The sequence below is a fragment of the Triticum urartu genome, chromosome 1 (assembly GCF_003073215.2).
Source record: "Triticum urartu cultivar G1812 chromosome 1, Tu2.1, whole genome shotgun sequence".
NCBI classification, from domain to species: Eukaryota; Viridiplantae; Streptophyta; class Magnoliopsida; order Poales; family Poaceae; genus Triticum; species Triticum urartu.
The window spans coordinates 99,386,768-99,530,946 of record NC_053022.1 but is presented as its reverse complement, the minus strand read 5'-3'; positions in this window follow the sequence as shown (position 1 = coordinate 99,530,946).

The window sequence follows — 144,179 nt, the reverse complement described above, 5'->3', positions numbered from 1 at the left end:
ACGTATCAAGACACCACGTGATGATCGGGTGTGATAAGCTCTACATTCACATACAACAGGTGCAAGCCAGTTTTGCACGTGCAGAATACTCAGGTTAAACTTGACGAGCCTAGCATATGTAGATATGGCCTCGGAACACTAGAGACCGAAAGGTCGAACGTGAATCAAATAGTAGATATGATCAACATAGTGATGTTCACCATTGAAAACTACTCCATCTCACATGATGATCGGACATGGTTTAGTTGATATGGATCATGTGATCATTTAGATGACTAGAGGGATGTCTATCTAAGTGGGAGTTCTTAAGTAATATGATTAATTGAACTTTAATTTATCATGAACTTAGTCCACATAGTATTTGCATATCTATGTTGTAGATCAATAGCTTGTGATGTAGCTCCCCGTTTATTTTTTGATATGTTCCTAGAGAAAAATAAGTTGAAAGATGATAGTAGCAATGATGCACACTGGGTCCGTGATCTGAGGATTATCCTCATTGCTGCACAGAAGAATTATGTCCTTGATGCACCGCTAGGTGACATACCTATTGCAGGAGCAGATGCAGACGTTATGAATGTTTGGCAAGATCGGTATGATGACTACTTTATAGTTTAGTGCACCATGCTTTACGGCTTAGAACCGGGACTTTAAAAACATTTTGAATGGCAAGGAGCATATAAGATGTTCCAAGAGCTAAAATTGGTATTTCAGACTCATGCCCGAGTCGAGAGGTATGAGACCTCTGACAAGTATTTTTCCTACAAGATGGAGGAGAATAGCTCAACCAGTGAGCAAGTGCTCAGAACGTCTGAGTACTACAATCGTTTGAATCAAGTGGGAGTTAATCTTCTAGATAAGATAGTGATTGACAGAGTTCTCTAGTCACTATCACCAACTTACTGGAACTTCGTGATGAACTATAATATGCAAGGGATGACGAAAATGATTCCCTGAGCTCTTCGCAATGCTGAAATCGGCGAAGGTAGAAATCAAGAAAAGCATCAAGTGTTGATGGTTGACAAGACCACTAGTTTCAAGTAAAAGGGCAAGGGAAAGAAAGGGAACTTCAAGAAGAATGGCAAGAAAGTAGCCACTAACATGAAGAAGCCCAAAGCTAGGCCCAAGCCTGAAACTGAGTGCTTCTACTGCAAAGGAAATGCTCACTGGAAGCGGAACTGCCCCAAATACTTGGTGGATAAGAGGGATGGCAAAGTGAACAAAAGTATATATGATATGCATATTATTGATGTGTACTTTACTAGTGTTCATAGTAGCCCCTGGGTATTTGATACTGGTTCAGTTGCTATGATTAGTAACTTGAAACAAGAGTTACAAAATGAACAGAGACTAGTTGAGGGCGAGGTGACGATGTGTGTTGGAAGTGATTCCAAGGTTGATAAGATCACCAACGCACACCCCCTTTACCTTCGGGATTAGTGTTGAACCTAAAATAAATGTTATTTGGTGTTTGCGTTGAGCATAATATGATTGGTTCATGTTTACTGTAATACAATTATTCATTTAAGTCAAAGAATATCTGTTATTCTGTTTACGTGAATCAAACCTTCTGTGGTCATACACCCAAGGTGAATGGTTTATTGAATCTCGATCATAGTGATGTACATATTCATAATATTGAAGCCAAAAGATGCAAAGTTAATAATGATAGTGCAACTTATTTGTGGCACTGCCATTTAGGTCATATATTGGTGTAAAGTGCATGAAGAAACTCCATGCTGATGGGCTTTTGGATTCACTTGATTATGAATCACTTGATGCTTGCGAACCATGCCTCATGGGCAAGATGGCTAAGACTCCGTTCTCCAGAACAATGGAGCGAGCAACTGACTTATTGGAAATAATACATACTGATGTATGCGGTCCGATGAGTGTTGAGGCTCGCGACAGGTATCGTTATTTTCTAACCTTCACAGATGATTTGAGCGGATATGGGTATATCTACTTAATAAAACATAAGTCTGAAACATTTGAAAAGTTCAAAGAATTTCAGAGTGAAGTGGAAAATATCGTAACAAGAAAATTAAGTTTCTACGATCTGATCGCCGAGGCGAATATTTGAGTTACGAGTTTGGCCTTCATTTAAAACAATGTGGAATTGTTTCACAACTCACGCCACCTGGAACACCACAGTGTAATGGTGGGTCCGAACATCATGACCGTACTTTATTTGATATGGTGCGATCTATGATGTCTCTTACCGATTTACCACTATCATTTTGGGGTTATGCATTAGAGACAGCTGCATTCACGTTAAATAGGGCACCATCTCATCCGTTGAGACGACACCGTACGAACTGTGGTTTGGCAAGAAACCTAAGATGTAGTTTCTTAAAGTTTGGGGATGTGATGCTTGTGTGAAAAAACTTCAACCTAATAAGCTCGAACCCAAATCGGAGAAATGCGTCTTCATAGGATACCCAAAGGAAACTGTTGGGTGCACCTTCTATCACAGATCTGAAGGAAAGATATTCATTGCTAAGAATGGATCCTTTCTAGAGAAGAAGTTTCTATCGAAAGAAGTGAATGGGGGGAATGTAGAACTTGATGAGGTAATTGTACCTTATCCCGAAATGGAAAGTAGTTCCTCACAGAAATCAGTTCAAGTGATTCCTACACCAATTAGCGAGGAAGCTAATGATGATGATCATGAAGCTTCAGATCAAGTTAGTACTGAACCTGTAGGTCAACCAGAGTACGGTCCGCACCAGAGTGGTACGGTAATCCTGTTCTGGAAGTCATGTTACTATACCATGATGAACCTACGAACAATGAGGAAGCGATGATGAGCCCAGATTCCACAAAATGGCTTCAGGCCATGAAATCTGAGATGGGATCCATGTATGAGAACAAAGTATGGACTTTGGTTGACTTGCCCGATGATCGGCAAGCCATAGAGAATAAATGGATCTTCAAGAGGAAGACTGACACCGACGGTAATGTTACTGTCTACAAAGCTCGACTTGTTGCGAAAGGTTCTCGACAAATTCAAGGAGTTGACTACGGTGAGACCTTCTCACCTGTAGCGATGCTTGAGTCTGTCCGAATCATGTTAGCAATTGCCGCATTTATGAAATCTGGAAAATGGATGTCAAAATTGTATTCCTTAATGGATTTATTAAAGAAGAGTTATATATGATGCAACCAGAAGGTTTTCTCAATCATAAAGGTGCTAACAATGTGTACAAGCTCCAGCAATCCATCTATGGACTAGTGCACACATCTCAGAGTTCGAATATACGCTTTGATAAGGTGATCAAAGCATATGGTTTTATACAGACTTATTGTGAAGCCTGTATTTACAAGAAAGTGAGGGGGAGCACTACAGCCTTTCTGATAAGTATATGTGAATGACATATTGTTGATTGGAAGTGATGTAGAATTTTCTAGAAAGCATAAATGAGTGTTTGAAAGGAGTTTTTCAAAGAAAGATCTCGATGAAGCTGCTTACATATTGAGCATCAAGATCTATAGAGATAGACCAAGACGCTTGATAAGTTTTTTCAATGAGTACATACCTTGACAAGATTTTGAAGTAGTTCAAAATGGAATAGTCAAAGAATAAGTTCTTGCCTGTTTTGCAAGGTGTAAAGTTGAGTAAGACTCAAAACACGACCATGCCAGAAAATAGAAAGAGAATGAAAGTCATTCCCTATGCCTCAACCATAGGTTCTATAAAGTATGATATGCTATGTACCAAACCTATTTTGTACATTGCCATGAGTTTGGCAAGGGAGTTTTTCAAAGAAAGATCTCGGTGAAGCTGCTTACATATTGAGCATCAAGATCTATAGAGATAGACCAAGACGCTTGATAAGTTTTTTCAATGAGTACATACCTTGACGAGATTTTGAAGTAGTTCAAAATGGAATAGTCAAAGAATAAGTTCTTGCCTGTTTTGCAAGGTGTAAAGTTGAGTAAGACTCAAAACACGACCATGCCAGAAAATAGAAAGAGAATGAAAGTCATTCCCTATGCCTCAGCCATAGGTTCTATAAAGTATGATATGCTGTGTACCAAACCTATTTTGTACATTGCCATGAGTTTGGCAAGGGGGTACGATATTGATCCAGGAGTGGATCACTAGACAACGGTCAAAATTATCCTTAGAAGACTAAGGAGATATTTCTCGGTTATGGAGCTGATAAAGAGTTCGTCGTAAAGAGTTACATAGATGCAAGCTTTTACACCGATCCGGATGACTCTGAGTCTCAATTTGGATACATATTGAAAGTGGGAGCAATTAGCTAGAGTAGCTTCATGCAGAGCATTGTAGACATAGAAAATACATACGGCTCTGAATATGGTAGACCCGTTGACTAAACTTCTCTCACAAGCAAAACATGATCACACCTTAAGTAATCTTTGGGTGTTAATCGCATGTCGATGTGAACTAGATTATTGACTCTAGTAAACCCTTTGGGTGTTGGTCACATGGTGATGTGAACTATTGGTGTTAAATCACATGGCGATGTGAACTAGATTAGTGACTCTAGTGCAAGTGGGAGACTGAAGGAAATATGCCCTAGAGGCAATAATAAAGTTGTTATTTATATTTCCTTATATCATGATAAATGTTTATTATTCATGCTAGAATTTTATTAACCGGAAACTTAGTACATGTGTGAATACATAGACAAATCATAATGTCCCTAGTATGCCTCTACTTGACTAGCTCGTTAATCAAAGATGGTTATGTTTCCTGACCATAGACATGTGTTGTCATTTTATGAACGGGATCACATCATTAGAGAATGATGTGATGGACAAGACCCATCCGTTAGCTTAGCATAATGATCGTTTAGTTTTATTTCTATTGCTTTCTTCATGACTTATACATGTTCCTCTGACTATGACATTATGCAACACCCGAATACTGGAGGAACACCTTGTGTGCTATCAAACGTCACAATGTAACTAGGTGATTATAAATATTCTCTACATGTGTCTCCGATGGTGTTTGTTGAGTTGGCATAGATCGAGATTAGGATTTGTCACTCTGTGTATTGGAGAGGTATCTCTGGGCCCTCTCGGTAATGATCATCACTATAAGCCTTGCAAGCAATGTGACTAAAGAGTTAGTTGCGGGATGATGCATTACGAAACGAGTAAAGAGACTTGCCGGTAACGAGATTGAACTAGCTAATGATACCGACGATCGAATCTCGGGCAAGTAACATACCGATGACAAAGGGAACAACGTATGTTGTTATGCGATTTGACCGATAAAGATCTTCGTAGAATATGTAGGAACCAATATGAGCTTCTAGGTTCCGCTATTGGTTATTGACTAGCGATGTGTGTCGGTCATGTATACATAGTTCTCGAACCTGTACGGTCCGCACGCTTAACGTTCGATGATGATTTATATTATGAGTTACATGATTGGATGACTGAGGTTTGTTCGTGTTGGGGAACGTAGCAGAATTTTAAAATTTTCTATGCATCACCAAGACCAATCTATGGAGTGATCTAGCAACGAGGGAGAGAGGAGTGCATCTACATACCCTTGTAGATCGCGAGCGAAAGCGTTCAAGAGAACGGGGTTGATGGAGTCGTACTCGTCGTGATCCAAATCACCGATGACCTAGCGCCGAACGGACGGCACCTCCGTGTTCAACACACGTATGGTTGGGAAGACGTCTCCTCCTTCTTGATCCAGCAAAGGGAAGGAGAGATTGATGGAGATCCAGCAGCACGACGGCGTGGTGGTGGAAGCAACGGTGATCTCGGCAGGGCTTCGCCAAGCTCCAACGAGAGAGATAGAAGTGTTACGTGGGGAGAGGGAGGCACCAGAGACTTGGTGCGGCTGCCCCCCCTCCCCCACTATATATAGGGCCCCTAGGGGGGCCGGACCTAGGAGATGGGATCTCCAAGGGGGGGCGGCGGCCAAGGGGGGGGGACTTGCCCCCAAGCCAAGTGGGGCGCCCCCACCCCTAGGGTTTCCAACCCTAGGCGCAGGGGGAGGCCCATGGGGGGTGCACCAGCCCACCAGGGGCTGGTTCCCCTCCCACTTCAGCCCATGAGGCCCTCCGGGATAGGTGGCCCCACCCGGTGGACCCCCGGGACCCTTCCGGTGCTCCCCGTACAATACCGATTACCCCCGAAACTTTCCCGATGGCCGGAACTGGACTTCCTATATATAAATCTTCACCTCCGGACCATTCCAGAACTCCTCGTGACATCCGGTATCTCATCCGGGACTCCGAACAGCTTTCGGGTTACCGCATACTAATATCTCTATAACCCTAGCGTCACCGAACCTTAAGTGTGTAGACCCTACAGGTTCGGGAGACACGTAGACATGACCGAGATGACTCTCCGGCCAATAACCAACAGCGGAATCTGGATACCCATGTTGGCTCCCACATGTTCCATGATGATCTCATCGGATGAACCACAATGTCGAGGATTCAATCAATCCCGTATACAATTCCCTTTGTCAATCGGTACGTTACTTGCCCGAGATTCGATCGTCGATATCCCAATACCTCATTCAATCTTGTTACCGGCAAGTCATTTTACTCGTACCATAATGCATGATCCCGTGACCAAACACTTGGTCACATTGAGCTCATTATGATGATGCATTACCGAGTGGGCACAGAGATACCTCTCCGTCATATAGAGTGACAAATTCCAGTCTTGATTCGTGTCAACCCAACAGATACTTTCGGGGATACCTGTAGTATACCTTTATAGTCACCCAGTTACGTTGTGACGTTTGGTACACCCAAATCACTCCTACGGTATCTGGGAGTTACATGATTTCATGGTCTAAGGAAATGATGCTTGACACTGGAAAAGCTCTAGCAAACTAACTACACGATCTTGTGCTATGCTTAGGATTGGGTCTTGTCCATCACATCATTCTCCTAATGATGTGATCCCGTTATCAATGACATCCAATGTCCATAGTCAGGAAACCATGACTATCTATTGATCAACGAGCTAGTTAACTAGAGGCTTACTAGGGACATGTTATGGTCTATTTATTCACACATGCATTATGATTTCCAGATAACACAATTATAGCATGAACAATAGACAATTATCATGAACAAGGAAATATAATAATAATCATTTTATTATTGCCTCTAGGGCATATTTCCAACAGTCTTGCACTTGCACTAGAGTCAATAATCTAGTTACATTGTGATGAATCGAACACCCATAGAGTTCTGGTGTTGATCATGTTTTGCTTGAGGAAGAGGTTTAGTCAACGGATCTGCGACATTCAGGTCCGTATGCACTTTGCAAATATCTATGTCTCCATTTTGAACATTTTCACGAATGGAGTTGAAGCGACGCTTGATATGCCTGGTCTTCCTGTGAAACCTGGGCTCCTTTGCAAGGGCAACAGCTCCAGTGTTGTCACAGAAGAGAGTCATCGGGCCCAACGCATTGGGAATAACTCCTAGGTCGGTAATGAACTCCTTCACCCAGATTGCTTCTTGTGCTGCCTCCGAGGCTGCGATGTACTCCGCTTCACATGTAGATCCCGCCACGATGCTTTGCTTGCAATTGCACTAGCTGATTGCCCCACCATTCAAAATGTACACGTATCTGGTTTGTGACTTAGAGTCATCCAGATCTGTGTCAAAGCTAGCATCGACGTAACCCTTTACGACGAGCTCTTCGTCACCTCCATACACGGGAAACATATCCTTAGTCCGTTTCAAGTACTTCAGGATATTCTTGACCGCTGTCCAGTGTTCCATGCCGGGATTACTTTGGTACCTTCCTACCAAACTTACGGCAAGGTTTACATCAGGTCTGGTACATAGCATGGCATACATGATAGACCCTATGGCCGAGGCATAGGGGACGACACTCATCTTTTCTCTATCTTCTGCCGTGGTCGGGCATTGAGTTGTGCTCAATCTCACACCTTGCAATACAGGCAAGAACCCCTTCTTGGACTGATCCATATTGAACTTCTTCAATATCTTGTCAAGGTATGTACTTTGTGAAAGACCAATGAGGCGTCTCGATCTATCTCTATAGATCTTGATGCCTAATATATAAGCAGCTTCTCCAAGGTCCTTCATTGAAAAACACTTGTTCAAGTAGGCCTTTATGCTTTCCAAGAATTCTATATCATTTCCCATCAATAGTATGTCATCCACATACAATATGAGAAATGCTACGGAGCTACCACTCACTTTCTTGTAAACGCAGGCTTCTCCATAAGTCTGCGTAAACCCAAACGCTTTGATCATCTCATCAAAACGAATGTTCCAACTCCGAGATGCTTGCACCAGCCCATAGATTGAGCGTTGGAGCTTGCACACCTTGTCAGCATTCTTAGGATCGGCAAAACCTTCCGGCCGCATCATATACAATTCTTCCTTAAGGAAACCATTAAGGAATGCTGTTTTGATGTCCATTTGCCATATCTCATAATCATAGAATGCGGCAATTGCTAACATGATTCGGACGGACTTCAGCTTCGCTACGGGTGAGAAAGTCTCATCGTAGTCAACCCCTTGAACTTGTCGATAACCCTTAGCGACAAGCCGAGCTTTATAGATGGTCACATTACCATCCGCGGCTGTCTTCTTCTTAAAGATCCATTTATTTTCTATGGCTCGCCGATCAACGGGCAAGTCAGTCAAAGTCCATACTTCATTTTCATACATGGATCCTATCTCGGATTTCATGGCTTCCAGCCATTTGTCAGAATCTGGGCCCGCCATCGCTTCTTCATAGTTCGAAGGTTCACCATTGTCCAACAACATGATTTCCAGGACAGGTTTGCCGTACCACTCTGGTGCAGAACGCGTCCTTGTGGACCTTCGAAGTTCAGTAGCAACTTGATCTGAAGTTTCATAATCATCATCATTAACTTCCTCCCTAGTCGGTGCAGACACCTCAGGAACAATTTCTTGAGCTGCGCCACTCTCCAGTTCAAGAGGAAATACTTCATCAAGTTCTACTTTCCTCCCACTAACTTCTTTTGAGAGAAACTCTTTCTCTAGAAAGAATCCATTCTTGGCAACAAATGTCTTGCCTTCGGATCTAAGATAGAAGGTATACCCAATAGTTTCTTTAGGGTATCCTATGAAGACGAATTTTTCTGATTTGGGTTCGAGCGTTTCAGGTTGAAGTTTCGTGACATAAGCATCGCATCCCCAAACTTTCAGAAACGACAGCTTAGGTTTCTTGCCAAACCACAATTCATACGGTGTCGTCTCAACGGATTTCGACGGAGCCCTATTTAAAGTGAATGCGGCAGTCTCTATAGCATAACCCCAAAATGATAGCGGTAGATTGGTAAGAGACATCATAGATCGTACCATATCCAATAGGGTGCGATTACGACGTTCGGACACACCATTACGCCGTGGTGTTCCAGGCGGCGTGAGTTGTGAAACTATTCTACATTTCCTTAAGTGCATGCCAAATTCATGACTCAAATATTCTCCCCCACGATCTAATCGTAAGAACTTGATTTTCCTGTCACGTTGATGCTCAACCTCACTCTGAAATTCCATGAACTTTTCAAAGGTCTCAGACTTGTGTTTCATTAAGTAGACATACCCATATCTACTGAAGTCATAAGTGAGGGTGAGGACATAACGATAGCCACCGCGAGCCTCAACGCTCATTGGACCACACACATCAGTATGTATGATTTCCAATAAGTTGGTTGCTCGCTCCATTGTTCCGGAGAACGGAGTGTTAGTCATTTTACCCATGAGGCATGGTTCGCACGTGTCAAATGATTCATAATCAAGAGACTCCAAAAGTCCATCTGCATGGAGTTTCTTCATGCGTTTGACACCAATGTGACCAAGGCGACAGTGCCACATGTATGTGGGACTATCATTATCAACCTTACATCTTTTGGCATTCACACTATGAATGTGTGTAACATCACGTTCGAGATTAAATAAGAATAAACCATTAACCAGCGGGGCATGACCATAAAACATGTCTCTCATAAAAATAGAACAACCATTATTCTCAGATTTAAATGAGTAGCCATCTCGCATTAAACGAGATCCAGATACAATGTTCATGCTCAAAGCTAGTACTAAATAACAATTATTGAGGTTTAAAACTAATCTTGTAGGTAAATGCAGAGGTAGCGTGCCGACAGTGATCACATCGACCTTGGAACCATTCCCGACGCGCATCGTCACCTCGTCCTTCGCCAGTCTCCGTTTATTCCGGAATTCCTGTTTTGAGTTACAAATATGAGCAACTGCACCGGTATCAAATACCCAGGAGCTACTACGAGTGCTGGTAAGGTACACATCAATAACATGTATATCACATATACCTTTGGTATTGCCGGCCTTCTTTTCCACTAAGTACTTGGGGCAATTCCGCTTCCAGTGACCGTTTACCTTGCAATAAAAGCACTCAGTCTCAGGCTTGGGTCCATTCTTTGACTTCTTCCCGGCAGCTTGCTTACCGGGCGCGGCAACTCCCTTGCCATCCTTCTTGAAGTTCTTTTTACCCTTGCCTTTCTTGAACTTTGTGGTTTTATTCACCATCAACACTTGATGTTCCTTTTTGATTTCCACGTCCGCTGATTTCAGCATTGAATATACCTCGGGAATGGTCTTTTCCATCCCCTGCATATTGCAGTTCATCACAAAGCTCTTGTAGCTAGGTGGGAGCGACTGAAGGATTCTGTCAACGACCGCATCATCCGGGAGATTAACTCCTAGCTGAGACAATTGGTTATGCAGCCCAGACATTTTGAGTATGTGCTCGCTGACAGAACTGTTCTCCTCCATCTTACAACTGTAGAACTTGTCGGAGACTTCATATCTCTCGACCCGGGCGTGAGCTTGGAAAACCATTTTCAGCTCTTGGAACATCTCATATGCTCTGTGTTGCTCAAAACGCTTTTGGAGCCCCGGTTCTAAGCTGTAAAGCATGCCGCACTAAATCAGGGAGTAATCATCACTACATGTCTGCCAAGCGTTCATAACGTCTTGTTCTGCAGGGAAAACAGGTGCTTCACCTAGCGGTGCATCAAGGACATATGCTTTCCTAGCAGCTATGAGGATAATCCTCAGGTTACGGACCCAGTCCGTGTAGTTGCTTCCATCGTCTTTCAGCTTGGTTTTCTCTAGGAATGCGTTGAAGTTGAGGGCAACATTAGCGTGGGCCATTTGATCTACAAGACATATTGCAAAGATTTTAGACTAAGTTCATGATAATTAAGTTCATCTAATCAAATTATTTAATGAACTCCCACTCAGATAGACATCCCTCTAGTCATCTAAGTGATACATGATCCGATTCAACTAGGCCGTGTCCTATCATCACGTGATATGGACTAGTCATCATCGGTGAACATCTTCATGTTGATTGTATCTTCTATACGACTCATGTTCGACCTTTCGGTCTTCCGTGTTCCGAGGCCATGTCTGTACATGCTAGGCTCGTCAAGTCAACCTAAGTGTATTGCGTGTGTAAATCTGGCTTACACCCGTTGTATGCGAACGTTAGAGCCTATCACACCCGATCATCACGCGGTGCTTCGGAACAACGGACCTTAGCAACGGTGCACAGTTAGGGGGAACACTTTCTTGAAATTATTGTGAGGGATCATCTTATTTACTACCATCGTTCTAAGCAAATAAGAAGCAAAAACATGATAAACATCACATGCAATCAAATAGTGACATGATATGGCCAATATCATTTGCTCCTTTTGATCTCCATCTTCGGGGCGCCATGATCATCATCGTCACCGGCATGACACCATGATCTCCATCATCGTGTCTTCATGAAGTTATCTCGTCATCTATTACTTCTACTACTATGGCTAACGGTTTAGCAATAAAGTAAAGTAATTACATGACGTTTATGTTGACACGCAAGTCATAAATAAATTAAGACAACTCCTATGGCTCCTACCGGTTGTCATACTCATCTACATGCAAGTCGTGATTCCTATTACAAGAACATGATCAATCTCATACATCACATATATCATTCATCACATCCTTTTGGCCATATCACATCACATGGCACATGCTGCAAAAACAAGTTAGACGTCCTCTAATTGTTGTTGCAAGTTTTTACGTGGCTGCTATAGGTTTCTAGCAAGAACGTTTCTTACCTACACCAAAACCACAATGTGATATGCCAATTTCTATTTACCCTTCATAAGGACACTTTTCATCGAATCCGATCCGACTAAAGTGGGAGAGACAGACACCCACTAGCCACCTTATGCAACTAGTGCTTGTCAGTCGGTGGAACCAGTCTCACGTAAGCGTACGTGTAAGGTCGGTCCGGGCCGCTTCATCCCACGATGCCGCCGAATCAAGATAAGACTAGTAACGGCAAGTAAATTGACAAAATCAACGCCCACAACAACTTGTGTTCTACTCGTGCATAGAAACTACGCATAGACCTAGCTCATTATGCCACTGTTGGGGAACGTAGCAGAATTTTAAAATTTTCTACGCATCACCAAGACAAATCTATGGAGTCATCTAGCAATGAGGGAGAGGGGAGTGCATCTACATACCCTTGTAGATCGCGAGCAGAAGCGTTCAAGAGAACGGGGTTGATGGAGTCGTACTCGTCGTGATCCAAATCACCGATGACCTAGCGCCGAACGGACGACACCTCCACGTTCAACACACGTACGGTTGGGAAGACGTCTCCTCCTTCTTGATCCAGCAAGGGGAAGGAGAGGTTGATGGAGATCCAGCAGCACGACGGCGTGGTGGTGGAAGCAACGGTGATCTCGGCAGGGCTTCGCCAAGCTCCAACGAGAGAGAGAGAGAAGTGTTACGTGGGGAGAGGGAGGCGCTAGAGACTTGGCGCGGCTGCCCTCCCCCCACTATATATAGGGCCCCTAGTGGGGGCTCCGGCCCTAGGAGATGGGATCTCCAAGGGGGGGCGGCGGCCAAGGGGGGGGGGACTTGCCCCCCAAGCCAAGTGGGGCGCCCCCACCCCTAGGGTTTCCAACCCTAGGCACAGGGGGAGGCCCATGGGGGGCGCACCAGCCCACCAGGGGCTGGTTCCCCTCCCACTTCAGCTCATGAGGCCCTCCGGGATAGGTGGCCCCACCCGGTGGACCCTCGGGACCCTTCCGGTGGTCCTGGTACAATACTGATTACCCCCAAAACTTTCCCGATGGCCAAAACTGGACTTCCTATATATAAATGTTCACCTCCGGACCATTCCGGAACTCCTCGTGATGTCCGGGATCTCACCCCGGACTCCGAACAACTTTCGGGTCACTGCATACTAATATCTCTACAACCCTAGCGTCACCAAACCTTAAGTGTGTAGACCCTACGGGTTCGGGAGACACGTAGACTTGACCGAGACGACTCTCCGGTCAATAACCAACAGCGGGATCTGGATACCCATGTTGGCTCCCACATGTTCCACGATGATCTCATCGGATGAACCACGATGTCGAGGATTCAATCAATCCCGTATACCATTCCCTTTGTCAATCGGTATGTTACTTGCCCGAGATTCGATCGTCGGTATCCCAATACCTCGTTCAATCTTGTTACCGGCAAGTCACTTTACTAGCACCATAATGCATGATCCCGTGACCAAACACTTGGTCACATTGAGCTCATTATGATGATGCATTACCGAGTGGGCCCAGAGATACCTCTCCGTCATACGGAGTGACAAATTCCAGTCTCGATCCGTGTCAACCCAACAGATACTTTCGGGGATACCTGTAGTATACCTTTATAGTCACCTAGTTACGTTGTGACGTTTGGTACACCTAAAGCACTCCTACGGCATCCGGGAGTTACACGATCTCATGGTCTAAGGAAATGATACTTGACACTGTAAAAGCTCTAGCAAACGAACTACACGATCTTGTGCTATGCTTAGGATTGGGTCTTGTCCATCACATCATTCTCCTAATGATGTGATCCCGTTATCAATGACATCTAGTGTCCATAGTCAGGAAACCTTGACTATCTATTGATCAACAAGCTAGTTAACTAGAGGCTTACTAGGGACATGTTATGGTCTATGTATTCACACATGCATTATGATTTCTGGATAACACAATTATAGCATGAACAGTAGACAATTATCGTGAACAAGGAAATACAATAATAATCATTTTATTATTGCCTCTAGGGCATATTTCCAACAGTTTGGAGTCCGGATAAGATCGCGGACATGACGAGGAGTCTCAAAATGGTCAAAAGGTAAAGATCTATATATTGGAAGGCTATATTCAAACATCGGAATGGTTCCGAGTGATTCGGGTATTTTACGGAGTACCGGTGAGTTACGGGAATTCACAGGGAGAAGTAATGGGCCTTATTGGGCCATGCGGGAAAAGAGGAGGCATGCCAAGGGGAGGTGGCGCCCCCCATGGGTCTGAATTGGACTAGGGGAAGGGGGCGGCGCCCCCTTGCCTTTTCCTACTCCCTCTCTCTTTCCCTCTTTCCTTATCTCCTACTCCAAAAAGGGAAGGGATTCCTACTAGGACTTGGAAGTCCTAGTAGGACTCCATACTCTTGGTGTGCCCCTAGGTGGCTGGCCTCTCTCCCTCCCTCCTTTATACATCTGGGTAGGGGCACCCCAAAGAGACAAAGTCTTCTCTTAGCCATGTGCGGTGCCCCCCTCCATAGTTACACACCTCGGGCATATCGTCATAGTGCTTATGTGAAGTCCTGCGCCGGTAACTTCATCATCACCGTTGCCACGCTGTCGTGCTGACGAAACTCTCCCTCGTCCTCAACTGGATCTAGAGCTCGAGGGACATCATCGTGCTGAACGTGTGCTGAACATGGAGGTGCCATACGTTCGGTACTTGGATCGGTTGGATCGTGAAGACGTTCGACTACATCAACCGCATTACTAAACGCTTTCGCTTTCGGTCTACGAGGGTACATGGACACACTCTCCCCTCTCGTTGTTATGCATCTCCTAGATAGATCTTGCGTGATCGTAGGATTTTTTTTGAAATATTGCATTCCCCAACAAGTTAATGTACCGTGCCTAAGTGTTTTGGGATTATTTTGTTTTCGGAAGATGACTTACACACCTAGACGGTGGGAGTACAAAGAGAAAAAATGAATTGTAGTTAAAAGAATGACATTTATAACAAAAATGTTAATGTGAACTACATATGTGTGCACATGACTAGCACATACATTGTCAATACAAAATTTAATGCAAGAAATAACTTATGAGTAACATGCACGAATTGATGATGTGGTTCTTGCATGCATAGAGTAGAAAAACAATGTGATTTATGACTTGCACGCGTGATGTGTTCTTGTGCCATAGTTGCATGTCTAGGAAAAAAAGCTACTAGTGGGTTCTACTATCTATTTAGGAATAGAAGATGTATACATGCAACTACAAAAAAAGACACATCCGTGACATTGTGGGCCGAACGAAAATTTTCTCTCTCATACATATGACACTTATATGACTATCATCATAGATGTGGTGGGGTCCTACTTCTATGACAAAAAATCATGACAGAAAATGGGCTTTTTGTCCTGGGCGGGCCGGAGACGCAGCTGCATGACATTCTTTGGGCCGTCCATGACAGAAAAAACCATGGTAGAAGCGAGGGCGAGGAAAATATCGGGGTGTTCCCGGTTACGGTGGGTGGTCGGGGCCGAGCGATGCGCGTTTCTCTCATACACGCACATGCATGGGTACGAGGCGTTGGGCTCTAACTGAACCCGGGCGAGGCGTTGGGCTCTAACCGAACCCGAGTGATTGCACTGCAGGCTACGCGTTACTGAACCTGAGCAATCAATCGATGGCTGTTAACTGAACCTGATCGAGCGATTCCTTCGCTACTGCTGCTAACTGAAGCCAATCGATGCTGCCTCTGGATGAACAGTGAGCGTTGCTAGGGGAGTTTGGATGAACAATTCCCGGTGGGGGTGGATGAACAGGTCCCCGTGGTGTTGCCTCTGGATGAACAGGACCCCGATCGATCGAGCCGGTTGGAGCTGGATGAACAGGACCCCGTGGAGGGCAGGATGAACAGGACCACCCCGTGGAGGGCTAGATGAAAGTAGACGGTGGAGGGCTGGATGAATAGTAGCCCATGGAGGGGTGGTTGAACAGGAGCCCATGGAGAGGGCTGGTTGAATAGTAGCCGGTGGAGTAGCGCACAGTGGAGGCTGGATGAACAGGAGCCCGTGGATGAACAGTCGCAGGTGGAGGCTGGAGGAGGTCGACGGTGGATGAACAGTAGCCCATGGAGGATGGAGGACGTCGATGGTGGAGATGAACAGTATCCCGTGGAGTCCCGTTTTGTGGTACGCCACACCCCTCCTGATGAACAGGACCCCCGTTTCGACCGTAGCACTCCAACACAAGTCTATTTCCTCCGTTTTGCGGTACGACACACCCCTCCCGATCAATAGTTTCCTCCGTTTTGCGGTACGCCAGACCCCTCCCGATGAACATGATCACGTTTCGAACGTGGCCGGTCGAACACAAGGCCGTTTCCTCCGTTCTGCGGTACGCCAGGCCTCGTTTCCATCGGCTGTTCCGTCCAAGCCCTCACGATGAACACGACGAGGCATTCCGTTCCAACCCAGCCAGTTGGCTCCCCATGAACACGACGACGACGCTGTTTCTCCATTCCGACCCAGCCATGTACACGAGCCCTGGCCGTACGTATGAGTGAGTAGGCGTTCGAGACCCTGCCCGTATGTAGGTACGTGGCCGTATTTTCTTTCTTGCACACTGGCCGTTGTATGTACGTGTACATGCTACGTGCGCGCCTCTCCTATGACACGTCCGCCTCTACATTGACCAGTATGTATGTACACGTTCGCGAACAGAATGACAACGCCATGTACGCTTCGACCAGGTGGGTTCCGACTGTCAGGCACTTCCTTGCGTGCGAAGATGTAGCTGGTGGGTCCCAGAAGTGAGGGGGCGAATCGTTTTTTTTGCCCGGACGCACTTCATTGCGTGCGAAGATGTAGCTTATGGGTCCTAGCTGTCAGGGGGAAACCGTTTTTCGTGAAATACGGTGGCCCGTCTGGTGGGTCCCTGCTGTCAGGTGGAGGAATAATTATTTTGCGCGTAATAAGGAGGCACTTCCTTGCGGCCGCCATGGACCCAGCTGTCAGCCTCTCCACGTACAGTACTGTTCCGATGGAAGTCGTTCCTTGACCACATTGACCACGCCGCGCCGAGAGCACCAGGGCGGTGGACGACGGTGATCAGCGAGGCCTCGGAAGGGGACGACACGGAGCCGGGGAAGACGTGACAGTGGAAGCCCGCGCGGAGAGGAGTACGAGGGTTCACTGGTTCGGCTGCGGTGTGAGGCTGCCGTCGCCGCATGTGTAACATCCCAAATTTTCAATTTGGAATGTTATACATTAGATCATCATTTGCATATCATATTTTATTGCATTTTGGTTGATCCTAGAAAATTCTACGCAACTCAAGGACCCTCGGAGAGAGTGGGGATTTCGGTATTTTCATATTTGAGTTTTCTCAAATTTTGAAAATATGATCATTTGATTTTATTTATTTTATCTTCAATTATTTATATTATCAAAATATGAGAGAGGGAATAAAATAACTTTCCCAAAAATAAAGAAATATTGAGGATTTAATAAAAAAAATCAAATAAGATTTTATTTGCTATTTTATTTGAATTTAGGAAAAATGCGCGTTTTTCAAAATTGCATTTAGGCCCCAAATAAATGTTAATCCTGTGCGGCTTGATTTTAGAAGCCGGGGAAATTTTATTTCGGGATTTTTGGAGTCGGTTTAGTATTCCTTTTATTTTTCCGAGCGTAATTATTAAAAAAAAGTCCGAACCGACCTTGGGCCGTAACCGGCCAGGACTCCGCCTGGCCGGGCCTTTAAATAGTGCCGCCCGAGGCCTGAGCCAGCCCAAGCCGCCCCGCCCCAAACCCTAACCCTAGCGCGCCGCGGCCGCCTGCGCCGCCGCCGCCGCCCGCGCCGCCGCCCGCCGCCGCCGCCGGAGGTAGATCTCGCCGCCGTTTTTTTAGAAAACCGATCGGCTTTCTGTCGGTTTTGTTCGGTTTTTTTAGTTTCGTTTTTTTAAATAGATCGGTTTTCTGGTTTATTTAATTAGCGAGCGTTCGCTCGTTCGTTCGTTTTAACAAACGTGTTCATCGTTTAGGTCCAGATAACAAACGTTCGTTCGTTAATCTGTTCGTCGTTTTTCTTTTTCTCGGATTAAATTCGCGATTTTTCTGATCGCGATTCCTGATCCGTTTTTCGTTCTAGTATAACTTTTCGCTCGTTTATCAGAATCAGGCGATTCAAGCGCTTGGAGTTTCATCTCGAAACCCTCTTTCCGTTTAACCAACTCAAACAAGTTTTTGCCACTGTAAAAATTGCCCTAGATCCAGAATAGTAAACGAAGCTTGTTTCTTTTGCCGTTTGTCTTTCGTTGCTTTGTTCGATTTAATTCTTTTTGCCAACCGGAGTTCTTAAGTTGAACTTTCTGGTTAGATCTCTTATTTGAGTTTTACCTGTGCATTAGTTGAGTACTTATTGTATGCTTGTTTGTTGGCGATAGAGTACTCGGAGTGCGCCGCTTGCTACTTCGAATCGCTAGATTTTGTGGATCATCAGCAAGGCAAGTAACACTTTGATCATACCTCTTACTACCCAGTTTTATTGCATTAGATCAATCCTCACACATTGCATGATTAGGATCAAATTAAATTGTGGGTTTGGGAAGTAGATGAGGTAGTACCTATCACCTATTATTATCAAACCTTTGGGAGTTACTTCTACGTGTGCTTATGACATGCTATGTTAGTAGACGTGGATTGGGTGAGTGTATCCATGACAGATGTGAGATTTTTAAATTAATGGTATCTAAGGTGGAAACTTAAATATACATCTGGGTGGATGGAGGCACCTGGGTATTCCAACGATTGCCTGTTTTCTTTTGGACCGCCACCCAGGCTCAAAGGGATCATGAGATTATTCATGCTAGAAACTTCCGTGTGCAGCCACAAGCTACTATGGGCTCTACCATAGTTGACTAAGTTGTGCGAACTCTTACAGTGGTAGACTAGCAGATGTAGGGGATGTAGGTGGTACGGTCTACCCATCGTAAGGTGCTAGTGCTTCTGAAAGACTATGTCTCGGTCATCCGTTTCTCAAACACCATGTAGTGCGAGAAATCAAACGGAGGCGATCGAGTCTTGTGGGGAAAAGTGCGCAAACCTCTGCAGAGTGTATAAACTAATCATGGTTAGCCGTGTCCCCGGTTATGGACATCTTGAGTATCTAGTACCTGGATTATCATGTGAATCTCATCATGTTACTCTAAAATTAAATTTTGCTAGGTTTTATTTAATGATGATGCTTAATTGGGATTGAGAATGCTGTCAACCATTCTTAATGTTTAAAAACTACCATGATAGTTAAATAAAATTTATTACTTTGTAGTAGGGAAAAATTGGCTTTACGCAAAACTGTAACCATAGAGCTTTCCACCAGCCAAATATGCATATAGTATAGTCTATTTCATTCCATTGCTCTCTATGTGTTACATTGCCAGCATATTCCATGTGCTGACCCATTTCGGGCTGCAACGTTAATGTTGCAGACTTTTCATACGACGATTAAGGTGCTTTTAGGTCATGGTTCTATACTCGGTGATGCTGTTGGAGTTGATGGACTCACTTATCTTCCAAGCCTTCTGCTGTTATCGTTATTAGATGGCCTTAAGCCATATTTATTGTAATAAGTTCTCTTTTGATACTCTCGATGTAATAAGTGTGTGATTTCTACTCTGTTATAAAACCTTCAAGTACTGTGTGGTGTCAGCATTACTGATCCAGGGATGACACCTGAGCACAGAGATTGGACTGTTTGAGGTCTGGTCGCTACAGCAGGGCTTGGCCAGCGATGGGAATAGTAGGGGGCGGTGAGGCCTCTGCGGCAGCACAGCCGGCCACGGGAGGCAGGAGCATGTGGCACGACCGGCGCTGCTTTGGGCGGCTGGAGCAAGAAGACCAGAGGTTGATGAAGCACTACGGCCGTTGGATGGACATCATACGGTCACTCGGGCTAGAATCGTTCATATTGACTAAGTTGACAAAGCACTCCGTCCCCGTCAACTTAGTAGGCCGACAAGTCAGCCTCCCACCAAGGTGGGTCCTAACTAGCAGGGGGAGTATTCATTTTTTTGTGCGTAATAAGGAGGCACTTCCGGTGGGTCCGAGCTGACAGCGAGGGGAATGTTTTTTTTCGCCAAATACGGTGGCCCGTCTGGTGGGTCCCTGCTGTTAGGTGGAGGAATAATTATTTTCCACGTAATAAGGAGGCACTTCCTTGCGGCTGCCATGGACTTAGCTGTCAGCCTCTCCACGTACAGTACTCTTCCGATGGAAGTCATTCCTTGTCCACGTTGACCACGCCGCGCCGAGAGCACCAGGGCGGTGGACGACGGTGAGCGGTGAGGCCTAGGAAGGGGACGATGCAGAGCCGGGGAAGACACGGTAGTGGAAGCCCGCACGAAGAGGAGTACGAGGGTTCACTCGTTCGGCTGCGGTGTGAGACTGCTGTCGCCGCAGAATAACAGGGGGGTGTGGGTGAGTGGAGGGATGACCTGGCCAGCGGTGGGAGTAGTAGGGGCGGTGAGGCCTCCGCGGCAGCACAGCCGGCCACGGGAGGCAGGAGCAGGCGGCACGACCGGCGCAGCTTTGGGCGGCTGGAGCAAGAAGACCAGAGGTTGAAGAAGCACTACGACCATTGGATGGATATCGTACGGTCCCTGCGGCTAGAATCGTTCATATTGACTAAGGTTACAAAGCCCTTGGTACGCGTCAACTTCATAGGCCCACAGGTTAGCTTCCGAAATGGTGCACCCTAGATGTCAGGGGGAGGGATCATTTTTTGGGCGGGTGAAGCTAGAATATCCAAGATTGAAGAAGCACAACATCCCTTGGAAGGACATCCAACGGCCACTGCTGCCAGAACCGTGTGTTGACTATAATAAGTTGACAAAGCCTTGCATACGCGTCAACTTCTTTTTTTAGGGGATGCGTCAACTTAGTAGGCCCACAAGTGTGTGGCAGAGAACTTATAGCCCATTTGCGATTTGTAAGAATGTACAACCCATTTTTGAATTTTAATGGAATTTACTACAGCCCATTTACAGTTTGTTAAAAGTAAAGCCCATTTTCTAGCTAGGACAACGTTTAATAATTTCAACTAACCGTTCAAGATAGAATTCAATAATATTTCCCACATTTTGATGGGATCCGAAATATATTTATCCCAAAATTTCTAGTCAGATTAAATATAAATTTGTATTACATAAAAATCTGATGAAACATTGCGCGCGCAACAATTAAAAATTAGCGCGCACCAATTAAAAATTAAGATTTTCAAAATCCATAAATAATATTTTATAAACTAATTTCGTGCTTGGTGCATTTTTTATAGTTACTGCCCAGTTTTTATAATTACATCCCATTTATTATTGTTTAAAGCCTATTTTCTTGTTAAGCCTAATGCATCCCTTCTAGGAAAGATTTGCAGCCCAGCCGGGTGGAGAATAACATGTTGACCTTGCCTGGGTATTCCTCAAAAAAACGTATAGCTGGGGTAGCCATTTTCATCTTGAAAAAAATTAATATCTGGGCTGGATATCTATCCTGGGCTAGACGGGCCACAGCCCGCCCAGTTAATACCCTGCTCTACTCTAAACAACAATGAAAACATCGCCAAGAAAAACTCTGCAGTGCTCACGCCTTAAAAACACAAATACTGCTCGAGCTGCTTGGTCCCAGCTGTCGGCCGCACCTTGTGCAATTCTCTCGTTTATATTGACTTCATAGGTTCACAATGGTGTGGGACCGTGATGTCAGGAAACCAGGAGGAAGCAAAAAAAATAGTTGTACATAATAAGGAGGCACTTGCGTACGTACGGCTATGGCCCTAGTGGGTCCCTACTGTCATCCAGTCAAAATAAAGTCATCTCCTGAATCCTCATGTTCATTGACCATGTTAACAATGCTCAGTGCCACGACGAGCGCAACAACTCGAAGGACGACTGAGAGGGCCTCGCGGGCCCTACGGATGGTCTGATACAGCGCCCGCTGCTCATTCAGGAAGCCAGGATCATCAGACACATATGGGCACCTTCGAGAGACTGAGACGGCATGAAATGGTAAGGCTGTGCTTGGAAGCTCTGGTTTATTTCATACATGTATTAAGATACAAGTGTAATTTACTCGTCATCAGAAACAACGCGTAAAATACAGGCGTAATGAAACTGAGGGCCTGAGGTCTGTAAGTAAAACCGGCGGGTTACACGTGTAATTTGAGAGACCGGTGTTTATTTTACTAGTCGAAATCGACCAACCAAGCGCTTCGCCCGAGACCATCTGCTTTTATTTACTTGCGTTAGTTTCACAAGCGGTTTTGGTTGGAAAACAACGATCCAATCACAGCCTAAGATGATGAGTTGGTCGAAAGATCAATGGTTTCACGTCTAACCTACCCGACTTGTCGTATAGGCTATGAATGAAACATAAGACGATGAACTTCTTAAGCACAAAAACAACAAAAGACGATGATCTTCCTAACAAGAAAATCACTAGCATTAGATCGACATGCAAAACAATACGAAACATTATTCTCAGGAGGCACCGTGAACAGCTCGTGATGCCGCCTGCCACAACATTCCAAGCTCAACTTTGCAATCAAACACAAGGCCTGGCCTTACATAGACAATATTCAGAATAAACTCTTAAAATATCTCACATAAGTCAACATTCATGTGACTATGCATCTCAGCAGAGTAAATATTTACTTCTGAACTGAAGACATGAATAGGAAAAAACAATCGACGTTGCTCACAGCAAAGGGCGTCCCACTCAAAAATATCAAATGCGTGTCTTCTCGCTAACATCAATGAGCAAAAATTGACAAGGTTTTCCAATTCCAATATATTAAACTAATGCCAACTTTGACAAGCTTTTCCCATTCAAAATATGTAATGCCTATGATTATGGAACGGGCAGGGTTTGTCATTAGTTTGTCATCTGATAGTCCGGTGGCTCAAGGTGACGACGAATGATTAGAGAACCATTAGATGTATTGTGCATGATGTGAAGTATTATGGAAGACATGAACCATCTGAACATTTTGTGCAGTTCCACTAAAATCAAGCTGAGCATCCCTATGGATTTCTTATTTCTATGCTTCCAAAAAATAAAGACACATCATCACACACATGAATATTAGCCCCAGTGTCAACCCACCAATCGGCGGACTAAAAAACTGAAAGTATGGTAATCAGATTACCATACCTAGATGCCGCATCATTGTTGCTTAGAGTGACATTGATAGACTTGGAGTCCCGTCCTGGCTTCTTGGTACTTTTTTGGGCACTTGTTTGCCCAGTGTTCCTTCAAACCACAAGTAAAGTAGCCATCTCTCTTTTTATCTTTCTTCTTACCCTTCTTAATGGCCAACACTGGCAGCACCATTCAAACATATAGTCTGGTGGCCCAAGGTGATGACGAATGATTAGAGAACCATTCGATGTATTGTGCATGATGACGTATTATGGAGGACACAAACCATCTGGACATTTTGTGCAGTTCCACTAAAATCAAGCTGAGCATCCCTGTGGATATCGTATTTATATGCTGCAAGAAAACAAACACACAACAGCACACACATGAATATTGGCCCCAGTGTCAACCCACCAATTGGTGGACTAACAAACTGAAAGTATGGTAAACATATTACCATAGCCAGATGCCCCATCATTGTTGCTTAGAATGACATTGACAGATTTGGAGTCCTGTCCTGGCTTCCTGTACTTGTTTGGGCACCTTTTTCCCAGTGCACTCCACGTGTTGTAGAGTTTCCTATGCTCTCTGCAGACTAGTCATGTCACCAGCGTCTACTAATACTCTGTAAAGCTTCTCGATCATTCCTTGTGTAATGTAGCACAAATAGTGACTGCTTCTTTGTGCAAAGTGGTAAGACCAACTGGACCCACTAATGCAGCAGTTTGCCTTAGACACATTGGCTCCTTTTGTGCAGTTCAACTAAAATCAAAGTCGGAATAAAACCGAGATTTAATTTTGATATCCATGTAAGCAACAAAAGGTATAAGGGAAACAATTACTGAGAAATAACAATTAATGACTTGTACTCCTAGAAGAAAAACATCTGCTGATCGACCTTATCTTAATGGGAAACAAAGCAGGAGAGTAGCAATTCTCAATCAGTGTGATTCATTCATATTAACTGAGACATTATCTTAACAATGCTTTGTTTCAACATGTATAAAGAACGACAAAGCAGAAAAGTATCATTCCTAAAACAATGTGACTGATTCATTTTAATAGAGACATTATCTTAACAATACCTTGGTTAAACATGTAGAAAGAACTAAAAGCAGGATAGTACCATTTGTAAAACATTGCAACTGATATATAATAACAGAGTCATTATCTGAACAATAAATTTCTTAAACATGTACTCCGACCGATCCCTAACAGAAATGGTACTCCCATCGATCCCTAACAAGTGTTGCAGTTTTGAACTAAGATTCAGTAGTTAATTCTGAGGAAAGTCGGTACTGACCTTTCAATACCAATATTTGAAACAACTCATGAGGAAGACCTGAGAGAGATCTCAACACATATATGGAAATCCGGTCTCATTTTGTGCAGTTCCACCAAAATTAAGCGAAGAAAAATGTCGCAATAGCAACAAGTTGAATAGATATCCCTGTTTTAACAGAGGCAAAAAATGAATCAATTACTGGCCAATAAAGGAGGATGAAACATGCGGCCACAAAAATGGTAATCCCACCAATCCCTAACAAGTGTTACAGTTTTGAAATAAGATCTAGTAGTTAATTCTGAGAGTGGCATTGCTTAATTTTACCAGCGGCATTGGATTAACAAAAAGCATAAACAGTTCTAGGGGAGAGTGGGCGCAACAATAACATGTGCTTCCATCTACTTATAAAGGGGGTGATGCAGAGTTTGTTGTAACAAAGCAACAAGCATAATGTCTGGGTTGGTCCCATTTTTGTTCACTACTTAATGGGAAAAGATAGCAATACAATAGCTTCAATTCAACATTTATTTAAAACAATACAAATACAAGTAGCACAACATCTCAAAATACACTGCACGATCATGTGGATGAAGGCAATTACCAACCTGTCATGACTCACACAAGATCACGTATGAATCTTCCAACACGAATAGGAAATCCAATCTCGTTTTGTGCAGTTACTCTGAAATCAAGTAAAGTCGCCGGTGTGACATTTAAGTTTGCTATAGCAACAAGTTGAATAGATATCCCTGATTTAACAGAGGCAAAAAAGGAAAGAATTACTGCCAATAAAGGAGGATGAAACATGCAGCCACAAAAAGAAGCATCTACCTTATCTTGATGGAAAACAAAGTATAGGACAGTAGAATTTCTAAAAAGGTTGCATTGATTCAACAGAGATATTCTCTTAAAATAGTTCAGTAGTTAATTCTGAGAGTGGCATTGCTTAAAATACAATAGCTTCAATTCAACATTTATTTAAAATAATACCAATAGAAGTAGCACAACATCTCAAAACACATTGCACGATCATGTGGATGGGACATGGGACATGCCAGCACCATGTTGGTCCCAAGCACCATATGTGCATTGGTCCCATATTTTTTCTCTTTGAAACTTTTTCGGATGTGAGGGCAGCAAATCTAGTCCTGCACAAACTAGCTGAACCCCCCAGTTTCTTTCCCTTTTCAACAAAGAGTTTGGTTCCTTACAGATGTGTGTACTGGGTTACCCCCTTTTTCCCTTTTCGACCAACAAAGCGGCTGGATAGCTAGTCTAAACTACCTTCCCTCCCTCCTTTCCTCATTGAACCACGTCCAAGATTCATGCTCCACCCCACCGCACCCTTCTTCCTCTTTGAACCAAGACCTAGATTCGACTACAGAATCGAAAAAGATTAGCATGCAGCTAGACCAATGACGGTTTCAAAGAAAAGTATACCTTACGGTCGTCAGGATGTGGCAAGGCGTGCGGCGGGAGGTCGGATCTTCCCACACTACGTATGGCATCGGGGAAGAAGGGGTCGGTGGCCCTCCTGCATAGGCGCTGGGTGAAAGAGAAAAGCGCAGCTGGCAGTGGATTGCCTCCCTCGCCAAAGGCGATAGAGTGAACTCTGCACCTCCTCCCCTTCCCGGTGCGACTGGATCTGAACGCCTCCTTCGCCAGCTCTAAGGAGGGTGAGAGAGACAGAGGCCACAACGTAGTCTTGTTTAGATCTGGTGAAGAGGGTGAGAGACAGTGAATATAGCAAAGCCTAGCAAAGGAACATTGAGCCTCCAGTGTGTGTGTGTGTGTATATATATATAGTGCAGTGAGAGTGTGGAGAGTGCAAACCCCAGCGAACAAGCGCTGAGGATCCAAGTTATATATATACTGTAGTACGGACTGAGCTCCGGTGCCTTAACTGCACCTGCTTTTGGCTGTATGACAGGTGGGCCAGCCACATTTTGGGCCCACCTGTCATAAACCCAAAGGCAGGTGCACTAAAGTCAATGAAGCTGCGTCCATATAGTACTCGTGTATACGACTAATATATAGTGGAGTGGTTTTCTTATTCTCTCCATAACAATCGTTTTAAATTGTGTAAGTACGAAATGAAACTATTTATTTAACGTACCAGTGAAGAAAACTACTGTCCACGCGTCCTGGTCGCACTTCCTGTCCTTCACGTGCGGTACACTACCCTCCCTTAAGTGATCAACCACACATGCGCCAAATTATCGGAAACGTGTGAGAGTGTGTTCAAATAAAGAATTTTAATTTCTATTATCGAAAAAGTTTGAGAGTATGTACAGTTTGCCCTCTCTACACTACTAGGAAAAGGCCTGCTAGTGGCGCACCTGTTTTGGCTACTAATGGCGCACTACAGGTGCGCCACTAGCATCATGCCATTATTATCTGGTATACTAATGGCGCACCACGCAGTGCGCCATTAGTATATCCCACGGTGCGCCATTACTATCTGGCTTACTAATGGCGCACCACATAGAAGTGCGCCATTACTAACCATTTTTTTCAAAAAAATTCAGAAAATAATTTTTCAAATTTTTTTTGTTTTTTTCTTAATCTTGAGTCACTATGGCTTAATCTCGGGTTAATATGCTTAATCTCAAGCCAAATCGCACTCTGTGGTCAAACTTCCCAAAAGGTCACCCATCCTCACACTACTCCAGCCCGAGCACGCTTAACTTCGCAGTTCTATCCAACCCCAGCAACAGCTCACTTCATAGGCACTTGTTGATATATATCATATCAATCCTATTAAACCTTGTTGATGTGTAGGACTTTGTTCATGTTCATGAGTGTGATGAAATTTTGAAAAAATATTTCAAACTTGCCGGTCATATTACGTATCATATTTTGAAAAAAAATCAAATTTTTTTGAAACCATTTTTTTCTGTTACTAGTGGCGCACCTACCAAATGGCGTGCGGCGGGAGGTCGGATCTGCACACACTACGTATGGCAGCAAGGAAGAAGGGGTCGGTGGCCCTCCCGCATAGGCGCTGTGTGAAAGAGAAAAGCGCAGTTGGTAGTGGATTGCCTCCCTCACCGAAGGCGATAGACTGAATGCTGCACCTCCTCCCCTTCCCGGTGCGACGGGCTCCGGACGCCTCCTTCGCCAGCTGTGAGGGGGGTGAGAGAGACAGAGGCCACAACGTAGTCTTGTTTAGATCTGGTGAAGAGGGTGAGAGACAGTGAATATAGCAAACCCTAGCAAAGGAACGTTGAGCCTCCAGCGTGTATATATATATAAATGTAGTGCGGCGAGAGTGTGGAGAGTGCAAACCCCAGCGAACAAGCGCTGAGGCTCCAGCTTATATATATATACTGTAGTACGGACTGAGCTCCGGTGCCATAACTGCACCTGCTTTTGGCTGTATGATAGGTGGGCCAGCCACATTTTGGGCCCACCTATCATAAACCCAAAGGCAGGTGCACTAAAGTCAATGAAGCTGTGTCCATATAGTACTCGTGTATACAACTAATATATAGTGGAGTGGTTTTCTTATTCTCTCCATAACAATCGTTTTAAATTGTGTAAGTATGAAACGAAACTATTTATTTAACGTACCAGTGAAGAAAACTACTGTCCACGTGTCCTGGTCGCACTTCCTGTCCTTCACGTGCGGTACACTACCCTCCCTTAAGTGAACAACCACACATGCGCCAAATTATCGGAAACATGTGAGAGTGTGTTCAAATAAAGAATTTTAATTTCTATTATCAGAAAGGTTTGAGAGTATGTACAGTTTGCCCTCTCTACACTACTAGGAAAAGGCCTGCTAGTGGCGCACCTGTTTTGGCTACTAATGGCGCACTACAGGTGCGCCACTAGCATCACGCCATTAGTATCTGGTATACTAATGGCACACCATGCAGTGCGCCATTAGTATATCCCACGGTGCGCCATTACTATCAGGCTTAGTAATGGCCCACGACATAGAAGTGCGCCATTACTAACCATTTTTTTCAAAAAATAATTTTTCAAATTTTTTTTTCAAATTTTTTTCGTTTTTTCTTAATCTCGAGTCACTATGGCTTAATCTCGTGTCAATATGCTTAATCTCAAGTCAAATCGCACTCTGTGGTCAAACTTCCCAAAAGGTCACCCATCCTCACACTACTCCAGCCCGAGCACGCTTAATTTCGCAGTTCTATCCAACCCCAGCACCAGCTCACTTCACAGGCACTTCTTGATATATATATCATATAAATACTATTAAACCTTGTTGATGTCTAGGACTTTGTTCATGTTCATGAGTGTGATGAAATTTTGAAAAAATATTTCAAACTTACCGGTCATATTACATATCATATTTTGAAAAAAAATCAAATTTTTTTGAGACCATTTTTTTCTGTTACTAGTGGCGCACCTACCAAATGGCGTGCGGCGGGAGGTCGGATCTGCCCACACTACGTACGGCAGCAAGGAAGAAGGGCTCAGTGGCCCTCCCGCATAGGCGCTGGGTGAAAGAGAAAAGCGCAGCTGGCAGTGGATTGCCTTCCTCACCGAAGGCGATAGACTGAATGCTGCACCTCCTCCCCTTCCCGGTGCGACAGGATCCGGACGCCTCCTTCGCCAGCTGTGAGGGGGGTGAGAGAGACAGAGGCCACAACGTAGTCTTGTTTAGATCTAGTGAAGAGGGTGAGAGACAGTGAATATAGCAAACCCTAGCAAAGGAACGTTGAGCCTCTAGCGTGTATATATATATGTAGTGCGGCGAGAGTGTGGAGAGTGCAAACCCCAGCGAACAAGCGCTGAGGCTCTAGCTTATATATATACTTTAGTATGGACTGAGCTCCGGTGCCTTAACTGCACCTGCTTTTGGCTATATGACAGGTGGGCCAGCCACATTTGGGCCCACCTGTCATAAACCCAAAGGCAGGTGCACTAAAGTCAATGAAGCTGCGTCCATATAGTACTCGTGTATACGACTAATATATAGTGGAGTGGTTTTCTTATTCTCTCCATAACAATCGTTTTAAATTGTGTAAGTACGAAACAAAACTCTTTCTTTAACGTACCAGTGAAGAAAACTACTGTCCACATGTCCTGGTCGCACTTCCTGTCCTTCACGTGCGGTACACAACCCTCCCTTAAGTGAACAACCACACATGCGCCAAATTATCGGAAACGTGTGAGAGTGTGTTCAAATAAAGAATTTTAATTTCTATTATCAGAAAGGTTTGAGAGTATGTACAGTTTGCCCTCTCTAATAATTATGGTTTGTTGTGTTCGGCCTAAACTTGGTCAAACTTTACAAAGTTTGACTTTAGTCAAATCTAATATGCAGAGTCAATAAAAATGGAGGGCTACTACGTCCATCTGGGTTTTTAGTCCACACCATTTTTTAATCAAAGTTAATAGCTGGACAAATAAAATTACAGGGGAGCTGGAGACAAAGTTGTGAGAAGGCTTAGAAATCAATACAAAACTTATGCTCTTAGTACCAACGTTGATCCTTCTTCGAGGAAACATTTGGTTCATAGCCAATTGTGTGATAAAATTGCACCAATGTGAAAGACGACTGCGTCTCCAATGCAACCATGGTGAACTGATGAAGGATATCATCTTTGTGGGTAACAAGCAAAGAGCACTGATGGAGGACAGCTTGTTTTTCATTGAAAATCAATCATCTTCACCAGCCGACGCAACCATGAGGCGCAACCATGAGCATCGATAGGTCATCCTGGTGATGCATCATCCATTTGGCATCAAGTTTGGGTGAGGCACCTATGAAGTTTGACAAATCCTCACCGTGATCTGTTTCTTCTCAGTAGTCAAGATCGAGGAAGGAAGAACCACGTGGCAGAGGACAGTGAGGCGGACCAATAATGGCCATCCAATTTTGTGCAGTTCCACTAAAATTGAGGAAGACATGCCCGAGTATGGAGATACGCATCGCTGTTTCCAAAAATATAAAAAAGGGATATAGTGTTGTTACTTTGTTTTACAAGATTAACAACGACATCTCAATTGTCAATAAGAATTATGAAAGTACACCAACAAACAGAAGCATCACGATTATCTTCATGGGAACTAAACCAGGATACCCGAGAAAAAAAGCATTCCTTCATTTAACCAGTGATAGTATTAGATTAGCATCAGCAATAGGAGCATATGGACAATGACCGCACAACCACCATGTACTTTTTGTCGAAACAACATGTATACCTCCACCGAGGCATAAATCAGGACAACTTTTTGAGTGGCATTTCCTCTATAATAGTAGGTGATGTTGGACCAACCGACGAACCCTAGCTACTATACATGGGGAGCTGGGGAGTAGTCGCATAGAAGAAAACCCGCATGCAGCGACCTGGGGAGCTGGACCAGTACAAGAAGTTATACCTCAGGTGGGAGAGATGTCGCTTAGGCGGGCAGGCGGGATCTGCCCACACGACGGCAGCGAACAAGGGCATGGAGGACCTTCATCCGCGCCAGCGCCGGCTCCGAGAGGACGGTGCACATCGGCTTCCTCCATCACCGACGGCGACAATGTTAACACTGCACCTCCTCACCTCTCGCAGCGGATGGGATTCAGCCGGATCTGTGACCACCGGTGAGGAGAGAGATAGTGTGGACACTGTCATCGTGTTTTGATATGGAGAGGGTGAGAGAGCGAGACGCGAGAAACTCTATCAAACAAGAGGCTATAATTGAGTAAAACAATCTCTCCATAGCAGTGGTTTTAAATAGAATACGCGCATTCCCGAAAAAAAGAAACGAAAACTGGTGGATAATTTTTTAATGTACCAAGAAAGAAAACTCGATCAAAAACACGCCCCCGCTTCCAGGTCGCGAGAGTCGTCGCGCACACACACATAGACATAAACATGCATATCCACGCATATTTGTCCAACTGGCACATTATTTATGTTGTTAATTATATATGCGGCAATATTAACGTATATCATCTCTTGTTTGCGGGTGTCCGGACCGCTGCCATGGCCGCTCCTGACCAACCTGAACCCTCTTCATCACCCGCGTGTGCTTCCCGCCCGAAATGGTCAGTGCACATTCATGCCCGGCCAGAGCGGACGCGACCTCTCACTGGCACCGGCATTGAAGCAGCGCGCCAGCCGAGAGAGCGTCGCCCACGCCGCTTCCTGGTGCACGTGACTGCTCCGCGTTCAAAGGTCGCAATATCCGGCCACAACATGCATGTAAAAAGTTCTTGGGAGTCAGTGCTACAGCTAGTTGTCCTCCCCCAACTCGTCAATCTCTTCCAGTAGTACTAGTACTCCATGGCGCGATCCATCGACAAGCAGGCGGGAAAGTTAATGTATAGTCGGTTTGCGGTGAGTGGCATGCCGAGCGACCGTGTGGGGTCGAGCCGTGGAGGAGGGTGAGACACGAACGTGACAGACATGATTTAAACGTTGGTTTTGCTCGATGGCGCGATCCAACGAAACGAAACGTTGGTTTCTCTCATTTTCCATTTTTTCTCTGGAAAAACGGAAACTTTCCACTCCATTTTCATTCCTACTCCAAGGTAGCCCCATTACAACATTCCATCAAATACAAAGGAAAACTAACAAGCATGCTGATGCATCTCAATGATTCACAAATCATAGCCAATATTTACTTCACAACTAAGGACAAAAGTTGTGAGAGCATGTACGAAAGAGAAACTACTAATGGGGTCACTATGACTTGAACCTAAACCCTAAACAGGATTTAATTTCCTGGACAGGTAGAACCTGTCGAAGGAAAGATGGCTGGCACCCTCGGATCATACGATGCTTTTCTGCAGTTCCACTAAAATCAAGCTGAGCATCCCTGATGGCAAAGATATTAAAGAAGTGTGATTAGAATAATAGTACTAGCACTAGTTCATGAGACATAAAATCATCACAAGTAGAAGCCGGTAGAAGTAGAGAAAGATTGACATGGAGATGGAGCTACGTGGGGAGCTGCGGCAGTTGAGCAAGCCGGCTCCAAAAGGAAGATGGACTACCTGGGACGTCGGGCTGTAGCTAGAATGGCGATTGGGACGCGACATTGGCCCATACCGCGGTGACCCCCGATTGGGACGCACCGACTGTGGATTTTCTCCCTCGTCGATGTCGACCGCGTCTACTCAGAACATTGTTCCCTTCCCCAGCTGCGGGATCAGGCTGGATATGTGACCAGTGGTGTGGCCACCATCGTTCTATGCTTGTGAAAAGAGCAACCCAAGCAAGCAGTCTTGTAGCTTAGGCTCCTGCTAGTGTATATATAGTGGTTTTCTTTTTCCCTCCATATCCACCATTTTATATTGCGTACGTGTCATTGAAGAGTGAAATGATGGTTTCTTCTTCCGACTAACTTAGTGTGTGATTTGACTGCTCCTTTAGTGGTCCCTACACGTACTCCCCCTACGTGTATGCAATAGTCACACGTACACATGGACGCAAAAACGCGCACGACGCCCTAATGCATGCATGTACGAGCACACAACGGAACACACACGGTCACGCTCAAGTGCTCAACCTACACATGCATGCACACACACGCTCAGCCAGGGTGAGCTAGTGAAGGTATAAACACTGAAAAATGTATATATTGAGCACAATGAGCATATTATGAAGTCCATTGACTGTATTTTTACAAATATACAGTGACAGACAGTGTATTTATCTCGTTTGAAATTAAGCCAAATTAACCGGAGAGGAGGCTGTATGGACTAGCATTACTTTCCTGTGTCCCGTCAACTTGCCGAACGAGGAGAAGCTTGCAGGACGGGAGAAGCTTGCGCGTGGTGCCTCGCAGGACAAGGAGAAACTTTTGACTAATGCAAGCTCTCCTTCACTCAGGCGGTGCACGTGCAACACTTAATTTGGTATCAGATTGCCAGAAGCATACACTATACTAGTACTATTATTGTTGCACTTCCTGAAGAGGCGAACAGCCAAGCGCAAAGTTTACTAGTACTAGTACTACTATAGTCTATAAAGGTCTGTACTATACTAGTACTAGGAACCGGATGGAGGAGTGTTTGCACTCTTATTATATTTTTAAAATGTGATGAAGCAATCTTCAACACATTTGGTTCTCTTCGAGGGTTCTCGCATGTGATAATGGAAGTTGATTGCATGGAACACTCGCCACAATTCTCGCTTAATTCTGGCTCATATCCTGTTACAAATAGGAGCGCTCGGTAATATTTCCTCTTTTTTTGTTATTCAACATGTAAACAGGTCAGCAAACCTTGCGGCGCATCTTTGTGCGAACCGTGCTTGCTGCACTTTGAATGTGGCTGAGAGCTGGCCTGATGAAACACCTCGCTTCCTACTTCTTTTTTTGTGGGGTACCTCGCTTCCTAGTGACCAGTGTCTTGGCTGATCGTCCTAAGAATGCTTATATATGAATAAAGCTCTCTCATTTGCCCGCAAAAAATATTAAGCCATATTAACCGGAAAGGAGGGAGTATGGACTAGCACTACTTATTGGTGTGTCTCGTCAACTTGCAGAACAAGGTGAAGCTCGCTTACGCCTTTTGACTAATGCAACGTACCCTCGTCCAGGTGGTGGACATGCATCGGTTCATTCGGTGTCAGATTGCCAGAGGCATACACTGTACTAGTACCGAACATGCGGAGTACCATCATTGTCGACTTCACGAAGAAGCGAAGAGCCAAGCGCAAGGTTTAGTAGTATGAGTAGTACTACTACTAGAACCGCATGGTGGAGCCTCTGTACTCTTATTTTTTTAATCTCTGATAAAGTACACATTTATTCCGGAGAAGGGCGGAAAATAGCAGCCCAACATGTAATGATGATATCGATCAACCATGCTCGAATATATCTTGGCCTCCGTGCGAGCCCATCTGTGTGTTCTCGCTCCTCGTCTCTCTTAAGGAACGGCGGGTTGGACATTTTGCCGTCAAATGAGAATGGTTTGCTCACACTCCGGTCCCACATGTCAGTGATATGCCAAGAGGAGGTGCGTTGACCGACTGGCCACACGCGTACTTGGTTTTGCACCTTCATACTACTCCCCCTCCATCATAGTTTACAGGGCGCGCTTCATTATGATGCATTTCTCTCAATGCATTTCCACCACCAGAGAGACTTTAGACACGTTTGGTTTAATGCTCAATTAATTAGGGCGAGGTAACCGCAATTTTCTCTCGATGTGGTACTACGGAGTGGAGTAAGTGCATGCATGTGTGTACCCGGGGTGGAAGCACTGCATGCATGTGTGTACGCATTATTTCCTCTAGTAATAGACGCCATGCTATAACTACCAATGCTATTTTTCAGGCCGATCGCTAGTCGCCTTGGTCCCATACATTTTCTCTTTTTCTGAAGCGCGCTCTATAAACAGTGACGGATGGAGTAGTATGAGCGGATTCAAAGAAGAGCGTATTGATGGTTGCTTCTTCCGAGCAACTTACAGTGGGAAAGGTGGGTCTTATGATTTGACTGCTCATTACTCACTATTAATGCGGTGCAACGACCGGTCTGAGTCTCCCATGCGGCTGTACACTACCCCCTCGGTTCTTAAAAATACTCCGGAGTATTTGTCTTTCTAGAGATTTCAACAAGTGACTACTCAAATATTTGTCTTTTTAGAGATTCAAATGGACTACTACATACGGATGTATATAGACATATTCTAGAGTGTAGATTCACTCATTTTGCTCTGTATGTAGTCACTTGTTGAAATCTCTAGAAAGACAAATATTTAGCAACGGAGGGAGTACACATACGAAGCAAAATGAGTGAATCTACACTCTAAAATATGCCCATTTGAAATTTGTAAAAAGACAAATATTTAGGAACGAAGGAGTATAATTTTGTGCATGGCACATGGACCCGGATGCCGAAGAGGCTTCTGGCAATGCTATCAAGCTTCCAGCATTTGTTCACATAATTGACGTCCTATACAAATAATTTTCCAGCGACATGAAATTGTACAATGGTGTGAGCTTTCAGCTTTTGTTTCGTGTGTCTTGCCATCGATGCTCTTTCAGAAACAATAAAAAACTAACTTCCTTGCTAATCAGAGCCAATATTTGCATCACAATTGAAGAAAAAGTTGTGAGAAGGTGTTAAATTAAAATTGATCCATGCTTTCATTGGCAGCAACGTCCCCCCAGCTCTGTCTAAATCAACAAGGCATGTTGGGAAAAAAGTAGCTGTCTAGAGCATGCAATATTCCAATCATTTTGTGTAGTTCCACTAAAATAGACCTGAGCGTCCCTGTTCCAAAGATATTATGTGTGATTACAATAATAGAGGACTGCTGATGAAACAATAAACACACAAATAGAAGCCGGTCACCTTTGCAGTCTCTCTTAAGACTAATTAGTTGGAGAAGATTAGGCTCGGAGTTGGATGAGGACGATAGAGCAAAACAAATCTCCCTTTGTGTAGTCGCACTGAAATGTAGAGACGTTGCCCGTGTGACATTTTGGTAGAACTGCACAAAACACTCTTAAGAAAAAAGTGATTTGTGCAGTTTACCAAAAGGTCGCAATAGCAATGAGGTGAAATGGATAGCCCTGTTTGCAAAAAAGAGGTAGAAAGGAAACAATTACTGGCCAATAATAGTTGATGACACATGCGACGACAAAAAAGAAGCATATTCCTTGTCCTAAGGGAAGATAACAACAGGGTTGTGTTTGTCTAAAACGGTGTGAGGATGAGATTGCAATATGGAAAGTACGCTGGACGAGCTATGTTTTGGGCAAAGAACTATGGAAGATCCACATGCAGCGATGTGGGAAGACATGCAGTGGAGTAGGCCCGGAGGGGATACCTAGAGATCGTCAGGATGTAACTAGGTGAGTGGCAGCGGGCGGAATCTGCCCATACTACGGCAGCGAGCAGGTGGCATAGGCCCTACCACGCCGGAGCTTGGTTAGAGAGAACAGCATGTACCGCAGATCGGGACGTGTTGCCTAGGCGCCGTCGAATGGAGAAACGATGCATGTCCTCCCTTTCTACCGGTGGACGGGATGCGGCCGGATCAGTGACCAACGGTGAGAGCGAGAGAGAGAGAGGCCACCGCAGCCTTGTGTGAGATACTCTAAAGAGAGACAAACCAGGCAAGCAGGCTCCATTGTATATAGTGGAGAGGACTACCTTTTTCTCCATAAAAATCGTTTTATATTCTGTGTACGTGCCATTGAGTGATATAACTTTATTTAAAAATAATGCGCCAATGCATCAAGTCGAACTTTGTTTCGTGCATGCGTGGTACACGACCTCCGTAGGTAAACAACCGCTACACGCGTTCAAATTAGCACATGGGCTGCCATTTCATACAGAAATGAGCTCCACCGTGTACCCGCGCGGGTGTGGCTTGGCACGAAGCTTGAGTACGTGCACGGTGCACCTATTCTCTTCTTGTATACGTACACCACCTACGTGGGGTTGTGTGAGAGAGATACAAACGTAGAGAGATAGTATAGTGTGTGGGTCCATGAGAGTTTTTTTTGGGGGGGGGTGGGGTCAATCAAAAAATGTAACATATGCAATGTGTCTAAAATAGAGTCCTGGATATATCATATATATAGAGGGGGCGATCCACGAGAAGAGAGTGGAGGTATCATCGGCTTGAGGTGTCCATAGAATCGAAGAGAGGGATGATGTGTGTGTGCGTGTGTGCACACGCGATCGACAAAGAGTGCCATCGAATTTGTGTGTGCCCACGTCAAAGATATAGAGTGGCTAGCCTACTGGAATGTGAGAGGGGACAGGTGCAGTTTGTCTCTATGGCATGGATACCTACCTACATCGCTCGAGTATCGGTGTGTAGTGGGGGGGAGGGAGGCCTAATTAACTATAGAGGTACAATGGCTGGTATATGTGTGGAGGAGGAGAGAGGCCTACCTCATGTATTAAGGGAGATCGATCGACCTCATGTATTAAGGGAGATCGATTGCCATCCATGCATATGTGTAGGAGAGGAATAAGGTTGGGAGAGAGACAGAGCTAGAGTGTTGGAGGGGGTGGTAGTGGAGTTGCTTCTAACAAATGGTGGGATAGGCTTGCTAGACAACCGGAGGGCACACCTGCAATATCAGTAAGAGAGGGGATGGCTTCCTGTCTGTGCACGTGCATGTGAGAGACGGGTCAGGAGGCATGCACGAATGATGAGTAGGGCGATATGGCTGTGGTAAGCAGACATAACTACATAGAAAGATCAATCGCCCTTCGTCAGAGAAAGGAGAGACATAACTTGTGAGGTACGTCAATCGATGGGGGGAATAGTTAAAGTCGACCTAGGTATATGTTGGGAGATCGATCGGTATACATGCATGTGTGTGTTAGAAGCAAATGAGGCACGGGGAGAATGATAGAGAGAGGGATGCATCTAGGAGGTGGTGCGAGAGTCATACTATATCGAGGGGGATGGACTGTGCGAGTACAAGATCGATGAAAAGAGTGGTTGGAGTGAGGCATGGATGGTGATAAGAGAAGAGGGGAAGCTTGCATGCCTGCAGGTCGACTCTAGAGGATCCCCGGGTACCGAGCTCGAATTCGCCCTATAGTGAGTCGTATTACAATTCACTGGCCGTCGTTTTACAACGTCGTGGGTGAACGACCTAAAGTGAAAAGGCGAATTTGCGCGATGGAGCAAGAGAATGCTAAGGGAGGGTGAGAGGGATGCGGGCGTGTGCATGCACGAGAGAAAGTTAGCGCTAGCTAGCTACAAAGATAAGAGGATTGTGTGGGTGTAAAAGATGAATAGACACTACTAGGGAAAACCTTATACACAGAATATTACTAGCAGCGCTCTTCAAAATATGATGCTACTGCTATTTAGCAGCAGCGCGTTCCCGAAAAACGCACTGCTGAAAGAAAAATAGCAGTAGCGCGTCATCTCCATACCGCGCTATTGCTCTAATTGCCATGACCTCGCCGTCCAGCTAGTTACAGCAGTAGCGCCTTACGCCGTACCACGCTACTGTTATTATCCTTATCTCTAGCACTTTTTCTTACCCGCGCTACTACTAACCCTACCTTATCCCTATGCGGCCGACCCTCTCTCTCTCTCACTCACTCTCCCTCTCAGTCACTCTCGCCCACGCCGATAACCGTTGTCGTTCGTCGCCGCTGCCGCCGTCGTCCGTTTTCCACCGAGGTACTCCCTCCTTCCGCCCCTCCTCCTCCCACCGCGCCCTCCTCCCTCCGCCTGCGGCCGCCCCACCTCCCTCCTCCTCCGGTAGCCCTCCTCCCACCGCCCCTCCCTCCTCCTCCTCCTCCTCCGACCACCCCTCCCTCCTCCTCCTTTGGCCGGCCCCTCCCCTCCTCCTCCGGCCGCCCCCTCCCCCTCCTCTCTCCTCCCTCCCTCCCTTGTCTCTATTTTTGCAAATCATAGGTAACTAGTTTATTTAGTAAGTGATTAATATAACTAGTTTATTTATATTAAGTGCTTAATAGAACTAGTTTATTTAGTAAGTGCTTAATAGAACTAGTTTATTTAGTAAGTAGTTAATAAAACTAGTTTATTTAGTAAGTAGTTATAAAACTAGTTTATTTAGTGTTAGGATTATATATGAGATATTTTCAAATTTTTTTTTTCATATTTTGAACCATTGAAATGCAATGACCATCGATAAGTGGCCTATATTTTGCGGAGTGTTGATTAATTTCCGTTCCAGCAAATTTCAGGCGCTTGATATGTCCTTTTTTAGAAAAGGTCATGCCAGATTTTTTGGGTTTTGTCGTCGAGTTATAATCTTTGAATTTTGAACACAAGAGATGTCTGATGACGATGGGATCCCGGAGTGCGGGTACTGCTACGATGACCGGGGTGTGTGCGACAGGTTTGCTCACCTGCAAAATGATAGGTTTTTCACCGTGAAGCTGGAAGAGACCTTCGATGTTTGTATGGTACGCAACGACAAGCATTTCATCGTAATTAATATCATCACTTGTGCTTCTTTTGTTCAATGTGTAATTTATCGATTTTTTTCAATTTGATTAGTACATCCTGTGCCATGCTAGACCATATGTATTGGAGAAGCTTGGTTTTGGTTTAGATGACTTTGAGAATGTGGAGACGAGGAGGGCTCACTTAAGAACTAAACATGGTTATGAGTTTCTGCTTAAGTTCTACAATGAGGTCGATCGCTCCCATTTCGGTTGCTCTAATTGGGAAGCTCTCTGCAAGGCATATGGATTTGAGGAGGGAATGCAAATAAGATTTGATATTCGTCCCGAAGATTATGATGATGATGATGATGATGATGATGATGATGATGATGATAATATTGACATCTGGGTGGATGTGGATATGCCTCCAATTTTGCTTAGATGTGAGTTTGTCAAAATATTTTGTTAAGTTCAGTAATTTATGTTGTTAATTTAAAAATATTTGGTGTTCGTCCGTACTAAACTTATTTATTTATAATTTTCAGCTTATTTCGTATCTTCAAGAAATACTCGGGAGGTAGTAGACAACACATACTACAACTATGACTCCAAGCTTAACTATGACTCCAAGCTTATCTCATTCATAGAAGATGTTGAGGCCTTCAAAACCAGTCACTTTATCAACCCAAATTATACTAGATACGTGCCACTAGTTCATACATTGCTTGATGATAACTTCATTGCCAAAAACTTGGTAAGATTTTGTTAATGATGGTAACTTCATTGCATACATTATTCTTAAGTAAACCATTGCTAACTATATATGTTACTATTTCGTTTTTGAACAGAGGCTCCCGAAGCAGGTTGTGCCTGACATGCTATTTACCGAAGGTGATATGCATATGGTTAGCTTACAACCAACTCCTTTGGAGGCTTACCATACTGCATACTCGATTTCTTCAAATGATGGAAGGCTCGAAATCAAAGAATGGAGCAAACTGATGAATGCTCACACGCAAATAATTGGAGAAAAAATGAATGTGCGTAAGCCACAAGTTGGAGATAGGTTTATGTCCATTCTCCATTATGGTGAAGGACCAGTTTATCTGTTTTATGGTATTTTAGCTAGGAGAGAGGAGTAGGTCCTAAGTATTAAGAACAATTAGTTAGTGTTGATTATATATGACTACAATGTCTTAGACTTGATGGTGATGCTGAGTAGGAGTAGTGATTATGAGTACTATGATGATGAGGAGGAGTTGTTATTATAACTAGTGACGAAGGTGTTATATGATGTCCCATCATGGACGAAAATGATGATTATGAGGAATTATATGACAATGATATATTATGATGATAAGTTGTTAATGATATTATGATGATGATGATAAGTTATTATGTCATTGGGTGAAAGAACCGCCGATTAGTTTCAAATGGATGGATCCAAAGTGACCATTGGTTACTTTGGATCCATGCACTTGAAACTAATCCAAGGTTCTTTCACCTAGTGATTTAATAACTCATTATGATGTAAAAAATCTCTAAATTGCTACTATATGAAAAATTGTATATACGTACGACCTAAAATTCAAGAGAAATGGAATAGGGAATAATAGTGTAGCGACCTGACCCGAATGGATCACGTCTACTGTGCTACGGTGTCATCCCTGGATCAGTAATGCTGACACCACACAGTACATCGAGGTTTTATAGCAGAGTTGCAATCACACACTTATTACATCGATGGCTCAAAAAGAACTTATTACATTAAATATGGCTGAAGGCCATCTAATAACGATAACAGCGGAAGACTCGGAAGATAAATGGGTCCATCAACTCCAGCGGCATCACTGAGTATAGAACCACGACCTAAACGCTCTTTACTCGTCGTCTGAAAAGTCTGCAACATGAGAAGTTGCAGCCCGAAAACGGGTCAGCACATGGAATATGCTGGCAAAGTAACACATAGAGAGTAATGGAATGAAACAGCTATACTATATGCATATATGGCTGGTGGAAAGCTCTATGGTTACAGTTTTGCGTAAAGCCAGTTTTTCCCTACTGCAAAGGAATAAATTTTATTTACTATCATGGTGGTTGTGAAACATTGAGAATGGTTGACAGCATTCTCAATCCCAATTAAAAGTAATTAAAACCCAATAACATTAATTAGAAGTAACATGTTGAGATTCACAATGATATTCAAGTACTAGATACTCAAGTTGTCCATAACCGGGGACACGGCTAATCATGATTAGTTTGTTAACTCTGCAGAGGTTGCGCACTTTTCCCCACATGACTCGATCGCCTCCGTTTGTTTTCTCGCACTACATGGTGTTTGAGAAACGGATGACCGAGACATAGTCTTTCAGAAGCACTAGCACCTTACATGTGGGGTAGACCGGTACACCTACATCCCCTACATCTGCTAGTCCACCCCGTAAGAGTTCGCACAACTTAGTCAACTATGCTAGAGCCCATAGTAGCATGTGGCTGCACACGGAAGTTTCTAGCATGAATTATCTTATGATCCCTTTGAGCCTGGGTGGCGGTCCAAAAAAAACAGGCAAGTCCTGATAGACATCAGGTGCCTCAATCCACCCAGATGTGTGTTTAAGTTGCCACCTTAGATAAACCATTAAAATTATCAATCTCACATCTGTCATGGATATCACTCACCCAATCCACGTCTACTAGCATAGCATGGCATAATAAGCAAACGTAGAAGTAACTCCCAAAGGTTTGATAATAATACAGGTAATAGGTACTACCTCATCTACTTCCCATCCCACAATTTAATTAGATCCTAATCATGCAATGTGTGAGGATTGATCTAATGCAATAAAACTGGGTTGTAGAGAAGGTATGATCAAAGTGTTACTTGCCTTGCTGATGATCCGCGAGTCCTAGGGTTTCGAAGTAACAAGCGGCGCAATCCGGGTAATCTATCGCAGACAAACAACAAGCATACAATAAGTACTCATCTAATGCACAGGTAAAACTCGAACAAGAGATCGAACCAAGTAGTTCAACTTAAGAACTCCGGTTGCAAAGAAAGAACGAAAAACAAACGGCAGAAGAAAACAACTCGGTTCTAGCAAGTTGAAACTAGGTCAAAATTTTACTGTAACAAAAGCTTGTTCAAGTTGATTAGACGGAACAGCGGTTTCGAGACGAAACTCCAGGCGCTTGAATCACCTGATTCCGATAAACGAGCGAAAAGATAGACTAGGAAGAAGATCGGATCTGAGATCGCGATCGCGGAATAAATCCGACGAAAAGAAAAAGAAGAACGGTTAAACGAACTGACGTCGTTAACCTAGAAGAATCCGGTGATCACGTTCGTTAGGACGAATGGTCCGACGAACGGTCCAAAGGCAACTAAATCGGAGAAGAAAACGAATCCGATCTAGGGTTTCGGAGAAGAAAAACCGATCGAAAAACTGATCTAGAAAACCGGAACGGTTTAGAGAAGAAAAGAATCGGAATGATTAGAAGAAAACGATCCGAGAAAAAGAATAGATGTAGCGCGGGGCAACCTTGGCGAGGTCTCTGGTGAGGGGCTCCGGCGGCGTCGGCGTAGGGCGGCGGCGTGGGCAAGATGCGGCGGCGGCGCGGGTGTGGGGCGGCGGCGGTAAGGTGCGGCGGCGACGCGGGTGTGGGGTGGCGGCGCAAGGTGCAGCGGCGGCGCGAGTGTGGGGTGGCGGTGCGGGTGAGGCGGCGCGGCGGTAAGGTGCGGCGGCGACGCGGGGTGTGGGGCGGCGGCGCAGGTGTGGGGCGGCGGCGCGGCGGCGGTGACGCGAGTGTGGGGTGGCGGCGCGGGTGAGGCGGCGCGGCGGCGGTGACGCAGGGCGCGGTGTGATGCGGCGCGGTGGCGGTGCAAGGCGCGGTGTGGAGGAGGGCTTTGATTTGATGTGTTTAGAGGGGGGGGTGCTTGGGTATTTATATTGGGGAGGGGAGGGGGTTTACTTGGGGTAGAGGACAAGGAATTAGAATAGGAGTAGGAAAAATCTAGAAAATAAACGGAATAAGAAAAAGGGACAAGGGGGCGCCCTAGAATCCTAAAAGGATTCGGTCCTAGCAAGAGGCGGCGGCGGCCGACCGGCTCCTGGCTCGGCGCCTGGCGCCTGGGAGCGCGGCGGTAGGTGGCTTGGCTTGGGCCTTTGGCCCAAGGCGCTGCTCAATTTTTTTTTAAATAGTTTCCTCGCGCAGAAAAAAAACAAAAAGAGATTTAAACGAACTCCGAAAAATCTAAAGTAAATTTTCCCCGACTCCTAAAAATGAGCCGAACAAAATGAACTTTTCTCCGGACCTAAAATGCAATTTTTGAAAACGCGCATTTTTCCCTATCCAAATAAAATGCAAATAAACACCGGAAAGCAAAATTGATCTATTTATTATATCTTCATTTTTCCTAAATTTGGGAAAGTCATATTATTCCCTCTCTCATATATTTTGACACCGGAAAAATTATTGAAGATAAAATAAATAAATCAAATGATCCTATTTTCAAAATTCGAGAGAACTCTCAAATATGAAAATAACGAAATCTCCAACTCTCTCCGAGGGTCCTTGAGTTGCGTGAAATTTCTAGGATCAACCAAAATGCAAGAAAATATGATATGCATATGATCTAGTGTATAACATTCCAAATTGAAAATTTGGGATGTTACAGGTAGTAGTGATTGTTTTCGAAAGCGCTACTAGTAATTAGCAGTAGCGCTTGACTTGGAAAGCGCTACTACTAAGTAGATATAGCACTGGCGAGTGCCGGTAGGCGCTACTGCTAAGCATTAGCTGTAGCGCCTTATCAGTAGCGCGCTTACCCGCGCTAATGATAGGCCAAAAACCAGCGCTACTGCTAAGCTTTTCCCTAGTAGTGAGAGATCATACTTCATTATAAAAAGCGAATTCAGATATTTGAAGAATTTATCATAGTGTTTTAAACCGACGCATGTGTGAATATATATAACGGTGATACACATGGTGTGGTTATGAACATGTTATACTACATATAATATATTTTATCTCTACTCTTATAAAAAACGGAGTTGTTGATGATGGTGTGCCTGCCATCCTGCAATATAGGCCGTCCGATTTATATCTAACAGATAGGAAGGAAACTATGGCAATTTTGAAAAAAAGATACCCACACCCCTCTCCATATTTGCAAATTAGGCCTCCCCTTGATCATGTTGATGTTCTGTGGAACGCATGGGCATCTTGCTAGTACTACATATAATATATAGAACATTGATCATAATTTAGGCTAATGTGTGGCTTTTGCAGCTCAGGTCTAAATACTTGTCATAATGTAGGGGGCGGGGCACTATACTATGTGTGATAAACATGGTGTACACGTATGGAACATGGTTTAGATTATGAATATAAAGTTAGTACATCAAATGTACTGTTATTTGGAATCAACATCGAGTCTATTCAAAAAATAGAATTTGAGTTCATGTAGTACACATAGTTCATATCTATCTATATAGTAATCATGTGGTGTGTTATTAAGGTAATACACGAATGATGGTTGAAGTTGGCAACAATCATGATTGTAGATTCTTAATGAAATAGAGAAACGAATTCAAATTCTGTTCGAATTGCAGTGGTAGTATAGACATTTGGAATGCACTAAAATATTTGTATGAGTAGGTTACATGCATTATACAGCAAGCGAAAAAAATTTAATTCGACATAACATGGATTCATACTCCCACCTTCCATCTATATAGGGCGCAATGCGTTTTTTAAGACCGCCTTTGACTATTGACAAGATTAATAGTACACGACAAGCACAATGTGAAAATTATATCATTGAAAGAACCTTTCATAGGCAAATTTAACGGTGTGCTTTGTGTAAGTTGCATGTCATATATTATTGCTCTAATATTTGGTCAAAGTTAGCATCGAAAAACGCATTAGGCCCTATATAGATGGAAGGAGGGAGTAGCTTTTAATAGCATTTTTATAGTAAAATGGGGCAAGACTCTCTCTTTGTGTGGTGTGAATATTTTTATTTTTTTCATTTTCTTTTTGGTTGAGGGGAGTGCGAATTGATTTGGTACGTACAAGTAGAATATTACACGTTAGGCTTGTCCCTAAAATTCAACCCACGCCTTGTTATATCCTGAAAATTCAGATATCGTGCTCCCAAAACTTGTGCCTTCACAACCCGCACCTTGCTATCCCGAAATTACAACACGCGCGAAAACTCCCTCCAGCTGCCAAATCCCGACACGCGAAATCCCCCTTATAACCCTGAGCCGAAAGGGCCGCTAGTTCAAATCGGTGGGGGTACTTTTGTAACACACCCTACATTTTGGACAAGCGCGTCCCTAAGTCATGGTTCACCCCCTCCCATCGCCTCCTTTTTGCCATTAGAAATCCCAGGCCGCCATAACCTCTCCGCTCCAGCCGCGAAACCCCACCCTCCTCCGTCCGCCACCTCACCGCTGCCCAGCCGGAGCCTCTTTCCCGACGACGTCGTCCACCGCAACAGCTCGACGTCCCTCGTCCACCTCCCCGGATGAGGATCCGTCGTCCATCTCGTCATCCCTCCGGTTCAGCCGCCCCGTCCTCCACCTCCAAGGAGCTGCTCCAATGATCGCCTCATCTATCGCGGCTGCTTCATTCCCACAGCGCCGCCTTAACCTGCTCCACCGGAACCGCAACATCCTCACCAACTCCTCAGACAAAGCCGAGGCCTACTCGGCGCCACCAAAGAGGTTGTACACTCATCGCATCGCACCTTCTCCTTAGCTCGACCCCGCGGCGCCGACGGTGCTCCATCCCACACCCCAATGGAGGGGCTACCTTGATGACGGCGCCGTGGGCGACATCTCCACGGCGGCTCTCCCCCAGTGCGAGGCCCCTTCGGTGGCGGCGTCCATACCAGCCGGAACTTCTGTTGCTGCTTCGGCTCTCGCTCGATCGCTCGCTCGTCTAGCTGTCGCTGCTCTCGCTCTTGCTCGCTCGCTCGTGCTGCCGCTGCTGCTCTCCCCCTCACTCGTGCTGCTGCTCTGCTCTGATTTAGCTACACTTCAGTCAACTGAATCAACTTTTGGGTCAGTTGATTTTTAGGGGGTGGGGGGCTCGCCAGAGTTAAGGAAGAACCACCCGCAGTGGGGACAGGGGCTCGCCAGAGAGGTACCCCACTATCTATCTTAGGGTTCAGGTGGGGGCGGGGGGCTATAGGGCTGGCCGGGGCGGCAGCGGACCGGCGGTGGGGAGTTGTTTCGGGGCGGCGAGGCGGCGCTGGGGCCGGCAGTTTGGCCGGTGGTGGTTGGCGGCTCAGGGGGTGCAGGTTGAAGATGAACTACATGCGCTCCATAAACTACATGTCAAGTGCCTCTCTGCTACCACTGCGTTCAGTATCGACAGTAACATTCAGATTCGACAATAAATTTCAATTTCGACAGTTAAGTTTAGAGTCAACAGTTTTTAACTCATCTGTTGTAGTGAGGTGGTTTTTGGTGATGTAAATTTTACATCTATTTTACATCATCTATTGGAGATGCTATTAGAATCCCACTTGAGATTGACGATGTCTGTCTTGTGCTGCTACAGCCTTGACATCTTACGGCTCACCGGGGCTGCTCCAACGACAGAATGATCCATCACAACAGAGCAGTGCCATGGACGCCGTCTACAGATTCCTCAGATCTTCCTCCACACCTCCAATGGCACTCTACTATTCAATTATTCATGCATTTTGTTGAAAGGAATGGAGCAAAACATCCACCTGGACCTACTTTTCAAAATCCTATGCATGAAAACAAGACCAAGTGCATTAGTGGTAGAATAACATTCTAACTGTACACGCTTTCATATGGTTTCACTTTATTTTGGTCATGTTTCTTTGCATTCCTCTACTCTTCCAATTCCTGTAAACGAAACACTCAAGTTGACAGAAATCTTGCATTTACAAATGCTCGGTTTACCATGTGCATTCCTATCCTATTCTAGTGTTTTTCCTATCCCTGCATTTTTAGAATCATGCAAGCCAAATGAGCCCTTACAGAATTACTTCAGTTACAGGTAGGTGTCGAAGGGAACTTTGTGTGGTTTGTCCTGCTCCTGCCGTGACGTCGTCCACCTCAACTGAGCTGCTCCATCGACAGAAACATCCACCAAACCATACATCATAACTCCTGACCGTCTTTCGCCGCCTCAGATCTCCTTCCCTGCCGCCGGCACCCATCGCAACGGCATCACCATCATCGACTCAGCAGATAAACCTGAGGAGTACACGAGTCCACAAGAGAGGTCGCACTCTTTTGTTTCTGCTTATGTTATGCATTGCTTAAAATTACGTGCTACTTTATCATCATGTTCACCTCTTGGACTCCAAGTCAGGTCCAAATTAATGTTCAAACTTGAGTTCTAAATTAGTTGTGGGGCACATATCGAGGAAGCAATGAATAGTATCTCTGTCTAATATCTGGTTCACCTAGGGTATGCCTATGTTGTTCATCTTGGGTGGGAAACAAATAGTAAAGCAATCATCATCTGTCTTTTTATTAAATTAAAGCAATCATCTGCCTGCTATCATTATTTTTGGATCCATCCACTGGTTGTTACCACCATTCTAAATTTTTGCATGCTCTCCTTACATAATCTCACCATATTTTTTTCGTATGCATGTCAGATATTGTACACAGTCATGCTGAACATGTAGAGAAAAAGAGAAGAGTTTTGCGCAGCTATAAAATGTCATTGAGACATCGCTCCATTGTGGCTTCAATGTCAAACCCTCCACACCCCTCTCCAGATTGTAATTCAAAGGAAGATATCTATTCTGAGGCGGATTCAGACGCCGCTAACCACTCCTATTCACTAGTGCAGAACCGGGCAATAGCACCGGTTCGTAAGGCCCTTTAGTGCCAGTTCGGTAACCGGCACTAAAGTGTGGGCACTAAAGGCCCCCCTTTAGTACCAGTTCAGCATGAACCGGTGCTAAAGGGCAACCACGTGGCACGAGCCAACTCCGTGGGCGCGTAGGACATTAGTACCGGTTGGTAACACCAACCGGGACTAAATGTTTGGGTGTGTTTTGGTTTTATTTTTATTTTTACTTTAATTTTGTGTTTTCAATTTAATTTAGTGATTGTTTTACATTATAATGAGTTATTAAATCATTAGGTGAATGTACCGCAGATTAGTTTGACTGGATGCATGTGGATCCTAGCTAAGTCATCAAGTATATGTCATATCCATATTATATATACTTGATCACCTAATTAAGTGATCGAGGTAATATGGATATGGCATATACTTGATCACTTAGCTAGAATCCATCCAGTTGAAACTAATCCGCGGTTTCTTTCATAAATGATATAATAACTCATCATCATCATATTAATATAAAAACTGTTGCATCATATATATCATCACCAACAACACTAGCTTAAAGAAGAAACATTCACTTGTACCGGAAGCAAAGATATCATCGAGTTCAACATGGTAATGATATTATAAGCGTTCATAACACCACAAAAGCAAATCTCTCTTTGAGATTAAGTTCAGGACAAAGAACACGGACATGAGAGGACAACTACTAAGAGCATGAACTAGCTAATTAATCACTCCTGCTGCTCTCTCTCAGGTAAAATAGCATAGAAAATGTATAGCTTTCCTGATTCATCATATTGGAGCATGCAGATGAACCTGTCTCCTAATAGTGGGTTGCGCTTCTGATTGCTGCCCCCTAGTACTTCTCTGCGATCGTTCACAATTTTGCTCCAGTCTTTTACTATTAAGCATTCCTCGCTATTAGAAATCCTGAATGCACTAAAGTGCATTGTAGGATATCTTGGCCATAAGCTAACAATATTCATGGTACCTTTAGTCTCGATCCAATCAGGCACAACATTCATCGGGAGTCCCTGTTGAAGAACATCGTATAGTAACATACTTAGCCATGAAGTTTAGCTTAAAAATATAATGTATGCAAAAGATGCACTGAGGAGAAATAGTAGAAATCTTACCATCTTTCCTAAATATATGTGACCATAGTTCAGTACGAACACTATTGGTCGCATGTTTTGAGTACTAACATTTCTAAGTGAAGGAAAAAAATTTATCTTGACAGCATCAAGACACTCAAGCCATGAAACATAATGACTTGTCTCCTCGCAGTTTAGTTCAGCCCCGGGACAGTGGACAGTCCTGTCTACCAAGCGCCGGATGTGTTTGCTTGATTGGAAATAAGCTGTCAATGTAAATTGAGATCTATTAATTATTCAACTGGTTCAAATAATCTCATATCGAAGACATAAATATGGTTGAGAAACTCACATAATGGTAGAACTGGAGGCGTCTGCACATCGACCCAGATGTCTATATTACCTTCAATATCATCTTCCGGACGAATATCAAAGGTGATAACCATATCAGGCTCAAATGCATAAGCCTTGCATAGTGCTTGCCAAGTTTTGCATTCAAAATAGGTGTATGTGTCCGCATTGTATAATTTGACGTTGAAGGTATAACCATGATCGGTCTTCAAGTAAACTCTTTTTACCTCCATAGTTTCGTTAGGACTGAAACCTATCTTATCCAAGACAAAATTTCTTGCATGGCAGGGGATACGCTAGTAGAATAGTGAAAAATTAAAATTAAAAGTTGAAGCAAATGAAGCATAAGTCATGCTTAATTACGAAAAAAGACTTGTCGTTGTGACTTACTGTATCCACTTCGAAGTTCTCATCCAGCTTGATGCTGAAGCATCTATCATCAACTAGAAAATTTCTACCGCACAGGCCGCGCCGGTCTTCGCAGTATTCGCACATAATGAAATCGTGTTCGTCGTCAGACGACATTCCTATGTTCATAGGTGAACATTAAACACTTATTAGTTCTATTAATTCAACTAATTCTGTTAAATCAACTAGTTCAACTAATTAATTGAACTAATTAAACTAAGCACTTACGAAAAATATACCCAAATAAAGTAGCTCAACTAATTCAACTAACTAGTTCAACTAATTAATTCAACTAATTCAACTAAACTAGTTATATTAATTTTCTTACTAAAAATATGGTAGCTAGTTCTATATAATAAAATGTTAATTAGATAATCAAATCTCATATAACTAAATTAAATATATATCTAACATATAATTTATATCTAATTCATCTAACATTTGACATTAATATCTAACATATGTTCATATATAGGTGAAACATTAGACACTTACTAGTTCTATTAATTCAACTAAATAAACTAGTTCTTTTAATTCAACTAAGCATTTACTAAAAATAAACTAGTTCTATTAATTTCTTACTAAAATAAAGTAGGTAGTTCTATATAGTAATATTTTGATTAGATCATCAAATCTCATATAACTAAATTTTCTTACTAAAAATAACTAGTTCTATTAATTCAACTAATTCAACTAAGAATTTACTAAAAATAAACTAAAATTTATAACTAAAAAACTAAAAAACAATGTGTGTGTGTGGACATGGCGGCCGGGGCAGGATCTCACCGGCGAGGCGAGGCGACGGGGCGGCGACGGGGACGACGACGGGCGGCGCCGACGGGGATGGTGACGACGGGGATGGCGACGACGGAGATGGGGACAGGGCGGCGACAACGGGGACGAGCACGGGCCGGGCGGGGATGACGGGACGACGGGGCGGGGCGCGGCGACGGGGACGGGGACGGCCAGGGCGGCGACGACGGGGACGGGGACGGGGCGGCGACGGGGGCAGCGACGGGGGCGGCGGGCAACGGGACAGATGAGAAGAAGCAGATGAGAAACTGAATTTTTTGAAGTGCCATATATATAGGAGGGGCCTTTAGAACCGGTTGGAGCCACCAATCGATACAAAAGGCCAACTTTCGCCAGGCCAAGGGGCGGGAAACGGCCCCTTTAGTACCGGTTCGTGCCACGAACCGGTACTAAAGGCCCAATCATTAGTACCAGTTGGAGCCACCAACCAGTACTAAAGGTTGTGCGCTGCCACCCGCGGTGCATAAAGTTTAGTCCCACCTCACCGGGCGAAGGGCAGCCGCACTGGTTTATAAACCCAGCCGCGGCTGCCCTTTCGAACTCCTCTACAAAGCAGGCTTCTGGGCCTAACTACAGCGCGCTACCCTGTGAGTCTGCTGGGCCTTGTGGGCCTGAAATTGCACGCCCGTGGTCTAGCAGGCCCACAGGGCAGTGCCCCAAATTTTTTTATATAGTTTTTTTTCTTTTCTGCTTTATTTTTTCTTCTATTTATTTCTGAGTAGTTTTTTCTTTTCTGCTATATTTATTTTCTTCTATTTATTTCTGAGTAGTTTTTTTATATAGTTTTTTTTCTTTTCTGCTATAGTTTTTTTCTTTTCTGCTATAGTTTTTTTCTTTTCTGCTTTATTTATTTATATAGTTTTTTCTTTTCAGCTTTATTTTTTCTTCTATTTATTTCTGAGTAGTTTTTTTATATAGTTTTTTTCTTTTCTGCTATTTTTTCTTTTCTGCTTTATTTATTTATATAGTTTTTTTCTTTTCTGCTATAGTTTCAACATTTTCACAGTTTATTTTGTAGTGATCTTCAATTTCACGGTCATTTAGCTCTGTAAACAATTAGGTAAATGACTGAAAAACAGCAAATGTAGTCAGAACATGTTGGAAATTGATGACGTCGCTTTGAATGCCGCATACTGAACACAAAAGAAGTCCGGAGTTCAAATAAGTTTAAAAAACATTGAAGTTCCCATGTAACAGATGAGTTCTTGTCTGAAACCCCGATACTCCGAAAGAGATTGTCCACTTTGTACACGAAGTGCGTCCAGTTTTTGCCGTGACCCTCTCTACTCTTTCGCACATGCTATGCGGGTGAAATGATGATACCATGCCAAGTTTCAACATTTTCACAGTTCATTTTGTAGTGATTTTCAATTTCACGGTCATTTAGCTCTCTAAACAATTAGGTAAATGACTGAAAAACAGCAAATGTAGTCAGAACATGTTGGAAATTGATGACGTCGCTTTGAATGCTGCATACTGAATGCAAAAGAAGTCTGGAGTTCAAATAAGTTTAAAAAACATTGAAGTGCCCATGTAACAGATGAGTTCTCGTCCGAAACCCTGATACTCCGAAAGAGATTGTCCACTTTGTACACGAAGTGCGTCCAGTTTTTGCCGTGACCCTCTCTACTCTTTCGCACATGCTATGCGGGTGAAATGATGATACCATGCCAAGTTTCAACATTTTCACAGTTCATTTTGTAGTGATTTTCAATTTCACGGTCATTTAACTCTCTAAATAATTAGGTAAATGATTGAAAAACAGCAAATGTAGTCAGAACATGTTGGAAATTGATGATGTCGCTTTGAATGGTGCATACTGAACGCAAAAGAAGTCCGGAGTTCAAATAAGTTAAAAAAACATTGAAGTGCCCATGTAACAGATGAGTTCTTGTCCGAAACCCTGATACTCCGAAAGAGATTGTCCAGTTTGTACACGAAGTGCGTCCAGTTTTTGCCGTGACCCTCTCTACTCTTTCGCACATGCTATGCAGGTGAAATGATGATACCATGCCAAGTTTCAACATTTTCACTGTTCATTTTGTAGTGATTTTCAATTTCACGGTCATTTAGCTCTCTAAACAATTAGGTAAATGACTGAAAAACAGCAAATGATGTCAGAACATGTTGGAAATTGATGATGTCGCTTTGAATGTTGCATACTGAACACACAAGACGTCCGGAGTTCAAATAAGTTATTAAAAAAATAAAAAAGAGGTGCAATGCTGGTTAATTTGCTTCAAGCCTTTCGGAATAGTGTAGACTGCACTGCACATAGCTCAGTGCAATCTATGCTATTCCGAAAGGCTTGAAGCTAATCAACGTGCAGGTGAGCATTGCGCCTCTTCGTCATTGTCTCTAGACTCATGGCTTATAAACCGCTCATACTGCCTCTCCCTTGGCGAGGTGGGACTAAAAATCAGTTTACTAAGAAACTCTAGTACCGGTTCATGCCATGAACCGGTACTAAAGGTCTTCGTGGGGGCCCCAGCCTGACCACAGCCGCACTGGCCTCATTAGTACCGGTTCGTGGCACGAACCGGTACTAAAGGTTCCCCACGAACCGGTACTAATGAGCGCCGCCCGCCTAGCCGTTGGAACCAGCACGAATGGTTACATTAGTGCCGGTTCAGTTACATACCGGGACTAATGTGCTTCACATTAGGCCCTTTTTCCACTGGTGACCCCCCAAGGTGTTTGCTCTACCTTGGCATGATGATGTTAGTCATGTCATGCATATGTTGCCTTGTAGTGCCTACTTTTGACATCATATATGTCATCTGCTTAGTTTAGACATGTTCTATAATGCCACATGTTTAGTTTCTATATCATATATGGGAATTATGCAGTCTCATGTCTTTTAGCCAGCCATAATATACGTGAAATGTGCAATGCCATCCTGTTTAACCAGGCATCATATATTTGAATGATATCTTGCCCATCCTTTTCTTTATTACATTTCCATTTGTCCACAATGTTTGTACATTAAACTACTCTTCCCGCGAATCAGCAATTTGGGTGGGAGATTGAAAAATCTGGAGTGAAAACAAGGCATGCAGAGTAGACAGTGCTACCTGTCGAAGCAGATCTCTTGTTGGGTCCCGATAGCTCCTTAGAGATGGATTCAGAGATAGATGACCAGTCCTATTCCCCCACCGAGGTGTATGCTCTAACTTGGCACGATTATACTGCTCATATCATGCATATGGTGTCTTGCATTGCACAGTTTAGACATCATATACGCAATATTTAACACCATGTTCTTAGTTTAGACATCATATCTAATGCCCTTTGTTTAGCATATAAATCACATATGTGAATTAAATGATGCGATCCTGATTACTTAGATAACATGTAGGTGAATTATGTCATGCGATCCTGTTTAGTTATTCATCATATCTTTGAATTATGTTATGCTATGCTATCCAGTTTAGATAGACATCACATATGTGAAATTATGTCATGCTATCTGTTTTAGTTAAACAATATACATGTCAACTATTTCATGCCCTCTTTTTTCCACACTATCTATTGCATCTGTCTCTCATACAATGTCTGTACATTCAACTATGTTTCGTGTTTATCAGCCATTTGAATTGGAGCGGGTGATGCCAGCATCTAGCGGACTAAAAACACGGTCTTCAAATAAAACAGTGCTACCTCTTGGTGGAGATAGCACCCCGGTTGTACATGCACGAGAACCAGACCTACCACACATAACCCAAACTCTTGTAGATTGTAACCCTACTGCGATGGACAGAGAACCAGCTAAAACAGTGCTACCTCTTGGTGGAGATAGCACCCCGATTGTACATGCACGAGAACCAGCCCTACCACACATAACCCAAACTCTCACAGATTTTACCCCTACTGTGATGGACAGAGAACCAGCTTCACCTAATCTAACCCCAACCCCAGCAGATAGTAACCCAGTTCTTGTTGACACAGCTCCATTTCCACCATAGAGCTCCCAAACAAGAGCAGTTAGTAAGGCATCTCCAGTGCCCAAAGGGACAGTACTACCATGGCGAACCCTAACTCCACCGGTTTGTATGCCTATTCCCGTGGAGGAATCCCAACCAACTAGTCGTAGTTTAGCACCTATCACATTTGATGTTGTTAAATCGTATGTGCGTATCTTCCCATCTTGGAAATATTATACTAAAGATGAAGGAAAATGCCAGTTGCAGGTGTTTGTCCAGGAGTTATGTGTAAGTAATGTTATTCATGGCAATTACTTTGCTTTGTCCCATACATCCTACCTCCATGATGGTTAGAATACATCAAATTTTCCCATTTTTCTCTATAAAGAAGGACCGATTTGGAAACCCATGATGAGGTAACCTGTGCTAATACCTCTGCTATCTTCAAGAATGCTTGGTGGCAGTATCGGAATTACCTAAAGAAAACGTACTTCACCAGCAAAGAAACTCATCAAATTCCCTTACGTTCTCCTGAGACACATTTACTGGACGATGACTGGGAACACCTTGTTCTGTACTGGTCCCGAACCAAGAATGTGGTAAGGTCTAGGAGCTCATTTTCTATTTTTAAGTACTATATTCTTGCATCTTACTGTATTCTGTTCATGTAGAACAAGTGCCTAAACCTGAAGAACAACTGTTCTAATTTAAGATTCCATTGCTATCATAGTTCAAAAAAGCGCTAGGCGTTAATTGTGCGTTTTGCGACCGCCGTGCGCTTTACTGACCAAAGCGCACGCTTATGCGCAGTTATGCACAGATTAAGCGTAATTATGCGCAATGCGTTTCGCAAATGCCTAGAGCCTAGGCGCGCTTAAGCGCTCGCTTAGGCGCGCCTTTTTTAACTATGATTGTTGTCGTGCATACTGCTTTGCTCTTGTATCACTGTATTTACTCATACGAACTTACTTTTAAATTGAAGGATCTAATCGAAACTCCAATGGCACAGCAGGTATGTTCACGCATGTTTCTTTAACAGGTTTGCTCTTATCAATAGCTCTGTTGATTTCAATTTCAATTATGTATACAGTTGACTTCTCATATCATGCACATTACTAGCATCACAACAGAGCCAATAGTGTTGTTGTACATGTAGACCCGTGGTACCTATCTGAAATCTTGTTGTGCCGTGTAGTTTCCCACGCTTTGTATTCTTTCACTGCTGCTTTGTCTTGAACTGATATGATTTGAACCGTGTCTCTATTTTGATTTGGCAAGACAATGAAGTGACCATAGGACATAGATATATGTTTGTTTGATGCTTTTATTATGTACTAGTACTTGGCAATAGAAGACTTGGTAGTTTAATCATGTCCACCTTACTAATGAACTGGTTCACCGGAATGAGTTTCATATACTAGTACATGCTAAACCTGTTATGTTTCTGCTTGTTTCTTCTTTTAGAATGCTGACAGAATATTGGGGAAGAGTGCGTTATTAAGCAATGGTAAAGGAAGTAATGTAGATAAGGTTCAGGATAGTGACACATCCTTGTTGGTATCCAACAAAGCTGATAAACCAACTAAGGAAGACTATCTCAAAGACAGTGAGACAACCCCAAAGTCCTGTCTTGGTTTAGTGTTCGAGTTACTGGCCACTACCACTTGCACAAGCTATTCAAACTCACTGTCTGAATTAGTTTGGTTTCTTGAGTCTCACCTACAAGCTGAAAACATCGATCAGCTGTGCTGCGACAAGAAGCGGAAGGACTGCGGAAGTCCCTGGAGCATTCAGATGCATACTTTCTGGTGCAACAACAAGCGCTGGAGGATTTTAGCGCCAAACAGGACAAAGCTAATAAGCTTGCTAAGCTTATTGCCAGCATGGTGGATACCACGTTTCTTGAGCTCTTCTGAAGTTTTTCTAGTTATCCTCTTGTTTTGCTGTCGCGTTTATTTGCACTGGTGGCCAATTTTGACGGCCAGTGTATGTAATATGCTGCTTTGTTCCCTATATTTGCACTGGTGGCGAAATTTGATGCCTAGTGGATGTAATATGTGTAATAGCGGTAATAGGCTAGCGTTAATTGCTTGCTTATTTATATCCTTATTGTCTTGTTTAGTTGTTTGCTTGTAGTCACTACAGTTCCTTTTCTATGTTTTTCTAGTGGCCCCAATAACCTATTTTTGGAAACTAGGCTAAAATAATCATGGCAACACACGGACTGTTGTAACCATGGGCCTCCTGCGGGCCGTATGATCCATGGGCCTTCTACGGGCCGTAGGATCCATTGGCCTTCTATACGGGCCATAGGATCCATTGGCCTTCTACGGGACGTACGATCCATGGGCCTTTTACGGGCCGTAGGATCCATGGGCCTTCTACGAGGCGTACCATCATTTCACCAATCATGGGCCATACTATTCATGGACAATAATGGGCCGTTAATAGGCCGTATTTGATAACTCTATGAAAACAGCCCAACGGGTTTTTTTCGACATGAAAACGGCCCAACGTATTAATGGGCCACAAAGGGGCCGACTGTAACCACGGGCTGAATTTGGCCCACAAGCAGAAAATGACAGTAACGGGTCGTAAGTAATCGAATACTGGAAATGAGCCCAAGATTAAATGGGCCCTGAGAAGGCCAAAAGATAACATGGGCTGGAAACGGCCCAACGGAATAATGGGCCGTTAATGGGTATAAAGTGATACACTGTCCATTACGGGCCAGTTTTACCATGAGCCGTTAAGGGGCCGAGGGTTACTAAGGGCCTCATATGGGCCGAAAGACGTCATGGGCCATACATGGGCCGGAAGTTAAACCGGGCTGGAATTATATTGGACGGCTCAGATGACGCTACTGGGCCTAATTCGGATAGGCCATAAACGGGCCCTAGGATAGCAAGCTGTAAATGGGCTATATGCGAACAGGCCGTTAACAGGCTTGCCGTGGGCCAACCTGCCACCTTTTGACCAAGTCAAACGGGCCGGCCTTTTCACATGAATGGGCCTCTGTTGGGCCGTGCCACGTGTCGACGTATCATAGGCGCTTTGGGTCCAATGAGTGGATGACATCTGTCCCAACGGTGAGCCGACACGTGTTTCCTCCAGCCAATGATGATTTTACACGTGGAAAATCCCCATTGGTCGGGGCTGTTAACGGGTTATCGGATCCAAAACCGGACCCGATAGCTTAACGGCGTTCCGTTACGGTGGATGCCATGTGTCAGTCACCCTTGATGAAAGCACTTCTGTGACACGCGATCTATCGTCATGGAAGTGGACACTTCCATGATGATGGTTTTGGCAATGTCATGGAACACTTCTATGGCAGCACAGGTATGACCATCTTGATTCTGTCATAAATTTGTCATGGATGTACATGCATGACAGAAAACGTGACCTACTGTGACAAACACGTATCATCACGGAAGTGTATTTTGTTTTGTAGTGATGGAAGTTGTAGGGAAAGAGATGACGTGTATCTCAATTCCTATGAGGAGGGATTAGAAAAGAGGTGTCATTCGGTTCACATCATAGGAACTTTTCTCTTGAATATACTCTAATGTTTATTTTCCTTTGAAAATTATGGGAGTATAGGAATCCATTCATATGAACCAAGTGGCTCTAAAGCTATAAAACTAACTAGCAAAAGTGCTCGTGCATTGCACCGGGTAAAAAAACAACTGTCACAGGAGCAAAAACATCCACCCTTCCACTAAAGGGGACAATGTGTAAAATGCGAGTCGGACACTACTTATTAGTGATAGTCATTCATGGTCAATGCTAATGTGTGTTTCGAAACGGTTGAAGAGGCACGATCTTTACATTGTAACATGTTTGATAACGTAGAAGAGGAAACATGCCCGTGCATTGCAACGGAGAAAAATTAACATACACACCTATCTAAATAATTCACAAATTCAAATGAAGCAGATGGTTAGTTTTATTCTAGACATGATGGGTGTAAAGAAGCAAAAGAGTGAGAACAAGCACATAAGAGTGATTACATAAGACCATAAAATGTCGTATACTTTATGGACCGTCCATCTGTATCTATTGTTGTGTGTATGCTAAATGTGAAGTCTTCGTTGTATAGATGTACTAACTTCCTCTTCTGTTGCGACAAATGCTGGGTTCTCCATTGCAATTGATTCTTTACATGGTGTGTTGTGCTTCAATTCGCGGTTAGCTACAATTTGCGCTATTCTAGCTTCTTTTGCTCTGGATACATATTTGCATATTTCAGCCTTTCTCTTGCACATTTTTTTGTTTTTTGTGATAGCTCCATATTTGCATATTTCTTCCTCCATTGTGTGCATTTTTCTACAACTGAGTTGAATCTTTAATTGTTTTGTTTCGTTGATAGGCTTGACGTCGCTTTTTCAACTTTTCTTGTTTTCCTTCATTGGTCATCCCTGCATATCGCTCTCTATCTCTTTTATTTCTTTGTTTCTTGGCATCCAGGACTGAAGATGGCGACCCAAATTGCTTGGCTGGATGGGAGTTTTCTATATTGTATGAATCTATTATGTTTATTAAAAAAATAAATGGATTAGATTTTAAATCATAAATAGAACATATATAGCCACTTATAAGTTACTTCAATACATTGGACATAAGCATTTGAATATATGTTTTGTTCCTCCATTAATGTTGTACTCCAGCTCCATGTGGTTCCTTTTTAAAGTTGTGTAGCCATTTTGCCTTGCAGGTTTTAAGTTGATATTACAACTTAGGTATTCACTCTTTGTCCTATTTGGTTGATTTATTACGCAAGGCAAGACAATCATACATAGAATTAATAAATATCTATCACTTAATGTTATGACCTCAGTTTGCCAGTAAGTTAGACGCCTTACATTACTACCTTAAACCAAGATAGTGCCCATATTATAATCATGGTGGTAAGATATTTCAATTGTCGTAATTACCCAAGCTCTTTTAATAAAGTAAGGTACTTTTGTTTACTATATTATTTTGTTTAAGTAATATATTCTAGTCTGGTATCCCTAAACTAAGTTTGGCATAAACATGAATGAGTCAATCAATGTCGACGGATGTGTTGATAGAGTGTCATATTTTTATTGGGAGCAATTTAGGAAATAAAAGAAACGATATTGACATAACGGCACTGGCATACACACAACATTTTTCAGGTGTTGAAGATCGGATCATGGATGCATAGTGACAAAGCATATCACACGGCCAAATTAACTATCCTAATGAGTTACCAAAATCAGACAATAAAAATGTCCTACACGCAACATTTTAGTTAAAATAAATTTACCTAGATGGAATTGTTCCTCCATACCACCTCCTGCATGTCCACCTTCAGGGACATTAAGCATGGCATCTTCTTCGTGGTCCAGACGAACAACTTCGTTGAGATCAGACTCTATGACCATGACTTCTAAATCTATGTGTTTTGGTGCCGGTGATTTATTATGCAATCACATATTGCCGTGTGTGCTAACCCGTATATAACCGACCAGCACCAAAACAAACACCTTATATGAGATCCGCTCTCTGTTTAAACTGCCTCACGCGGTGTTGTTGACGAGCCAGGGAGAGTTTGAAGGAAAGGAAACTATTGACCATCTATGGCCGGCGGTGATAATGGATCAATCTAAATTGAACAACACCGCCATGGTGCGTGCATGCACTATTATTTTTAAATCCGCTGTCTGCTTCTCTCTGTAATTCTTCGTGGTCCAGACGAACAACTTCGTTGAGATCAGACTCTATGACCATGACTTCTAAATCTATGTGTTTTGGTGCCGGTGATTTATTATGCAATCACATATTGCCGTGTGTGCTAACCCGTATATAACCGACCAGCACCAAAACAAACACCTTATATGAGATCCGCTCTCTGTTTAAACTGCCTCACGCGGTGTTGTTGACGAGCCAGGGAGAGTTTGAAGGAAAGGAAACTATTGACCATCTATGGCCGGCGGTGATAATGGATCAATCTAAATTGAACAACACCGCCATGGTGCGTGCATGCACTATTATTTTTAAATCCGCTGTCTGCTTCTCTCTGTAATTCTTCGTGGTCCAGACGAACAACTTCGTTGAGATCAGACTCTATGACCATGACTTCTAAATCTATGTGTTTTGGTGCCGGTGATTTATTATGCAATCACATATTGCCGTGTGTGCTAACCCGTATATAACCGACCAGCACCAAAACAAACACCTTATATGAGATCCGCTCTCTGTTTAAACTGCCTCACGCGGTGTTGTTGACGAGCCAGGGAGAGTTTGAAGGAAAGGAAACTATTGACCATCTATGGCCGGCGGTGATAATGGATCAATCTAAATTGAACAACACCGCCATGGTGCGTGCATGCACTATTATTTTTAAATCCGCTGTCTGCTTCTCTCTGTAATTCTGTCCTTATATATACCGTTTAATTCCCCTTCCTTATTATTCCCCGCGGACTGTTTTCTCTCTTTAATTCCTCCTCCTTTTTACTATCCTCCTTATTCTCCGCGGACATAGGGGGGAGTGGATGCGTACAGCATGAGCCGGTTTAAATCATGTCTTCCTCTCCTTAATTCTCACCCATTAATTCCGTAATTTTCTCCAGCCCTCTCTCCAATTAATTCTATCCCACAATCCCCCTCAAATTTCTCCCGCCCTGTCTCTCTCTCCCATTAATTCTCTTCTATGATCACACAATTTTCCGTCCTCTGTCTCCAAAATTCCATAATTTTCTCCTGGTCTTTTTCTAGGCCGCTTATTGTTATCAACTCGTAGAAGTATATAAGTTGATAGTATTTTATGTAAGGGAGCGATGTGGGACAATCTAATACGTATGAGCCTACATTTAAAACATAACAGCAAGCTTGTTCAACTGGAATGTGCTCGATAATTAAACGGGAGGTTGGGAGATCGACTCCTAACAATCCATATTTTTGGCTCCCGGGCTACACAATTTGGCCCACGACGTGAGTGGGCTAAGGCCCATGCGAGGCAGGTAATACAGAAAAAATAAAAATCTAATTGCGTACAAAAATCTCGTACATGGACGGACGAACAAAAAATACTTATAACCGGACGAAAAATAGGGGAAGAAGTGATAGCCCTTTTATTAGTAGGTATAAATATCATGGTTATTTCCTTTGAAATATGGAGTATATGAATCCATTCCTATAAACCAATTGGCTCTAAAAGAAAAAACCCTATAAAAATCATATCATATAGAGTATATTCCTCCACACCAAAGGATGGTTGAAATTGATGCGGGTGATACGACGGTCTTTGTTTGTAGACTCCTCCCCCATATTTATATATTTATAGTTACCTCTCGAAGATGAATGAAATGATATATACCGGGTATTCAATATGTGCATTTTGGTACACGAAAACTCGGTAAAAGTTTGCGAGGTTCGAATTTTCAATAAAGCTATATGCACTGTATTTTGAAACGGGGGGAGGAGCATACAGCAGTTGCTAACACTCACGTGGAAGATTTGTGTGTACGAGGAGTGGCTGCTCTGTTAAATGACATGGCAAAACTGACACTGTCGGATGCCGATCTAACGGTTCTTACGGCGTTCGTCGGGAAACGGCTTGTGGCGAACGTTTGCCGGATAATGATTTCCGGACACATGCATTGCATTGATACGTGCCCCTCTCTCTCAAGCACACACGCACCCTCATGAGTCACGACTCTCCCGAGTCCTCTCGCACCCACCGTCTATCTGCAGGTAGACGTCACACACATATGTGCTCTTCACACCCTACCCTCAGAACTTCTAAAAAACAAAAGATGTCGCGCACCTTTTATTTTAGCTCACACGTCACACACTTATACTATTACTCTTGTGGCGAACGTTCTTTGGGCATAGTATATTGTACTCTCACGAAGAGAAGTGGTGCACGCACGCACTAGTTCTCTCACACCCACTCGCGGGTACATGTAGGAGTGCATTTTTTTGAAGATGGTGCAACAAAATCACTCCACTATATATATATATATAAGCCAGAGCCTTAGAGCTTGCTTTACTAGGGTTCCTCTCTTTCACTCTCATATGCTCTCCAGATCTAAGAAAGACATAGGTGGCCACACACACTCTCTCTGCTCACGACTGGTCACAAATCCGGCCAGACCACCTCGACCTGGGCAAGGGTGTAGGTGCATCGTTCACGCTATCGTTGGCGGCGATGGAGGAGACCGGCCGCTGCCCGCGCATCCCGATCGATGGCCGTGTTGTTCTCTCCGAGAGAGCGCCAGCTCGGGAGGGCCTCCGACCCCTTCTTCGTCCTTGCAGTATTGTGGCCAAGCTGCGGCCTCCCGATGCCGTCTTTGCCACATGCTGACGACCCTCAGGTATATATTTCTTCGAAACCTACCTTGCTCTACTGCCCTAGCTCCCCACGTGCTTGCGTGTGGATCTTTTTCTACTTCCGTCGGTTGTTCCAAATCCACCTAGACTTTTACTATTATTAGAGGTAAAGCTAGTTCATACAGTCGAATCTAAGAGTTGGTTCAAACAGGGAAGAAAGTGGGAAAGCTATAACATGAATCTAGGACTTGGTTCTAAGAGGAAACGGGGGAAAGTAGTAGATACTGGCTACCCAACCGGTCTCCTGGTTGAAAAGTTGAAGAAATCATGGTGGATGGCGAAGGGTGGGGGGAAGTAGACCTGTCTCTTGGTTGAAAAAGGAAAGAAAGTGAGGGTGTTGGGGGACAACGCAAATGAGAATGAGCAGGTCTAGATTTCCTGTGCTCACATTGGAAAATGTCACTGAGGAGATAGAAACTGGGACAAATGCAGACAAGCTGCCTGAGTGTTTGCCGCTCTCGGCAACCACATCTGCCTCACCACTTATGCCCATGCTGTCCGTACGCCCGTATCTCTACCGTTTATGTAAAATCACATGAAGCATTAAGAAATGCCACCTAATGTCACTATAAGTAATGGTCTGGTGTCGTCGACAAATTGAAGCAATGCCACCACCATTTTATGAAGTGCTTCTGTCTTTGCTTTATTTCCCATGAATTGTGTTTTTGCGGTTACACTTAAATCTCACACTGCTAATATTGCTTCATCCCAGTGGAACTGCACAAATTTGATTGCACATTTACTGACCATGTGCTACTCTCATGACAGTAATACTAATGCTATTGTTCTTCATGTTAATCTAGTGGCAGTGTTGATGTGATGTGATGCTACTTACTTAAGGGCACTTTCATACTGGCAATCTAGTGCCAATTATAACACAATAGATGCTGTTGTTAATCATACGCCACTGCAAATATCCGTCACTATTTAAATAACCGTATTTTGTATTTGCGCAAACAGGGATGTATGTCTCCATATCGTTTCTATCTGCGCAATCAAAAGTACACACCTTATTTTTACTACAAATGCACAAAATGAGATGGCTATTCCTAGCTGTCGTCCTCCAACCACCGGTGTTCCAGGTATTCCTACATTGGTAGGAACTAGGTAGATTGACCAACACAATCTAAAAGAAACTGATTCGTATGTTTTACTTCCTGATTGCAGTGTAGGGACGAGCGAAAACAACTGCAACCTAGTCCGAAATGCACTTTCTATGAGTTGGTCCATGGACCGAGGACTAGCTGGCACGGCTGCACGGAGGTTTTTTGGACAGGTGCGCGGACAAGAGGCATTGTGGTCTGCTTATTTCTGTAAATAGATGTGCTTAATTAAATTTAGTGGAATGCACAAGAATTTCACCTTGCCAGTACACTACATGGTCCAGTTCAGCATTCCAGCTGAGAAGTCAATTATAATTGGTTATTCTGGAATGAGAGAACCTAACTGTCGGTGTCAAAACCGACGGATCTCGGGTAGGGGTCCCGAACTGTGCGTCTAAGGCAGATGGTAACAGGAGGCAGGGGACACGATGTTTACCCAGGTTCGGGCCCTCTCGATGGAGGCAATACCCTACGTCCTGCTTGATTGATCTTGATGATATGAGTATTACAAGAGTTGATCTACCACGAGATCGTAGAGGCTAAACCCTAGAAGCTAGCCTATGGTATGATTGTATGTTGTCCTATGGACTAAACCCTCCGGTTTATATAGACACCGGAGGGGGCTAGGGTTACACAAAGTCGGTTACAAGGGAGGAGATCTACATATCCGTATTGCCAAGATTGCCTTCCACGCCAAGGAGAGTCCCATCCGGACACGGGACAAAGTCTTCAATCTTTTATCTTCATAGTCCAACAGTCCAGCCAAAGGATATAGTCCGGCTGTCTAGAGACCCCCTAATCGAGGATTCCCTCAGTAGCCCCTGAACCAGACTTCAATGACGATGAGTCCGGCACGCAGATTTGTCTTCGGCATTGCAAGGCGGGTTCCTCCTCTGAATACTCCATAGAAGATTTTGAACCCAAGGATAGTGTCCGGCTCTGCAAAACAAGTTGCACATACCACCGTAGAGAGAATAATATTTCCACAAATCTCATCTGCTGACACGTTTGACAGCATGACATCACGCCACGGACCGGTCATTATTCAAACCATTTTTCTCAACCAGCATCGCACATATCGCGAGGCGGTTTTCCTGACACGTCTTGTCAAAGTAGAGATCGTGTCCCCCTTATTACGGGATTCTCATCAATACGGACGTGGGTAACCCAATCGTGCATGTTGGTATGACTCCTCGATTTTAGGCAAGTCCCAAACGGCCACGAGGAGGACGCTTGATATTCACCCTCTTTATAAAGAGGCCAATGCATGTCCTTTTTTCCCTCTCGTGCTTAATCGAATCCTTCCCCCGCCTCGAGTTCCAACACCCAAGGCTCAGGTCAGGCGCTTCGGACCTTTAACCATGTCCGGATCCAACCTCCAAGGTCGGTGGATGCCTTCCTCTGTAACGGAGGAGGACATCAAGAAGCTGAGAGAGGCCAGGTATCTGACCGTCGAAATCTCGCATAGGCTGCCTGCCCGAGGGCAGGTCATCCCCACTCCCGAACCCAACGAGAGCGTTGTGTTCATCTCTCACCTCCTTCGAGGGCTAGGCCTCGCTCTGGATCCCTTTGTTAGGGGGCTCATGTTCTATTATGGGCTGGATTTCCATGATCTGGCCCTGGATTCCCTCCTTCACATTTCGTCGTTCATCTCGTGTGTGAGGCCTTCTTCCGCATTACCCCACACTTCGGCCTGTGGCTCAAGACTTTTACTGTGAAGCCGAAGATGATCGAGGAGCGTCACGCAGAGTGCGGAGGTGCCACAATAAGCATTGTTGAGGAAATCGTTAACTGGTAGCTGCTCGGTCGGCTGGTGAGTAGGCGATTAATAGGCTAATCGGCAAGTTAATCGGCCATTTAATCAATTAGTCGGACGATTTATCGGGTAATCGGCTACTCGGGGACCCTATGAGTAGGGATTAATCGGTAAGTTAACTGGTTAATCTGATGCTCCATGGCGAGAGGGTTCCTTTCCAGAGGTGTCTAGTTTATGGCAACGGGAGTGGTTTTACATCACAGCTCCCCGGAGTACCAAGAGGGTAGCCACCCCAACCTTTCGCTCAGGCCCTCCACCACAACTGATGTCATGGATCAACCAGGGGCTGAACTGGGGGCCAGTAAACGATGTGCCGATACTGCAGAGTCGCATCCGAGATCTCCTTGAGAGAGATGTCAGCCTGGTCATGGTAATGCAAGTCATGCTAGTTCGTCGAGTCCAGCCTTGCAAACGTCGACCCCTCCGTATGTGGGAATTCAACCCGGAAGGACCGCGAACTATCCAGCACTTCCTCGGCATGACGCTCGAAGAGATTTACAAATTGTTCTTCGGACCTCAAATAAAGTGTCCGGACACCACCGAGGATGCGGGTCTGAGCTATAATCGCCCTGATACCCAAGTAAGTAATCCCATGGACGAACACGATGTCTTTTTATTTATCATAACATCATTATGAAAAGTCACTCTTTGACCAGGGCTGGATAACAAAGGCGAAGATGATCAGGTGTTCGGCCCCCCTTCCCGAAGGCTCGGCCAATCCAGTACTAGCCAGAATGCTCGAGCCGGCGCCTTATCAGGCGTCCTCAGGGGAAGATAAAGGGGGGAATACATAGGCTGAAAGCGGGCCTCACTCACTATTCGTCCAAACTGGGGGAATTAGCGCCTCCGCGAAGGAGGATTACCAGGGAGAAGAATCTGACATTCCCTCTCCCCAAGGAAGGAAGAAGACCACCTCTGAAGACCCGGAAACAAAGGTTTCCAAACGGGGGAAGAAATCTTCGCCAGAGGGTCCTGCCTAGGAGGGTACTCCTGCCGCACAGTGCCCGCAAGGGGATCAGCCCTCGACCGAGCTGTAAGTAAACAAAAGGTACTTAATAGTGAAAAGTATCCTACCTTACTTCCGAAGACAATAACCGAAGCTTATATCTTGTAGTTCGGATCGTAGCCCTTCTCGACAGAGTTCGTCTTCGGGGGATCTTCTTTCGGAGATGATGGAGAGCGAAACACCTCCCCCTGCCACCCTGCCTCATGAGGTGGGCGACCCTAAAGTGTCGTCGCAGAGGGTTTCTCCTGATCCGCCAAGGCCAGAGGGTAATCCTTTAGCCACCCGAAGTCCTCAGTATTTGGCTCCGAAAGAGAGCAACAGAAAGAGTTCAGAACCGTACAGTGTGCGGTCGGACTCACTGAAGGATCTTCTGGAGCAAGCGGCCATCTCAGAAGCGCATCATACACTAATGGGTACGGTGATTGAAATGATTTCATCCACCAAAAGAGGCTTTGAGGTACGTGAAATAGTGTATGTTTTTGACAATACCGCTCACGTTAGGTGTGCCGTATGCAGATAGTAGCCCCTGAGACTGGTTGCCGTCGAGGACGGCGGCAAACAGAGGATCATAGTCCCAAGTAATAATCAGGCCGCCTTCATGTGCAGGTGGCTGAAGGTCTGGTGGCTAGCCGGACTGATGAGTTTGCCGAGCTAAAGCGGCAACTTGATGCGGCAGATGCCGACATCGTGCTTGTCAACAAGCGACTTGACGAGGCACAGGGTATGTGATTTCTCTGTTTATCACCACATAGTAAGAGGAGCATGATGCCAGTATCTTTAATATGTTGTGACTGAAGATGGAGCTGCCATCGTGGAGACCCTTCGGGCGGAGCTTGCCCGAGCCAAGGAACAAGCCAGGAATAGCGATGCGGCCACTCTAAAGGCGGTCGAAGAGCTGAGGGCCGAACAGGCCGCGCATTGCCAAAGCAAGGAAGAATAGCCAAGATGGCCGTTGAGTTGAAAGATGCCACCGACCGTTACCAGCTTCTTGAAATGGAAAGCCGAGCGAAGGCGACAGACCTGGAGAAGGCCATGGTAGCAGCCATGGAAACCCGCTCCAAAATCAGAGCGATGAAGTAGGAGCTGCGTCAAGCTGGAGATATCGCGGTTGGGAAGCCCTTTTTGTTGCGGACTAAGTTCGAAGATCCGAAGTATGCCCCTCTTGATCAACTATGGAGCTTTGCAGACGCATACGTGGATTTGGCAGCAAGTGCTGCTGATGCGGCCGAGTACTTCAAGGATCAAAAAGATCGTGAAGTGGAATATCTATTCTGGTCACAGTTTCATGCTCTAGTGCGTCCGCTATTGTTGAATGAGCGAATGGTTGAGTGGGCCGAGCTCCATAGGTTGTCCGGACTTGCCATGAGGTCTGTTGTGGATCATCTGTGGCCTGAAGGGCCAAGGCCGAATAGTTACTTTAGTTTAGTGCAACAATTCCTTGGTGTTGTGCCGCACATCGACGCTATGAAGCGGTCGGCGTGCATAGAGGGTGCGCGGATGGCACTTGCCCGTGTCAAGACATACTGGGCAGAGATGGAAGCCACCACTATTGCAACACAGGGTTTGGCCGTGGGCCGAGTAGCTGCCGAACACTACTTTGAAGAAGTCCTTGAAGGTGCTCGTTCGATAGAGGCTCAGTGCTCGAAGAATATTATGTTCTAGTATTCCCAGTGTAAAACAATGTTTTATTGAATTATAAATGCTGTGTTTATACTTTTGCCTGAAAGTATTATGATGCCTCCTGTGCGGCCGTTTATGTATATATGTATATAACCTGAAAGATTGCAGTCGTCGACTTCAGCCCCCACGCATATAATGCGGGGGTGTTCGCAAAAATGCGTATTCACACTTGATCCAACGTCTTGGTCCATGAAGGAGGTGGTAGCACAGCGAACGAGGCAATCAGACTATATTGCTTTAACACTTTCACTTAGCCATAGGAGTTTGACGGTGGGAGTACTATATAGCCCCTGGTACTTTCGCGCTCGTCCGAATACGGGGCGCATACGTACATGACCGGGAAATGGCCCTTCGTTAATGCTGAGGAATCCCGAAGATTCCGCTAAGTCATCGAGTGGTTGACCAGTCTTGCGCTTTATCATGACAATCACTTTTCAGCTTTCTCTACTGAGGTGCTCATCCAGATGAACCAGGGCACAATCGCAGTAGTTCTCCCGGTGCCGCCTTAGCCGATAGAGCGGAACGTAAGGTAGCAAAACACGGGAGCCAGGCAAACCCAACATTTGACCAAAGACATGATTCGGAGCTGATGCATATAAGGCCAAACTCGCGACGCCGAACACTCCCTAAGGTATTCGGTCTTTATAATATATGCCGGGCTGAACAATGCCTTTAATAATAAACCCCGAGTGTCCAGGTACGTGCAATATCCTGACGTGGCCACATGCCAATAACGTCAGCATCCTTCTCGGTTGTATTGAATATTCGCAGGATGTGAACTAAAGAGACAGTAAAAAAGGTCTACGCAGGGTCTTAATCTGAAAAGAAACCTTTGAGTGGGTCCCTGCTGCACGTCTGCGCATGTGTCTCCGTTGTGCTGTGTCCGGGACGGGTGTAGCATGATTGTCATCTGTAAAAGAGAAGAATTTAGGTGAAAGTTGTCGTGCCAGAAAATTGGTTATTATCAATAAACCATTAAAATTCTAGATAAGTCGAGTTGAGCCGAACTAGCTCTGATTATACGCGGGAAGCCCCTGGTACCGTCTATGAGGGTTTAACCCTCAAACCAATCTCATGTATATGTAGTGATGCACCGGACTCGTCCAACCGTGTCCGTGGTCTTGACGACCTGTCATTTTTTCTGGTTGGTGAGGCCGTATAGTGCTTGGCTGTTAAAGCCGCCGCACATTCTTCTGTGTGTAGAGAACGCTCCATATTTCCACTAACTGTGATGGTGCCACATGGACCGGGCATCTTAATCTTGAGAGAAGCGTAATGCGGTACTGCATTAAAATGAACGAAACCCGCTCTTCCGAGTAGTGCTTGATAGCCACTTCGGAATAGGGCGATGTAGAAAGTTAACTTTTCGCTTTGGAAGTTGTCAGGAGAACCGAATACAACCTCTAGTAATAGAGAGCCCGTACAGCGGGCCTCTGGGCCTGGTATTACTCCCTTGAAGGTAGTATTACTGTGCCTTATTTTTGTCAGGTCTATCCCCATTTAGATCACTGCCGCCGTCCATAAGGACTCGTGTGAGATGGTATCCGTTTATTATTGGGTCTAACACCAAGGCAGCCAATCCTTCATGTCGGATGCTTGTCTCGTGATCCCCGTGATCAAAAGTGATCGGGCAGGCCAACCAGGGGTTGAACTTGGGGGTGACGGGCTCTATGGCGCGTATGTCTCGGAGTGCATGTTTGCTTCTCCTCTTCGTCACATGGATCATGTTTACTGTTTTAACCTCTGGTGGGAATTTTTTCTTTCCTCCGGTGCTTTGCTGGCGAGGTTCGTCCTCGTCTTCGCTTGGTGTCTCCCCCCCTTGTGTTCGGCGTTTAGCTTACCGTCCTGCTTGAAGACCCAGCATTCTCTATGGGTGTGATTTTGCAGATTTATCGGGGGTGCCATGAATCTGACATAGTTTGTCGAGAATCTTGTTTAGGCTAGACGGTCCATCTCTGCTGCCTTTGAAAGGCTTTTTCCGCTGACCTGGTCGAGAGCCCCTGAACCCGACGTTGACCGTCGTATTATCTGGGCTGTCTTCTTTATTTCGACGCTTGTTTTTACTGCGTCGTGGTTTTCCATTGCCATTCCTGACTTCGGATGTGTTTGGGTCGCTGGTGCTACTGCGGGCTAACCAGCTATCTTCGCCCGTGCAAAAGCGTGCCATGTGGCTTGTCAGGGCTGCCATTGTTCTCGGTTTTTCTTGGCTGAGGTGTCTGGCGAGCCATTCGTCTCGGATGCTGTGTTTGTAAGCTGCTAAGGCTTCGGCGTCCGGACAGTCGACGATTTGGTTTTTCTTAGAGAGAAACCTATTCCAAAGCTTTCAGGCTGACTCTCCGGGCTGTTGAATTATATGACTTAGATCGTCTGCATCCGGAGGTCAGACATAGGTCCCTTGAAAATTAGCCCGAAAAGCGTCCTCGAGCTTCTCCCAACTTCCAGTTGAGATTTCGGGGAGGCTTTTCAGCTAGTGCCGAGCTGGTCCTTTAAGCTTGAGGGGCAAGTACTTGATGGCATGGAGATCGTCTCCGTGAGCCATATGGATATGGAGGATAAAGTCCTCAATCCAGACCCCAGGGCCTGTGGTCCCGTCGTACGCCTCCATGTTCACTGGTTTGAATCCTTCTGGGAATTCATGATCCAGCACCTCATCGGTGAAACATAGGGGGTGTGCGGCACCCCAGTATTTGGATGTATCATGGCATTCAGACGGTTGTAGTATTCGGTTTTGATTTTGTGCCGGAGCACGCTTCCTAGATCCATAGATGGATCTGCTCATACTGGATTTTTGGCGCAAGTCCTCACGTAGATCGTGTGTTAACTTATGTGCGACTTTGTTAGCCGCTCTCTCGCGGTCACAAGGTGGTTGATCCGGCCGGTTGGCCGTTTTATTTTTCAGCTATATGGGCTCTAAGGCCTCATCGTCGAATTCTGGTAATAGCTTGCGCTTTGGATAGCTCTTTGTGTGGTAACCTCCACCATACTTTTCTTCGTTGTCGAGCACTTTGTTCAACCTGCTGTTGAGCGTATTCTGTTCGGCCTTAAGCCTTTGCTTCTGCTTCTTCAGACTCCTCGCTGTGGCAATAAGCCTTCTGCGGAGGTTCTCTTGCTCCAAGTGCGTTTCCGGGATAATGTGTGCATCTTCGTCCGGACTGTTTTCCTCCCAAAGGGGGTATGATGAGGTTTATCCTCGGCATCGCCGTGTTCGGACGTCGGATCCGTACTATGTTCGCCGTTTGCAGCTTCATCGTGCTCTGCCGCCAGGGCAATGTGGTCATCGTTTCCTCTGGAGTTGACTGGAGTGTTTTTTTCTCTTGCGCTATTATCGCTGTTTTTGTCGAGGCGGGATTTGGAGCGGCGCCTACGCCGACGCTTTGTTTGCTTCTTGGAGGGGTCATCCTCCGCTGTCTCCTCCCGTTCCTCGTCATCGTTTTCTTTGGGTGTATCCACCATGTATATGTCATGTGACGAAGTGGCTGTCCAGTGCCCTGTGGGCACTAGTTCCTGTTCCTCTCTTGCATCGTCGTCCATGCCGTCGATGTCTGCGGAGTCGAAATCGAGCATGTTGGTTAAATCGTCGATAGAGGCTACTAAGTGGGTGGTGGGTGGGCAGCGAATTTCTTCATCATCCGCATCCCAATCTAGCCGGACATAGTTCGGCCAAGGATCTCCTGACAAGGAGAGAGACCTTAATGAATTTAGCACGTCGCTGAAAGGTGAGTGCTGAAAGATATCTGCAGAGGTGAACTCCATGATCGGCGCCCAATCAGATTCGATAGGCACGGATGCAGGCGGCTCGGAGTCCGTGGCCGGAGACGAACCCAGTGGTTCAGCAACACGGCTCTCGTAAGGGGTGAAGTCAGTATCCAGCTCCATCGCCACTGAGAGTGCGGCCTCCGTGGTGGGGTTTATCCCTCCGTCCTCGGATGGCGCAATTTGCTCCGGATTAAAGGTCGGAGTAGTTGTAGGTGTGATCTCCTGAACACTGTCCGACGGCAAAGCTAAATCATGCTTGTCGTGATCATGCAGCGCACCTGACATGGGCTTGAATCCGTCGAAGATCAAGTCTCCACGGATGTCGGCAGTGTAGTTTAGGTTTCCGAACCTGACCTGATGGCCAGGGGCGTAGCTCTTGATCTGCTCCAGATGGCCACGCGAGTTGGCCCGCAGTGCGAAGCCGCTGAATATGGAGATCTGTCCCGGGAGGAAAACCTCACCCTGGACCGCATCATTACCGATGATCGCAGGAGCCATCAAGCCTTACGATGACGACATAGTGGAGCTCTCAATGAAAGCACCAATGTCGGTGTCAAAACCGGCGGATATCGGGTAGGGGGTCCCGAACTGTTCGTCTAAGGCGGATGGTAATAGGAGGCAGGGGACACGATGTTTATCCAGGTTCGGGCCCTCTCGATGGAGGTAATACCCTACATCCTGCTTGATTGATCTTGATGATATGAGTATTACAACAGTAGATCTACGACGAGATCATAGAGGCTAAACCCTAGAAGCTAGCCTATGGTATGATTGTATGTTGTCCTACAGACTAAACCCTCTGGTTTGTATAGACACCGGAGGGGGCTAGGGTTACACAAAGTCAGTTACAAGGGAGGAGATCTACATATCCGTATTGCCAAGCTTGCCTTCCATGCCAAGGAGGGTTCCATCCGGACATGGGACGAAGTCTTCAATCTTGTATATTCATAGTCCAACAGTCCGGCCAAAGGATATAGTCTGGCTGTCCGGAGACCCCCTAATCCAGGATTCCCTCACTAACCCTGGATGGTGGCAACAAGAAAAAACCAGAGTGAACTCCTTGAAATTTAAGCCTGCCAGGAGGCCCTTTGCTCAGAGAAGCCTTGCTTTTTTTTCCTGATTTTTAAACCTTCTCACAACTTTGTCTTTTGTTGTGAACTAGCATATGTTTGTTATGTTCTATGAATTATTGAGATGTATAAATTTTCTTAACTTATGCTTTTCAAGTTTTTTATGAAGCCGAGGTTAATGCGAGTGTTTCACATGAATGCTGGACAAGCGTGTGAACGTTTGGAATTTACATTGTGGCCTCAGTTAACAGCATGAACCATTGTAACAAGATACGTAGTTGCTTATATATCAGACAACAGATTATTGATTATTAGCTGGTCGATAGCCTAGTGTTGAAGCGAGCTGAGCCAATGTGTCGTGTTTTGCCCAACTGCTTACAAGTGGGGTAGCACCAACCATGTTTAGAAGTACTTATGTATATGTCGGCGCACACTTCTCAAACGAGTACTCTATTTCATCAAACACACACTGCTCGTATGATAAACTATGACAACTTATGTCTTACCATGCCATATTCATGAAAAAACTAGTGAGGACACATCTATTTTGGCAACAATTATGATGGTTCTCACATGATTCACGGGCACACAAAAGTAGTAGTAGTTTCCATAGATGGATTCAAACAGAGTACTAGCCCCAAAGGGCTCGATAATAGGCAAGGTTCGGATAATTAGACACAATCCAAACTATTATTGAACACTAGCTGGGGCAACTATTTCATGCCTCGATCTAATTTGGACTAGACACAAGACGGACCTTGCCATGAACATCATTGAGGACGTCCGGCAGCACCTCAATCCTATAAACCTTCATGAAAATAACCTTGTGGCCTTGCCACTCATAAACTTGTTTGTGGAGACATGCCATGTCATCTTCCTGCGTAAGCTTGACAAGAATAGTATGCCTCACAAATGAAGGAGTTGCTTTGAACTTCTTGTGCTTCAGTACACCCTGGACAACACACGTGACAACAGTGAGGCGGGAATACAACTCGACATCGGTATAAGCGCAGATGGCTTCCAGGATCCAACAGCCTAAGAACTCTGTTTTCCAAGTGTGTATATTCAGGTCATCTGCCTCATAGAGAGTGACATGGACAACCACACAATCCTTGTCTGCATCAGGGCTCTAATTGAAACAGAAACAAATTCTGAATTACTTTCCAATATAAGAAACACAAGTTATTTAAACCACTATGTATAAAATGGCATTGAAGCTATAATAAAATTTGGCATGATTCATCACCACATACTTAGATGAAAAACCACAATCGAGATCGGCAAAGAAGAAAATCACCTTGGGCAGCTCAGCAGGGGGGGGGACACATCCTCGAAGGGGGGGAAACTGCTCCTGCAGTGCCACGGGGGTTGTAACCTTAAACGGGGCATTGACCATCTCAGTAGTGGTCGTGAGCGTATCTGGGGTCGGCTCGGTGGCTGCCTCCATCTTCTTGGAGCTCTCTGTCTCGTGGGGATCAACCTCCCACATCTCCTCCAATATCGGCAGATCTTTGTCTAGTTCTCCTTGGTCCATCATGAAACTGCCGAATACTAGGAGACCATTGAAAGGAAAACACAATCGCAATGACAATGAAACAAAAAAGAGAGTGAGGATCGGTTACTGCTTTGCAAAAGTTCATTTTTTTCTCTGAACAAAAATATACCAACATCGCGGATTCGCTTACCTTCCCTTTGTTGGGAGAGAAGAACAGTGGCAGATGCGAGTGTGGGCTTTCTTGAAGACGGTGAGGGAGAAGGGGATTCAGTGAAGAGTGAAATGATGGTTGCTTCATTCGTCAAACTTAGACTGCAGGGAGGTGGGGTTTTGTGATACGATGACTTGTTACTATCGCGCTACGACTGGGGTGACTCTCCGCCTACATACTGCCTTCTAATTTGGTGGATGGCATTTGGGCCCGCCCGCGGCATGGCCCGCATGTTGGTGAACAAAAGTAAAGCGACATTCAATAGAGGGAGACGTTTCGATGACCTAGGAGGAGTCAGAAGCAATATTGTATCCACTATACTAGTAGTAATTGTTTTTCTGGGTAGTTGTAGAGTGTCTCCACTGTACTAGTAGTAATTGTTTATCTGGGCCCAAGACAAAACAGCCCATCCACCCTAGTAAATAATAAAATCAATTCAAAAGCCCATATATTTACTTGATGAAAGGAGCTACCCACACCCAGCACACCGCCCCCCCAAAAAACCCGGGTGCTCTTCTTCCTCCTCACTCCTACCCACCTTACGTCAGCTCGCTCCACTCGTACCCCCAAATTCCTCACCTCACTCCTACAGAAAACCCAAACTCCCCTTCTTCCTCACTACTACAGAAAAACCCCAGCTCACCTTCTTCTTCACTCGCACTACAACTAGGCTCGTCATTCATTACTCTGCTCAAATCTGTGAACGCGACACGACGCCCTCGAGGAAAATGGAGTCGGCTGACCCCAGCGCCAAGAAGATGAGGCTCCCGCCAGCGGCGACGCCTGTTGTAGATCCCGCACCGGGCAACGCAGGGAGAAGCGGCGACCCCGCCCCCACCGGATCCGAGGAACACGTAGAATCTCGGGTGGACCGCATCAGCGATCTCCCGGACGCCGTCCTTGAGGAGATCGTCTCGCTTCTCCCCACCAAGGATTGCTGTCGCACCCAAGTCCTGTCAATTCGGTGGCACCCTGTATAGTGCATCATGCACCTTAATCTCGACTGCCTTCAGCTATCTCTCTTCAATGATTTTGAAATCCCCAGAGCCATCATCTCCTCCAACCAGGACTCGGTTCAAAGCATTTGCATCCTGTCATGCTACCTAAGCAAGCATACCATGCCCTGCATGGTGGACGCCTGGCTGAAATCCCCTGAATTCATAGAACTACAGTTGCTTGAGTTCTAATATTCCCATGGAAATCACCTACCAAATACCGAACGCCATGTACTTGTGCCATCAGCAACGATGTCCATCTCGCGGTTTTCCTCTTCTCCCCACACCGCCACCTTTGTGCTGTGCTACCTACCAGACAATCTGGTACTAAACCTTCGACTCCCATTTCTCAAGAAACATTCACTTGTGTGGGTTCGTATATCGGAGGCCTCATTGCACAGCATCATCCACTCCAGTTGCCCTGTCCTGGAGTGCTTGGTGCTTGTTTTCATAGTTAGAATCGGTTGTCTCCAAATAAAGTCGCCTACCTTGTAAGAATTGGAATTTCTTTTGACGGAAGGCAGCTCCTCATCCAAGATGCCCCTTCACTTCAAAGATTGATCCTTGATCTAGTTATTCACCATCGCAAATAACCGTCCTCTCTGCGCCTAAACTGGAGACCTTGGGTGTAATACATGATCTTTGTGCTCATTTCAATATGGTGTTTGGCTCCACAGTTCTTCAGGTACTTTATATTATCATCTACACTTGTAACCATAAGCTGCATTTTAAATTTCTGTGCATAAGTTATATATCATCTCGGAGTACACATTTTGTACTAATATTATGTTCTATGCTCAATGAAGAGTTTCTCCATGGATAGCCTATCAATGGTGCTAGATTCTGTCAAGATCTTATATATCCAAATGAATAGTTTTGATCTGAACAAGATTATTGGCTTGACGCAATGCTTTCCATGTCTGGAGAATTTGTATATAAAGGTGATAATTTCACACACATTGGAAGCCTGCATATAGCGTACTAGAATTAACCGTTCAGCTGTTGCTCTTTCGACACTCTTTTTTAGACCCTAACTGATTTCAATCTTCATGTCTATTTAGGCAACAGGACGGGGTAAGAAAGTTATTACCAATTGGTGGATTCGTAAGCACCGGGATTTTCTCACTTCTCATGACATTCGATTGAAGACATAACGCTAGAACAATATGTAGCCAACCATGCAAACACTAGATTTGTCACATTCTTCCTACTGAATGCGAGGTTACTATTGTCCATTATGCTTAAGTTCATCAGCAGCATGGTTTTGACGGATGGGTATGTCGAAGAGCAAAAAAAGGAGTTTTAGGTGGGCAAAAGAGCTTATGAACGTGTTGTGCTTCTATTTACAACATATTGTGATCATAATCCAGTAAATTTTACGACCCAGGATGTTCATTCTATGGACCTGACTGATCCATTTGATTGTGACTCCTGAAAACAGTGCTGGAGTTAGATGTTGTTGCCCTTTTCAACTCGGATGTGACTGTCATATTTTCTTTGAAACAAGGCAAATGGCTTTCCATTCGTTTAATTTAGAGTGAAATATTGTAAAAAATCCCAACCAATGGAAATACCATCACTCTCGCCGGCTGCTTGAGCTCACTGTGCATTACAGAAGCCAAGTGATTAGCCCCCACCAGCACCCATAGACTTATTTCGAACTAGCACACCAAATGGGCTGTAAAATTTTCATAGGAAAGGCTACATGACCGTGACGGATTTGGATTCTGACATTTGGGACCTACGAGGAAATAGCCTATCCAAAGGTGGTGTCGACTTACTAGCTATTCAACGAACGATTCTGCATACCAGCTGTTGGATTGGCATCCAACATCTGTCGTGTTTCTTCTATCTCTTGTCTTCTTCTTCCAGCCCCCCAAACCAAACCACCCCGTCGGCTCCACCTGCTCCCACCACCCATGGCTGGCTGCGCCTCCGCCGCCCTACTGTACCCTCCAATGTTGGCATGTCCCTCCCTTTATTCCCCCACACGTCATGTTATTCTCCGACAACGTCAGCCCCAACACGCACCCGCACCCGAACCAATCAACCCTCGTACTCCCCTTCGCCTGAGACTGGACCGACGCATCTTCCATAGATCCTGTCCATTCTGTCCGAGGCCTCACCGTCGTCCTCCGCCTTGGTTAGCTCGCCATGTGCGGTGCGCCGCCCTCTTGTGTTGTCAACATCGTCAACAACCGAGAGGAACAAGGAGATGACTGTACGTTGAGAGGATGACAGTAGGGACCCAACAGCGTCATGGCAGTATGCAAGCAAGTGCCTCGTTATTACAAGCCCAAAAAGTGGTTCCTCCTAATGGTTGGACATCTGGGGCTCACACCATTGTCAACGTAGTTAATAAATGAGAAAATTACACAATGAGCGGCCGACACCAGGGACCAAGCAGGTCGTGCAGTTGTATTTACTTTTTTGAGGAACAAGAAATTGTTATTTATACTAGTTTTAGCGATCAGGGTAACAACGGGGTTGTGCGGGGGCTGTGGCTCGTCTAGCCAGGGTTTTATTTATGTTTACCACATCATGAGCCCAGTTGTGTTTTTTCTTGCTAAAAATGGCTAGCCCAGTTATATTTTTTTTAAGAAATACACAAATGAGGCCTACATTCTTTATCAGCCCTGCTGGGCTGCAAATCTTTCAAGACAAGGAGAGTTTCATTCGGTTTGCCCAGAAATGGGTTGTACATTTTTAAAAGACATCAAACCGGGAATTAGTTTCAATTTTTTTTCATTACAAGATTTTAAATTCCATTAATTTTTATGCGTGGACAATTATTTGGATTTCATATTTATATAATTTTTTTTCAAAATAGTTTGAATGTAACTCGATATTTCAGGATTAAAAACAGTTGACGGCACCGAAATATGCAAAATTTCGTATAATTTTTAATCGTTGCCACAATATGGGGTGTAATGCTAACAAAAAGAAGATGGGCTCCAAAAAAATTCTTAAGAATTAGCAAATGGGATCTAAATTATTAGAAATAATGGCAGATGGGATGTATGTTGTTTTCCATAGATTTGAGACTGACATGTGCGCCTACTACAGGCTGACGCGTACGCTTTCCTAAAAAAGGGTTGAACCACACGCAACGCCGTGTCAACTTAGTCAACACACGAGAGCAGTGACTGTTGGATGTCCATCCAACGACCGTCGTGCTTCTTCAATCTCTGCTCTTCCTGCTCCAGCCGCTCAAACAAGCGCCGACGGGACTGCCTGCTCCCTCCTCCCATGGACAGCTATGCTATTGCGCAGGCCTCACCACCCCATCGTACTCCCATCGCTGGCCTAGCCCTCCCTCTAGTCACCCACACCTGCTGTTATTCTCCGGCGACGACAGATGAACCAGTAAACCCTGTGGGAAACAACTGTCGAGTCTTCCCTAGCTCCGTGTCGTTCCCTTCCTAGGCCTCGCCGTTGTCCATTGCCCTAGTGCTCTTGGTGCGGCGTGGTCAACGCGGTCAACGAACGACATCCATCGGTAGTGGACTGTACATGGAGAGGCTGAAAGCTGGGTCCATAGCCGCACGCAAGGAAATGCCTCCTTAGTACGCGTAAAATAATGATTCCTCCACCTGACAGCTAGGACCCACCGAAAGCGCCTCTGTATTTCACGAAACAAACATTCCCCCCGCTGACAGGTTGGTGCCACCAGCTATATCTCGCACGCAAGGAAGTGCCTCCTCACTTCGCACGCAAGGAAGTGCACAATTATTTTTGCTTTGAGTTAATATGATAAATACCACTCCAAATATGGTGATTCCGAGAAATGTCACTGCAATTTCCAAATTTTGAAAAATGCCATTTCATGCCATTTCCAATGGTATTTTTCAAAGTTTGGAGTGGCGTTTTTCAAAGTTTGGACATTGCAATGGCATTTTTATGAATCACCATAATTGGAGTGGCATTTATGTAATTTGTTTTTGAGACGGAAGCAGGGTGTCAACTGAGCTGTGCGGGGCACTCTGGCCTGTCTAGACAGCCTTTTCTTTTATGTTTACCACAGACCAGACTAGTAGTTTTTTTCTTTCTGAAAATGGCTAGCCCAGTTTTTTTGTGCTTTGTCAATTAAGTCGCTTTGTCAAGACTATTGGGCTGCAAGTCTTTCAAGACGAGGAGAGCTTCATTTGGCTGGCCCAGAAAATGGCCTATCAGTAATGAGAAATGGGCCGTATATTTTTAAAACACATCAACCGGCAATTATTTTCAAATTTGTTTTTTTCATTTCAAGATTTCCAATTCCATTGATTTTTATGCGTGTATAATTTGTTGAATTTTATATTGATATACATTTACTTTTAAAATCAGTTTGAATGTGACATGAAATTTCGGGATTAAAAACAGTTCGGACCGCACTGAAATATGCAAAATTTCGTATAATTTTTTAACCGTGGCCACAGTATGGGTTGTAATGCTAACAAAAAGAATATGGACTCCAAAAAACCTTAAGAATTAGCAAATGGGCTGTAAATTATTAGAAATAATGGCAGGTGGGATATATGATGTTCTCCACAGATTTGAGGCTTTCCTAAAAAAAGGTTGACGCACAAGCAGTGACTGTTGGATGTCCATCTAACGGCCGTCGTGCTTCTTCAATCTCTGCTCTTCCTGCTCTAGTCGCTCAAACAAGCGCCGACTGGATTGCCTGCTCCCTCCTCCCGCGGCCGGCTGTGCTGCCGCGCAGGCCTCACCACCCCATTGTCCTCCCATCGCTGGCCTAGCCATCCCTCTACTCACCCGCACCTGCTGTTATTCTCTGGCGATGACAGACGAACCAGTAAACCCTTGTACTACCCTCCGCCTGGGAAACAACTGTCGAGTCGTCCCTGACTCTGTGTCGTTCCCTTCCTAGGCCTCGTCGTCGTCCACCTCCATGGTGCTCTCGGTGTGGCGTGGTCAACGTGGTCAACGAACGACATCCATCGGAAGTGGACTGTACGTGGAGAGGCTGACAGCTGGGTCCCCGCCCGCACGCAAGGAAATGCCTCCTTATTACGCGCAAAATAATGATTCCTCCACCTGACAGCTGGGACCCACCGGAAGGGCCTCCGTATTTCGCGAAAAAATGTCCCCCCCGCTAACTGGTCGGACCCACCAGCTATATCTTCGCACGCAAGGAAGTTCCTCCTTATTATGCACAAAAAAATGAATACTCCCCCTGCTAGCTGGGACCCACCATAGTGGGAGGATGACTTGTGGGCCTATTAAGATGACGGGGACGGAGGGCTTTGTCAACTTAGTCAATATGAATGATTCTAGCTCCAGTGACCGTACGATGTCCATCCAACGGCCGTAGTGCTTCTTCAACCTCTGGTCTTCTTGCTCCAGCCGCCCAAACCAGCGCCGGTCGTGCCGCGTGCTCCTACCTCCTATGCCCAGCTATGATGTCACAGAGGCCTCACTGCACCCTACTCCCACCGCTGGCCAGGCCATCCACTCACCCACATCCCCTATTATTCTGCGGCGACGGCAGCCTCGCACCGTAGCCGAACCAGTGAACCCTCATCCTCCTCTCGGTGTGGGCTTCCACTGCCGCGTCTTCCCCAGCTCCGTGTCATCCCTTTCCTAGGCCTCGCCATCGTCCACCGCCTTGGTGCTGTCGGCACGGCGTGGTCAATGCGGTTAACGAACTACTTCCATCGGAAGAGTACTGTACGTGGAGAGGTTGATAGCTGGGTCCACTACCGTAGCAAGGAAGTGCCTCCTTATTATGCGCAAAATAATGAGTCCTCCACCTGACAGCAGCAACCCACCGGACGGGCCACCGTATTTCACAATAAAATCGTTTCCCCCCTGACCGCTGGGACCCACCAGCTACATCTTCGCATGCAAGGAAGTGCCTGACAGTCGGGACCCACCTGGTGAAAGCATACGTAGCGTTGTCATTCTGGTCACAAACATGTACGTAAATACTGGTCGATTGGCTCTCTGCAAGTATGAACCATGGTCGAGTAAGTAGCGGCACGTGTCGTTGTAGAGCACCCAACATAGCAGTTCACGCACTCCCGTCTAAGTCCTGTACACATACGTACAGCCACAGGGCAAAAAATATGGTCATGTACATACATACGGGCGGGGACTCGAGCGCGTACTCGCGCATATATATATATATACAGACGGCGAGGGCTTGTGTACATGGAGAGGCAACTGACAGCAGCAATGGCATCATGTTCATCGGGTAGTGAACCAGCTGGGGCAGAACGGAGAAACAGTGACCTGTTCATCAGGAGGCAACCGACTGTGTCGAAATACGTCGTGTTCATCGGGAGCCAAGCGGCTTGGACGGAATAGCCAATCGAAACGAGGCTCGGCGTACCGCAGAACAGAGGAAACGACCTTGTGTTCAACCGGCCATGGTCGAAATGGGATCCTGTTCATCGGGAGGGGTCTGGCATACCGCAAAATAGAGGAAACAGACTTCTCTTGGACCTCCTACGGTGGAAACAGGGTCCTGTTGATCGGGAGGGGTGTGGCATACCATAAAACGGAGGAAACAGACTTGTGTTGGAGCGCTACGGTCGAAACGGGGGTCTTGTTCATCAGGAGGGGTGTGGCGTACCGCAAAACGGGACTCCACGAGATACTGTTCATCTCCACCGTCGACCTTCTCAGCCTCCTTGGGCTACTCTTCATCCACCGTCGACATCCTCCATCCTCCACCTACGACTGTTCATCCATGGGCTCCTGTTCATCCAGCCTCCACCGCTCCTCCAGCGGCTACTGTTCAACCAGCCCTCTCCACGGGGTCCTGTTCAACCACCCTCCACGGGCTACTGTTCATCCAGCCCTCCAACGGCTACTGTTCAACTAGACCTCCACGGGGTCCTGTTCATCCAGCCCTCCACGGGGTCCTGTTCATCCACCCCCAACCGGCTTGATCGATCGAGGTCCTGTTCATCCAGCCCTCCACGGGGTCCTGTTCATCCACCCCAACCGGCTTGATCGATCGAGGTCCTATTCATCCAGCGACAATGACCTGTACTACCACGGGGTCCTGTTCATCCAACCCCCCACCGGGAACTGTTCATCCAACCCCCTCCCAACAATGCTCACTGTTCATCCAGAGGCACCATCGATCGGCTTCAGTTAGCAGGAGTGTGGTGAAGGAATCGCTCGATCGGGTTCAGTTAACAGCCATCGATCGATCGCTCGGGTTCAGTAACGCGTAGCCTGCAGTGCAATCGCTCGGGTTCAGTAGGCGAATGCCTCACTCGGGTTTGTTAGAGCCCAACGCCTCGCACCCACACAAGTACATGTACGATAGAAACGCGCATCGCTCGGCCCCCGACCACCCACCGTAACCGGGAACTCCTTGATATTTTCCTCACTTGACTTCTACCACAGTTTTTTCCATCATGGACGGCCCAAGGAATGTCATGCAAGTGCATCTCCGGCCCGCCCAGGACGAAAAGCCCATTTTCTACTATGGTTTTTTGTCATAGAAGTAGGATCCCACCACATCTATGATGATACCGGGTTTTGTCAGAATTATCGTCATAGAAGTGTCATAAGCATGACAGAAAAAAAATCATTCGGCCCAAAATGTCACGGATGTGTCTTTTCCTTGCAGTGCATGATTATTTGAAGTTCTATCAATTGCCCAACAGTAATTTGTTTACCAACTATTGCTATTTTTCTTGAGAGAAGCCACTAGTGAAATCTATGGCCCCCGGGTCTCTTCTTTATTATATTTGCCTTCGCGATCTATTTTTATTTTCAGATCTATTAATCCAAAAACCCAAAAATACCTTGCTACAATTTTTATTTATTTATTTTATCTCGTGTTCTCGTGAAATCTATTTATCCAATATACTACAATTTTACCTATCTTTTTACCCGTGAGGGATTGACAACCCCTCTCTTACGTCGGGTTGCAAGTATTTGTTCTTTGTGTGCAGGAGCTATTTACGTGGTGTTGCGTGGTTATCCTACTGGTTCGATAACCTTGATCTCATCACTGAGGGAAATACCTACCGTAGTTGTGCTGCATCATCCCTTCCTCTTTGGGGAAATACTGACGTTGTTCAAGCCGCATCATATCCATTTTCTGAAAAGCTTGCTCTTGTTGAGCATCATAATCTCCTTCAGGTTTGCCAAGAGTGGTGTCGTAGCAACTCATGGTTTCAAACCATAAGAGTGCTCTCACGTGCCACCTCTTATAGTGGATACCCTCAAACATAGGAGGTCTCATGGAAGCAGCAAAACCACTCGGGGTAAATTCCCTATAATAAGGTTTTTGGATTGTTGGAAATATGAGCAATTTACCATATGATTTTATTAAAAAAATAGTAGACAAAACATGACTATTATAGCAGAGAGAAAACAAGTCATGCAATCCTAGAGAAAGAAGGTAAATAACATCTGCATATATGAACTAGAACCGAACATATCTACAGCAAACACTAGAGCAAGAAGCTGTGGCAGAACCTCAAACAGAAAAAGCATGAGAATGTACGAAACATGAGCAGAAGCACCGGTCTTGGAGTTGTTGTCCTCGCCAGCCATGTCATCAAAGAGGTTGCCGACGTTGGGGAAGAAGTCATCGTCGGGGAAGTAGTCGTCGAAGTCTGGGGCGTCCGTGAAGAAGAAGTCAGTAGTCGCGTGGAGCGCTCCCCAAAAACCTTATCACCCTTCTCCTGTACAGGACTTAAAAAGGTGCGGTTTAGAGGCCTACTGTCCTGACCTGAGGTGCATGCTGCAAGCCGAAATTGGGAAGATTGTAGAAGTAGCTCAGTGCTCAGGAATTTGGAGGCGAGAGGAATGTGTTGTTCCGGTGTGTCTCTCTAGAGAGGAGCGACCTCTCTCTTGTAGGAACATGAGAAGTAGGTGAGAGGGCAGTTACGGGAGATGAAGCAAAAGAGGGAGACGAAGCGAATAGACTGCAACCGATGAGGTGTGTCGTTTGGATTCAATATCTCCACTACATCAAAATGTTTTAGCTCCCGTGTGACCATTCGCATACCCGGCGTGCGTGGTAAAAATTTAGACATCGGCTCGGCTCATTCCTGCAACCCACGGCGCATCATGACGAGGCGGGCGATGGAGGAGGAGTGCGCATCAATGTCCCTCTTGTTCACATGCTCATACATGTGGGGAAACACCCTCCCTTATAAGGAGGTCCAACTCCCACCAAACTAGCAATGTGGGGCTAAACTTTCAGTGGTGCGCGTTGGTCCTAAACAAATGGTTTTTAACCCCTTTCCGCGACGGCATTTGGATCCTTCGCTAAGTAAGTGTGGGCGATACGGGGGTCCTTCCCACACGACCCAGAAACCGTCGGGGATAGGGCCCCTACGGTACTCCTACTCGTTTCTGCTCGCATTGCCATCGCAGTCGGTATTCTATGGTGCTACCTTTACGATGCACGGCCCATCACAAACGGTTCACTATTATAGAACATGTATGATGCGCGACCCATCACAAACGGTTCACCGTTAAGAAGATTAGCTAATCATCGTACATGTGTCGGACAGGATTACAAAATGTCGGACCATCGTAACATCGTCATACACAACAACTATCGCACACGCTATCCCGTGGTGCAACATTTACGATGCATACTTCATCAGAAACAGTTCATGGTTGCAAATCATGTACGATAAGGCAACTAACACAAACGTTTAGTTTGCCTGCACTGTTCGTGATATTTTCTGACATCGCACACAGTTTGCAAATGGCGTTTCCTCTCTGTGAACCGTCTCGGATCATGGTGCATATCGCAAACGTTTGTGTTTTACCAACCGTGTGTGCTGTCGTGGGTTTGTCACGGCAGATGTCCTTGTGAAGGACTTAGTCGTGGAGCCATCGCTATGGGTTAGCTTTAAGGGGTTAAACCGGACAAAGGGACACGGGGAATTTTATACTAGTTCGGCCCCTTCGAGGAAGGTAAAAGCCTACGTCTAGTTGTGATTGGTATTGCTAGGGTTTCGAAGGCCAGGGAGCGAATCCGCTTTTGTCTAGCTCTCGAGTTGTTGTTGTCTGTCCCTAAACCGCGGCCGGGTCATCCCTTTATATACATAGGTTGACGCCCGCCGGACTACAGAGCCCCGAAGCCGGATCATAAATGTGTCCGGTTCGGTCTCTACTCTCCCTATCTTATCATACAAGTTATTTGACTAGGTCGGTCTACATTTACAGGCTATAGCCCGCCTTTGGGCCTTGGGCCTTCCTTAAAGTGCCATCATCCTCACCTCTTCATGGGCTTCTAATCTTCAAGGAGTCAACCCAGCTACATAAGGCCGGTTTACCTCCAGTAGTAATATCCCCAACATTAGGCCCCAGATTGGTTTGAACTTGTTCATGTCAATCTTCCATACTTGGAAAAAATCTTCTCTCCTATCTTCACTTTTGATCTTGTAAACCGCCGTGACGTCATACTTCAAAATTATGGTAAACCACCCTGATGTCATCCATCCGTTGATGTTAGAGATTACCTTCATTTAATATATATTCAGACATCAAGGCGACATCTTTATTAACTTATCCATTTTTTGGGCTCCTCGATTCCCGTGCTTGCCGTTTTATCGCTTCACCCTATAAATAGGGCCGAGGGGTCATTTTCACCTCCCCCCGTGCCTCTTCGCGTCGTCTTCCTTGCACCGCTCAGCCTCTGGAGCTTCACCGCCACCGTCGACCATTGCCTCTGCTCCGACCCTGGCCGCTGCATCAGCCTGAACGCACCAGAATACCGCGGCGCCTTTCCTCTTCCTCACCAGCTCCTGTAAGTTCTCTGCTTTTTTGCCACAGATCTGTTCTAGGGTTTCGACGTTCTTCGCAGTTCTTCCGAAGTTCATCAGTTTTGTTCTTCCCTGTTCTTCATTTAGTATGTAGATGGACACTTCATGCTTGATGTAATTCTTGCCGTAGCTAACCTACCATGGTCATCACAAAATCTTATGCGCAAAGAACTGATCTAGTCTGTCATAAATTGCTTCAGTTATGCATCCCTTCAAGATCCAATTATTTTTCCTTTTCTATCTTATCTTAGATCCGAAAGTTTTATATATCACTGTGAGATCTGTTTCTCCGTGCACCAATATAGGCGGTTTGACATTGTATAAGCAGTCTATGCCATTAGCCCTCTAATAAACTGGAGGAGCATTTTAACTTCATAATTATGCTCTGGTTTAACAGTGTCTGAGTAATCCTGTGCTAGTATTACCTTTTTCTCTTATTGCATTGGTCTCCGGGTTGTCCATTTCACACATCAGTATGTTTCTTACTCCCTTGTCTCTTGTATATAATCATACGTAATTTATAAACCGGCCTTTCATTTTCAGTTTGTTCGCTTTGCAAATGGCCAAACAATTCACTGCCTGCAACCGGGCTCGTTCCCGGGTTACCAAGGCTTAGTTGAATGAGATGGTTAGCATTGGTTCTCTGCCTAAGAAAACTGAGATCAAATGGCGAGTTCCAGGAAAAGAAAATCCTCCAACCCCGAGGCAGGGCGAGGTGGTGGTCTTTGTTGACCATATAGGCCATGGTTTCAAACCGCCAGGGTCGAAGTTTTATCGAGATGTGCTTGCCAGCTTTCAACTGCATCCACAAGATATTGGTCCCAACTCAGTTTCCAACTTATGCAACTTCCAAGTCTTCTGTGAAGTATATTTACATGAAGAACCAACTGCAGAATTGTTCCGGGATTTCTTTCACTTAAACCGGCGCACAGAGTTTGTGAATGGCCTGAACACAGAGCTTGGTGGTGTCTTGATTCAAAAGCAGAAAGAAGTGGAATTTCCGCATGCCAAACATCATAGCCACCCAAAGGAATGGAACCAAACATGGTTTTACTGCAGAGATACTTCGCCTGAGGATGAAAATCCCCTCCACAGTTTTTGTGAGCACAGATTATCCAATACTCACCCAATGCCATAATGCCTGAGCTCTTTAGAAAGGGCGAAATACACTCCTCAACTCGCCAAGCTCCGGGCCTTTATGGCAAAAGGTTTAACAGGCGTGGATTTTGTGCGCTGCTGGATATCCTGGAGTATCTTGCCGCTAAGCCGGCGTCCCGGTTTAATGTGCGAATATACCGGTGAGGTTGACGACCCTCAACGCCATTGCAACATCCAATTATCTGAGGAAGAAGTTACTAAAGGTGTAAAGAAGATTCTGAATGAATCGGAACTGGTCTGTAGTCAAACCGGTCTGAGTCCCTTCTATGTCAAGAACAAACCGCCTGCTGTAAGCATTATACTCCCTCTTTATCTCTACTATCTTGAACTTATGCAACCTGTAACCCTTCTTCTTTATATGTATAGGGCGACGATCCCTTCTGGAAACGTAAATCCATAGAGAAAGCGGCAAAGCCGACTGGAGACAAAGCGGTCAAGCCATCCCGCCCGAAGACCAAAGCCGTAAAACGGACGTCAAAGCAGAAAACGGCTGACCAGATTAATATGGAGCTTGATGATGATACTGATGATCCAGAAGTTGAGGTAGAACTTGACTCACTTGTCTCTCTTTTTATGCATCTTGTTAACAATGATCTTCCTCAGGAGGATGCAGAAGCTAGTCAAGCTGATGACGTAGAGGTAATTACCCTTTCCTCCGGTTCAGACTCTATGCCAACACAAAAAAATCACCAAGCAATCCGGAAAGTAAGCTTTTCTCATCCTCTTGCTCACTTGGATCCAACATTTATTTTGAAGACTCAACAGCATGAAGCTTGCCGGACAACCCGGCACAGTGGCCAACAGGTCACTTCAGCCGGTTTACCTGACACTCCAGTTCGGAAGCGCCGGTCTGAGGTCTCTCCTACTTCTGACCATTCTTACCCCAAGGCAGGTTATTTCAGACAGCCTCTTAATCCGTCCGATTCAAATTATCAGGTGACACCTCCTTCTTCTTCTGGTGAATCAACAGCAACTCAACTCCTCCCTTTGAAAACTGTGGCCGGGTGAGTTGTAAAAACCTTTCCTTTCAATGTGCCCTAAATCCTTTGAATAGGATGTTAATCCTTTTTTATTCTGTTTGCAGGGCCAAAGCCAGACCCAGCAAAAAAGCTCGGGTCACCAATCCGCCAGAAGATCCTGTCACCGAAGAAGAAGAACCAAGGGGTGAACCGGAATAGATGGGTGAACCGGAAGGCCCCCATCCTGAAGCTACTTTTGATGATCCGCCCCTTGAAGGTCAACATACCGACGAACCAACAGATGCTGAGCCTGCCGCACCCGATACTGAACTGGCAGAACCAAACCGGACTAGTCCGGTGAAGGACACTGAAATTCAACATCATCCACCAAAAATCCTGAAGGCCAAGGTGATGATGTTATTATTACTGGAATAGGCCACAGCTCTCCTGGCCATCCCGTCATTTTAGCTCAGCATAGTGCCAAAGAAGAGCAAATTGCCAGGGACAAAGGTAAATGGAGCAGCGACTTATCAAACTATGCTCATCTTAACGCTGATGAGCTTCATTCCGGCTTCTTGAACCGTCTGCACTCAAATCGGGATTATGAAGCCGGTTTGGTGAACTTGATGAAAGAGCGATATGAGGTAAATTCTTCTCCCTTTGTATATTGATTTATAGCTGAAACACTATCCCAAGTAGCCCCCAAGGGCCGTTTTATGATTGTTAATCACAAACCGGGTCTTTGTAACACTTCAAGCATCCCATCATTGATCCTTGCAATGGCGTGTCGCCAATAATAGATAAGACTCATCTTGGAAAATTAGATAACTTTCTGCAGCATAGCCCCCAAAGGCCGGTTTAACTTGGCAAGTTAATCCGGTTTTTAATTCACACAGCCGTTTTAGAACAGACATACATTAGCCCCCAAGTGTCAAGGATAATGCTTGCATTGTTCTGGAGACTTGTATAGAGTGTAATATTTGAAAGCAAATAGGCATTAGCCCCCAAGTATGAAGTGTATAATTTGTTATATACTTTAGACTTAGTGCGTAAATATGTTGTTTGTTGAATATACCTTCAATGTTGCAGGCTGAACTGAGAAGCAAAGATGCTCGAAATTCTGACTTGCAAGAAAATGTGAAGTCTCAACAAGCTGAAGCTGCAAAAGCCAAAGAGGAGCTGACCCAGGCCCTGGCCGGAATGGAAAAGCTGAAAGAATCCTTCAACCAAGAGCGTGCTGAATGGGAAACTGAAAAAACTGGTTTAACCAAAAGAGCTGTAGACACCGAGGCAGCCCTGAAACCAGTGGTTGAAGAACTAGCCGGTTTGAACGCCAAATCAATGCTATGACCTCTGCTATCTTTGGTAAGTTTCTACTTATGTATGTTGCGCCAGTCAATGAATCTTACAATTAACCAAAATGTTGATAAAATCTTTGGCAGGCACTCGGATCGCTCATCTTGGTGCAGATATGCGGATGAAGCTCAAAGTGGCATATACATTCGTTGAGCAGCTATACTCTGGGTCTCAGCGGGCCATTAGCACGGCGGCTTATAACAAACCGGCTCCAACTTTGATTAAGGAGACCCTTGAGAAGCTGGGCATGTTACCAGCCCATATTGCCGAGTTGAAGAGAGCCGCTGCTAGAGCAAGAGCGTTAACCGCCCTCATTCGAGCCAAGGCCTGGATTCTGGACCTTGAAGCGGAGGATATTATTAAAGGATACCCAGGCGTTAAAGAAGACGGTTCAAACTTCGACAATGATGATCTTCGGCGGCTGACCAAACAGATGCGGCCAGCGGCCAGCAAGTTGGCTGTGGATACCGATTTGTCCCATTTTCAACCGTTTTATGATGCAGAAGGGAAAAGACAGCCGGCCGACATTCATGAAGTCGAAGAACTTGTGCCTCCGATTCGTAAGCACACTTACGCCCCTGATACTAACCCTTCCAATCTTATCCATGAGGAAGCAGTGTTCCAAGCTTTAACCGGAATCGATTGGTCAACGACTGATTTCCAGCGTCCGGGGCGGGATGAAGAAGTTCCTACATCAACTGATCCGCAACCATCAAACCGTCGCGATGAAGAGTCCTGATCCCGTCGCCGGTTTATGTGGCTACTGTGAAAAACAATGGCACTATTTGAGCCGCTTTGAAGCTTCATGTAACAGGATAGCTGAAACTTTGTTTATCTGCCATGCCATCGAGCATGTTTTGTAATGCTTTGTGACAACCTATGTCGCCCTTTGGGATATATTTATGCATAACCCATTATGCATTGCCTTCCTGGGTACAATAACTTAAAAGCGTCTAGCGGTTTACCACTAAACGTGTCATAATATCCAAGAAGTATATAGTACTTAGATGAATAATCAAGTGTTTGTACAAAAAGTAATGTACAGAACATACCTCAAAACGTGTATACGGCAAAGGTGTTAACACCAATCTGGGACCTTTGATAATTTCATCTTCATAATGCTGGTCTATATATTAAACCAGACCAGTATAACTACCGGATTTTATAACACTGGTGATTTAGTCAAACCAGACCGGGTCAATGTACACCGGTTTATAATTGATCATGTGCCAACAACTGGTAGTTGAAAAGCAAGCCGGGTCAAGGACGCCGGTTTATCAAAAAATACTTACAATTTTCAATAAACAAAATTCAAATAGGAAAATATGTGAGGCTTTATACAAGCTACCAGGCTCCAAATCGAGGCTTTTCATGGGCTACCAGGCCTCTGAGTTAAACCATTTAACAAAGCCTTTTAAGATGGGACTCCAATTAACCAATCATCGTTTTAACTGTGACAAGTTCAGGGTCTATAAAAGATTGACTTGTCAAACGTTCGATGGGTCATACCAGGATTACCTGGACAGTAGTGGCTTACTTGATGAAGGCAGGCTAACCCGGGTTTTTAGGTGAATACACCAGGCTTCCAAGACATGGCTTGATAGCCAATTACGAGGGTCCTTTCAAACTCTTTGTTGCTGTGCAAAAAAGAGCCCCCAAGTAACTTTGTGAGTGTTGCTCAGTGTGCGCCTATGTTTGAGTCTGTACTGTGTACAACACCCTCTTTGGCTCCACAAATTTTTACTTTTGTGGCTGAAATGCCTATCAAAAGGTGTAGCTGTGGTTCAAACATGACCAAGCCCCCTAGTGATTTTCTTAATCTCTATGCAGCTGCTAAAACCGGTTTAACAAAGACTCCGCTTTGTCAGTTAACTTGTAAAAGCGCACACATGATATAAGAAAGAACAGATACCCCGCTTATAACGGAGGATCCGGTTTATTATATGATATATACACTGTCATAAATATGTATAGATGAAGAGCCTATGGCTTCAAGTATAGTAAGGCCGAAGGAGAGCTATGTTCCATGGCCGCTTTGTCTCCTCCTCTGATTGACGTGAGTCTTCATGATCTCGAACATCAATGAGGTAGTAAGATCCGTTGTGCAGATTTTTGCTGACCACAAAGGGTCCTTCCCAAGGGGGGGATAACTTGTGCATATCAGTCTGATCCTGGATGAGCCGGAGCACCAAATCTCCTTCTTGAAAGGTTCTAGTTTTAACCCGGCGGCTGTGATAACGTCGAAGATCTTGTTGATAAATCGCCAAACGTGCTGCTGCAAAATCACGCTCTTCATCCAACAGGTCCAGAGAATCCGGACGTGCCTTCTCATTATCAGCTTCAACATAAGCTGCCACACGGGGCGAGTCGTGACGGATGTCACTAGGAAGAACTGTCTCTGCTCCATAAACCATGAAGAAAGGTGTGTAACCCATAGATCTACTGGGTGTGGTGTTGATGCTCCATAACATAGAAGGTAGCTCCTCAACCCGACAACCCGGCGTCCGCTTTAAGGGAACCATAAGCCTTGGTTTGATACCCCGTAGAATTTCTTGATTTGCCCTTTCTACTTGACCATTAGATTGGGGGTGAGCCACTGATGCGAGATCAAGCCGGATGTGCTCACGTTGACATAATTCTTCCATCTCCCCTTTTGATAGATTAGTACCATTATCTATTATAATGCTGTGTGGAAAGCCAAACTGGAATATCGCCTTTTTGATGAATTGAATCGCCGTGGCTGCATCACACTTGCTAACTGGCTCTGCCTCCACCCATTTAGTGAATTTATCAACTGCTACCAACAGGTGGGTCTTCTTGTCCTTAGAGCGCTTGAAGGGTCCAACCATATCAAGCCCCCAAGTTGCAAACGGCCACGTAATTGGAATCATCCGCAACTCTTGAGACGGAACATGCGCACAGCGGGCAAATTTTTGACATCCATCACATCTCTTGACTAAATCCTCCGCATCAGCATGTGCCGTCAACCAGTAAAAACCATGGAGAAAAACTTTGGCAACCAACGACTTCGAACCGGCGTGGTGACCGCAGTCCCCTTCATGGATTTCTCGCAAAATCTCACAACCTTCTTGAGAAGAAACACAGCGCTGAATCGCTCCTGAAACACTGTAACGATGTAACTCCCCGTTGAGTATGGTCATGGACTTGGACGCCGGATTATCTGTCGAGCCAACGTTTCATCAGCTGGTAACTCGCCCCGGTTCATGTAATCTAGATATGGGATCATCCAATCCGGTATGGCATGTAGAGCTGCCACCAACTGAGCCTCTGGATCAGGAATAGCCAAATCTTCTTTATTTTGACTGACGGATTGTGCAACACATCCAGAAAGACATTGGGCGAAACCGGTTTACGTTGGGAACCAAGATGACTTAAAGCGTCCGCCGCTTCATTCTTCCGCCGGTCTATATGGTCCACTTGATAACCTTTAAAGTGACCAGCCACTGCGTCCACCTCTCGCTGATATGCAGCCATGAGTGGGTCCTTAGAATCCCAAGTGCCAGACACCTGCTGAGCCACTAGATTTGAATCGCCAAAGCACTTAAGCCGGCTCAAATTCATCTCTTTAGCCATCTGAAGACCGTGGAGTAAAGCCTCATATTCAGCTGCATTGTTAGTACAAGGGAACATTAAACGGAGGACATAACAAAAATTGTCACCTCGTGGGGAAGTTAGTACGACTCCAGCCCCTGAGCCCTCCAACTGTCTGGATCCTTCAAAATGAATAGTCCAGTATGTATTATCTGGTTTCTCTTCTGGTGCCTATAACTCCGGCCAATCGTTGATGAAATCCACGAGTGCCTGGGACTTAATCGCCGTGCGCGGTATATATTTGAGCCCATGAGGTCCAAGCTCAATGGCCCACTTGGCAATCTGGCCAGTTGCTTCTCTGTTTTGAATGATGTCGCCCAGAGGAGCTGAATTGACCACTGTGATAGGATGGCCCTGAAAATAATGCTTAAGCTTCCGGCTTGCCATAGACACCCCATATACCAGCTTCTGCCAATGCGGGTACCTCTGCTTGGACTCAATGAGCACCTCACTGATATAATAAACCGGCCATTGAACCAGATATTCCTTGCCAAGCTCCTTGCGCTCTACCACAATGGCTACGCTAATAGCTCAGGCATTAGCAGCCACATATAATAATAATGGCTCTTTATCGACCGGCGCTGCAAGCACGGGTGGTTCAGCTAGCTGCCGCTTCAGATCCTCGAACGCCTTATCAGCTGCCTTGCTCCAGACAAAGTTATCTGTTTTCTTGAGCATATGATATAAGGGGATGGCCTTCTCTCCAAGGCGGCTGATAAACCGGATCAAGGCTGTAATCCGGCCGGCCAGACGTTGAACATCGTTAATACACGCCGGTTTAGCCAAGGATGTAATTGCTGCAATCTTTTCCGGATTAGCCTCAATGCCTCTATTTGAAACTAGAAGCCTAAGAGCTTGCCTGCCGGGACACCGAAGACACACTTCTCCGGATTGAGCATCATCTTGTAAACCCAGAGATTGTCAAAGGTTTCTCGTAGATGCTCTAACAATGTCTCCTCCTTTCTGGATTTGACCACAATATCATCCACATATGCATGAACATTGCGCCCAATTTGTTTATGAAGGCAATTCTGAACACATCGCTGGTAAGTCGCTTGGGCACTCTTTAGTCCAAACCCGATGATAACCAGAGTAAGCATCCAGAAAACACAAACGGCCACAACCCGCTGTAGCATCAATTATCTGATCAATGTGAGGGAGAGCAAAGGGGTCTGCAGGGTAAGCCTTGTTTAAATCTGTGTAGTCCACACACATGCGCCAAGTGCCATTTTTCTTAAGAACCAGCACCATATTGGCTAACCACTCTGGATGAAAAACTTCGACAATAAACCCAGCAGCCAACAGATGGGCTACCTCTTCACCTATAGCCTTGCGTCTCTCCTTGTTGAAATGGCGGAGGAATTGCCTGACCGGTTTGAACTTAGGATCAATGTTGAGTGTGTGCTCAGCGAGTTCCCTTGGTACACCTGGCATGTCAGAAGGTTTCCATGCGAAGATGTCCCAATTCTCACGGATGAACTCGATGAGCGGGCTTTCCTATTTGGGATCCAGGTTAGCGCTGATGCTGAACTCTTTGGATGAATCGCCAGGAACAAAGTCAATCATCTTAGTGTCTGCAGCCGATTTAAACTTCAACGCTGGATCATGTTCCGTAGTGGGCTTTTTTAAAGAGGTCATGTCCACTGGATCAACTTGCTCCTTATAGAATTTCAACTCCTCCGTGGCACAAACCGACTCGGCATAAGCCGCATCGCCTTCTTCACACTCCAAAGCAATATTTCTACTTCCATGTACTGTAATAGTCCCTTTATGACCTGGCATTTTAAGTTGTAGATAAACATAACATGCCCTTGCCATAAACTTAGCATAAACCGGCCGCCCAAACAAAGCGTGGTATGGACTTTTGATCTTTACCACCTCAAATGTCAATGTTTCTGACCTTGAATCGTAGTCATCTCCAAAAGCTACCTCCAAAGCTATCTTGCCAACGGGATATGCAGACTTACCATGCACCACACCATGAAAGACCGTGTTTGACGGTTTAAGATCCTTATCTGTCAACCCCATACGGCGGAATGTATCATAATACAAAATATTGATACTACTTCCCCCATCCATGAGCACTTTAGTGAACTTGTATCCCCCAACTTGAGGGGCTACCACCAGGGCCAAATGACCTGGATTATCAACCCGAGGTGGGTGATCATCTCTACTCCACAAAATAGGTTTCTCAGACTAGCGTAAATACTGAGGTACCGCCGGCTCAACAGAGTTTACTGCCCTTTTGTGAAGCTTCTGATCACGTTTACACAAACTAGTAGTGAAGACATGATATTGCCCGCTGTTCAGCTGTTTGGGATTGCTCTGATAACCCGACTGCTGCTGCTGCTGACTCCCCTGATGGTTGTAACCTCCCTGGTTGCCTTGGTGCCCTTGATTAACGTGTCTGATTTGGTTGCCTAGAAACCCTGAACCGGCACCACCACCTCCGTAACCCGACCCATGGAAACTTCCTCCTGAACCACCGGGCAGGCCGTTGTCATATTGGAACATATTGGAATTCTTGAAATCCCGCATGATATAACAGTCTTTCCAAAGATGTGACGCCGGCTTCTCCTTCGATCCATGCTTTGGACAGGGCTGATTTAACAGGCGCTCCAAATTGTTGCCTGACACCTCCACCCCTCTGGGGCTGCTTGCCCTTACGGCGCTGGCCATTCTCCTGCGCGTTGGTATTTGCAACAAAGTCCAAGCTGATGTTGGCCTTGCGCTTACCACCGTTTCCATGGCCTACCGGATTATGTTGTTGACCCTTGGCATTGTCGCTCTTCTTACCTTTCTCCGGCTTGTCTTCTTCTGAATCCGGATCCTTGGTATTATCTGAATCGGCGTATTTAAACAAAGCGGCCATGAGTGTTGACATGTCATTGCAGTGACGTTTGAGCCGTCCCAACTTCTGTTTTAACGGTTTGAAACGACAATTACCCTCTAACGTTAACACCGCAATGTCTGCATTGATACGATCTGATGAATGCAGAATCGCTGAGACCCGTTTAACCCAATGGGTCATGGACTCCCCTTCCTCTTGGACACAAGCAGCCAGATCTACGATTGACATCGGCTGCTTACACGTATCCTTGAAGTTCTGATAAACCGGTGCTTCAATTCGTCCCATGATCCAACAGAGTTGGTCGGCAAGCTCTTCAAGCAAGTGCGAGCAGTTCCTTCCAACATCATGGTGAAATATTTAGCACATACTGCCTCATCCACATCTAACATCTCCATTGCCATCTCATAACTTTCCACCCATGCCTCTGGTTGCAAATCAGCGGTGTAATTTGGTACCTTCCGAGGTCCCTTGAAATCCTTGGGCAGTCTCACATTACGCAAAGCGGGAGTTAAACACGGCACCCCTAAGGAACTGAACATCACCCCTGGCTCCACGGAGGCCGTGGGGTGAACTGGAGTATGCTGTCATGCTCCGTGTCGAGCTGCCAACTCGGCCTCCCGACGTGCGCGGCCATGGTCCACAACATCTTGCGCATTAGCGCCTCCCCTAGCTGGGTTGTTCCCTCGTGGTGAATTTCGGCGAAGTGCACTACTGGACACGGCCGGTTCGTCCTCCACGTGTCTGCTATAACTCCGGCTTGGACGGGGAGTGGATTGGATCCTCTCACGACTGTGTGAATACGCCTGTTGTTGATTTAGTGCTGTTTGAAGGAGATCCCTGGCCCGACGTGCTTCCACTGCAACCGGTGACTCGCCGTTGGTTGGGAGGGCCGCCAGGCGCGAAGCGGCGGCCACAATGTTTTCCAACGGGTTGGAATAATGCCCAGGCGGCATCGATGGCACAACGTTGTTCTGGCAAGGCGGGTCCGTCGTGCGTGGCTGAACCGGCGCTCCTGTTCCCGGCGCCCCCGCCCGGTTTAGCGTCGGTTGGTTACCAGCTCCTGCACCTGGTGTGTTGAAAAGATTTTGCGGCTCATAAACCGACGGGAGACGTGATCGATACCTTCTTCTCAGGACTTCCTCTGAAGCATTCTGATCCAGTCTAATCCGATAGGCCTGTGCTTCCAATTCAGCCCGCTCTGTAGCCATCCTAGCATTCTCTGTTGCCAGGTCTGCTTTAGCCTGGGTTATCTGATCTTTCACCTTTGCAATCTCCGCATTGTGCTGATCCCTGCCTGCTGCATCCACCTCCGCGGACATCAATGCTGCCAAAGCGTCGAACAAATCAGACAAGACTTGGGCCGGAGCGGCGCCGAGCTTCCTGCCCCTACTGGTGTGGCCGTCATTGAACCGGAGAGCATTGCTGTGGCGGTGGATGAATGAGGCGCCGATTGTGTGCCGGCCATGAAGATGGCGGCCCGGTTTGGCAGACCGGGGGAATCCAGAATACTGTCGCCCTCGGATCCTCCCTCAATCCGGTCGTCCTGCAACTGGTAAAGTGATTCGGTCTCTCCAGAAGACTCGTTATCAGAACAGACTACAGTTTCTCCCTCGGACACCGGTCCATCCTCGTACCTCGACCCATGGACGACACCTACGAAAACATGCCTTGCCTCGGGCTGAACCAGCGAAGAACTTGCACGCCGAGCCGTTTCGATGATGTCGGTGTAGATGTCCGGCTCGGGGGCCGGTTCGCCGATCTTGCCGATGAAGACGTGAATCCCACCAAAGGGGACCCGGTACCCGTATTCGATTGAATCGGCCTCGGGACCCCATCCTGCATTGTCGATGTAGAGCTTGCCGCGACGACTCTTCATCATCCGGCCCACAGCGCATCCCTTAAGTCCATCGAAGCTGCCTTCAAGAACTCAAAACCATCATGCGATGGCCCCATGGTGGGCGCCAAGTGTCGTGTGTTTGTCACGGCAGATGTCCTTGTGAAAGGACTTAGTCATGGAGCCATCGCTACGGGTTAGGTTTAAGGGGTTAAACCAGACAAAGGGACACGGGGAATTTTATACTAGTTCGGCCCCTTCGAGGAAGGTAAAAGCCTACGTCTAGTTGTGATTGGTATTGCTAGGGTTTCGAAGGCCAGGGAGCGAATCCGCTTTGTATGGCTCTCGAGTTGTTGTTGTCTGTCCCTAAACCGCGGCCAGGTCATCCCTTTATATACATAGGTTGACACCCGCCGGACTACAGAGCCCCGAAGCCGGATCATAAACGTGTCCGGTTCGGTCTCTACTCTCCCTATCTTATCATACAAGTTATTTGACTAGGTCGGTTTACATTTACAAGCTATAGCCCGCCTTTGGGCCTTGGGCCTTCCTTAAAGCGCCATTATCCTCACCTCTTCATGGGCTTCTAATCTTCAAGGAGTCAACCCGGCTACATAAGGCCGGTTTACCTCCAGTAGTAATATCCCCAACATGTGCCGTAACAACCTGGAGAGCGTAATTTCACCGTAATTTAATTTCTGCTTTTTCCAAATTGTACCGGATTTGGATTTGAATTTGAATGTATTCTACAGCTTTATTCATATCCATTAACTTCAAACAACCAATGCACTATTCGATTCATAGGTACATATGTTCAAGAATTACATAAGAACCAAAAAAATGATGAACCATAGTTGTATACTTGTACTATTAAAGACGGTAAAGAAAGAGGTGAAATATATTCTGGTTACTGAACAAGGTGAAGCGGAATGCCCATATTGTGCCCTCCTCCATGCAGAAGGCACGCACGATTCTAGTCCAACCCCTTGTGATGGCCGACCGCCCATCCTTCACGGTCTTCATGAAAACATCTAGATAATCATCGTGTTCTGGTAGAAATACTTTAACCTTTGCATGCCCATCAATTATGTAGTTTGAGAGGTAATCTTGAGTAAACTGCTTTGGCAACCACTACAAAGGAAAAAGACTCAGACATTGTCATCTAACACAGCTCATTATGGGCAGTAAAAAGAAGGCTGCAGAGTTCTTACTTACCATCCTGTAGTTTGCTGTTGTCTTGGATAAAGTGTAAACAAATAGTTTAATTGCCATCTTTGGATCCATTTTACTAACAATCTTTATCAACTTCCTCACTTGATGCTAGTTCATCAATATCTCATTGCCCCATACGCAGAAAGGGTCGAAGCGCGGATCTTTACCAATGAAAAATGTACCTAAAAGCACCAAGTTAATATTAGAAGCTAAACAGCAATTGCACAATGATGTAGCACAACACTCTTTTATAATGTCTATATACATATGTATGTGGTAGTCCATTTGAAATCTCTAAAAGACAAATATTTAGGAACGGAGGGAGTATCTTATAAATCCAATATACTCACATATTAGATGAATTAACATCTTATATTATGGGCCGGAAGGAGTTTAGTCCATTCTTGCAAATTATCGGCTGATTAACTTCTGCTATATATAGGGGTTACAGTTAGTTTGAGCTAGTTCGGGCTCAAATAGCCCTAAAGTATTTCTAAACATGAGTGCTAGTTTGAGATAGTTGCATCTATAACCCACCCAAAAAACTATCCAACCCAAGAGGTGCTAATTGGAGCTAGTTCTCCTAATGCATTTATTGTCAATCTAACCCTGCCATCCAAACAACTCTTTGGATGGAGTTAGTTCAGGGTTAGTAATGAGCTAGAAACTAACTCTAACCTAAGTTGAGTATCCAAACTGGGTTGTGTTGTTGTTGTTGCTGTTGTTGCTCCTCTTCTACGTATATCTAGGCATCATTAGAACATTAATGTAACACTCTTCCTTGTTCCTATGTAACCTAGGATTGCATATTTAGACATTAAGTACAGTGCATGTTGCTATGTAGCCTTAGATATATTACATATGGCCCTAGTTAACCTAGCGATAAATGGTTTGCAGATATATTCAATTAAAAGTACGATTCACTGATTAGTCCCTTATCAGCCGCCGACCTATATGGTACCAGCTATCGATATCCTGAACAGTGAGCAGATATAAGCCATGGGATGAAACTAACCTCGATGGAAAACAACAGTCGTTCCCAAAATTTCCCTTTGTAGGTACATCAAGAAGCATGTTAAGCACAATAGCTCATACTTGCACATATAGAACATCACGTTGTGAATAACTGGAATAAACAAGGCATACTACGAACAAGCAAAGATAGCATTTGAAACTGGACATATGCTAACTACAAACAACCGAACAATAAAAAAACCTTAAAAGAGGCATATGCTAGCTATAACAGGCTTAACAGCAAGCAAATATATGCATTCCTATCGGTATGTTTAAAACTGGATTGATGAAATGTACTGCACAGTAAATAATTGCACATATAGAGCATCACATTGTGAACAACTGAAACAAACAAGGCATATTGCAAACAACCAGATATAGCAATCAAAACTGGACATATTCTCACTACACTACAAAAGGGAATCGACAAAACAAATCATGGGTTTCCCCTGTGAAGAGGCACGGCAAAACAAATCATGGGTTTCCTCACTTGTCACAGATGGGCTCGTTCCCGTGGGAAGAGCACGGACCCTGGATGCGCTCCATGTTGTCGCAGATGGGCTCCTTCCCCTTGGAAGAGCACATCTGTAGGGTGCCCTCCCTGATGTCGCAGACGGGCGCTTTCCTCGTGGAAGAGCAGATGGGCTCTTTCCCCTTAGAAGAGCTGGGGAGGGTGCCTTCCTCGTGGTCTCCATCGATGAGGTCTGACTTGGAAGCTGTGGGTCCAAGCCAGCATCGCAGAACATGTCCTTCAGAAATGACTAAAGGGGCTCGTTGGCGATGTAGAATGGCAAATTGTTGCCAGCGAGCTAGAGGAGATTAGCGGCGGGGCCATGGATAAGATTGACGGTGGTTAAACCTGAGGGGTTGGGTGTGGGCCACTTAACCTGTGACATAGACCACCTCAGGCCATCGCTGTCGATGACCTCAATGTCGTAGCCGGGGGACGAGACATGCCCGCATACTCTAGCTCGCTGCTTGAGTGCCTGCCACCAGTAATGGTCGTCAGCTTCCTCGGTGACGTCAGGCGAAGAGACTGCTATACACCTCTTTTGGGCCAGTCGCTCCTCGAGCTCCTCGGGAAGCGTAGCTGGGCTTAGGCTGCGACGTTCTGGAGTAGGGGATGGGGATCTGTGGGAAAGGGGGCATTTGGCAGGCATCATCTAAGATACTCAGGATGACCTGGGTATGGAGATCGGTGGGTAAGCTGCACCGGCAAACCGGCAGATGTTGACAATGGAGTCCTTGCGGCGGCGGGGACCTTGCTAGGGTTTCGAGCGAGGGAGCGGTGTGTGTGTGCACACACACCTGAAAGGTTTTGGTGTGTGCATGTGTGTGTGTGTGTGTGTGAGTAGAGGGGGCGCGGGGTGTTTTAGGAAATGACACGGGTAGTAAAAAATTTACTACGCGGGTTTGAAATGCCGGGCTATTGAAAATTTTGATGATAGTGCATCACACACGGTCCAGAGATAACAACCGTGTGTGATCAAACAGAAAATCCTCGAGGCAGACAGATATTTTCAAGGGATGCGGGCGGGATTGGGAACAAGAAACATTGCACATGGTCCGGAGATAACAATCATGTGTTATGAAACAGAAAAACCCTCAAGGGGGCAGATATTTTTAAGAGGGGGTGCCTCGTGGAGCCCAATGTACTGTGTGGATGTGTGCGCGACATGTGCACCGGCGTGGCACACGGCTAGTTTGAGTGAACCGTCTCTGCTGCGTCATCTGACTTATCTAATGTTCATAAATTTGGCGAAAAATGATGCGGGAGAGGGTCAGAACACGAACACACTTGCATGTGGACCAAATTTATGAATCAAATGGGTGGTTTGATATTCAAATACCAAATGCAACTTCGATGTGGCACCTCTCTCGCAAAGCGCACTGTATTGCTTGCCCCCACCCCCTCGCGTCGGCACGATGGGAATCCTAAGCTATGAATGCATGCCCCCCCCAACCGAGGTTCACCCTAGCAAAGTGCGAAGTAGCTAGCAGCTCCCCTCCTCCCTCGTGTCGGCATGAAGGGAATCCTAAGCTATTAATGCTTCCCCCCCAACTGAGCTTCATTCACCTAGCAAAGTGCGAAGTAGCTAGCAGCCCCCCTCCCTCGTGTCGGCACGAAGGGAATCCTAAGCTATGAATGCATGCCCCCCAACCGAGGTTCACCCTAGCAAAGTGTGAAGTAGCTAGCAGCCCCCCTCCCTCGTGTCGGCACGAAGGGAATCCTAAGCTATGAATGCATGCCCCCCAACCGAGGTTCACCTAGCAAAGTGTGAAGTAGCTAGCAGCCCCCCCGTATCGGCACAAAGGGATTCCTAAGCTACGAATGGATGCCCCCCCAACCGAGGTTCACCTAGAAAAGTTTGAAGTAGCATGCAACCCCGCCCTCGTGTCAGGACGAAGGGAATCCTAAGCTATGAAAGCATGCCCCCTGTCGGTGTCAAAACCGGCGGATCTCGGGCAGGGGTCCCGAACTATGCGTCTAAGGCAGATGGTAACATGAGGCAGGGAACACAATGTTTACCTAGGTTCGGGCCCTTGCGATGGAGGTAATACCCTACTTCCTGCTTGATTGATCTTGATGATATGAGTATTACAAGAGTTGATCTACCGCGAGATCGGAGAGGCTAAACCCTAGAAGGTAGCCTATGGTATGATTGTTGTTGTCCTACGGACTAAAACCCTCCGGTTTATATAGACACCGGAAGGGGCTAGGGTTACACAGAGTCGGTTACAAGGGAAGAGATCTACATATCCGAAAGGCCAAGGTTCCCTTCCACGCAAAGGTGAGTCCCACCGGGACACCGGACGAAGTCTTCAATCTTGTATCATCGTAGTCCAACAGTCCGGCCAAGGGATATAGTCCGGCTATCCAAGGACCCCCTTATCCAGTACTCCCTGAGTAGCCCCTGAACCAGGCTTCATTGATGATGAGTCCGGTGCACAGATTGTCTTTAGCATTGCAAGGCGGGTTCCTCCTCCGAATACTCCATTGAAGATTTTGAACACAAGGATAGTGTCTACCTTTACAAAGCAAATTCCACATACCACCATAGAGAGTATAATATTTCCAAAAATCTAATCTGCTAACAACTTTTCATAACGTGATATCGCGCCCTGGCCTCGAGTCATTATTCGAACCGTTTTTCCCAACCAGCCACTTCACGTGTTGCGAGGCGGTTTTATTGGCACATCTTGTCGAAGTAGAGTTCGTGTCCCCTTATCACGGGATTCTCATCAATACGGGCATGGGTAACCCAATCGTGCCCGTTAGTACGACTCCTCGATTTTAGGCAAGTTCCAAACGGCCACGCGGAAGAAGCTTGATATTCGCCCTCTTTATAAAGGGGCCAAAGCATGTCCTTCTCTTATCGCACCCAATCCCTCCCTTCCCCCAACCCGAGTTCCAACACCCAAGGCTCAGGCGAAGCTCTTCGGACCTTCAGTCATGTCCGGATCCAACCTTCAGGGCTGGTGGATGGCTTCCTTTGTCACAGAGGAGGACATCAAGAAGCTAAGGGAGGCCAGGTATCTGACCGTCGAAATCTCGCGCAGGCTGCCTGCCCGACGACAGGTCATCCCCACTCCAGAATCCAACGAGAGTGTCGTATTTGTTTCCCACTTCCTTCGAGGGCTAGGCTTTAGTCTTGATCCCTTCGTCAGAGGGCTCATGTTCTATTATGGGCTCGACTTCCACAATTTAGCTCTGGATTCCATCCTTCACATCTCGTCGTTTATCGACGTATGTGAGGCCTTCCTCCGCATCACCCCACATTTCGGCTTATGGCTAAAGACCTTCAATGTGAAGCCGAAGATGATCGATGGGCGACACGCAGAATGGGGAAGTGCCACAATAAGCAAAGGCGTCGATTCCCCATGGCCAAAGGGTTCCTTCCCGGAGATATCTAACTTATGGCAGCGGGAGTGGTTTTACATCACAGCTCCCTGAAGTACTAAGTGGGTGGCTCCCCCCGCCTTCCGTTCGGGCCCCCCACCACAACTGGCTTTATGAGTCAACAAGGGGCTAGAATGGGGGCCGGTTAATGATGTGCCGACATTGCAAAGTCGCATCCGAGATCTCTGGAAGAGGGATGTAGGTCTCGTCAAAGTAATGCAAGTTATGCTAGTTCGTCGGGTCCTGCCATGCCAACATCGATCTCTTCGTATGTGGGAGTTCAACCCGGAAGGACCGTGAACTATTCAGCAGTTCTTCGGCGGGACGGTCGAAGAGATGTATAAATTGTTCTTCGGATCATGAATAAAGTGACCGGACACCACCGCGGATGCGGGTCTCAACTGTAATCATCCAGATACACAGGTAAGTATTTCCACGACCGAACACACCATCTTTTCATTTGCCATAACATAATTCTGAAAGAATTTCTCTTGGCCAGGACTGGGTAAGAAAGGCAAAGATGATCAGGTGTTCGGTCCCCCTTCACGAGGGCTCGCTAGATCATATACTAGCCATGATGCTGGAGTACGCACCTTATCAAGTTCCCTCGGGGAAAGATAAAAGGAGAGACGAAGAAGCCGAAAGCGAGCCTCACGTATTACTCATCCAAACCGGAGGAATTAGTACCTCCACGACGGAGGATAATCGGGGAGAAGAATCTGAAATTCCCTCTTCCCAAGGAAGGAAAAGGACCGCTCCTAAAAACTTGGAAACAAAGGTTTCCGAACGAGAGAAGAAACCCTCGCCAGGAGGCCCTGCCTCGGAGGGCGTCCTTGTCGCCCAGTGCCCGCAAGGGGGTCAGCCCTCCACCGCGCTGTAAGTGAACAAAAGTACTTTTGGTAAATATATTTTGCCTTATCTCCGCGGATAATAACCGAGACGTATGTCTTGCAGTCCAGATCATAGCCCTTCCCGACAGAGTTCGTCTTTGGGGGGATCTTCTTTTGGAGATGATGGAGAGCGAAACGCCTCCCCTTGTCCCCCCGCCTCCTGGGGTGGATGACCCTAAGGTGTCATCACGGAGGATTTCTCCTGATCCACCAGGGCCAGAAGGTATCCCTTTGGCTACAGAAGTCCGTACTATTCGGCTCCTAAGGGGAGCGACAGAAAGAGTCTCAGATTGTCCAGTGCGCAACCGGACGCACTGATGAATCTTTTGGAGCAAGCGGCAATCTCAGAGGAGCATCGTACCTTAATGGGTACTGTGATCGAGAGGATCTCATCCGCCAAATGTCGGTTGCATGAAGCTTTTGCGAGCCTGCTAAGAGGCTTTGAGGTACGAAAAGTAATATATAAATTTTTGATGGTACCGCACTCGCTATGTGTGCTCTATACTGATAGTAGCCCTGAGACTCTGGTTGCTGTCGAGAGGCGGAAAACAGAGAATCATAATCCAGTTAATGATCACGCGTCTACCCTATGCAGGCGGCTGACGGTCCGGTGGCTGGCCGGACTGCCGAGCTTGCCGAACTAAGCCGGCAACTTGACACGGCAGATGCTGATATTGCGCTTGTGAACAAGCGGCTTGACGAGGCACATGGTATGTATTTTCGGGTGGTCAACAGATATTAAGAGGAGCATGATGCTAGTATCTAATGTATCCTGTGATTGCAGATGGAGCTGCCGCCGTGGAGACCCTTCGGGCGGAACTTGCTCGGTCCAAGGAACAAGCCAGGAGAAGTGATGCGGCCGCCCTAAAGGCGGCCGAAGACTTAAGAGCCGAATAGGCTGCTCATCGCAAGAGCGAAGATAAATAGCCAAGATGGCTGTTGAGCTGAAAGATGCCGCCGGCCGATATGAGCTTCTTGAAAAGGAAAGCAAAGTGAGAGCGGCTGAACTGAAGAGAGCCGTGGAGGCAGCCAAGGAAACCCGTTCTAAAATCAGAGCGCCAGAGGAGGAGCTCCGTCAAGCCGGAGATATCACGGCTGGGAATCCATTTTTGTTGCGGATGAAGTTCGAAGATCCGAAGTATGCCCCTCTGGATTGATTATGGAGTGCTGCAGACGCGTATGCGGATTTGGCAATGAGTGTTGCTGATGCGACTGCGTTTTTCAAAGATCAAGAAGATCATGAAGTAAATAAGTTGTTCTGGTTGCAGTTCAGTGCTCTGACGCGTCCGCTGCTCTTAAATGAGCAAATGGCCAAGTGGGCTGAGCTCCATAGGTTGTCCTGGCTTGCCATGAGGTCTGTCATGGATCATCTTTGGCCGAAAGGGCCAAAGCCGAGTAGTTATTGTGGTTTAGTGCAACGATTCCTTGGTGCTGTGCAGCATATCGATGCCGTAAAGAGGTTGGCGTGCATAGAGGGTGCGTGGATGGCTCTTGCCCGTGTTAATACATACTGGGCAGAGATGGATGCTACCGCTATTGCAATCCAGGGTCCGGCCGTAGGCCAGGTCTCGACCAAGCACTATTTAGGAGAAGTCCTAGAAGGCGATCGGTTAATAGAGGCGTAGTGCTCGAAGAGTGTCATGTTTGAGTGACATGTGTCCCAATTGTAAAAACAATATTCTTTGAGTTATAAAGGCTATGTTTATACTTCTGCCTGAAAGTATTATGATGCCTCATGTGCGGCCGTTTTATGTATGTATATAACCTCAAAGTTTACAGTCGTCAGCTTCAGCCCCCACACACATAATGCGGGGGTGTTCGGAAAAGCACGTATTCACACTTGATCCAACGTCTTGGTCCTTGAAGGAGATGATAGCGCGGCAAACGAGGCAATCAGACTATATTGCTTTAACACTTTCACTTAGCCATAGGAGTTTGATAGTGGGGCTACTATATAGCCCCTGGTACCTCCGTGCTTATTCGAATTCGGTGCGCGCACATACATGACTGGGAAAGCGGTCCTTCATTAATGCGGAGGAATCATGAAGATTCTGCTGAGTCATCGAGTGGTTGACCAGTCTCGCGCTTTATCATGGCAGTCAGTTTTCGGCTTTCTCTACTGAGGTGCTCACCCAGATGAACCAGGGCATAATCGCAATAGTTCTCCTGGTGCCACCTTAGTCGATAGAGCGGAACGTAAGGTAGCAAAACACGGGAGCCGGGCAAACCCAACATTTTTTTGAATATTTACTGTGAGGCAAAGCCAAAGACATGATTCGGAGTTGATGCATATAAGGCCAAACTCGCAACGCCGAACACTCCCTAAGGTGTTCGGACTTTACAACATATACCGGGCTGAGCAAAGCCCTTGATAATGAACCCTGAATTTCCAGGTACGTGCATTAGTCTGACGTGGCGAAAATGCCAATAACGTCAGCATCCCTCTCGATTGTGTTAAGTATCCGAAGGGTGTAAAGCAAAAAGAGAAAGTGAGAAAGGTTTACACAGGGTCTTAATCTAAAAAGAAACCTTTGAGCAGGGCCCTGCTGCACGTCTGCGCCTGTGTCTCCGTTGTGCCGTGTCCTGGAAGGGTGTAGCACGATTGACATCTGCAAGAGAGAAAAACCCCAGGTGAAAGCCTGCGTGCGGAAAATTGGTTATTATTAATAGACCATTGAAATTCAATCTAAGTAAGGTCAAACCGGACTATAGTCCTTTTTACATGCGGGAAGCCCCTAGCGCCACCTATGGGGGTATATCCATCGACCCGATCTCGGGTTTATCTTAACTGTTACGGCAAGGGGTGTGCCGGACTCGTCTAGCTGTGTCCGCGGTCTTGACGACCGATCCTTTATTCTGGTTGGAGGGGTCATTCAGTGTTCGGCTGCGAAAGCCGCCGTACACTCCTCCGCATGTAAGGAACGCTCTGAGTGTCCGCTAACTGTGATGATGCCACGTGGACCGGGCATCTTAAGCTTAAGATAAGCGTAATGCAGTATTGCATTAAAACGAGCGAAGGCTGTTCTTCCGAGTAGTGCTTGATAGCCGCTTCGGAATGGAGCGATGTCGAAGGTTAATTCTTCGCTTCGGAAGTTGTCGGGAAAACCGAATACAACCTCTAGTACTATAGAGCCCGTGCAGTGGGCCTCTGGGCCTGGTACTACTCCTTTAAAGGTAGTATTGCTTTGGCTGATTCTTGTTGGGTCTATCCCCATTTTGCGGACTGTGTCTTGATATATCAGATTAAGACTACTGTCGCCGTCCATAAGGACTCAGGTGAGATGGTATCCATCAATTATTGGGTCTAGTACCAAGGTAGCCGATCCTCCGTGCCTGATACTAGTCGGGTGATCCCTGCGATTAAAAGTGATTGGGCTGGCCGGCCAAGGGGTGAACATGGGGGTAACGGGCTTTATGGTGCATACGTCTCGGAGCGCGCGTGTGCTCCTCCTCTTTGTTACGTGAATCATGTTCACTGTTTTGACTTCTGGTGGGAATTTTTTCTGTCCCCCAGTGTTTTTTTGGTGAGGCTCATCCTCGTCTTCACTTGGTGTCTCCCTCCCCTTGTGTTCAACGTTTAGCTTCCCGGTCTACTTAAAGACCCAGCATTCTCTATTGGTGTGATTTGCTGGTTTATCGGAGGTGCCATGAATCTAACATAATCTGTCCAGAATCTTGTTTAGGCTAGATGGTCCATCTCTGCTGCCTTTGAATGGCTTTTTCTGTTGACCGGGTCGAGAGCCCCTGAATCCGGCGTTTACCACCGTGTTGTCTGGGCTGTCTTCGTTGCTTCGACGCTTGCTTTTATTGCATCGTGGTTTTCCATTGCCATCCCTGACATCGGATGTGCTTAGGTCGCTGGTGCCGCTGTGGGCCAGCCAGCTATCCTCGCCCGCGCAAGAGCGGGTCATAAGGCTTGTTAGGGCTGCCATTGTCCTTGGTTTTTCCTGGCCGAGGTGTCTGGCAAGCCATTCGTCCTGGAAACTATGTTTGAAAGCTGCAAAGGCTTCGGCGTCCGGGCAATCGACAATTTGATTCTTCTTAGTGAGGAATCTATTCCAAAGCTTTCGGGCTGACTCTCCGGGTTGTTGAATTATGTGACTTAAATCGTCTGCATCCGGAGGTCGGACATAGGTCCCTTGAAAATTAGCCCTGAAAGCATCCTCGAGCTCTTCCCAACTTCGAATTGAGTTTTCGGGGAGGCTTTTCAACCGGTGCCTAGCTGGTCCTTTCAACTTTAAGCGCAAGTATTTGATGGCGTGGAGATCATCTCCACGAGCCATGTGGATGTGAAGGATAAAGTCCTCAATCCAGACCCCAGGGTCTGTTGTTCCGTTGTGTGACTCTCTGTTCATGGGTTTAAATCCTTATGGGAATTCAAGGTCCAATACCTCGTCGGTGAAGCATAGGGGGTGCGCGGCACCCCTGTATTTGGGTGTGTCTGACGGTTGTTTTGTTCAGTTTTGATTCCGAACTATTGTTCTGTCAGTATAGTCATTTGGGTGGCGATGATTCTGTGCCGGAACACGTTTCCTAGATCCATAAATGGACCTGGTCAAACCGGCTTTTTTGTGTAGGTCCTCACGTAGGTCGTGTGCTGACTTGTGTACGTCATCGTTAGCCGCCATGTCGCGACCACCGGGTTGCCAGTCCGGTTGATCGGCCATTTTTATTTTCCGGCTGAGTGGGCTCTAAGGCCTCATCGTCGAATTCAGGCAACAGCTTGCGCTTTGGATAGCTTTTTGTGTGGCGATTACCGCCGTACTTTTCTTCCATGTCAAGCACTTTATTCCATCTGCTGTTGAGCGTATTTTGCGCGGTCTTAAGCCTTTGCTTCTGCTTCTTCAGGCTCCGCGTGGTTTCAATGAGCCTTTTATGAAGGTTCTCTTGTTCCAAGTGTCTTTCAGGGATGATGTGTGCATCATCGTCCGGACTATTCATGTCTCCAGAGACAGGATGATGATTTTTCCCTCAGGGTCGCCGTGACCTGACAGCGGCTCCGTACTATGTTCGTCGTCCGGTGGTTCACCCTGCTCCACCGATGGGTTCATGTGGTCGTTGTCTCCTTTGGGGTCGACCGGGGTGTTACTCTTTCTTGCACTGTTATCACTGTTTTTACTGGGGCGGGATTTGGAATGGCGCTTACACCATCGCTTTGGTTGCTTCTCGAGGGAATTGTCCTTCGCTACTTCCTCCCGTTCCTCGTCATCATTTTATTGGGGTGTATCCACCATGTATATATCATGTGATGAAGTGGTAGTCTAGCGCCCTGCGGGCGATGGTTCTTGTTCGTTTCCTGCATCGTCGTCCATACCGTTGATGTCTTCGGATCCGAAATCAAGCATGTCGGTTAAGTCGTCGACAGTGGCTATTAAGTGGGTGGTGGGTGGGGAACGAATTTCTTCGTCGTCCGCTTCCCACTCGAGCCGAACACAGTTCGGCCAAGGGCCTCATGACAAGGAGAGAGACCTTAGTGAATTTAGAACATCGCCCAAGGGCGAGTGCTACAAGATATCCGCGGAGGAAAACTCCGTGATCGGCGCCCAATCAAATTTGATAGGTACAGACACGGGCGGTTCGGAGACTGTGGCCGGGGATGAATCCAAAGGTCCAGCAACACAGGTCTTGTAGGAGGTGAAGTCAGTATTCAGCTCTATCATCATTGAGTGTGCGGCCTCTGGGGTGGGTCCATCCACTCATCCTCGGACGGCGTGATCTGTTCCAGATTGAGGGCCGGAGTAGTTATAGGTGTGATCTCCCGAACACTATCTGATGGCAGAGCTAAATCATGCTCATCATGACTGTGCAGCGTACCTGACGTGAGTTCGAATCCGTCGAAGATCAAGTCTCTGCGGATGTCGGTAGTATAGTTCGAACTTACAAACCTGACCTGATGGCCAGTGGTGTAGCTTTCAATCTGCTCCAGATGGACGAGCGAGTTGGCCCTCAGTGCGAAGCTGCCGGATACAAAGATCTGTCCGGGGAGAAAAACCTCACCCTGGATCGCATCGTTGCCGAGGATCGAAGGAGCCATCGAGCCTTATGGTGACGACACAGTGGAACTCTCAATAAAAGCACCAATGTCGGTGTCAAAACCGGCGGATCTCGGGTAGGGGGTCCCGAACTATGCGTCTAAGGCGGATGGTAACAGGAGGCGGGGAACACAATGTTTACCCAGGTTCGGGCCCTCGCGATGGAGGTAATACCCTACTTCCTTCTTGATTGATCTTGATGATATGAGTATTAAAAGAGTTGATCTACCATGAGATCGGAGAGGCTAAACCCTAGAAGCTAGCCTATGGTATGATTGTTGTTGTCCTACGGACTAAAACTCTCCGGTTTATATAGACACCGGAAGGGGCTAGGGTTACACAGAGTCGGTTACAAGTGAGGAGATCTACATATCCGAATGGCCAAGCTTGCCTTCCACGCAAAGGAGAGTCCCACCTGGACGCGGGACGAAGTCTTCAATCTTGTATCTTCATAGTCCAACAGTCCGGCCAAGCGATATAGTCCGGCTGTCCGAGGACTCCCTCACCCCCCAATCGAGGTTCACCCTAGCAAAGTGCGAAGTGGCTAGCAGCCACCCCTCCCTCGTGTCGGCATGAAGGGAATCCTAAGCTATGAATGCATGCCCCCCCTAACCGAGGTTCACCTAGCAAAGTGCGAAGTAGCTAGGAATGCCCCCTCTCGTGTCGGCTTGAAGTGAATCCTAAGCTATGAATGCATGCCCCCTCCCCCCAACCGAGGTTCACCTAGCAAATTGCGAAGTAGCTAGCAGCCCCTACCCTCCCCCTCGTGTTTCCATGAAGGGAATCCTATGCTATGAATGCATGCCCCCCAACCGAGGTCACTACAAAAAAAGACACATCCGTGACATTTTGGGCCGAACGAAAAAAAAATCTGTCATACATATGACACTTCTATGGCGATAATTGTGACAAAACCCGGTATCATCATAGATGTGGCGGGCTCCTACTTCTATGACAAAAAATCATGACAGAAAATGGGCTTTTTGTCTTGGGCGGGCCGGAGACGCAGCTGCATGACATTCTTTGGGCCATCCATGACGGAAAAAACCGTAGTAGAAGCGAGGGCGAGGAAAATTTTAGGGAGTTCCCGGTTACGGTGGGAGGTTGGGGGCCGAGCGATGCGCGTTTCTCTCGTACACGTACGCGTGTGTGTGCGAGGCGTTGGCTCTAACTAAACCCGAGCGAGGCGTTGGGCTCTAACTGAACCCGAGCGATTGCACTGCAGGCTACGCGTTACTGAACCCGAGCGATCGATCGATGGCTGTTAACTGAACCCGGTCGAGCGATTCCTTCGCTACTGCTGCTAACTGAAGCCGATCGATGCTGCCTCTAGATGAACAGTGAGCATTGCGGGGGGAGGGGGGTTGGATGAACAGTTCCCGATGGGGGTGGATGAACAGGACCCCGTGGTGTTGCCTCTGGATGAACAGGACCCCGATCGATCCAGCCGGTTGGGGCTGGATGAATAGGACCCTGTGGAGGGCTGGATGAACAGGACCACCCCGTGGAGGGCAGGATGAATAGTACACGGTGGAGGGCAGGATGAACAGTGGCCCGTGGAGGGGTGGTTGAACAGGAGCCTGTGGAGAGGGCTGGTTGAACAGTAGCCGGTGGAGTAGCGCGCGGTGGAGGCTGGATGAACAGGAGCCCGTGGATGAACAGTCGCAGGTGGAGGCTGGAGGAGGTCGACGGTGGATGAACAGTAGCTCGTGGAGGCTGGAGGGGGTCGACGGTGGAGATGAACAGTATCTTGTGGAGTCCCGTTTTGCGGTACGCCACACCCTCCCGATGAACAGGACCCCCGTTTCGACAGTAGCGCTCCAACACAAGTCCGTTTCGTCCGTTTTGCAGTACGCCACACCCCTCCCGATCAACAGGACCCCCGTTTTGATCGTAGGAGGTCCGTTTCCTCCGTTTTGCGGTACGCCAGACCCCTCCCTGTCAACATGACCCCATTCCGAATGTAGGAGGTCCGTTTCCTCCGTTGTGTGGTACGCCAGGCCTCGTTTCCATCGCCTGTTCCATCCAAGCCCTCCCGATGAACACGACCACGCATTCCGTTCTGACCCAGCCGGTTGGCTCCCACGCGTTCCGTTGCCTCCCCATGAACACGACGCATTCCGTTGCCTCCCCATGAACACGACGACGATGCTGTTTCTCTGTTCCGACCCAGCAATGTACACGAGCCCTGGCCGTACGTATGCGCGAGTAGGCATTCGAGACCCCACTCGTATGTACACATACGTGGCCATATTTTCTTTCTTGCACCCTGGCCGTTGTACGTACGTGTACATGCTACGTGCGCGCCTCTACTACGACACGTGTGCGCCTCTACTACGACACGTGCGCGCCTCTACATCGACCACTATGTACGTACACGTTCACGACCAGAATGACAACGCTACGTATGCTTCGACCAGGTGGGTCCCGACTGTCAGGCACTTCCTTGCCTGCGAAGATGTAGCTGGTGGGTCCCAGCAGTCAGGGGCGAATCATTTTTTTGCCCGGATGCACTTCCTTGCGTGCGAAGATGTAGCTGGTGGGTCCCAGAAGTCAGGGAGAAACGGTTTTTTCGCGAAATATAGTGGCCCGTCCGGTGGGTCCCAGCTGTCAGGTGGAGGAATCATTATTTTTCGTGTAATAAGGAGGCACTTCCTTGCTGTGGCCGTGGACTCAGCTGTCAGCCTCTCCACGTACAGTCCACGTCCGATGGAAGTCGTTCCTTGACCACGTTGACCACGCCATGCCGAGAGCACCAAGGCGGTGGACGACGGCGTGGCCTAGGTAGGGGACGACACGGAGGCAGGGAAGACTCGGCAGTTGTTTACCACGCGGAGGGGAGTACGACTGTACGAGGGTTTACTGGTTCGTCGGCCATTGCCGGAGAATAACAGCAGGTTTGGGTGAGTAGAGGGATGGCTAGGCCAACGACGGGAGTACGGTCGGGCGGTGAGGCCTGCGCGGCAGCACAGTCGGCCGCGAGGAGGAGGGAGCAGGCAGTCCCGCCGGCGCTTGTTTGAGCGGCTGGAGCAGGAAGAGCACAGATTGAAGAAGCACGACGGCCGTTGGATGGACATCCAAGAGTCAGTGCTTGTGCGTTGATACGTCTCCGTCGTATCTATAATTTTTGATTGTTCCATGCCAATATTATTCAACTTTCATATACTTTTGGCAACTTTTATACTATTTTTGGGACTAACATATTGATCCAGTGCCCAGTGCCAGTTCCTGTTTGTTGCATGTTTTTTTGTTTCACAGAATATCCATATCAAACGGAGTCCAAACGGAATAAAAACTGACGGAGATTTTTTTTGGAATATATATGATTTTTGGGAAGAAGAATCCATGCGAGACGATGCTCGAGGGGCCCACGACGTAGGGGGCGCGCCCCAGGGTGTCAGGCGCGCCACTGACCCTCGTGGCCACCCCATAAGGCGATTGGTGCCCTTCTTTCGCCGCAAGAAAGCTAATTTCCGGATAGAGATCGTGTCAAAATTTCAGCGCAATCGGAGTTACGGATCTCCGGAATATAAGAAACGGTTAAAGGGAAGAATCTGAGAACGCAGAAACAGAGAGAGACAGAGAGACAGATCCAATCTCGGAGGGGCTCTCGCCCCTCCCGTGCCATGGAGGCCATGGACCGGAGGGGAAACCCTTCTCCCATCTAGGGAGGAGGTCAAGGAAGAAGAAGAAGGAGGGGGGCTCTCTCCCTCTCGCTTCCGGTGGCACCGGAGTGCCACCGGGGGCCATCATCATCACCGTGATCTACACCAACCTCCGCCATCTTCACCAACATCTCCATCACCTTCCCTCCTCTATCTACAGTGGTCCACTCTCCCGCAACCCGCTGTACCCTCTACTTGAACATGGTGCTTTATGCTTCATATTATTATCCAATGATGTGTTGCCATCCTATGATGTCTAAGTAGATTTTCGTTGTCCTATCGGTGGTTGATGAATTGCTTTGATTGATTTAATTTGCTTGTGGTTATGTTGTTGTCCTTTGGTGCCCATCATATGATTGTGCGCGTGGATCACACCCTAGGGTTAGTTTTTATGTTGATAGGACTATGTATTGGAGGGCAAGAGTGACAGAAGCTTCAACCTAGCATAGAAATTGATGCATACGGGATTGAAGGGGGACCAATATATCTTAATGCTATGGTTGGGTTTTACCTTAATAACATTAGTAGTTGCGGATGCTTGCTAATAGTTCCAATAATAAGTGCATAGAATTCCATGTAAGGGATGACATGCTAGAAGTGGCCTCTCCCACATAATACTTTCTATCGGTCTAGTAAAGTAGTCCATTGCTTAAGGGACAATTTCGCAACTCCTACCACCACTTTTCCACACTCGCTATATTTACATTAGTTCCTTCTTTACCTTAACAGCCCCTAGTTTTTTTCGTGCTCTTTACTTTCTTGCAAGCTTACCCAAAAACACCTACAAAGTACTTCTAGTTTCATACTTGTTTCCGGTAAAGCGAACGTCAAGCGTGCGTAGAGTTGTATCGGTGGTCGATAGAACTTGAGGGAATATTTGTTCTACCTTTAGCTCCTCGTTGGGTTCGACACTCTTACTTATCGAAAGAGGCTACAATTGATCCCCTATACTTGTAGGTTATCAAGACCTTTTTCTGGCGCCGTTGCCGGGGAGCAATAGCATGGGGTGAATATTCTCGTGTGTGCTTGTTTGCTTTATCACTAAGTAATTTTTATTTGCTGTTCTTAGTTGTTCTCTATCTTCAGTTATGGATATGGAACACGAAATACCAAAAAAATTAGGTGTACTTTCTGCTCATGGAGATGGGGAACCTCCTAAAACCCTCGATGCTGGTTATGTGAAAGATATTATGTACTACTTTAGTAATCCTGAGAAAACCCCATTCAATTATGTATTGGGAGTAACGTTGGATCAACATGAATACTTTAGGGATTACCGCTTGACACAAAAAGGGAGACTATTATGGGATCAAATTCATATATTGAAGTGGTATGCTAGACAACTATGCGTGGAATATGATTATACTTGTTGCTCTAAGGTGAAGGCTCCACACCTTCCCTTTTCATGTGAATTTAATAATAATGAAACCTTGGCTTCTTATGCTAATGGTATATATGATTACTATGATGTGGAACAAATAGAAGAATTTGTTGCTTTTATGGGTGCTTATGAAATTGAATCTATGTTTAAAGAGATTGATGATATTCATGATGCTTGTTATAGATCTGAAAATTTAGCTATCCTAAAATATTTCTATGAGAATTATGAATACAATTATGAAATTAATGCACTTATTAAGAAAGTCTCCGCTGTCCAAGAAGAGACTAATATTTTGCAGGAATCTATGGAAGAAGAAGTTGATGACACTGTGAGCTCATTGGATGAAAAAGATGAGCAGGAGAGCGAAGAACAAAAGGAGGAAGAGCGGATTGATCACCCGTGCCTACCTTCTAATGCGAGTAACTCTTCAACTCATACATTGTTTAATTCCCCTTCGTGCTTACCGAAGGATGATTTCTATGATGACTATTATGATCCCTATGATTCTTTTGAAATATCCCTTTTTGATGATGCTTGCTATACTTGTGGCCAAGATGCCAATATGTATTATGCTTGTGGCCAAGATGCCAATATGAATTATGCTTATGGAGATGAACTTGCTATAGTTCCTTATATTAAACATGAAATTGTTGCTATTGCACCCACACATGATAGTCCTATTATCTTTTTGAATTCTCCAAACTACACTATATCGGAGAAGTTTGCACTTATTAAGGATTATATTGATGGGTTGCATTTTACCGTTGCACATGATGATTTCGATAGACATAATATGCATGTGCTTGCTGCTCCTACTTGCAATTATTATGAGAGAGGAACTATATATCCACCTCTCTATGTTTCCAATATGATAAAATTGCAAGAAACTGTTTATACTATGCATTGGCCTTTACTATGCATGCATGAATTGTTCTTTTATGACATGCCGATGCATAGGAAGAGAGTTAGACTTCGTCATTGCTTGATATATGTTGCTTTGTGCTCACTACTAAATTACAAATCATTGTTAATTAAAATTGGCTTTGATATACCTTGGGATCCGGTGGATTCACTACTTGAGCAGCTTAATGGCTTTAAAGAAAGCGCTGCCAGGGAGACAACCCAGAAGTTTTAGAGAGTCATTTATTTCTGTTGAGTGCTTTCATATAGTTTAAAAACAACAAAAATAAAGAGGGGGAACCCAAAACTTATCAAAAAGGAAAGTGAAAGTGAGAAAGACAAGCACTGTTGAAGTGGGAGAGCTCCTTGAACTTTGTTCATGCTCACGGCAAATTTGTGAATCTTGATTACAGAAACTTTTCCACAAAAATAATTATCCCCCTGTACAATTCCATTGTATTATAAAAATAATGTGCCAAGGTTTGCCTTTAGGATGTTTACATTTGCTTGATGGTTTGTACAGTGCAGGACAGAAACTTTGGCTGTAGTGCACGATTTTACATTCCTAGCTGGAACATCAAATGGTTTTGATTCTTTTTGCAATGTCTTACTATACAAATTTTTATTTTTACTAATTTTGGTAGAATTTTTCAAGTATCAGTAGTATGGTGAATGTTCAGATTATTACACACTGTTCTGTTTTAGACAGATTCTGTTTTTGATGCATAGTTTGCTTCTTTTGATGAAACTATATATTTATATTAGTGGATTAAGCCATGAAAAAGTTATATTACAGTAGACACAATGCAAAAACAAAATATGAATTGGTTAGAAACAGTACTTATAGTGGTGATTTGCTTTATTATACTAACGGATCTTACCGAGTTTTCTGTTGAAGTTTTGTGTGGATGAAGTGTTCGATGATCGAGAAGGTCTCGATGTGAGAAGAAGGAAGAGAGGCAAGAGCTCAAGCTTGGGGATGCCCGAGGAACCCCAAGTAAATATTCATGGAGACTCAAGTGTCTAAGCTTGGGGATGCTAGGGAGGCATCCCCTCTTTCTTCAACAAGTATCGGTATGTTTTCGGATTCGTTTCGTTCATGCGATATGTGCAAGTCTTGGAGCGTCTTTTGCATTTAGGTTTTTATTTTTCTTTTTATGCACCATGCTGGTATGAGATAGTCCTTGGTTGATTTATAGAATGCTCATTGCATTTCACTTATACCTTTTGAGTATGGCTTTATAGAATGCTTCATGTGCTTCACTTATATCATTTGAAGTTTGGATTGCATGTTTCTCTTTACATAGACAACCGCCATTTGTAGAATGCTCTTTTGCTTCACTTATATTTGTTAGAGCACGGGCATATCTTTTGTAGAAAGAATTAAACTCTCTTGCTTCACTTATATCTGTTTAGAGAGATGACAGGAATTGGTCATTCACATGGTTAGTCATAAAATCCTACATAAACTTGTAAGATCACTGAATATGATATGTTTGATTCCTTGCAATAGTTTTGCAATATAAAGATGGTGATATTAGAGTCATGCTAGTGGGTAGTTGTGGATTGTAGAAATACTTGTGTTGAAGTTTGTGATTCCAGTAGCATGCACGTATGGTGAACCGTTATGTAACGAAGTTGGAGCATAATTTATTTATTGATTGTCTTCCTTATGAGTGGCGGTCGGGGACGAGCGATGGTCTTTTCCTACCAATCTATCCCCCTAGGAGCATGCGTGTAGTACATTGTTTCGATGACTAATAGATTTTTGCAATAAGTATGTGAGTTCTTTATGACTAATGTTGAGTCCATGGATTATACGCACTCTCACCCTTCCACCATTGCTAGCCTCTCTAGTACCGCACAACTTTCGCCGGTACCATAAACCCACCATATACCTTCCTCAAAACAGCCACCATACCTACCTATCATGGCATTTCCATAGCCATTCCGAGATATATTGCCATGCAAATTCCATCATCATCATATTCATGACTCGAGCATTCATTGTCATATTGCTTTGCATGATCGTAAGATAGCTAGCATGATGTTTTCATGGCTTGTCCGTTTTTTGATGTCATTGCTACACTAGATCATTGCACATCCTGGTACACCGCCGGAGGCATCCATATAGAGTCATACTTTGTTCTAGACATTGAGTTGTAATATTGAGTTATAAGTAAATAAAAGTGTGATGATCATCATTATTAGAGCATTGCCCTAGTGAGGAAAGGATGATGGAGACTATGATTCCCCCATAAGTCGGGATGAGACTCCGGACTTTAAAAAAAAATAAAAGAGGCCAAAGAAGCCCAAATAAAAAAAAGAGGCCAAAGAAGCCCACCAAAAAATAAAAAAATAAAAATAAAAAAATGAGAGAAAAAGAGAGAAAAAGAGAGAAGGGGCAGTGCTACTATCCTTTTTTCACACTTGTGCTTCAAAGTAGCACCATGTTCTTCATATAGAGAGTCTCTTGAGTTATCACTTTCATATACTAGTGGGAATTTTCATTATAGAACTTGGCTTGTATATTCCGATGATGGGCTTCCTCAAATGCCCGAGGTCTTCATGAGCAAGCAAGTTGGATGCACACCCACTTAGTTTCAGTTGGAGCTTTCATACACTTATAGCTCTAGTGCATCCGTTGCATGGTAATCCCTACTCACTCACATTGTTATATATTGATGGGCATCTCCATAGCCCATTGATACGCCTAGTTGATGTCAGACCATCTTATCCTTTTTGTCTTCTCCACCATCATATTCTATTCCACCTATAGTGCTATGTCCATGGCTCACGCTCATGTATTGTGTGAAAGTTGAAAAGGTTTGAGAATGTCAAGAGTATGAAACAATTGCTTGGCTTGTCATCGGGGTTGTGCATGACGTGAATATTTTGTGTGGTGAAGATGGAGCATAGCCAAACTATATGATTTTGTAGGGATAGCTTTCTTCGGCCTTGTTATTTTGAAAAGACATGATTGCTTTATTAGTGGGCTTGAAGCATTATTGTTTTTATGTCAAATGATAGACTATTGCCTTGAATCACTCGTATCTTAATATTCATGCCATGATTAGACATATGATCAAGATTATGCTAGGTAGCATTCCACATCAAAAATTATCTTTTTCTATCATTTACCTACTGGAGGACGAGCATGAATTAAGCTTGGGGATGCTGATACATCTCCATCGTATCTATAATTTTTGATTGTTCCATGCCAATATTATTCAACTTTCATATACTTTTGACAACTTTTTATACTATTTTTGGGACTAACATATTGATCCAGTGCCCAGTGCCATTTCATGTTTGTTGCATGTTTTTTGTTTCGCAGAATATCCATATCAAACGGAGTCCAAACGGAATAAAAACTGACGGAGATTTTTTTTGGAATATATATGATTTTTGGGAAGAAGAATCCACGCAAGACGATGCTCGAGAGGCCCACGAGGTAGGGGGGCGCGCCCCAGGGTGTCAGGCGCGCCACTGACCCTCGTGGCCACCCCGTAAGGCGGTTGGTGCCCTTCTTCCACCACAAGAAAGCTAATTTCCGGATAGAGATCGTGTCAAAATTTCATCCCAATCGGCGTTACGGATCTCCGGGAATATAAGAAACGGTGAAAGGGAAGAATCTGAGAACGCAGAAACAGAGAGAGACAGAGAGACAGATCCAATCTCGGAGGGGCTCTCGCCCCTCCCGTGCCATGGAGGCCATGGACCAGAGGGGAAACCCTTCTCCCATCTAGGGAGGAGGTCAAGGAAGAATAAGGAGGGGGGCTCTCTCCCCCTCGCTTCTGGTGGCACCGGAGTGCCACCGGGGGCCATAATCATCACCGCGATCAACACCAACACCTCCGCCATCTTCACCAACATCTCCATCACCTTCCCCCCTCTATCTACAGCGGTCCACTCTCCCGCAACCTGTGTACCCTCTACTTGAACATGGTGCTTTATGCTTCATATTATTATCCAATGATGTGTTGCCATCCTATGATGTCTGAGTAGATTTTCGTTGTCCTATCGGTGGTTGATGAATTGCTATGATTGATTTAATTTGCTTGTGGTTATGTTGCTGTCCTTTGGTGCCCATCATATGATTGCGCGTGTGGATCACACCCTAGGGTTAGTTGTATGTTGATAGGACTATGTATTGGAGGGCAAGAGTGACAGAAGCTTCAACCTAGCATAGAAATTGATGCATACGGGATTGAAAGGGGACCAATATATCTTAATGTTATGGTTGGGTTTTACCTTAATGAACATTAGTAGTTGCGGATGCTTGCTAATAGTTCCAATCATAAGTGCATAGAATTCGAAGTAAGGGATGACATGCTAGAAGTGGCCTCTCCCACATAATACTTGCTATCGGTCTAGTAAAGTAGTCAATTACTTAAGGGACAATTTCGCAACTCCTACCGCCACTTTTCCACACTCACTATATTTACTTTAGTTGCTTCTTTACCTTAACAGCCCCTAGTTTTATTTTCCTGCTCTTTACTTTCTTGCAAGCTTACCCGAGAAACACCTACAAAGTACTTCTAGTTTCATACTTGTTTCCAGTAAAGCGAACGTCAAGCATGCGTAGAGTTGTATCGGTGATCGATAGAACTTGAGGGAATATTTGTTCTACCTTTAGCTCCTCGTTGGGTTCAACCTTTTTTAAGAAAGCCTCAAATCTGTGGAAAATAGCATATAGCCCATCTGCCATTATTTCTAATAATTTACAGCCCATTTGCTAATTCTTAAGTTTTTTTTGGAGCCCATATTCTTTTTGTTAGCATTACAACCCATATTGTGGCAACGGTTAAAAAATTATACGAAATTTTGCATATTTCGGTGCGGTCCGAATTGTTTTTAATCCCGAAATTTCGACTCACATTCAAACTGATTTTAAAAATAAATGTATATCAATATAAAATCCAACAAATTCTCCTCGCATAAAAATTAATGTAATTTAAAATCTTGAAATGAAAAAAAAGATATTTGAAACTAATTGCCTGTTTGATGTGTTTTAAAAATGTACAACCCATTTCTCATTACTGATGGGCCATTTTCTCGGCCAGCCGAATGAAAGCTCTCCTCGTCTTGAAAGATTTGCAGCCCAACAGGCCTGACAAAGCGACTTACTTGGCAAATCACAAAAAAACTGTGATGTGGCCATGGACCCAGCTGTCAGCCTCTCCACGTACAGTACTCTACCGATGGAAGTCGTTCCTTGACCACGTTGACCACGCCACGCGGAGAGCACCACGACGGTGGACGACGACGAGGCCTAGGAAGGGGACGACATGGCAGTGGAAGCCCGCGCGGAGAGGACTACAAGGGTTCACTGGTTCAGCTGCGGTGTGAGGCTACCGTCGCCGCAGGCCCTGGCCAGCGGTGGGAATAGTAGGGGCGGTGAGGCCTTTGCGGCAGCACAGCCGGCCACGGGAGGCAGGAGCATGCGGCACGACCGGCGCTGCTTTGGGCGGCTGGAGCAAGAAGACCAGAGGTTGAAGAAGCACTACGGCCGTTGGATGGACATCGTACAGTCACTGGAGCTAGAATCATTCATATTGACTAAGTTGACAAAGCCCTTCGTCCCCTTCAACTTAGTAGGCCCATAAGTCAGCCTCCCAGCAAGGTGGGTCCCAGCTAGCCGGGGGAGTATTCATTTTTTGTGCGTAATAAGGAGGCACTTCCGGTGGGTCCGAGCTGACAGCGTGGGGAACGTTTTTTTCACGAAATATGGTGGCCCGTCCGGTGGGTCCCAGCAGTCAGGGGGAAACGATTTTTTTCGCAAAATACTGGTGGCCCGTCCGGTGGGTCCCTGCAGTCATGTGGAGGAATCATTATTTTCCGCGTAATAAGGAGGCACTTCCTTGCTGCCGCTGTGGACCCAGCTGTCAGCCTCTCCACGTACAGTCCACGTCCGATGGAAGTCGTTCCTTCCACGTTGACCACGCCGCGCCGAGAGCACCAGGGCGGTGGACGACGGTGAGGCCTAGGAAGGGGACGACGTGGAGCCGGTGAAGACGCGGCAGTGGATGCCCACGCAGAGAGGAGTATGAGGGTTCACTCCTTCGGCTGCGGTGTGAGGCTGCCGTCGCTGCAGGGCCTGGCTAGCGGTGGGAATAGTAGGGGGCGGTGAGGCCTCCACGGCAGCACAGCCGGTCACGGGAGGCGGGAGCAGGCGGCACGACCGGCGCTGCTTTGGGCGGCTGGAGCAAGAAGACCAGAGGTTGAAGAAGCACTACGGCCGTTGGATGGACATCGTACGGTCACTGCAGCTAGAATCGTTTATATTGACTAAGTTGATAAAGCCCTTGGTACGTCAACTTAGTAGGCCCACAGGTCAGCTTCCGAAATGGTGCACCCCAGATGTCAGGGGGAGGAATCATTTTTTGGGCGGGTGAAGCTAGAATATCCGAGATTGAAGAAGAAGCACGGCATCCTTTGGATGGACATCCAACGGCCACTGCTGCTAGGACCGTGTGTTGACTATAAGTTGACAAAGCCTTGCATACGCGTCAACTCTATTTTTTAGGGGACGCGTCAACTTAGTAAGGCCAGAAGTGTGTGGCAGAGAACTTATAGCCCATTTGAGATTTGTAAGAATGTGTAGCCCATTTTTGAATTCTAATGGAATTTACTACAGCCCATTTACAGTTTGTTAAAAGTACAACCCATTTCAACCAACCGTTCAAAACAGAATTCAATAAAATTTCCCACATTTTGATGGGATCTGGAATATTTTTATCCCGAAATTTCTAGTCAGATTAAATACAATTTCAATATAAATTATTATTATGTAAAAATCCAACGAAACACTGCGCTCGCAACAATTAATGAAATTAAAAATTTCAATATCCAAAAATAATATTTTATAAAGTAATCACGTGTTTGGTGCATTTTTTTATAGTTACTGCCCAGTTTTTATAATTACAACCCATTTATTATTTCTTAAAGCCCATTTTCTTGTTAAGCCTAATGCATCCCTCCTAGGAAAGATTTGCAGCCCAGCAGGGCGGAGAATAACAACTTGACCTTGCCTGGGTATTCCTAAAAAAAGTATAGCTGGGCTAGCCATTTTCATCTTGAAAAAAAATTAATATCTGGGCTGGATATCTGGCCTGGGCTAGACGGGCCACAGCCCGCCCAGTTAATACCTGCAGCGATGTTTTCGTTGTTGTTCAGAGGAGAAAAATTAATATCTGGGCTAAACATCGAAAAACTCTGCAGTGCTCACACCTCAAAAACACAAATACTGCTCGAGCTGCTTGGTCCCAGCTGTCGGCGGCTTCTTGTGCAATTCTCTCGTTTATTGACTAGTACTACATAGGTTGACAATGGTGTGGAACCGTGATGTCAGGAAACTAGGGGGAAGCAAAATAAATAACTCCAGCAAGCGCTTCCACCTCTGCCTCGTTGTCTCCCATGGAAACCCCTTTCCTCCCTTTTTTTTGCTCGGGCAAGAACCAATGCATGCAGCACGTCCATGCGGTTATTAGGCAAGAAATAAAAGCGCTTTGCATGCTATGAATTACGATGGCCTGCATGGGTAGCTAATAAGGCATCCTCTTAACTGCTGTGATTAAATGTTGTGTTTAGAAGAGAGAAATATTCTTCTTTTCCACCAATCTGCTTGCACCTAGGTCGTGATGCACCTTCTAATATGACTTATTCACCTAGATGGAGGGAGTATAGTTTTATACATATATATATATAATAAGGAGGCACTTGCGCACGTGAGGCTATGGACCTGGTGGGTCCCCATTGTCATCCTCTCCAAGTAAAGTCATCTCCTCGCCCGCGCGCGCTTTCCGCCCGAAACAGTCAGCGCCGCCCGCCCCGCGTCCCGGTGCAGGCGATTGCTCCGCCTTCAAACGACCCAAGTGCAACCTGTCCGTCCATCTGCCGCCCACATTAATGATACGCGGTTGCCGAGGCGGCTACTCCGGCGCCACACGTCCGTCCCTCCGCCCGCCCACCATTGCTATATAAACTGCTGCGCCGGCCATAGCCGCAGTCATGCGCATCCGTTCCCTTTCTCCTGTCCACACCACTACTGCCCACCATGGCTTCCTCGCGCTCCAGCGCTCTTCGGGACAGGCGGACGACGGACCACAAGGAGATGGCAGCCATTGCTGCCGACCGGCTGGCCGGCAGGCAGCCGGAGGACGACGACGTCCCAATGGAGAACATGGTAGTCGACGATCCGGCGCCAACCCCCTCCTCCGTGCCATCCTCGCCGGTGCATTGCACCATGACCATCGGCGAGGCCCGTGCCCAATATATGGACAGTGTGAGGCAGATGCGTCAGGAGCAGTTCCAGGAGGCGCAGGCCGACGCCGCCTACAACCACCATCTCCTCTAGGAGCATCTGCAGGCGGAGGAGCAGATCACCGCGGAGCGGGTGGAGCAGGAGGCACTGCTCGACTCGTACCGCTCCGCTCGCCAGGGCCGCCTCGAGCGCTGGCGGGAGCGCATGCGGGTGGCGGAGGCTGCGGCCGCCTACAAAGAGGCTAGCAAAGAGGGCGATGAAGCGGGCGAGGCGCTGTTTGGCGAGACCGAGGATGAGGCAGAGGACAATGCCAGCTCCGACGAGTCCCCGTTCCGCTGGCGTCGACGAGGCCCTGCTCCGCCGAGGCCCCGCGGCGCCAACAACGAGGCAGAGGACACCGCCGGCTCCGTCGAGGCCCCAACCCGCCAACAATGAGGCAGAGGACATCGCCGGCTCAGCCAAGGCCCCACCCTGCCGGCAACGCGGGGGAGGATTTCCACCGCTCCGCTGAGGCGCCGCCCGCCGGCAACGAGACAGAGGACATCGCCGGCTCCGCCGAGGCCCCGCCCCGCTGCCAAGGAGGCCGCGCCACACAGAAAACGAGGAAGAGTAGAACACGGTAGGTCGCCGCCGCTCGGGTCCAAGTAAGGCCACCGCTGCTACCCTCCTGTTGAAGCCAAGCTAGGCGGGTTGACCATTGACAGCCGGTTTGCTTCTTGGCGGCGACGTGGAGTCGGGGAGTTCTGCTGGAGAATAACGCTGCTTCTACTTAACTGCTGGTGCAGTTGACTGACTAACACGTGGGCCCAATAGGCCACATGTCAGTTACGCAACTGCACCTGCAGTTAAGTCACTGAAGCTTCTGTTCGGCTCAGCGGGACACAGGTGGGTAGCTTCGGTTAATTAATTATACCTCCAGCGCACCCCTTTTTAGTTGAAGAATGTATGAAATGTAATGAAATCTGGCATGTTTATATGAAATCCGACTGTGTATGAATGAATTTATTTCGATTAGTTCGAATTCCTGTATCACTGGCATTGGATGAACATGCAAAACAATATGTACTAGCATTATTCCCAGGGTGATCACCTCGTTTGCAGCAGTTTCACATGTACTCCCTCCTGTCCTTTCTAGTCTGCATACAAGTTTTGTCTGCAGTCAAAGTATCTCTACTTTGACCAATCTTATACAAAAAAGTATGCACTTTCACAATGTGCGAAGTAAAAAGGAACAGAAGGAGTACAAAGAGTTTGAGCAGGTTTTTAGCGTTTCTGTACATTGCAATCAAACACACAGGCCTGGCAATTCATAGAGAACATTCAAAACAATCGATGATTATGCATCTCAGCGACTCACATGTCAGAGGCAATATTTACTTCACAACTAAAGAATACAGGAAAAACTTGATCGACGCTGCTGACAGCAAGGGCGTCCCATTCGAAAATATCAAACGCATGTCTTGCTAAAATCAATGAGCAAAATTTGACAAGGTTCTCCCATTCCAAAATATCAAATTCCTACGATTGTGGAATGGACAGGGTTTGCCATCAGTTTGGACATTGACATGGCACCTCGTGCTAAATAAACCAGTTGTTCTTTTTGTGCAGTTCCACCAAATTCGCGCGTAGCTTGTATGATTTCGCCCTCATATGTTGCAACTCCTTGAACTTATCGGCACATCCTTTCTTGTGGTGGAAATGAATGATTCGATGTATTCATGAACAGTTTGTGCAGGTCCCATTGAAATCAAGCTGAGCACCCCTGTTTGCACAAATACAAAAAAGTGATTAGTATAGAGCAAACTGTACTATGAATTGACAGTTTCAACAGGCACATACATGGTCTATGTAGAGCACACTTTTAGAAAAATGGAACTCACCAGAAAGAATCCTAGAACAACATTGTACTCGCGCATCACAGTAAAAAAATGGAGATTTTGTCAGTCCTTCTGAGCTGAAGTTAGTTTGGTCTTGTGGGGAGTAATGTAACCATCCTTCAAATGCTCCTTCTGATGATAAGATAGACAGGGCTTCTTCATCCTGGCATAATCGGAACTACTCACTTCACGTACTCCATATTCTTCTTCAGAGGAAGATGATCCTGTTATGCAAAGACAAGAGGAGTACTAAATGCTAGCATCACTGTTTGCTCGAGAAAAAGGAAATGAAATATTTAAAATAGCACAGATGAAGCACTTCTCAAGGACAATACCACTTTTTCATGATTGCACCGGGAGTTGATTTTTGTTTTTTCTTCCCCTTGTTCTTCCCCTTCATCACTTGGTTCAATAACAAACAAGCTTCACCTTCAATGTAAGATTTGGCATATCAATTAGGGAGCACAAGTATAGTACTAAACTTAATTTTCTGATGAAAGTGGCAAAATACAGGCCAGCAGTTGTGAAATATCCTTATCTTACCTCAATGGGATATTACGGTGCACATATAGATTGGAAGTCTTGTCTCCATTTGTGCAGTTCACTAAAATCAAGCAACATTATCGTACAAGTAGCACAACATATGAATGCACACTGCAGAATCATGTGAAAGAAGGCTAGTACTGACCTCTCATGATGCGGAATTCAAACAACTCACAAGAAGAAGATCTGAACCAAATTTGCCTTAACGGATAGGAAGTAAGATCTCCTCTTGTGCAGTTCCACTAAGATCAAGCAATCAAGCGACGTTGTCGGTGTGACATTTTGGTTGAACTGCACAAAACACTCTTAAAACAAAAGTGTTTTGTGCAGTACAACAAAAGGTCACAATGGCAACGAGGTGAAGCAGATAATCCTGTTTACATAGAGGTGCAAAGGAAACAATTAGTGGTCAATAACGGCGGATGACACAGAAGCCAACAAAAAGAAGCATCTACCTTATCTAAATGGGAAAGAAAGCAAGACAGTAGCATTTCTCAAACGGTGGCATTGATTAATATTAACAAAGAGATTATATTAACAATAAAATTCATTAAACATGTAATTTTCTTTTAACTGTGGCATTGCATCAATTTTCCAGCGGCATTATTAGAGGGTGTTTGTTTACAGGGACATTTTGGTGTAGGGACTAAAAAAACTCCGTGTCAGTCCCATCTAAACCAAAGAGGAGGGACTTTTAGGGACTAAAAGTGGGCATTTGGGTCTAAAGAAAGAAGACCCCGAGGGAGTCTTTTTGGGACTTTTTCCAACAGTTGCCCCTGCCATGCATCGCACCTTATCTCTATTAGTTCATTACTAGGGGTAACATGGTCTTTTAGCATGTCATTTAATAACCTCTAGTCTATGTTTAGTCCCTGGAACCCAGCAGGTAGGGACTAGGGAGTTTTTAACCAATCAGGGCCTTAGATTAACAACAGCTAATGAGTTGCACGGGACAGTGGATGCACCAGCACCATGTGCATCTACCGATGTACTGTGGTCATGCACAGTCTGTTGCAACAAAGAACAAGCAACAAAGAAGCAAATTTGTGTTGGTCCCAGTTTTGTTATCTTTAGACGCCTTTCCCTATGTGAGCGCAGCAAATCTAGTCCTGCTCAAACTCTACAGCCTTGTCCCTTCCTTTCCTTTTTGAACTAGTACTTTCGCCCCTTCCTTTCCTCTTTGAACCACGTCCTAGATTTATGCGATACAACTTTCCCCACTACTTTCCCCCATTCCTTTCCTCTTTGAACCACGTCCTAGATTAATGCTATACAACTTTCCCCCTTCATTTCCTCTTTGAACCACGTCCTAGATTCATGCTATATACAACTTTTCCCACTACTTTCCCCCACTCCTTTCCTCTTTGAACCACGTCCTATATTCATGGTATACATGCAGCTAGAGCAATGCATGTGGAGTAAGTAAATTATACCTTAAGGTTCTTGGGGCGTGGTTCGGTGGGCGACGGGACGGCGGTGAAGAAGAAGGGGTCGGAGGCCCTCCCGCGCCACCGCTGGGTGGAAAGTGAACAGCTGCGCCGGTAGTCCCTCGCCGACGACGACATCGCTAAGCCTCCTTCCCTTCTCGGCGGACGGATCCTGCCGGCTCTTTGAGCAGCAGTGAGGGGAGAGAGAGGCCAACGAAGTCTTGTTTAGATCTGGAGAGGGCGAGAGAGTGTGAAGAGAGCAACTACAAGCGCTGAGGCTCCAGCGGGAGAGGGCGAGAGAGTGAGCGAACAGGCTAACCAGCTACACAACCCTCCCGTTATTTTCAACGAGAGGGAAATAACCTTTTATACATTCCTGCATTTGTGTGACAAGCATGCCGTGTTTTTTTGTGTGTGGGAGTCATTGGGATTTCAATCATAATCATGTCATGTGGCTTTGGTGGTAAGGCTATCCACAGTGGTGCAGAAATAATACAGCCTTAGTCACCTTACCTCTCTCCACGTAGTACGTTGGGTCTCACCAGTCAGAGGGTGACACAAACAGATTAATAAGAAAAATTAAAAGCGCCAGCGGTGTATCTTACCTCACACATCTCGCTACTGCTCGGGAACACTATCCAATTGATCCCTCTGTTCGCTCAGGTACTATTTTAAGTGAATCCTTATTATAACATGCACACAAATTTTGGCCACTTGTATTCGACTTAAGTTAGTGTGCCACCGTATCTCGTATACTTACTACTCCCTCCGTCTAGGTGTAATAAGTCACGTTAGAAGGTGCAACGGGACCAAGGTGCGTGTGCGTGTGTGTGTGTGTGTTAGAGAGAGCGACAGATCGACCTACTCCTACAGAGAGATGTTGTGTAGTGTACGATTTTAGCCGTGGAAGTCGGTGCATCCTCTCATTTCCGGGCGTGTCCGGTAGGGACATGCGGACAGCTGCCACGCCCGCTCCTGACCAGCCTGGCCCACCCAAAGCCCCTCCATCGCCCGCGCGCGCTTCCCGCCCGAAACGGTCACCGCCGCTCCAAAGAATCGGTACCGCAATCATGCCCGGGCAGAGCGGACACGACCTCTCACTGGCGTAAGAGTGATGGTTGCTTCGCCCGTCCAACTTACTGCTGGGTGTACGTGATTTGATGGCTCATTGGTCTTTATTACTGAGGTGGTAGGACTGCTAGATGTCCCACGCTTTCGGCAAAAGGAGGTATACTACTACTACTAGATTACAATTTTCTCCATTCTTACAGCGGAGGCATGCAAGAGCAGTGAAAACACGCAGGCTCAGTGATTACATGGCCCACCTCACACTACTATCACCGTGCGACACCTAACTCTTTACATAGTACTCCCTCCGTTCCTAAATATTACTAGATGAGTCCCCGCGCGTTGGCGCGGAACAGCGGTATATCTCTCTGCGCAAAATTATCGATTTCATAGAACAAAAAAACTCTATAACTGCATGACAAATGTGGTAGCCAAACTAAATAAACTCCCATCATCATTTAGATCATCCCACGTAAGGAAAAAAGATCAGTCAACTCATGAACTCCTACTGCATAATGGGATTATATTTTTCTTTTTGACACGTTAATGGGACTTAAAAGCTCACTTACATGCATGCTACCGGTGCATGCTTGCATGCAGACATGTTTATGTGATTTAAAACCCACTCACATGCATGTGGCATGGTATTTCTGCATGCTTGCATGTGGCTTAGTGCGGAGCCTCTCAACGTCAAGATCAGACGGCTATTATGGACTGATTTACTTCATCTAACGGCTACATCAATTTTGATGACGTGGCTCAAGGAGAGGATAGAGAATTCCTAGTAGTGGGGGCTAGCTATTACTAGTAGATATAAGTCTTTGTAGAGATTCCACTACATATGGAACAAAATGAATGAATCTACACTTAAAATGCATCTATATACATCCGCATGTGGTTCATGGTGAAATCTCTACAAAGACTTATATTTAGGAATGGAGGAAGTACTAGTATAGTACGTACTGTAATTTAACAGCGAGATAAATTTGTACAATGCTATGAAGCTTCCAGCTTCTGTTACATGTATCTTGCGTCCAAGGTTGCCCGTTGCAACATTTCATCAAATACAAAGGAGACTAACATGCATGCTATTGCATCTCAATGATTGACAGATCATAGCAAATATGTACTCCCTCCGTTCCAAAATAAGTTTCTCAACTTTGTGCAAACTTCAGTAAAAAGTTGTACTACTACTAAAGTTGACACTTATTTTGGAACAGAGGCAGCTAAAGAAAAAAACGATCCATGCAGTCCCTAGCCCCTGAACCGTGAACCCTGACCAGGCTTCAATTTGCTGGCAACGTTCGAGCTTCCTAATAAATGAAGTTTGCAACCTTTTGACCATCGGATCATTTTGTGCAGTTTCACCAAAATCGAGATGAGCATCCCTGTGGCAAAGAAATTGAACAAGCGTGATTAGAATAAAATTACTGGGACTAGTTGATGAGACATAAACTCATCACAAATACAGTACGTAGAAGCCAGTAGAGGTATGTGCGGGGCAAAGAAGTAGAGAAATATCCACAGGGAATGATGTGGGCAGCTGGAGCAGTGGTGCAAGCCAGCTGTAAAGGGAGTTGTACCTGAGGGACGTAGCTCAACCTTGAGGAGGGCGGCGGAAGGCGGCAACTGCCCACGTCACGGCAGTGAGCAAGGGACGAAGGCAACCTCACCGGCTTTGTGAGAGAGAACGGCGGGGACCCCTGATCAGGACGTGCCGACAGTGGGTTTTCACCATCGGTGACGGCCACCGCATCTACACTAAGCATCCACCCCTTCCCCAAGCGGACGTGATCCGCCGGCATGTTAGAGATGTGGCCACAGTCGTTTTGTGCGAGAGAGTGTGAAGAGAGCAACCCCAGCAAGCAACCGTGTAGGCTGGCCCGTCCTTACTATGTACTCCTTTTCTCTCCATATGAACCTATCATATTGCGTACATGCCACTGAAGAAAAAAAACTTTATTTATAAATGACGCGGCACCTACTACTCGTTCTCCTATAACCTTGCGCTTGGCATCTCCAAAATATTGACCTTGCAATTGGATCTTCGCCTCTTTGGGAAGTCGAGCAATAATGGTAGTGCAGTATATATCGTTCTGGCTATATGAGACCGAATGAATTGTTGCACGTCCACGACATGGGCGAGGGTCGAGGGGCAAGGGAGAGTGCTACATATGGAGCAAAATGAGTGAATCTACACTCTAAAATACATCTATATACATCAGTGTTTGGAGTATGTACTAGTAGTTCATATTGAAATCTACTAAAGGACATATATATTCTAAACAGTATGATATAATCTCTATAACCAAGGTAGTAGGGACGAGGAGTAAATGGAGGGAGTAGCAAATTTTTCTCCTCATCCTGCGAGCCACCGCGCGCATGGGCGAGGGAGCGGGCGTAAGGCGTAGTAAGCAAGCTTCACCTCATCCTGCGAGCCACCGCGCCCGTGGGCGGGGGAGACGGCGTACTAAGCAAGCTTCTCCTCGTTCTACGAGTTGACGGTACACATCAAAAGTACTCCAATGTATAGAGCCTTGCCTCTAAGGTAGGCCCCACATGGTTTGCCTCTTTTTTAACATAACACATCAAGTCACAATTTGTTTGTTCACCCGTGGTAGATGATCCTCCCTCCACCAAGTGGACAACCAGTACACGTGCCAAATTACCACGTGGCCTGTCTTTTTCATATAGAAATGAGCTCCATCGTGTACCCGCGCGGGTGTGGTTGGGAAAGAGACGGGAGTACGTGCGCCGTGCATGCACCTCTTCTCTTCGTGCACGTTCCCCACCTACGTGGGTGTGTTTGAGAGATACAAACCGCGTTCGTGAGTGTTTTTTGTTTTGGGGTGGGGGTGGGGTGGGGGGTTGATTTCATGAATTATTTGTGGGAATATGTGTCGATGGCATCTCAAACAAAATTTTGCATGCAATGTGTGTGAAATGGAGGCCTATCCATATCATACATAGAGGGTCGGGCAATCCATGAGAAGAGAGGGAGGGGTCATAGCTATCGATAGAGTCGAAGAGAGGATCAAATGGGTGGGTGCGAGATCGATGAAGAGAGCCATCGAAATTGTGTGTGTGTACAAGTCAAAGATATAGGGCGACTGGCCTACCGGAACGTTACAGGGCACACGTCATGTGTGTGTGTGGCAGGGAGACATGACTAGAGCGCTCGATGTATCGGTGTGTGTGGGGGGAGGGGGTGGTGGGAGGGGTAGGCAGAGGCCTAACTATAGAGGTAGAACGACTCGTATATGTGTTGAGAAGGAGAGACCCAGCTATGTCTTGAGGGAGATCGGTCGACATCCATACATAACTGAAGGACGGGAAATATGATGGGAGAGAGATAGAGGAGAGAGAGAGGGAGGGAGAGGGAGGGAGAGGGGTAGAGTGCTGGATGGGTGATGGAGTTGCTTCTCGAAGATGGTGGGAGAGGCCTACTAGACAAACTGAGGGTGGAACTGCAATGTTATCAATAAGAGTGGGGATGTGTTTCTGTGTGTGCCTGTGCATGATAGATCTGTCGGGACGCATCCATGGATGATGAAGGGGAACCATGTGTTTGGTAAGCAAACCTAACTAGATCGGTAGATCAATTGTTGTTTGTCGGAGGAAGGGAGAGACACAACTAATGAGGTAGATCGATTGACGTGTGGGTAAAAACGAGTTATAAGGACCTAGCTAGCTCTATGTATAGCGAGAGATCAGTCGGTGTACGTCCATTCATTAGAGGCTAATAAGGCCCAGCAAGATGGATAGACAGAGAGAATGGAGCTAGGAGGTGGTGCGAGAGGCCCAACTACTAGCGGGATAGGGGGAGGAGCGTGCGGTTGTGAGAGAGCGATGAAAAGAGGGGCGAGAGTTTACACGTGTGTCTGACCGTATGAGAGACACGAGGCAAGGACACATAAAGGAGGAGATTGAAGGTGTGTTTGTATGTTGTAGGCAGGCATCGCTGGAGAGGTTTATCGATCGGTGTGTGTCGGAAAGGAGTTGTGGAGACTCTGGGAGAATGACCTAAAGAAAAAAATGAATGTGCCCGGTGGATAGAATGCCGAGGAAGGGGGAGGGCGAGGAGGGCGTGTGCATGCACGAGAGAAAGTTAGTGGTAGCTACAAAGGTTAGAGGATTGTGTGGGTGTAAAAGACTAAAAAAGATCATAATTTGATATGAAATCGGATTCATATATTTGAATAGGAGATCATAGTGTTTTAAACATTGCATGCATGAATATAGCGATGATACACGTGATGTGCACATGTTATACCATAATGTGATAATGCATGGTGTTTGCAAATCACAGCTAAATGCCGAACAATCTAAACCATACTATACATCAAACAATCTCACATTTTATTTGAGTTTGTGATAATGTGTGGCGTTTGCAGCTTACAACTAAATATTGAACAATCTAAACAATACGACATATCGAACATTCTCAGATTTTATTTGAATTTGTGGTAATGTGTGGTGTTTGCAACTCACATATAAATACTTGTAGGCGTAGGGGGCGGGGCACCATACATAATGTGATAAACACATTATACATATGAGACATGGTTTAGATTATGAAGATCTAGCTAGAGCTAGAAATGTAATGTGATTTGAAATCAAAATAAAGTGGATTCAAAAAATCTAGTTCGAGTTCATATAGTACCCATAGTTCATATGTAACTCGAGACTAATCATGTGGTGTGCTGTGAAGATAATACACAAACGATGGTTTAACTTGACAATAATGATGATTGTAGATCTTATTAAAATAGAGAAACGAATTCAAATGCTTTGACTTCACAACAATCATTACTGTAGATCTTATTCAAATAGAGAAACGAATTCAAATTTAGTTCATATTGAAGCGGTAGTATATACGTTTGGAATGCACTAAAATGTTCATTTGAGTAGTAGGTTGCATGCCACTACAAGAAATATGTCAACTAGTGACCTTCTGTCAGTGACCCTGGAAGAATTGGTCATATATCTATGACCATTTCAGACTAATTGGTCAAAAGCTGTTCGGGGGGCTCCAAACCCTAAACTATAACGACCATTTTGGTCAGAAAGGTCGTAATTTCCTTACACGAAATGGTCATAAAGCAGATAGCACTGGTCTTCTGCCTTATTTCTAGCTGATCATGACCAATATAGATGGTCATAACCTTGTAAATTGTGGTGGGTTGCTATGACTAGGCGCCACCTCATCAGTTTTGCCTATGTGTCATGTCCATGTGGCAGTTTTTGCCCTAGGTTGTGAAGCAACCCATATTTCTGTCATTCCCAAAATTCCCAAAAAAATCTCATAAATTCTTTGGGTCATATCTTCATCAAATATGTAAAAATCCTTCCTTGCCTAGTTCAAAACTAATTCAACAATATCCATTTTCCTATTCTGTTCACAACAGCACTTTATGAAGGAAGTGCTATTTATATATTCTTGATTGCCCTCGGAATTTTTCGGCACTCTTTCCTATCCAAATCATTACCGCATGACAAAATTCAGCTCCATTTACCTATCAAATCTTCCTCGGAAAATTTCCAAAGTTTTTGTCCACCTGGAAGCACTGTGAAGGAAGTACCTTTTTTATATATCGAAATGACATGAAATTTATACAGTTCCTTCATATGCCCAAATTATCACCCTCCTCCAAATTGCAGCTCAGTCAAATCATCTATGTGAGCCCAGGTTCAATTTATATTTTATGGCCAAATTGGCACGTTGCAAAGCAAGTGTTATATAGACCCCTCCTATTACCCTCAAACTTTTCGGGCACTCTTCCATACCCATATCATTGCCACATGATAATATTCAGCTCAATTTTCCTAGTAAATCTTTCTTAGGAAATTTCCAAAGTTTCTACCTCGAGAGAAACTTTGTGAAGTAAGTACTAGCTAGGCTTACCCAAATGATCTGAAAATTTACCAGCGCATGAGCATACCTATGTAACTTACGTACACCAATTTTTAGCTCATTTCATTGATCCAATCTCTCTCACTAGTTTTCCCAAGTTTTTGTCCATGGAAGAGCATTGTGAAGGAAGTTCCACTTTGGCATGTCCAAATGGTATCAATTTTCTACAATGCTTTCCTATGCCCAAATAACCATCCTCCACCAAATTTCAGCTCAATCCATTCATTATTTTGAGCCCAACTTCAACATTAGTATTTATGTCCAGTGTGGTACTTTGCAAAGCAAGTACCACCTAGGCTCCTCCTTTTGAGCTGGAAATTTTTGAAGACGGTCTTCTTAGTAACTGATCATCCACAGCCGAAACTCACGCCCATTAGCCATGTACATTTCCCGTACCGCTAATCAAACACTTGGCTGCTAATTCATGTTTGAGCATCAATCGGTCTCCTCGTGAGAATCTTATGTTGTAATTTTCTTCCTAGAACCTACCTGGGGAGTGCCCAACCCACTAGACATGCCTAAGCCGCCCAGAACACATGGCAACGCCACGGTCACGCGGTGACCACACGGCGGGCATGCGAGTTTACGCGCTCTAGAGTTGGGGCCCTCGGCCACCGCCCAAACCTCGACGTATCGCCACCAAACCATGTATTTATGATTAAATAGGTACTTATGTAACTAGAAATTATTTTTGGAAAAAATAAATAGCAAACTATGAGGCAGCTGCAGTCCAACTGAATCAGCGGAAATTTGTCTTTTTCACGAGAGGTAGATCAAAACTTTTTGCACCCAACCATTTTGTCAATTGTGCATTAAATATGTCCTAGTATTTTAGAAAATTGATTTGGTCCAATTTCACAACAATCATTTGGGAGGTCCTTCACCAAAAAACCTCCTTTTGGGCACTCGAAAAATGAAAAATGGTTTTTTCGTCCAAAGAAAATGAAAACTTCCTTAGGAAACATTGTTTTCCATTCCAACATGCACCCTTGTGCACAATATGAGATCATTTGAACAAACTATGCCATGAATGCGGCCATAAGATTGATCATTTGGCTTGAAAGCCATTGATCTCCATACGTGATAGCTCGTTTCTGAGAACACTTTCTTAAAACAATTGCCGTATTACAAGTTTGTTATTTTTCCTGGGAACTTGGCCACATATAATGACACAATGCGAAGGTTTCCCAATTTTTTGATTTTTTTTTTGAATTTTTTATGCCCATTTCAAAATGCGGTCAAAACGGAGGGAATGACCGTTCCTAGCTAGTGGTTGAATCTTGGAATTTTTTTGGTGTTTCTCTGATTAAATAGATACTTATGTACCTAGAAATGATTTTTGAAATAAATAAATAGCAAACTATGAGGCAGCTGCAGTTTAAATTTGACCCGCTTCCAACTGAATCGGCGGAAATTTGTCTTTTTCACGAGAGGTGGATCAAAACTTTTTGCACCCAACCATTTGGTCAATTGTGCATTAAATATGGCCTAGTATTTTATAAAATTGATTTGGTCCAATTTTGCAACAATTATTTGGGAGGTCCTTCACAAAAAAAACCTCCTTTCAGGCACTCGAAAAATGAAAAATGGTTTTTTCGTCCAAAGAAAATGAAAACTTCCTTAGGCAACATTGTTTGCCATTCCAATATGCACCCTTGTGCACAATATGAGATCATTTGAACAAACTATGCCATGAATGTGGCCATAAGATTGATCATTTGGCTTGAAAGCCATTGATCTCCATACGTGATAGCTCGTTTCTGAGAACACTTTTTTAAAATAATTGTCGTATTACAAGTTTGTTATTTTTCCTAAGAACTTGGCCACATATAATGACACAATGCGAAGGTTTCCCAATTTTTTGATTTTTTTTGAATTTTTTATGCCCATTTCAAAATGCGGTCAAAATGGCGGGAATGACCGTTCCTAGCTAGTGGTTGAATCTTGGAATTTTTTGGTGTTTCTCTGATTAAATAGATACTTATGTACCTAGAAATGATTTTTGAAAAAAAATAAAGAGCAAACTACAAGGCAGCTACAGTTCAAATTTGACCCACTTCCAACTGAATCGGCGGAAATTTGTCTTTTTCACGAGAGGTGGATGAAAACTTGTTACACCCAACCATTTGGTCAATTGTGAATTAAATGTGTACTAGTATTTTATAAAATTGATTTGGTACAATTTTGCAACAAATATATGGTAGGTCCTTCACAAAAAATCTCATTTTGGGCACTCAAAAAATGGAAATTGTTTTTTCACGAGAGGTGGATCAAAAGCTTTTGTCATGCAACTATTTGGTCAATTTTATATAAAATGTGGTCTACTCTTTTAGAAAAAAATGGAGTGGTGCTATTTTGGAACAAACATTTGGTAGGTTCTTCACACAAAAATCATTTATGCACTCGGAAAATAGAAAAAGATTTTTTTGTGCAATAAAAATTAAAGCTCTATTTGGCAACATTGTTTGCCATTTCAAGATGCACACTAATGCAAATACGAGATCATTTTGACAAACTATGCCATTGTTATGTTTTAAAAAAAATCAGAGATTTGAGTCCAATTTTTTGAGATTCAAAAGCGAGACAACCGGCTAATGAGACGCGAGGAACCACCTTCACGCGGATCATCAAATTGGACGCAATATGAGCCGTCTATCGTGCACCCATCCAACGATGGAGCCTCTCCCGAGTAACAAAAACCCTAACCCACCCACCCACCCACCTCGATCCCCGCCGCCACCCACCCACCCACTCCTGACCCACCCCTCTCGGCCTCTCCCCCTCCCCTCGATCCCCTAGATCCGATCGAGGCATGCCCCGCCGCCACCCCCACCCACTCGCCGCCGATCCACCCTCGCGCTCGCTAGCGCCGCCCTCCTCCTTCTCTCTGCAGTCCATGGCTGCAACGGAGCCTCGTCTCCATGGCTGCTCTGCAGAGCCTCCAATGACCGCGCCCGGAGCGCGACGGCGGCTCCGTTTCGAGCACTTGATGCCACGCTCCGCCGCGGCTCCTTCACCGTCCGAGTTGCCCGGACGCCTCCCCAACTCTCCCTCGTCCCCGACAAGGCCGCGGCGGCGGACCAGCACGGGTAGGTGCCCCTCGTCCCCGCTTGTTTTTCCCCTCCGATCCGATCGATCCGCACGGTTAGGATGTAGCTAACCCCCTCTCTCACCTCGCCTTGTGGATGCAGATCCGTCGAGGGATACACCATCACCGGCCGCCGGTCCTTCGTGCCTTCGTGTTACTGAGTTTCCTCCGTGCGCTGTGCAGATGGCGGTGCCTTTGCTGAAGAAGGCGATCGTGAAGAAGGGGGTGAAGCACTTCAAGAGGGTGCACAACGACCGCTACATCGGCCTCAAGGTGAGACCCCTAGCTTGCTCGATCTCACTCTCATCGTCGCTCGTCGGGCTTCTCTTCCAGAAACGTGCCATTTTCTAGATGGATTACCCTTGCTTTGTTCATGTGGGGTTCTGGCGGCTGTCCCGGCCTCCTGTGCTAGCTCTTGATGCGTGGATCTGGTTTAGATGTCGCGTTAGTTTAGCAGTGCGTCTATTTAATTGTCACTACAAAGTTGGGCCTGGGTGTTGGTGTTTAGTGAGCACAATAGGGGTTGGTTTAGTTTTTGGATGAACCTGTATATATTTTGTGTACACACCACTAATTCGTGTGGTGCACTGTGAGGCTGGAAATTTCCTTTTAAGCTGTGGTGTGTTTGTTCTTGAGAGCTAGTTGTGGAAAATCCCCCTTGTTGTATGGAATCCACTGAAAAAAATCGAAATGGTTCGATATCCCACCACACACTAGTTGGGCCTAGTGATATTGATGAACTGTAGTGTTTCATTCTTGATTCGTATGGTGCATTGTGATGCTTGAAATTTTGTTTTTAAAGCTATGGTGTGTTTGTTCATGAGAGTTCACTGTGTATGTTGCATGTAGCCTTGTGAATCAAGTTATGCATGCCTGCTGCCTTTAGCATGACATAAAATAAAATTCCATGAAAGCTTATTACTACATCAGTTGCTTGCTCCCAGTGTTTCCGTCTTGCAATTTATCCTGGTGTGCACTACACTCATGCAATATTTCTGGATAAAAAAGTCAGATACCCTGGAATATTTGTATGATCGGATCTTGTTGGTTTCATCCCTCTAATGATAATCTATGTATTTGGACAACCCATTTAGCTATAATTAGTTGCTGCACCACATGTCATCTTGCAGTTGGTGCTAATTCTTGTTTCTTGTTACTTTGTTACAAAGGTTTATTCTTTTAGTCCTTCTTTATGTTTCTTTGCTTAACTAGTACTCGCCAAACTCGCCATAAAAGATTCAGTATGTCGATCATCTTACCACCACATATGCTTTTCTATTTGTTATGAAAGTTTCGTCATTCTGATAATACACTGGATGCTTGGAGAATGGATGTGCCCTGTTTTTTTCCCCTTTCTGTAGCTTGTACTGCAACTAATGTGTCATGCGTTTTGTGGCAGCAACAGCAGCTAGCAGGAGAAATTCTCTTGCCGGTATGCATGTATGCCTCTTCTTTGGTCTTACTGCATGTGAGCTCGGTTGTGTCAGTTGACGCAGTGTAGCTATTCTGTTCCTGTAGATTTGGGGTGGGGGAGGGGGATCTTTGCCCACTTAAATTACTTTTATGTGCTCATCGAATTGGATGGTTTCTCTGGTGTGAATCATACTAGTATGCACTAACAGCAATCTGTCAATGTTTGCTACTGGAAAATCCTCAATATCTTTTCCAGTTATGCTTCCTACTAAGGAATGGTTGCTCATTTCATCATTGTGGTCGCCCGTGCTGTATCATCATCAGATCCTGTGTCTGTATTTTGTCTTGCTCGACGAGTTATCTAGCAATACTAGTGCATAGTAGAAAATCATCATAGATCCTGGCTGTAACCTCCTTTCGTGCTTGTGACTTTGGCCTTCATGATTTTGTGGGGATGTGGTACCAGACTAGAGGGTAGAGGCTGGCGATTTCTTGCTATTTCAGTCAAGTGCTGTTCTCGGTGGAGTTGCGCCTCCAGTGCGCTTTTCGGGCTGCTCGAAGCCATGCTGTCAGAGCTCTTCATCAACTGGACCATCTACACCAACAAGTCGCCGTACATACACTGAGCCATGATTCTTTTGTGTCGTTGTTCCATGTGTCAAGTCGAATGATACTCTTATTACAGTGCCCCGATTCAAGTTTCTGAATTATGCCTCTTGAACTTGCGAGTTGGGATATCGTGCAAATGCTTTAACTTTTAAACTCGAAACTGTTCCCTTTTCTGTTTGATTCAAGCTTACTCTCGTTATAATGTATTGTGTAGTTGTTGTTTCAAACTGTTTTGCTACAAGTACCATAATTTGCATTGAAGATATTGTATTCTGTTGCTGTATCATTGTTTAATAAAACCACAGCATGATGCTCACATGAGATATCCACATGTTTCTGTGCTGTTTGATTCAAGCTTACTCTCGTTATAATGTATTCTGTTGTTGTTTTGCTACAAGCTGTGTGTTGATTTGATAACAGGAGTTTCCTTGTCCTGGTCCTATACTTCATTTTGACTCCTATGTTTCTATGCGCGTGTGTTTAATTGATGTTGTTTCAACTTTGAGCTGCTTCTGCATATGGCCTATACTGCAATTGAGATTTAAATTTGTGGCTGTTCCTCTTTTACAGATGCTCAAGTGTGAAGTGTGAAGCAAGTGTGAAGCCGTCAAGTTCTACTTAGTGAAGAGTAGCATATTGTAAAGATTGTAATAGATTTATTTAGTGGTATATTTGATGAAATTTATGTGTTCTTTTTGATTATGTATGTGATCTGAAAACTTGTGAAATGGGAACTTGACCAATGGGTCTACTTATGAAAATAATCTGTCAAATTTGTACATTTCTGACATGTGGGACCAATTTGAGAGATGATCATGACAAGTGGGACCCATCTGACTAGTGGGACCAGCTTGAATATATAATGGCTGAAAATAGAAAAGCAATAAATAATAAAAAGCCACGGGCCAACAGTAAAAAGGGCTACAACGTTGGGCTTGGCCCATGAAGCCGACCAGAATTAACTAGGAAAAAATAATAAAAGGCTGAATTAATGGGCTCGGCCCATGTAAAACACCTAATCGGACCAGGCTGATTCTTGTGCCACATCAGATTGCCACGTCAGATGCCTACGTGGCCTGAGGAGGCTGCTAGTGACCAAAACAAAACAGTAGGCCTATTTTGGTCGTAAACGTCTACGACCTTCTCACAGAGAAGGTCGTTAATTCCAGTTTACGACCGCCAACTTTTGACCTTCTGTTTTTGGTCACAAAAAGCTCGCAAATGAAAAACAATGACCTTTCAGTGACCAATAGTCAAGGTCACAAGTTGACATATTTCTTGTAGTGTGCATTATACACGTAGCGAAATATTTTAATTGAACATAACATGAATTCAAATTTTTGAACGACATTTGTAGGGCGCATTGATTTGGTACAGTACACGTTAGGCTTGTCCGGAAATTTCAACCCGCGCCATGTTAGCCCGAAATATTTAAGATATATCTTTGTCTCATTGTGCTCCGACAACTCCCTCCATCTCAACCCGCACCTTGCTATTCCGAAATTACAACGCGCGCGAAAACTCCCACCTCCTGTAAAATCCCGACACGCGAAATGCCCGTGGTTCCCCTGAACCGAAAGAACCGCCACAAATCGATGGGGGTACTTTCGTAACTTACCCCACATTTCGGGCAAGCGCGTCTCTAAGCCATGGTTCCCCACTGCCATCCCATCCGCCCACCCATTCGTACACCGAGGCCGCGAAAACCGCGATGAAACCCCACACCCTGCTCCGTCCGCCACCCAGCCAGAGCCTCTTCCCCGATGACGTCGTCCACAGCAACACCTCGACGTCCCTCATCCACCGTACCGGATGAGGATCGGTCGTCCATCTCATCGTCCCGCCGGTTCAGCCACCCCGTCCTCCACCTCCAAGGAGCTGCCTCGACGTTCCCCTCGTCTTTCGCGCCACCTCCATTCCCACACCGCCGTCTTCACCTGCACCACCAGAAGAGCATCATCATCACCGTTTCGTCGGATGAAGTTGCGGCCTAATCGGCGCCACCAAAGAGGTTGTACACTAATCGCCGCATTTTCTTCTTAATTCGATCTCACGGTGCTGCCGGCACCCGGTCCCGAGCCGACATGGCGCGGCTCCGTCCACGGCGGCGTTGCCGGCCACTTCCTCCACGGCGTC